Source organism: Malaclemys terrapin, chromosome 24, assembly GCF_027887155.1.
Source record: "Malaclemys terrapin pileata isolate rMalTer1 chromosome 24, rMalTer1.hap1, whole genome shotgun sequence".
In the NCBI taxonomy this organism is placed as follows: domain Eukaryota; kingdom Metazoa; phylum Chordata; order Testudines; family Emydidae; genus Malaclemys; species Malaclemys terrapin.
Genome location: NC_071528.1, coordinates 8,710,362 through 8,853,591, shown reverse-complemented (window position 1 = coordinate 8,853,591; position 143,230 = coordinate 8,710,362). Strand labels below are relative to the sequence as shown.

The following is a 143,230-nucleotide window of genomic DNA, read 5'->3' as shown; positions in this document are numbered from 1 at the left end:
CCAAAGGTCATTGAACGGGCAACTGTCCAGTGAGATCAAAGGATCAGGCCCTGTGTACGTTTTCAATCTCCGAGGACCAGTCTACATTACAAAATGGTTGTAGCCCAAGCTGCCTGTGTGGACAGAACCACCCCACCCCTCCCATCTCTACCCCCATTTTACAAAACTTTTTATAAGGCTGAGGTGAAATCTTGACCCCAGGCAAAATGTTTCTTGACTTCAGTGGGGCCTGAATTTCACCCTAGGGATTTGCCTGGGTGCATGGGGGGAGGGGTAGAGCCCAGTTTGACAGCCTGCAGCTTCTTCCCTCAAATCCCCTCAGCAAATTCCAGCCTAGAGACATCTTACTTTGGCTGCCAGGGAGAGACGTCATCATCTTCCGTGGCCTGGGGACACTCAAAGCCGTGCAGGATTGGGCCCCTGCAAGTCCCAATGGGGGCTATTGAGGTTCATTGCCTCACAGGATCTGGCCCAAGGGGCACTACGGATGCTCAGTACCTTGTGAACAACCCTAGGAAAAGTCAGCTCCACTGAAACCCGCTCCATCAGTCAATGGCCCGGCAACCGAATGTTGAGATGGACTCATGACACTGCGGCTCACCAGTCTGCCCAGAGCCCCTTGTCTCTCTTCTCCACGCCCAACTCTTAAATCCAGGGAATAGCCCAGCCCAGGGGTCGGCAACCTTTCAGAAGTGGTGTGCCGAGTCTTCATTTAGTCACTCTAATGTAAGGTTTCGCGTGCCAGTCATACATTTTAACGTTTTTAGAAGGTCTCTTTCTATAAGTCTATACTAGAAAACTAAACTATTCTTGTAGGTGAAGTAAATAAGGTTTTTAAAATGTTTAAGAAGCTTCCTTTAAAATTAAATTCAAATACAGAGCCCCCTGGACCGGTGGCCAGGACCCGGGCAGTGTGAGTGCCACTGAAAATTAGCTCGCGTGCCATAGGTTGCCTACCCCTGGCCCAGCCCTTCCCTTTTGAATTCTATCCCTTTTCCAAAGAACACCTCGTTCTCGGTGCATTTTGTCTCCACAGAAGCTGAATTGTTGACTTAAGGATGCAGAACTGGAGGCATCAACCACCACTCAGAGCGTTAAACCCGAGCTCTGCCCTTCCCATTCAGAGAGAAAGGTGCCGCATCACCTCCAGCCAGGAAGGCCATACAAAGGGCAGAAACAGAAACATGAGCTGTAAAGGGCTCGTAATCTGCTACTGTCTACAAACCAAATATGTCACGGGGCAGGCCTGAAGAGGTAGGGCAAAGCGGTTCAATTACATGTGATTCCCAACTTCATTTCCAGCGTCTTCTTTGTTCCCCCCTTCTCACTCCTCTGTTTGCAGCCATCTGGGGTGGAAGCTGTCCTCAGCTGTCACAGTTCTGAAAGAGACAAGGTGGGTGAGGGAAGATCTTTTATTGACCCACCGTGTCTCTCCAATATCCTGGGACTGACCCGGCTACAACTACCCGGCCTATGCTTCTGAAAGTCTGTGGAGGCTGTGTCATAGGGAGCACCACTCGTCGCTGGACTAGCGCCTCCTTCTGGTACCCTGGGGATTAGCTCGAGCCCAACGCCCCCACCCCAGCCGCGGTTTTCACACCGTCACTTCGTCCACCTGCAGCTCCTCTCACAGCCTCAGGAGCCACATTGTCCTCTTCGTCGCTCAGCCCTCCGGCCGTGCCACTGTCTGAGTTCCCCTTTCCAGGGGAGGTTTAGCTCCTCAGTAGTCCTAGGCAGTCTAACCGCTCACGGTCTCTGTGCCACATGCCCCATGGCTGGTAGATGAACCCGGGCCCATCCTCTTCTCCGGGTTCCAGCCCATGGATAGAGCAGTAAGGCCTAGACTGCTAAGCTGAGGGTCTAGGCCTTACTACTCTATCCCTGGGCTGCTTCCTACTACTGGTTCCCCTTTTTTTCCTAGGCCTACCAGTTCCCAAAGCCTCCTTCCTCTTCCCAGGGAGTAACTGCCATCTGCAGTCTGCAATCTCCACTCCCACTCTCCTGGGAGTGCCTGCCTCAGGGCCGTCTTTAGGCCGATTCCCCCGAATCGGGCCCTGTGCCTAAGAGGGCCTTAAGCGCCTTTTTAATTTTTTTTACTCACCCAGCAGCGGTCCAGGTCTTCGGCGGCACTTCGGCGGCGGGGTGGTCCTTCAGTGCCGCAGAAGACCCGGAGCAAGGGAAGGACCCCCCGCCGCTGAAGTGCCGCCGAAGACCCAGACCGCCGCCGGGTATTCGAGTCGGGCCCCGCAGTTCCTAAAGCCGGCCCTGGTCTGGGGTTAAAACATGCAGGGTGAGTGTGGGGTAGTCACCCCATCACCGGCTGCCATTAAATATATGACTTTCATGGTGTCCACAGTTACTGCTACGGCTTTAAGGTTCAAATCCCATTTGCACAGAAGGCATGGGCGGGGGTTATCGAAGGCCAGAGGAGGCTAAGGCTCCCCCTAACCCAGGCCATGGCCCGGCCCACGCTCTGTCCTAAGGCCCCACCCTTGCTCTCCCTCGAAGCCGGCGGGGACTCAGCTCTAGCCGGCGGCCAGGGGCCGGGAAGCCATGGGGTGGCTCAGGCTGATGCTGGCTGGGGCTCCTACAGCCGCGAGGGGTGGGGTAGTGGACTCGGGACTCTGGCAGGAGGGTGGACGAGGCCTTGGGCAAAAGGGGGTGGAGTCGTGGGACTAGCCTCCCCAAAGGGGTGGTTCACTGGCCACCCATGACGGAAGGAATTCTTACATTTTGCGATCCCCAAAGAGGCTTTGGGGCAAGAGGAGAGGAAGGTGAGGGAGAAGGTGGTTTTTGTCCCACATTTAGGCGTCCTGTATTCTGGGGCCGGTGCAAGTTTAGAGCAGTCTGAAGGCCTCTATAGTTTGCACCCAACTGCCTATGAAATCGAGGGGTTGTTCCAGCAACCAGGAATAGGCAAAGCATAGCAGAGTTATGGGGATGCCCCCTTTTTCCTTAGCCACGCCCCCTATGAACCCCCCTAAACTGAGGGCTGCTGGAGGAGGTGGAATTCTGCCGAGCTGCTACACCAGTTCTACGCCCCCCCGGAGAGTCGCCCAACACTAGGGAAATTCCCAGGCAGCTAGATCCACTTACTTCATGACTCTTTGGCACCAGCAACATATATTATACATGAATGGGCACAAGCAAACAAGAAAAAGGAAAAGTGAAGTCTGCAGGAGAGAGCAGAGTGCGTCTGTCCTCTGTCCTATGGCTCTGTCTCGTTCCTTACCCATTTAAAGGTGCAGTACCCAGAACACAACATTATGACACTCACCCAGTATGTGCACCCCATATGAGCCGGGATTTTCAGAACCTGAGGGGTAGTCAATAGGCAGACCACAGGCCAAATCCGGACCGCCGGACACTTTTGAATGGATCCCAACATTTTTTATTTACTTATTGTTATTTACAATTCTTTTCTCTGGAATCTGGACCCTGACTATACTTTGACCAAGAAATTTGGACCTTGACAAAAAATAATTGATTACCCCTGGACTTCTGCATCCAACTCCCAGTGACGGACTCCCAGAAAGTGCAGTGGTTTCAGTCCCATACACACTTTGGAAAACCCCAGTCATGATGGTTTTAATGAAAGGCTCCTTCTGCCCTGTGATCTTGCACCAGCCCAAGGGCTGAACGTCAGAAAACATAGCCAGGGCCTGTGCTTCATTTCACTGGGGGAGAGACAGAGAACCCACTGCCTTTTCTGGAACGCAGGGTAGATTATCAGCCCCAGGTCTGACACAATTTTTCCAATCACGAAAGGGAGTCTGTGACCTCAGGGGCTCTGGGAAACCAAACCCAAGTATATCGCTCTCCTTCGCTCGATGATATTTTTCACACTCCTACCCTTAAAAGCTGCTCCAGTCTGCAGGATTGGCCTGGGGGCAAGCCTAGGGGATAAAAGGCACCTCTAGACCTGACCCTTGTGCCTGGCACATAGGGATTCAAAGAATTTAAAAGCCCTTCGCAGCAAATTCCTGAACATCCCAGGCCTGATTCCTGCCCCCACCCCCTTCCAGGTGCAGCCTCCATCCAGAAACTGTAATTCAAGTCAAACAGCCCACGCTTCCATTTAAATAGGGTTACCATATTTTGTGCCTCCAAAAGGAGGACACTCCACGGGGCCCTGGCCCCGCCCCCAGCCCCGCCCCCTCCCCTGCCCCAACTCCGCCCCCTCCCCAAAGTCTCCGCCCCCTCCCCTGCTTCCCGCGAACATTTAATTCGCGGGAAGCCTGGGCAGGTAAGGGGGGTGTGGGGGGAGGAGGCCCCCGGCGGCCCAGCGCACCCCCCCCGGCTCCCGGCCCGGCGGCCCAGCGCACCCCCCGGATCCCGGCCCCGGCGGCCCAGCGCACCCCCCCGGCGGCCCGACCCCGCGGCCCAGCGCACCCCCCCCGGCGGCCCGGCTCCCGGCCCGACCCCCCGGCTCCGCGGCCCAGCGCACCCCCCCGGCCCCGCGGCCCAGCGCACCCCCCCCGGCGGCCCGGCCCCGCGGCCCGACCCCCCGGCTCCCGGCCCCGCGGCCCAGCGCACCCCCCCGGCGGCCCGGCTCCCGGCCCCGCGGCCCAGCGCACCCCCCCGGCGGCCCGGTTCCCGGCCCCGCGGCCCAGCGCACACCCCCCCCCCCCGGCCCGGCCCCGCGGCCCAGCGCACCCCCCCCCCCCCCCGGCGGCCCGGCTCCCGGCCCGACCCCCCGGCTCCCGGCCCCGCGGCCCAGCGCACCCCCCCCCGGCGGCCCGGCTCCCGGCCCCGCGGCCCAGCGCACCCCCCGGATCCACGCTTCCATTTAAATAGGGTTACCATATTTTGTGCCTCCAAAAGGAGGACACTCCACAGGGCCCTGGCCCCGCCCCCAGCCCCGCCCCCTCCCCTGCCCCAACTCCGCCCCCTCCCCAAAGTCTCCGCCCCCTCCCCTGCTTCCCGCGAACATTTAATTTGCGGGAAGCCTGGGCAGGTAAGGGGGGTGTGGGGGGAGGAGGCCCCCGGCGGCCCAGCGCACCCCCCCCGGCTCCCGGCCCGGCGGCCCAGCGCACCCCCCGGATCCCGGCCCCGGCGGCCCAGCGCACCCCCCCGGCGGCCCGGCTCCCAGCCCGACCCCCCGGCCCCGCGGCCCAGCGCACCCCCCCGGCGGCCCGGCTCCCGGCCCGACCCCCCCGGCTCCCGGCCCCGCGCACCCTCCCGGCGGCCCGGCTCCCGGCCCGACCCCCCGGCCCCGCGGCCCAGCGCACCCCCCCGGCGGCCCGGCTCCCGGCCCGACCCCCCGGCCCCGCGGCCCAGCGCACCCCCCCGGCGGCCCGGCTCCCGGCCCCGCGGCCCAGCGCACCCCCTCGCCGGCCCGACCCCGCGGCCCCGGCCCGGCTCCCGGCCCGGCACTGTGCCCCTGGACCCCGGCCCGGCACCGCGCGCCCGGCCCCGCAACCCCGGCCCAGCCCTCCCTCCCGATTTTCCCGGACATGCCCGGCTTTTGGGGATTTCCCCCCGGACGGGGATTTGAGCCCCCAAAAGCCGGACATGTCCGGGAAAATCCGGACGTATGGTAACCCTAATTTAAATACATTTCATCCTGATTTAATGCATGAACGGCCTTTTCATGCCAGCCCCTTGCAGCCAGGCAGGTGCACAAAGAAACAATTCACCCCAATCACAGCAACTGAAAAGCATGGCTCACCCCAGTGACTAAGATACACGAGACAAACTCACCTGGGCTGGGGGAGGGCGAGCTTTGTAGCAGGACAGGGCCCATAGCTGGTCTTCCCCAAGCAGAGCCGGTATCACTCCGTGTTCCTGCCCAGCTCACCTCTCGAGTGCTGGGAGTCACGAGGGGGTGAAGGAGTCGGAAGGCGAAAGCTTGAAGGCCTTGGTGACACATCCAGGCCTGAAACCCCGGTTGAGGTTTTCAAAGGGGGTTTGGCAGCACATTGGAATCAATGGGAGCAGTGCGGCTAAATCTGCTCTTTAGCTTTGAAACGCGTGGTGATTAATAATCTCCTTATCAGCCTAGGCAACCCCTCCATGGCAAAGGAGAAATGGAAGGTGCAGAATGGTGGCTCTGCCGTGCTCTGCAGGGCATGTGGGCCGACTATGGAGCTGATGGCCATACCGGGCAGAGCTCTGAGGATTGTTCCATCCATTCCCTGCTTGCTTGCTCTGCAAAGTGACCTCAGGAGCTCAAGAAGACCTGGAATTGCTCTGCCCGTCCCATTCACAGGGAAAGGTGCAGCGTCACATCAACCAGGAAGGCAGATCTGGTAGGTTTCAATCTTATATTGTCCCTCTTTGGATGCTGTTTCCAGTGCAATTGCTTCCCTGTTCTTTGCTGTCACATCTCAGTTATCTTCAAACAAATCAGTCTTGGGAACAACTGTTGCAAAGGGATGGGCTGGGGATGTTCAAAGAGGGAGGGACTTTTATTTCTTGGGGACCTTGTTCCGGCTGCAGCTCATTGGCATATAGTAAACAATTGGCCAGGAGATACATGAAATCCACTCCCTGTAACTTTGCCCTCATTATGTTTTGCGTCACTTGCGTTCTCTTATCCTACCTGCCACTTCAACTCATCTCACCAGTACACTTGTCGTCATCTCAGTAATTTGTTAGGACAGAAGCCAGAGGTGAGTTGCTTTCTTCACTGCTGTCTGGACTGCGATTTGGGTGGCAAATTCTCTAATCATAGGCAGCCTGGTCCACGGGCTAGGGGCACTGGCCGAGGCGGCAGGATCCCTGGGTTCTATTTCCACTTCTGCCAGCCGTCTGGTCTATGACCTTGGACAAGCCGTTTCCCGTTCCCTGCTGCGTCTGTCTTGGCGTGAGCTCTTCAGGGACGGGACTATGGCAGTGCCAAGTAGGTAGCACCAGGAATCCTGGACTCGTTGCTGCTGTATTGTTATGCAAATAAATTTCCAAAAAGGGATGGGTGAAAAGTGGAGTAAAAGGCTGAGGAAGAAACGGAGGTGGGCAGTGGTGAAGGAAACCCTGAGGCCTTTGGAAGAGCCTGTGTAGCCCACTGGCGAGTGTGTGTTATAGCAGACAGCTACGGAGCTTGGGCTTTCAGCTCTGGGATTCCTGGTGTATCAGCCAAAGGGATGGTAGTCACATCCAAATTGGTGGGTGTTCCCACCGTATTTTGAACCGAAACTGCAACCTGGAATTATCTGATGCCTCCCTAAATCCCTTCTGCCAGCTGGAGATGGTTATCTCCATTTTCCCGAGGCTCTGGTTCCATTTACACAACTGTAGCACTTGTGAGGGCGACACCCTAAGCTGACGGGAGAAAGCTTAATAACGCCACCTCCACGAAAGGCAAAAGCTATGTCTAAGTTCTGAGAGATGCAAGTTCTACCGAAGTAACCTGTAGTGTAGATAAGGTCTAAATGGTTGGAAAGGACTAGCAACCCAGTTTGCTCTGGGTAATTCCTAGCCACAAGTGCAGCATCATACCTAATGAGGTTATTTCAGCAGGGGCAGGTTTAAGGGGGTGGGGGGTGGGCCCACCAAAGAACGTGTCTGCCTTTGGGTGTGAGTCTGCAAGTGATTCTGCTTCATGTTGCCTCATTGGGGGCTTCAGATCTGTGAGCACTTTCTAACAAGCTGTGCCAGTTCGTGGCATTGTTCCGTTCCGCTCGTCCCCGCCATGTTTAGTTATCGTTAATCACTAATCCCTCCGTCATTGGTGTCTCCTGCATTCCCAGGCCAGCAATGCCGCTCAGCGAGCAGACGAAAAGCCCAGCCTGCAGGCACCTCCTCCTCTTTATTCTCTCCCAATTCATACTCGCCCTCTGTTTGTTTGCTTACCTCCGGCCCTCCAGGGACCCAGGCCCAGAGCCCCGGGCTGGCAATCCCTCAGCACTCACAGCCCAGCCTGGAAACAACCCCACAGCTCCACAGGCTGGTTTGGAGCTGACCATCCTGCTGTGGACCTGGCCCTTTGGGCACCCTGCTGCTCTGCAAAAATGCTCCGAGCTCTTCGGCATCCGGGACTGTCACATCACGGCCAACCGGAGCTGGTACCACCATGCCAATGCTGTGATTGTGCATCACAGGGATGTGTGCTCCAGCCCAAAGAAACTGCCCCAAGGCCCACGGCCCCCTTCCCAGCGCTGGATCTGGTTCAACCTGGAGTCCCCCAGCCACAGCCCTAACCTGGGCTTTATGGATAACCTCTTCAACCTGACCATGTCATACCGGAGGGACCCTGATATCTTCACCCCCTACGGGTGGCTGGAGGTCCTCAGCCAGCCCCAGAACTTCAGCATCCCAGCCAAGTCCAAGCTGGTGGCCTGGGTGGTGAGTAACTGGAACCCAGCCTCCCGCCGGGTGCAGTATTATGAGGAGCTGAAGAAATACCTCCACGTGGATATATACGGCAGCCATCACATGCCTCTGCCCCGGGACAAGCACTTCTCCACCCTGTCCCAGTACAAGTTCTACCTGGCCTTTGAGAACTCGCTTCATGAGGATTACATCACCGAGAAACTCTGGAGCAATGCCCTGGGCTCAGGGGCCGTGCCCGTTGTCTGCGGCCCCTCCCGAGAAAACTATGAGCGCTTTCTGCCCCCCGATGCCTTTATTCACATCAATGACTTTCCCAATGCTCAAGAACTGGCCCAGTACCTCCAGGAGCTGGACAAGGACCCAGCGCGCTACCAGCGCTACTTCCAGTGGCGAACATGGCTAAAACCGTCCGAGCGAAGTTCCTGGACCATCCACTTCTGCAAAGCCTGCCGGGCCTTGCAAATGACAGAGACCTACCAGACCAGGACCGGTTTGGCCAAGTGGTTCCGCTAGGAGTTACACACTCAGCTTGCTAGGTTTAGTACAGATCATTTCCGGCTGGTTCGGTTGCAATGAGCCAGGATTGCTACTTTGGTTTGTACAGAGATATGCCTGCATTTGTTACAAGCTGGGGAGACTTTGCACCAGGAACTGGCTGTTCCGCGCACCCCCAGCCCTCTGCCCGTCCTCGGCTGACTAGCTTCCGAAATCTGAAATTGTGAAATGCAGAATAAGCCAGAGACGACAGAACAAAAAGCAGCTTCTGGGAGGGAAGGGAGGGCACCAGTTTGGGGGAGCTCTGATTATGGCCAGTCTAGGACAGGGGTTTTCAAACTTTTTTTTCTGGCGACCCAGTTGAAGAAAATTGTTGATGCCCGCGACCCAACGGAGCAGGGGATGAGGGGTTTGGGGCATGGGAGGGGCTCAGGGCTGGGGCAGAGGGTTGGAGTGCGGGGGTGAGGGCTATGGGGTGGGGCTGGGAATGAGGGTTCAGGGTGTGGGAGGGGGCTCTGGACTGGGGCAGGGGTTTGGGGTGCGGGGGTGAGGGCTATGGGGTGGGGCTGGAAATGAGGGTTCAGGGTGTGGGAGGGGGCTCTGGGCTGGGATGAGGGGTTTAGGGTGCAGGAGGGGGTCAGGGCTCTGGGCTGGGGGTGCAGGCTCTGGGGTGGGGCTGGGGATGAAGGATCTGGGGTGCAGGAAGGGGCTCTGGCTTTGGGAGGGCTCAGGGCTGGGGCAGGGGATTGGAGTGCGGGGGAGGTGAGGGCTATGGGGTGGGGCTGGGAATGAGGGTTCAGGGTGTGGGAGGGGGCTCTGGACTGGGGCAGGGGTTTGGGGTGCGGGGGTGAGGGCTATGGGGTGGGGCTGGGAATGAGGGTTCAGGGTGTGGGAGGGGGCTCTGGGCTGGGATGAGGGGTTTAGGGTGCAGGAGGGGTTCAGGGCTCTGGGCTGGGGGTGCAGGCTCTGGGGTGGGGCTGGGGATGAGGGGTTTGGGGTGTGGGAGGGGCTCAGGGCTGGGGCAGGGGATTGGAGTGCGGGGGGGTGAGGGCTATGGGGTGGGGCTGGGAATGAGGGTTCAGGGTGTGGGAGGGGCTCAGGGCTGGGGCAGGGGATTGGAGTGCGGGGGGGTGAGGGCTATGGGGTGGGGCTGGGAATGAGGGTTCAGGGTGTGGGAGGGGGCTCTGGACTGGGGCAGGGGTTTGGGGTGCGGGGGTGAGGGCTATGGGGTGGGGCTGGGAATGAGGGTTCAGGGTGTGGGAGGGGGCTCTGGGCTGGGATGAGGGGTTTGGGGTGCAGGAAGGGGCTCTGGCTTTGGGAGGGCTCAGGGCTGGGGCAGGGGATTGGGGTGTGGGGTTACCTCAGGCGGCTCCCAGTCCGCGGCTCAGCGGGGGTGCAGAGGCAGGCTTGAAGCAGCAGATCCGGCTCCTAGACTCTCGCCCACAGGCACCGCCCTCCCCAGCTCCCGTTGGCCGGTTCTCCTGGATGGGGAGATAATGGGGGAGTGACTAGAAGGATGAGGGGCACATGGGGCATTGTGGCTTCCACATGCCAAGCTGAGCAATTTTTAGGTCTGGTTGAACTATTAAGGGGCAGGCGGATGATAGATAGATACATAGATCAAGGCCAGTTCTGGGGTCCTGTTATGGTGGGGCATGGGATAAGTGGGGATGTTGGGTCCCCTGGATATTGCAATAAAAAAAACAAAACAATCAGAAGTCCAGAGGCTAGTTAGATTCTTGGGAATGCTTGGATTTTAACAGTTTAATAAAGAAAAGATCAGGCAAATGTATCAATATTTTGCTGTGATCTGTAATTTAACTGAGGAACGAAGACTCTCTAATCTGCGGCTGTTCCACTGCCTAACACTGGATAACTTTACAGGTTTTGGCCTCCTGACAATCATTTGGGCCCCCTTGAAGTTCGTTGGGTGGTGGTGGTGGTGGGGAAGTCCTCTTTGCCCACCTGGTTGGGCAGAACCTGGGATGATTAGCTTGATAGCTTGGTAGAGCGATAGAGATAGATTGATAATTTTGGCTCATCTACGACCTCACTTGGCATTCATCTTTTGGAGCAGGTGACCCTAAGGTTAGGGGATGGGAGCCCAGATGGGACACAACAGCCTCCAGAGCCATGCAGGGGTAATGTCCAAATTACCCAAAGCCCCTTTCATGCCAAAGTTTGCAACTCTAACACCAACACACGTTATTAAGTGATGACAAGCTGCATTCAGCACAGAGGGAGCACCTCGCCCGGCCGTGAAATTCAGCCACCTCTAGGGTGTAAATTGCTAGCATTTGAACTATACAGAGCAGAGTTTTTAAAAGGTTCAGGCCAGACTGCCTCTCATTGCCGTGCTAGTGGATTTCAGGCTGGCTGAATGTAACACACACCGATCGGAAGGTGTCCAGCCTGCAAGCACCCAGCCGGGGGTTGGACCTTTGCCCTATTGAATCAAGTTCAAAGTCACAGTCCTGCTCTTCAAAGCACCCCATGGGCTGGTATGCACATGCACCTGTTGTTCTGTGTTTAGAGCTCAGAAGCAAGGTCAAAAAATGAGCTTTGTGTGTGGACTGGAAAGTAGGGAGGGTTGTGATGGTCCCTTGTTCCCAGGGAAGTTCATTCCACAGGCTCAGGGTGGGTCTACATTAGATCGCCCCAGCGACATCGCTCAGGGCTGTGAACAATCCCCACCCTTGAGCAATGTTGTTAAACCGCCCCTAAGACCCTGTGTAGACGGCACTAGGTGGTAGCTGAATTCTTCTGTTGGCCTAGCTGCTGTCTCTTGGGGAGGTGGGTTAACGACAGCCATGGGCAAACCCCCTCCCGTCGCTGCAGTAAGTAAGTGCTGTTGTAGCGGTTTCAGTGTAGACGTAGCCTCGGCCCACCCGACACACACACGATCAAACCAAGCCACTCCAATGCTTCTCCTAGCGAGCGGAGGAGAGAGAACACACACAGGGCGGGTGTGTGGTCACATGGCTTAACACCGTGGTTCTCAACCAGGGGTCTGAGGGCCATGAGCACGTTTCGGGGGGGCCGCCAAATAGGACCAGCGTTAGACGCGCAGTGGCCCAGGGTAGAAAGCTGAAGTCCCACTGCATGGAGCTGAAGCCATAGGTGCCGACTCCGTGGGTGCTCCGGGCCTGGAGCACCCACGGGGAAAAATTGGTGGGTGCTCAGCACCCACCGGCAGCTCCCTGCCCCCCGGCCCAACTCACCTCCACCTCCTCCTCTGAGCGCGCTGCATGCCCACTTTCCCCCCCAGCTCCCAGCGCTTGTGCAGCAAAACAGCTGTTTCCCGTGGCTGGGAGGGAGAAGAGAGAAGGGGGAACAAGGTGCACTCGGGGAAGAGGCGGGGCCGGGGCGGGGGTTTGAGGAAGGGGTCCAAAAGGGGCAGGGAGGGGGTGGACTTGGGGCGGGGACTTTGGGGAAGGGGTTGGAATGGGGGCGGGGGGCGCCGGGGAAAGTTGGCGCTTATGGCTGAAGCCCCACCACCCGGGCTGAAGCCAAAGTCTGAGCAACTTAGCTTCCCAGAAGCCCCTGTGGCGTGAGCAACTGCCCTGCCCCTAACGCTGGCCCTGGCTTTTATATGCAGAAAACCAGCTGTTGTGGCACAGGTGTGCCGTAGAGTTGGGGGGAGGCTGGGGGGGCTCAGATAGAAAAACATTGAGCACCCCTGACTTAATGCAGGACTGGAAGGAGCTCAGATACTATATAGGATACAATAGGAGCAAATTGCACCTGCAGAAACGCAGCAACTTTGAAAACATCTGACTCGACCTTTTCTAAGCACTGGTGCTCCCGGGAAATTCCTGCCAGCCACATGGAGGCTTTGGAGACCGCAGGAGTTTAAACGGTGGCTGAGTTGAAAAGTGTTTAAAACCTTCCAGTCAGGAGCGTCTGAGCACCTCCCAACTGGGCTGTCCCCGCTTCCTCTCTCCAGCAGGCAGCTAGCTGATGGGAAGCCCCCGGAGAGAGAGAAAGGGGAGTTTTGAGACGCACGCCCCCCGCAGCTTGGCCGGGGAAGCCTGAGCAGAGGGAAAGGAATGCCGAGATGTGAAGCGGCTTTGTGATTTGCTCAGGCTGCGGGAGCCAGAGGAGGAAATGCGAAAATCAGGATTGATGCCCCTTTCTGCGCGGCCCCTGCCAATGACCGCCAGAGAGACGCTCGCTGTCTCTGGTGTTCTCCTCATGGGACTTCGCAGACCCTACTGTGAGGGGAGGGAGTTTCAAACCCTGCGCGCGGTAGATCCTGTAACCTCCCTCCCATCCCCAGGCACATGTGGGCTGTATTTTCACAAACAGCGTCTGAAGCCAGCTCCTGCAGTTCCCCCACCTCCAACTCTGGGCGCCAGCAAAAGGCCTCTGGGTGTGTAAATCGGCGTCTCGGAAGTCTCCCTTTGCACACATGCACACACGCACTCTGGCAAACTTGGGGGCCTGGCTGGACAGTGCAGCTTGCTGTGAAGTGTGTGGTGTGGCACTCTCCAGCCCCCGGAGGGGGTAAAGGCAGACTACTGCTGCCAGGGGATGGAGTTACTCTGTCGGCGTGGGTGGCAGAGACGAGTGCTGTGGAGGAGTAGGGCCTGGAGTCCAGCCCTTTGGTGCGGGTTGTCATGGGAGCATATTGGCCATAAACGAAGGTTTAAATGCAGCAATTCAGACAACAGACACTCCACACATGTCATACTTTCCCAGCAAGAATCCTGGGATGCTGTCTCCGCGGGATCCTCCAAGCTTCCCCAAACCCTCTAGCCAGGCTCGAGAAAGCCAGACCGGATGTTGGAAGTTTGCTCAGTTTAATCCCATGGGCTGTTGGATGTAGAGTCTCTGAGAATCCATCCTGCCCCCGTGTGGGTTACATCGGACCCGTCTCTGATGGGATTCTCAATCTCACCGCCTAGGCTGCGCTCTGGTGACAGGGGGAGGCAAAGCTGGGACTACAGCAGAGGGGTACAAAGGCAACCGTTTCTGCAGGAGGTCGGCGCACAGGGCAAAACCAGAGCAGCGCAAACCACCTCTAATCCCAGAGACCGGCTCGCTGGTCTCCTCACGGCCACCTTCTTGGGTGTTCCCTACACCTCGTCCCCTCGTAGCTGCCACCAAGGAGCTCCACCGGTATTTGTATTCCAGTAGGACCTGGAGGGGCAGATCAAGATCAGAGGAGCTGCTTCCTAAACACATAGCAACAAACAGCCCCTGCCTCGAAAGGCTGGCAGTCTAAGTAGACTATGGGAAGGAGGAGGAGACGCCCGCTACTAACAGGTGGCTCTTGTCACAAATGCAGCTTCTCCAAGGAGGGGAGTCTCATTATCGGGAAACTGAGGCATGGAGAAGGGAAGCAGCAGGTGGGGGGAAGAGCCAGGAAAGGAACCTTTGTTTCATAGAGTCACAGCAATGTAGGGCAGGAAGGGACCTGAGGGGTCACGCAGTCCATTTTCCCCACTGCTGCGCTGCGGCAGCGGTAAGAATACCTAGGCCTGAGTTCTGCTCCCGGCCTCTGTCCTCTGGACAGTTCCTAGCAGAGTGGCTGCAATCCCACTTAGGACCTGAGGCCTCACTTTCAGTGGCAGTTCTTTGGCTCACCGGCAGTGTCTCGTCTAGCGTCATAACCCCACTGCAGATTTCACATCCAAGGCAGGACACGGGCATAAAGTTAAATACATGCAAGAGACTTGCGATGCCATCAGTCTCGCGGGGCTGTTTAGATTCCCAGACAGCGGGATAGAAATGGTGAGTGTCCCCTGTGCAAGGTCAATCTGTAACAAAACCTCAGGCTTCCTGAACAAATTCGTTACTATTGAAAACGGCTGTTTTCGGCCAGCTGTATGTGCTAGCTAGGAAGACCCTACTCACCGCTGAGCTTCATGGTCGATTTTGGAGTGGAACATATAAAGCTACAGCCTGGGGTCTCCTCTCGACTGATGCAATGGGAACAGCCAGCCCAGCGGAGCCCTGGGGGCTGGACAGGAGCCCACAACATGCTGTGATTGGGGATGTCTACACTGCATTGTAAACCTGGGGCGAGGGGACCCAGGCTCATGGACTTGGTGTTCCCAAGCCCGCGCCTGAGCCTCCGCACTGCATTTTTAAACCCAGGCTTACAATTGCTGGACCTTTGTCTCGCAGACTTGCCAATGAGGCCATAGAATCTCAGGGTTGGAAGAGACCTCAGGAGGTCATCTAGTCCAACCCCCTGCTCAAAGCAGGACCAACCCCAACTAAATCATCCCAGCCAGGGCTTTGTCAAGCCAGGTCTTAAAAACCTCTAAGGAAGGAGATTCCATCACCTCCCCTGGGAACCCATTCCAGTGCTTCCCCAACCTCCTAGCGAAATAGTGTTTCCTAATATCCAACCTAGACCTCCCCCACTGCAACTTGAGACCATTGCTCCTTGTTCTGTCATCTGGTACCACTGAGAACAGTCTAGATCCAACCTCTTTGGAACCCCCCTTCAGGTAGTTGAAGGCTGCCATCAAATCCCCCCTCACTCTTCTCTTCTGCAAACTAAATAACCACAGTTCCCTCAGCCTCTCCTCGTAAGTCATGTGCTCCAACCCCCTGATCATTTTCGTTGCCCTCCACTGGACTCTCTCCAATTTGTCCACATCCTTTCTGTAGTGGGGGGCCCAAAACTGGACACAATACTCCAGATGTGGCCTCACCAGTGCCGAATAGAGGGGAATAATCACTTCCCTTGATCTGCTGGTAATGGTCCTACTAATGCAGCCCAATATGCCGTTAGCCTTCTTGGCAACAAGGGGACATTGCTGACTAATATCCGGCTTCTAATCCACTGTAATCTCCAGGTCCTTTTCTGCAGAACTGCCGCTTAGCCAGTCGGTTCCCCGCCATACGGCACTACACTGACTGTCTGACTCAGGTCTGGGCCTTGAGCTGTGTCCACACTGCAAAATGACAGGGCTGGGACTCAAGTTACAGCGGGACTCAGGCTCTGATCCCTCAACCCCCCAGCAGGATCCTACGACCTGAGCCCTGCGGGCTTGCTGACCTGAGTCAGACTGATTTGTATGTGGACGGAAGATGGGCTTGGGCTCAAACATGAGACAGAACCCAGGTTTAGTGGGCAGTGGAGATATACCCTTGGCTTAGGGCACATCTAGACAGCAAAAAAACCCTGCGTGGCAACAATTTCTACAGAGTTGGGCTCCCCAAAAGGCGTGTGAAGCCACCTGCTAGAAGGTGATGCCTTCAGCTAAGCAAGAAAACATCCAAGTGAACGGGGCATCCGTTGCTAGGGCTTGGCCAGATCCTCAGGGACTTGATTTCAGTGGCTGATCCAGCCCACTGAGTTATTTACACCGGCGGTGAGTGTTACAGGAGCTGTCTAGTCTGCAAAATGGTGCTGACGTGAGAAAAAAAACTTGAACTCATTCCCCGTGTCGAGTCCTGTTGCAAACACCATGGCCCGATTCCCTGTTGCCTGCAGCTCATGGAGTCATTTAACACCTCTGCAAAGTGAGTGTGCGATGTTGCCATTCTGGTCTGGTGGCATTTCACACCCACTTGGGTCCAATGTAAACTGTGGCCCAAGGTGCAGAGCGATGGAGAATCCGGCCAATGATGGCTCATTTCGCTCTCGGACTCGGGTTATTTTTAAATGGTGAGACAGGCTCTATATGCAGAAGTGGAGCTGTGATTCTCCTGGCTGTAAACTCCAGCGCTGCTTCTGCGTAGGCACCAGCCAGCAGGTTTTTAACAGCTTCACTTACATCCAGTCAATTCAGGCACTGATACACTGAGCCGAGATGCAGTCAGCAAGCCATTCCAGTGGGTATCTGGCCAAGAGTCTAGCGTGTATCTGACCATGGAGGCTGAAGCAGCCAGACCAGACACAAAGCCAAACCCCCATGTCAATCAACAGCAAAATGTAGATGCAGAAGACAATCTATTTTCCCAAGTGAAATTCACTTTGTTCTCTCATAAATCCAGCACTGTGCTATGATCATTTCAACAGCGACTGGATAAATAGGCTTGGCAGAATTCCATTGTCATTTTTTAGAATTTCAGCGGATAACATCAATGTTTATTTTTAAGCCTTTTAAACACACTTTTTATCTGGTTAAATGTTCACACTTGTGCAGAACCATGGGGCGTTGTCAGCCTTTTGCAAACTTTTTATCAAGTTACATTTTCACAGGAACAATGAAAGCTTTATAACGGTTTAAAAACAGTCAACCTCATTTATCAAAATTTTAGTCAGAAATCAAACGCTAATCAATTCTCAAGCAGCATTTTTCTTACTTTGCCTAGCTGTACATTGCTATTATTATCGATGGAAATATTTTTTTCCCTCGGTTTGTGTGTGTACAGGGAAATCAATGTGTATTGACATTTACCGGTAAAAATCTAATCCTTCCAAGCCTACGTATAAAAAAAAAAACAAAAACCAACCCTGAAACAATTAAAAAAAAAATTGCCAAGGAATTAATGGTATAACTCAAAACTGCCTGTAAGTGTTTGCTTTCAACACTTTCAGCGCACAACTGGCCTCTCCAAATTCATTCTCGAAAGCAGTCCTAGTTCCAAGGCACTTACGATTTGCTCGGTGCATTAAGCTGATCTGGTAACAATATTATTGATACTGGAGTAGTGGCTGGTAGGCCGTGTGGAGGACACAGTGCAAAAGACAAGTGCTTGAGAATAGGGGCCATGTGTTTGTCCATGTTTGTACAGCACCGAGCACTGCATAGCACCAAATTAGGGTGTCTGAATGCACCGTGCGGCCCTGGCCTCTAAAATATTCAGGCCCCAAAGACTTGCTTAACAGAAGTTAATGGTCCAATTGGACTACTTCCAGGAGGCAAGTTTAGCTCTATTTTCCCATAGGAATGGGACCCTCGTCTGGGTTGGGGCCTCTGGATGCTACTGCAATATAAATGATTATGATTATTATTGTATTACTAATGCAAGAGACTGGAGCTGACAGGCAGGGGAGGGAGCACAGGTAACAGTGAGCAGTGTGATAAGCAGCATAGAATGGGATTGGAAGGGACCTCAGGAGGTCATCTAGTCCAACCCCCTGCTCAAAGCAGGACCAATCCCCAACTAAATCATCCCAGCCAGGGCTTTGTCAAGCCAGGTCTTAAAAACCTCTAAGGAAGGAGATTCCATCACCTCCCTAGGTAACCTATTCCAGGGCTTCCCCACCCTCCTAGTGAAATAGTGTTTCCTAATATCCAACCTAGACCTCCCCCACTGCAACTTGAGACCACTGTTCCTTGTTCCGTCATCTGCCACCACTGAGAACAGCCGAGCTCCACAGTCAGAGGGCGTCAGCTGCTTAGCCAGGGTCGAGTTTTATGGAGCCGTCACAACAGAGGGAGTTTTAAGGAGGGATAGTTGGTGTTATTATTTATTATTGGAGTCCTGCTAAGTGCGAGGTTATTCCCTTTCCGTGAACGTTGGGACACAGGAGGAGATTTTCACCAGGATCGGAGGGGAGGAGGGGGGGTTGATTGGAGCAGCTAGAAACATCTCCAGCTATTTTGGGACGTTTTCAGGAATCCGCACAGTCAATCGTTTGGCCCTTCGGATTGGGCTTTCCATCGGCTGCGAAGGTTTTAGGAGCACAGGCAAAAGAAATACCCTAGGTTACGATTTATGAATATTGACATAGCTGATCCCACAGCAATGCAGCTCCCAGCGCTGATGCCTAAAATGGCAATGCCGCCTTCAAGGGATCAACTAAACCCTTTTATTTTAATGACCCCAGAAGCAACAGAGTCTGAGAATAAAGCAGGGGGTAATGAATGCCCCATGCACAAACAAACCCGGGCCATGGGCTTTCGAACGGCAAAACAAGCTTTTATTAACCGGAAGCTCCCAGTTTATTGACTCAAAGTAAAGAGAAGTGAGCTTGCAGTACTGAGCCACGGAGTTTAAGTTCATTATTGGAAGGGGAAATTGACACAGCAGCCCCAAAACGATGTAATGAAGAAATTCAATCGAGTGAAACATCTGGATTCCTGAACTTCAGGGGCCTGGCGGCCAGGGAGCGGAGAATTACTCTGTAACTGACAGGCCCGTTTATTAAACAAGAGCGCAGGATCGGGGGAGCATTGATAGGAAGCAGCGCGCTTGCTTCCCCTTTCTAAGTGCCCAGTTTCTCCAGGGGCTTAGCTCCCTGCCTCCTTTCAAACAGGCCTTGTTTTACAAAACAGTGGTCCAGGGAAGCAAAAAGAAAAAAGACACCCAAGGGCAATCACAGGGTGTTTGCAAACAGTGCCATGAGCATGAGAGAAAATTCTGTTCCCAAATTTGGTTCCTTCTGTAGATCTCCCGGATGGCGCACGAGGTTTTTAATCAAGGGTTGTTTTGGTGGGTGTTGAAAAAAACGACACCTTCGAACATATGGAACTGGGCCAAACAGCATCATCCAAATTGCAACATGCAGGGAGGTGCCGTTTCGCAGCTTCTGGGGCAGGGACGGTCTTTTTGAGATGTGCTGTTAGATAGATTGGCTGGTGAGGCTGTGTCCGGTGGGACTCACCCCACGTGTGAGGGGATTGGTGGTATCTGAGGCTAGGGAGTATGGGCTAGTGGGTGCAGCATGGGGCTGGCAGTCAGACATTCCAGAGCGTATGTTACTGACTCAATAACCTGTCCTCAAGCAACCAGAATAGATGGTTCATCTGTATCAATCGCCCCAGCGTCCTCATTGTCTCTGCATGGCCCTGGAGCACATGGGGGGCACTCACATGCGCCGGAAGGAGGGTACTGGCCTTCCCATATAAAGGGAAACACAGCATGGACATTGTGGGGGAAGGAGGACAATCCTCGCACTAGCCTCCGTCGACGAGCCACGCTGCAGGACCCCTCAGATACTGCACTGATGGGAGCCAGATAACAGAGAGAGAAAGTAACGCAGGCCACCTGTTTTCCCAGCAAACTGACTGGAGAGATCATGAGGGCTCCTTCCAGCAGTCAGGAAATTGAATAAATTAACCCTGCAAAGGGCATTTATAGCTCGCTGCGTGGGAATTCTGGAAGAGGGAAACTGAGGCAGGGCGCTGCTCGCAGGTCTGCCACGAGGGAGCATGCTGGAGGCAGCTGCCCTAGGGCAGACCAGGCTTTCTGCTGCGGGCCTGATTCTCGGTCGCCCGGCATGCGGTGCCGTCATTTGCACCAGCACAAAGCGCTCCCGTTTGGATCTGGAGGAAGAGCAATTAGCGAAGTTCTTTGTCTTCTTTAACGTTCCACAATAGTTTGTCTAGCGCCACTGGGCCTTCCTAGCTGGCCAGAACATAAAACCTTCTGTTGGAGATCAGCACTCTACACTAATTAATGTCTCTCTCCTGTCTGGTGACTTTACACTGTCACAGAGGCTTATAATATATCCATTGAAATCTTACCTTACGCTATGGGATACAGATGTTGTAAGCGAGATTAATGCAGGCAGCAACTTCCAAGCGTTCAATAAGGTCTACACGCGAAGTGCATTTTTATAATCTTAATACCTAGTTCAACAATACGAACACACAGGTGAGCCAGACTGATTCCAGATACGCATTTGTCAGTGTCCCACCAAGGCATGGGGACCTTGGCACGAGCTGGCACTTACTTTGCCAGAATCGCAGCGACAACTGTAGGGGCTTTGGGGCAGGAAGCAACTTTATGTTCTGTGTTCGGCCAGCGCTTAGCGCAATGGAGGCCCGGTCCGTAAAGGGGGGCTCCTAGTGCTACTGCAGTATAAATAATGAATTATCATCATCAGTGGCATATGGGAAGCTCCCCGGGGTAAGTGAAGGTGCCTAAGCCAAGCCACCATAAGGACCAAGGCCTCATTGTGCTCCGTCAAACACAGAACCCAGAGATGGTCCCAATTTCGGCAGAATTTAAGATTCTTTTTTATAAACAAATTAAGTTTCTAGCCCTCCTCGAGAGGATGAAAACCCTCCACACGTGATCCCTGTGCAAACCACTACGGTGCGGTTGGCCGGAGTTTGCAGTCAGCCAGCTCGCCTGGTTAGATTGCTGCTCGCAGCTTTGCCAAACAGTGCAAGAGACCAGTCAGTGTCACTGCTGCTATCCAGCACCACTAAGTTTCACTCTTCCACTGCTTGGGAAGTCTCTGAGCCGCTTGGTTACTATTGTCCCTGGGCCTATCTGATAACCCTACCCACATCTCTTGGGTCAGATTTTGGCTGTAGGTGTAGTCCTCTTGCTAGAGGCTGGTTGCCTTCAGAACGCCCCATCCTGGCCTCAAGGTGGGCCTGCAAGCAGCCCCCTGCCTCAGTTTCCCTCTTGCAGAAGCCCCAGTAACAACACGCAGCCAGTTTTGGCAGTATAAATAGCCCTTTGTGGGGTTAACTTATTACAGAAGTTCCACCACCACAAATGAGATTTCCCCAACACAGTCCAGACAGTACAGTCCATCTTCAACTCCCCCCTACCCCGAGTACAGCTCTGACATTCTCACCCCGCTCACCTTTCAGGTATGGATCTGGAGTCTCTCGCTGCGCCTCACCCCAGCCCCTCTCCCTGGGATGCTTCTCTGCCCTGCTCATGCTCAGGTGAGACACCAGCGGGGTCACTCCTCTATCATTCCCCAGCCTTCAGCTCTCTCGGGCCCTCTGGCTTCAGTGCTCAGAGAGCCAGCAGGCATCTCCCTCCGCAGCTGCCAGCCTTCAGCTCTCTCTGGCCTGGGGCAGTTGGTAGGTGACCCCACCCCTGACTGCCTGCCGCTTTCACCAGCCGGATCTGGCTCCACTACTCGCTAGGGAACTCTGACTGCTCCCACCTCCAAGGGCGTCCCCTCCTTGAAGCGCTTAGACCATCTCTCCTGGTCTCTACTTCTCTAGACACCCCCAGATCTTCACTCTGGACTCTCCACTTGCCTTTGGGCTGTCTCCCATTTATAACTCCCGGGTGCAGCCCCACCTGCTCATTACACCAAACTAGGGTGCACCTGGACTGGAGCAGGATTGCTGGGGCTTTACGGGGCCCGCTACCCTGTTACATAGCTCCTCAGCCATCGTTCAACTCCTGTCACTTGGGATGTGCCAGATACGCCGCAGACAGCCCAGATACTGGAACGCCGGACACCTGGGTTCTATGGCCAGTGATCTCGGGCGAGGCGTTTCTGTCTGTCGCTGTTTCCTCCCCCCACACCCTTTGTCTGTCTTGCCTATTGAGATTGTAAGCTCTGTGGTGCAGGGACTCTCTCACCTGTATCTGTTCAAGGGGCCCTGATCTAGGATGGGATAGCTCAGGGGTTTGAGCATTGGCCTGCTAAACCTAGGGTTGTGAGTTCAATCCTTGAGGGGGCCATTTAGGGATCTAGGGCAAAGGTCTGTTGGGGATTGGTCCTGCTTTGAGCAGGGGGTTGGATTAGATGAGCTCCTGAGGTCCCTTCCAATTCTAGGATGAAGTCCCACGGTGCTATAAACTTTTAAACACGGTGCTATCATCATAAACATAAACCTGGCGTGTTGAGCGCCACTGATGTGATGCTGGGAACAAACCAAACCCAGAGGTGTCCAAGACCCACTGCAGTTTGATTAATCCCAGGAATCCAACGCCAACTATGTGAAACAGACCACAGCAGCTTTTCAATGACTGAGACACCAACCCTTCAATAGCATCGGCGTTTCTGGCCGAGCAGCGTCTGAGGCAATAAACGGCTTTTGCAATTGGTTAAATGCCAGGATGAGGTTGACCCCCAGGGCTGGAACAGAATCTAAATGGTGCAAGAGAGGAGGAAAATCCAGCAAAATATCACACTCAAAAGAAAAATGAGGTGTCCCTGACCTCATGGAGACAGCAACGCGGTGCTCGTTTGTGCTTTCGAACCTTCTCCTGACACCTCTTTGGGGTGGGGCCCGTTTGATTTCATTTGCCTCAATGTTTAAGGCCAGAAGGACCACCAGGATGGTCCGGTCTCGGTGCTACAAACCCCGAGTGTTTAAAAACCATGAGGCCAGGAAAAATCGTGAGATTGGCTTGAAAAATCACAACATTTTTCAAAATAAACTCTGGGGGACTTTTTATTTATCGCCCAGTGCCAGCGCTTATGGAGTTCAAGTTTTCAAGCTTTTCTCTGCAACCATGAGGGTTAAAAACTTACTTTGTATTTAAATGACAGCTGAGATTCTCAACGAATCACATGCTTCCAGGAGCTGGGGCTTTAGGAAAGCACCAACTGTCAAGAAACTCGCGATAAAATTGCAAGCGCTGGCAAGACTGCCGTCCAACCTCCTGCATAATGCAGGCCAGACAATTTCATCCAGGGTTTCCTACATTAAGCCCGACAACTTGTGGTTGAGCTGAAGCACAGAAAGAGACACCCAATCTGAATGTAAAGCCTTAATGTGACGGTGAACGTGCCACCTCCCTTTGTGGATCTACCATAGCCAATGGCTAATTACCCTCACTTTGCACATCATTTGATTTTTTTCTGCCTTCAACTTCCAACCATTGGCTCTTTGCCTGTTAGCTTATAGCGCCTTCTAGTGTCTGATATCTTTCAGTGGACTTGTTTTGATGTATCAGCTGGGAGCGTTGCACAGGATCAACACTGCACGAAGAGGCTGATTTTCAGAGGTGAGCTCAGCAGGCGTTTTGAAAGCGCAGCACCTGCTGGAAAACGAGGCCCAAGGAAAAGTTAACGTCATTGCCAAATAAACCTGTCAGCAAGAAAAATGTCCCTGAAAGGAAAAAGCTAGTGAAGAAAGGGAGGCCCCAGTGATCGGAACTCTCATCACATGACTAAAAGGCTGGGTGGGGCCTGCCCCCGAGGGACTCCAGCTGACGTCTTTGGGCGGGGCTCTGTAGCTGAGATCCTTGCAACCAGACGGCTCTGCTGGCCAGCCCGTGTCTCTGAGCTACAGAGCAAGAACAGCTTTGGCTGTTTGCACTTACCTTGGATGAGTGGAGGGGGATGTGCAGCCACTCACGTGCCTTGGCCATACAGTAGTAATTATGAGTGAATGGCTCCCTGCTTTCCCATTGCACAGACAGTGCTCCCAAGTAGGGTGGCTGACACGTCTCCATCTAATCAGCTTTTTGATGGAAAATTGGGGTTTTTTGCAACTTAATGACATTTTTCACAGAAAGTGGCCGCTTTCCACACAAAATTTTGATTTTTCATCAAAAACCTGAATGCCCCAAAACAGAAATATTTGAATTTGCAAATGATGCTGCAATGCCTCATGGGAGATGTAGTCTGGTTGCCTCATATCCTCATTCTCCTCGATGGGCCGGGTTTCCCACCTGAACTACACCTCCCATGATGCACTGCCTCCCAGCTTTAAGATAGGAGACAGCGATGCATCATGGGAAATGTAGTTCAACCAGTGAACCCAGCCTATAGAAAAGAATGGGAGCATGGGGCACCCGAACTACAACTCCCATGAGGCACCACAGCAGCACTTCCAAAGCAAAATATTGTGGTAATCCAATTTTCACTGCAAAAAAATCTAAATTTTGTGCAAAAACACCCCCTTCCTTCATTTTTCCCTCACCAATTCAACTCCCCTGGCAGAGCTCAGTGCAGGCCGAGGATGCTGTGGTCATAGCTGCTGACAGTGCCTTATGTAGTGGTGAGGAAGGCCAACCCCCAGCTCTGCTTCCTTTGGCTCCTAATTGGTAGGAGATGAGGAAGGGGTGGTGCATTTGTGTGGGAGTATCCAGATCTCAGCTCCATCCCCTTCCTTACCTTGAAAAGGGGCAGAGCTGGCGGCCAGCCTCTCGCCCCTCAGACAGCCATGTTGGCAGTTGGCTCCATGAGCCCTGACAGCACAGAGATGGCCATGGTGTGGAGGCCTCCGCCCTCTGGGGTAGCCCCCGCGGTCCATCAAGGGGGCTGCAGTCTGGGAACTACCGCCTGAGCCTCTCACATCAACTGTCATTTCTTTAAACTGTTGCGCACGTCAGATTTTCCAGGCAGCCTTTTCCAATTTGATCATTAAAAATCTAATCCCCCCTCCTGGTTTTTGACACAGGCTGGCAGTGAGAGCGCGGACTTTTTCTGCTTCAGGCATGCACACACACACACGCACACACAAAGAGATTTATGAGTCTTCGAAGATGGTGCCTAAAATATTTACAGAGTGTAGCTTCCAATGTGAGTGATGGAATCCCCCACAAGCCAGCCGCTGCTGTCAGGAATCTGGGTGGCAAGTGGGGAAATGTAAACAGACCTTTTTCCATTCCCCCAAACGCTATAAATCTTCTGAGCCTACAGCTTTTCCTATTTTTCATCTAAAATCCATTCCCCCACCTCCCGGCCAAAGAGGACAGATTCGCTGCAAGCTGTGGGGAGGATCCGGCTCTTTCGTTTAGATTGGGCGTTCGGCAAACAGGCCCCAAGATGCTTATCTACCCTCGCCCACAAGGCGCTGGCTATTTTTAGAGCAGCAGTAAATTAAATCACCTTTGCGGGAAAGCGTTAGGACTTGTCTAGGTTAGAAATTTTTTTGCTAGCATAGCTATACCAGCAACCCCACCTAGTGTAGATGCTGTTTATACCAGCATTAAAGTACTTCTGCCAGCCTACTTTAAACCAGTTCCCCAAGAGACATAGGTAGGGTGACCAGACAGCAAGTGTGAAAAATCGGGACAGGGGGTGGGGGGGTAATAGGAGCCTATATAAGAAAAAAAGACCCCAAAATCTGATCTGTCCCTATAAAATCAGGACATCTGGTCACCCTAGACAGAGGTTAAGGTTACACTTCAAATGCTACAGTGGCACAGCTTCCGCACCGTTGTGCATCCACCTCCCCAAGAGGCGGGAACGAGGCTGATGGAAAAATTCTTCCGTCAACCTAGAGCGAGCTACACAGAGACTTCAGTCAGCTTATCTACGGCGCTCGGGGGGAAGGGGGCTCACAGCCCCGAGCAAGAGTTGGGTCAATCTAATTTCCTGGTGTAGACCAGCCCTCATGCCGTAATAGCAGATTCACAGTCAGGGGCGGCAGGTATCGTAGGCAAGGGGAGGCTGCGCCTCTCCAAACGGCCTCCCGGGGCCCCGCCCCCAGGCCGGGGTGCCGTGCTGCCTGTCCGGCGCCGGCCACCCGAGCACCTGGCCTAGGGGCCACCTGGAGCCCTGGGGCTGTGGGCGGGGCTGTGGGCGCTGAAGCTGGGGGGTGCTACGGGCTCCTGCAGGGGAAGGGGAGATACAAGGGGAGGAAGAGGGGGATGAATGGGAGGGGCGGGGCCTCGGGCACCAGGGGAGGGGCCAAGGGTTAGCCTCCCCCATCAGCCGGGTCGCTGGCTGCCCATGCACACAGTATATGCCAGTATAATTGCATCTGCATAGGCCTTATACCAGCATAGCTCTGGCAGGGCCTGGCTACACTACAAAAGTAAGTCGACCTAACTTACGTCAGCCGCTTGTGCACATCTACCCTTTGCTCCTTGGGTCGGCGGTGCACATCCTCACCAGGGGCACAGCAGCAGTTGAACTCTGGGGCATTGTGGGACGGCTTCTGAAAGCCAGCAACCGTCGCTGTCAGCAGCGCAGTGTCTACACGGTCAGTGCATCGAGCTAACTACATCCACTCTACGCCTCTGGTGGAGGCGGAGTTATTAAGTCAGGGTAGCGGGTGAGTTATGTCGGCGGGAGCGAAATTTTAGTGTAGACCCTTCCCTGGTTAGATCGACGCATGCTGCCTTGCGTCGACCTAATGCTGTAGTGTAAACCCGGGCTCAGTAAAACAATCACACCCCAAAGCCAGCGCAGATACGCTGGTTTAAGTTTTAAGAGTAGACCAGGCCTAAGATGGGATTGTTGAGTATTGCAGGGTAATAGACAAAAAGTAATATTTTCAAATGCACCTAAATGAGTTAGGAATGGGCTATACACAAATATTGTACTGGTAAAAATAATTAATATAGTTAGGGGGGTGATTTTTACTGATATACTGGGACAACCTCTAGTAGGCCTGGTCTACACTAGGGGTGAGGGGGGGATCGATCTAAGATACGCAATTTCAACTACAAGAATAGTGTAGCTGAAGTCGACGTATCTTAGATCGACTTAGAATAACTTACTTCACATCCTCGCGGCACGGGATCGACGGTCGCCGCTCCCCTGTCGACTTTGTTTCTGCCTCTCACCGAGCTGGAGTTCAGCAGTCGACGGGAGAGTGATCGGGGATCGATTTATCGTTTCTACACTACACACGATAAATCGATCCCTGATAGATCGATCGCTACCCACCAATCCGGTGGGTAGTGTAGACATACCCGTAGACACAGTTATAGCGGTATAAAGGTGCCTTATACCAATGTAGCGTATTCCTCTTCCCATAACATAAGTTATACTGGGCTAACCTCTCTTATACGGGTATAAGTGCATCCACACTAGGGGGTGTTGTACCATATTAACAATACTGGTGTAGTTAAAATGATACAACTTTTGTGTGCAGACGAGGCCTTAGGAGCCTAAGTTCCATTGACTTTTAATAGGGCTTAGGCCCGGTCTCCACTACAAAGTTCTGCCAACATGGCTATCTCCCCCCCCCCCCCCCCCCCGTTAGGCGACAAAGCTCTTCCAGCAAAACCCCAACTAGGCCGAAAGAAGAGGACTTCTGCTGGCTTAGTTAATGTCATTCGTGGAGGAGGTGTTACTATGTCGGCAGAAGAACTCCTTGTGTTGCCATATGCAGTGTCTACACTAGGATGCTAAGTTGGCACAGGCTCTGTAATGTAGACATAACCCCAGACTTTTAGCAGAGGCTCATGCTTTAGATCCAGCCATCTCAGGTTCAATCCCCAGAGACGACCCACCAGGGGTTTCGTTACAGGGCGTGGAAAACCAAAGTATTTGCCCTCCACAAGCCTGTTTTGGAGAAGTCCATGCTCTGGGTGAAGTCTCCTGCAGCAGACAAGGGCTTGCTGGTTGCTGACAAAAGAGGTGCAGAGTCAAAGCATTAGTTCTGAACGCTCGGCTTTCGCTCTGCTTTGCAGGGAGGTTTCCATGCACTAGGGGGAAATTCACCCCAAAGCAAGGCCAAGGTACCATTTCAAGCCCATTGAAACCTTCTCAGTAGGGATGAAGTGGTGCACAGGAATTGTGGTGGCCCTAAACACTGGTAAATTACACCCAGCAGTGCAGAGACATGAATAACTCTGGAGGCCGGCTCTTAACATAGTGCGGGTTACAAGGGGGACATGGACTTGTCAGGCGGGGGTTGAAACAGGGCCTTGTCAGGGCCCAAACACTTAACAGTGAACTGGGAGGGGAAAACAGGGTGAGTAAACAGCCTCGAAGAGGAGAGAGGGCATATCCAGCCTCAGCTCCACTGCACCTTGTGCAGTTGTTTCTACCAATGCAAAATACTACTGATATGGGAGCATTTTACGGCCATTCTTGCACTTGCTTTGCGGAGGTGTAAATGACTGCATGGGGTATAGGGCGGCAGAGACTCAGAACTGGGCTTGCTCCTTGATCTAAACAATAGAGTAACAGAGCACATCATGCTCTCGGCAGCCACCTTGAGGCTTTAGAGCTGGTTTCCCTCAGTTCTGCTCCCGCAGGACTAAGTCTTATGGAGCCAAAGGTTTCCTGTTTTGTTTCCAGCGGGTAGTTTCGTTGATCTTCGTGCCAAACACAGCCGGTAGGGCATGATCTTTGGCCACTGACTTGTTTGGCTTAGAAAAGAGTCCATCAGCAAAAGAAAACTCCAGTGTAGCAGAAACGCTAGTGTAGCAACTCCATCCGAACAGAAGGAAGGTTTTTTTCCCCTCGCTCATAAGCATCTTGAACGTCACCAACAAGAACAACACACACGCAAACGGGGGTTTGGCGACATTTGGCTTGAAAATACGCCTCTCCCCCTGAAGCTGCCGGGAGGTCAGTTCTCAAACTCTTGCTAATTTCAGTTTAACAGCTTGTGTGATGAATCACATTCAATCCAGAGATTTTTTTCCCCCAATGCTGAGCCCTCACGCATCCCGTTGCCTTCAGAGATAGCTGTAGCTGCTCAGAACCTTGGCAAACCACAACACTTCTAGTTAGGTACTGAAGTGTGGATTCAGGAGCCTAGTTAGCACTCTCTGAAATATGGAGCGCTTGGCCCTGGAATTCAGCTGACAAGTAGAGCTCGGTGAAATATTCTGGACGACTAGATTAGTCACCAAAAATGCAGTTTGGGGGTTGGCTGGAATTATTTGCGAATTTGAGTCGAATTTGCGTAATAGTTTCAGCCAAAAAAAAAAATAGGGGTGCGGGAAAGAGCTTCAAAAGGGGATTTAAGTGCCATTCACCAAAGCACCAGAAGTGGTGTTCCCTTTAAACCACTAGCCCAGTGGTTCGGGCACGCTCCTGAGATGTCAGAGACCCAGACTTAAGTCCCCATTCTGGAGCAGGACTGCAGGTCTACCCCCTCACAGCAGGGTGGCCCAAGCACTGGGCATTTGCTATTCGGGGAGCTCACTCGATCTCGCTTGTTGAAGCTGTCTGACTTTGGGCCAGAAAGAGAGGGTAAGAATCACTTACCAGCCGGAGGAGGGGGGTGGGTGGCAACTCTCTCGACATGGGAATGTCTGGTTCATCCCCGCTCCAGGAACTAATTAATTATTTTACTCACGAGGGTATTCTGTGCCAAAAAAAATAAAAATTCTGCACCAAAAAAATAAAAATTCTGCGCACAATATTTTAAAATTCTGCAAATTTTATCAAATAAATGTGGAGGCTTCAGCTTGGCAGTGGGGCGCACAGGCCACTGGCTGCACAGAGGTGGGAGATGACTGTGCAGCTCCACCCCGGAACAACAGACTCAGTGGTGAGGCTGCACCCAACCCTGACACAGCAGAAGGACTGGGCCTGCCCCAGAAACAGCCCAGGGCCCTGCCCCTCCATGCCAGGTGCACCAGGTGTGGGCAGGCAGGCTCAGCAAGGCAGGATCCAAGAGTGTGGGCTTAGTGTGGGGGGTCCAGGTGTGGGTTGAGAGGGTTCTGTGTGGGGCAATCTGGATGCGGGTGGCTCAGTGGGGGATCTTGATGCACAGGGGGGGTTCTGGCTCCAATGGTAATGGGACTCTGGAAGGGGGTCCAGGTGAAGGTGGTTGGGGCTCAGCATGGGGGGGTCAGGGTGTGCGGGGGGATAGAGCTCGGCAGGGGTGTGTGGGTGTGGGGAGCTGAATGTGGGGATCCAGATGCTGGGGAAATGGGGCTCAGTAGGGTGGGGATCCAGGTGCAGCTGGTTGGGGCTTGGTAGGGTGGGGATCTGGGTGCGGGTGGTTCATTGGGGTGGTCCAGGTGCAGGGCGGATGAGCCTCAGCGTGAGGGTCTGGGTGCGAGGGAGTCTGGATGCACAGGGGTTGGGCAGATGGGGGAGGAGCTCCCTGTACAGAGATCCCTCCCCCTGCAGCTGAAAAGCATTGAGTGCAGGAATGCAGGAAAAGAGAGTGTGTGTGAGATAGGGTGACCAGATAGCAAGTGTGAAAACTCAGGACGGGGGTGGGGGGTAATAGGAGCCCATATAAAAATAAGCCCCAAATATCGGGACTGTCCCTATAATATAGGGACATCAGGTCACCCTAGTGTGAGACGTTGTGCAGTCTATATGGATTTATAAAAACATAATAAGAAGTGAATATAATGTAACTGGAATATGCTTCATGCAAAAGGTCTCTTGTAAGGTATCATTACAAAGCTTATAATCGACGGAGTGTGATCATCCCATTTGTATAAATGTACCACTCTTGTATCTAAAACTAGAAATATGAAATATAACTCTGAGGGCCTATTGTAATTATGTAAAGTGTGGGCCATTAATGATGGTTTGGAATCTTGATGACTCCCATTAACAAGGACCATTGTCTGCATATGCCTGTGTTTACCTGTTAGTCTTCCTGTATGTGTGTGTGCTGGCAAGTGGGCAATGAAGTCTTGCAGTGACATGTGATCATGTCACCTGAACTGGAATCCATCTTTAACCTGGTGCTTTTCCAGTGGGAAGGGAGGAGTGGAAATCCAGAGGGACAAAGGGTTCCTGCCTGATGCAAAAGATATATAAAGGGGTGGAAGAGAACAGAGGGGGGGAGGAGGAGCCATCATGAAGAATCCCCTAGCTATCACCTGAGCTGGAACAAGAGCTGTATCAGGGGAAAGAATTGTGCCCAGGCCTGGAAGGTGTCCAGTCTGAGAAAAACGTACTGAAGCATCTCTGAGGGTGAGATTATCTGTATTCGGTTTGATTAGACATAGATTTGCGCATTTTATTTTATTTTACTTGGTGACTTACTTTGTTATGTCTGTTACTACTTGGAACCACTTAAATCCTACTGTCTGTATTTAATAAAATAACTTTTTATTTAGTAATTACTCAGAGTATGTATTAATACCTGGGGGAGCAAACAACTATCTCTCTATCAGTGTTATAGAGGGCGAACAATTTATGAGTTTGCCCTGCATAAGCTTTATGCAGGGTAAAATGGATTTATTTGGGTTTAGACCCCATTGGGAGTTGGGCATCTGAGTGCTAAAGACAAGCACACTTCTGTGAGCTGTTTTCAGGTAAACTTGCAGCTTTGGGACAAGTGATTCAGACCCTGGGTCTGTGTTGGGGCAGACGGAAGTGTGTGGCTCAGCAAGACAGGGTGCTGGAGTCCTGAGCTGGCAGGGAAAACAGAAGCAGGGGTAGTCTTTGCACATCAGGTGGCAGCTCCCAAGGGGGTTTCTGTGATCCAACCCGTCACAGTGTGCAGAGCTTCCTACAGCTGGGGGAGAAATCTGGGGGTGAGTCTGATATGGCCCCGAATGCCGTGCAGGGGAAGAGGAAGTCCCGTCCTCCCCAGCCCAGCCCGGACTAGAAGCTGAGCCTGGCGCAGGGTAGGAGCCACCAGCCGGGTCTTCCCCAGTCCCGCCCCCTGCCCCACAGTGATTTACATTTCTGCTGGCTGCCTTGGGCACTTGAAACATACTGCTGGGGAGGGTCATGTGACTGATCTTGTAAATTCCCTTTGCTCCTCTGTCAGAAAGACATTTTTCTGTGGGGAAGCAAAGAAATCTGTGGGGGACATAAATTCTGTGCATACACATTGGCGCAGAATTCCCCTAGGAGTATTATTTATACTAAGTTGAACAGCTTCAACAGTAGCCGTGTTAGTCTGAATCTGTAAAAAGCAACAGAGGGTCCTGTGGCACCTTTAAGACTAACAGAAGTATTGGGAGCATAAGCTTTCGTGGGTAAGAACCTCACTTCTTCAGATGCAAGACTTGTATCTGAAGAAGTGAGGTTCTTACCCACGAAAGCTTATGCTCCCAATACTTCTGTTAGTCTTAAAGGTGCCACAGGACCCTCTGTTGCTTTTTACAGCTTCAACAAGAAAGTTTGCCAGCAACTTGGCTTGGACTAGCCTACTGGTGAGTGTCGCCTTCTCAGAGAAGAGAAATCCTCGTGCCAAGTCCCTGCTCAAAGGAGGTTTTCAAGTCCCAGTCCCCATGGTAGTGCTCTAGCTATTGGGCAGACGTGGGCCGCCCCCTCTTTCTCCTTGGTTTTGTGATCCATCCCTTCATTTCCTTTGCTTTTATTTCAAAGAAGGCTAAAATGCCTGAAAATTAAATGAACCATTTCATTTCAGGTTGAATAAAATGTTCCATTTGACCCTAAAACAAAACTATTCTGACTTTTTCAATTTGCTAAAAATTGTGAAAATTGTTGGTTTCAATGCGACCGGAATCAACATTTTTTCTAATATTTCAAAACCGCCAGCAAACTGAAAAATCAGATCCGCTGCCAACAACGCCAAAACTCCGGTGCTGCCAAATAGTGAAGCGGATTCTTTCAACACTTGCGGAAAAGTATTCTGAATAATACTGTAATACGTGGGAATTTTCATCTATAGATCTCCAAGAGCTTTACAGCGAAGGGTCAGTATTATTATCCTCATTTTACAGATGGGGAAAAGGCAGGGCTAAGAGCTTAAATGACTGGCCGTGCTGTGTAACCTTAGGCAAGTTAGTGGCAGAGTCAGAAATGGACCCCTGGAGTTCTAGCTCGTAGATTTTGTAGCTGTGCCGCTGTCGAGCCATAATGTAGACCAGTGGTCCCCAACCTTTTTCGTCTGGCGGGCGCCAGATGACGAGCCACGGAGGACCGTGGCGGCGGACAAGCATCCGCCGAAATGCCGCCGACAAGCAGCGTCATCCAGAGGTGTCACCGCCGAAATACTGCCACATTTTGGCGGCATTTCGGCGGCGACGCCTCTGGATGACGCTGCTTGTCGGCGGCAAGCAGCATCATCCAGGGGTGTTGCTGCCAAAATTCAGCGGCATTTCGGCAGATGCTTGTCCGCCATGGCACCCGTGGACACCGCGTTGGGGACCCCTGATGTAGACAATTCCTACATCGATGGAAGGGCTATTTGCTGTCGATGTAGTTAATTGATCTCTCTGAAAGGCGGTAGCTAGGTCAGTGGAAGAATTCGTCCATCAACGTACCTGCATCTACAGACTTAGGTTGAACTATACATGGCACTCAGGGCAAAAAATTTTCACAGCCCTGTGCAAGGAAGCTAAGTCGATCTAATTTTTAAGTGCAGACCAGGACTTAGTTTTGTGTGCTAGCCACTGGAAGATGCAGCCAGAGAGATAACAAAGGGAACGGCTTGCTGCACTGAGACTGAACAAATAAAAGCAGGGGACTGGACTCAATGACCTCTCGAGGTCCCTTCCAGGCCTAGAGTCTATGAATCTTAGACACTATTACAAATTAGGACCAGGTTCTCTTCCGCTCTGAAACCTTTGCCCAATGGGCCATGTGAGGTCCATGTGAATAAAGCCTACAGGGAGGGCTACCATAAGGGCAGTTTTGTTTGGCTTTATACCCAGCTCTAGAAGTTGCAAAGTTAATTGCAAAAATAAATAAAAAATGAATGCAGCATCTCATTGCCATTAATTAGACAGAGACAGAAGTGAAAGAAAATAACTGGACAGAAATCAATACAATCCTCACTTTATTTTCACCTTAAGTATGTAACAGCATCACACCTGGCTTTAGGTTATTTAAAAAAAATATTTCATACTGCATTTTACTCAATGTTCAGAATAAATGGTAACATGTAATAAATGTAAACTGCACTGGCACCGTTTTTGCTCAATAAATAAAAAAAAAAAGAAAGAAAGAATGCTTTATGTAGACTGCACACTACAGTATCTAAATAAATAACATAAGTTACTTTGAATAAATAGAGATCATCTCAAATACAGATGCATTGCATCAACTTCTTGCAGTTGGTCATTCAAGCCAACAATGCGGGAATGGAAGTGGCTGAACAGATGAAATTGACCAGCGCTGAAGAATGGACCATGGTTACTAGGAAGAACCCAGTAAAATAACTCGATCCTGTGTAATTTACAAAGAGAAATGAAATATTGTTTCCCATTCCCATTGTGTTTCTTTCAGTTAATTTGAAGCTACTCTCCTCTTTGAAATTGGGACTATGCCATAACTGTATTCCTTGCTCAACCAATATTGAAAGTATTCAGTAACCCTGTTTATTAAGAAAACAGATTTTTTTTCCCTCCCTAAAAATAATTTGTCTTCATAAATTAGGCAAACCGATTTAACAAAAAGTTTCTGGAACTATTTAAGTAAGGAATGGCCCATTTGCCAACGGTTTCACTCAAATGAAAACAATGAAATTGGGCTGCTTCTCACCCATACACCAATACAAATCAGAAGTGACTCCAGTTCAGCCAGTGGAGTTGCAACTGGGCTAACCACCTCTGGACTTCCCAATCCTTCTTGCACTGGCCAATGCTATGGATATCTAGTAAACACACAGTGAATTGTGCTTGTAGCTCATTATCAGACGGAAGAGGGTAAAATCATCTACCAACTCTCACGGCTTGATCACAACTGCCAGAATTTTTTTTTTTTTTTAAATGCGTCGTGTCTGGAAAGCTCGTCATTTTTCAAACGCTATGAAATAGCTTTGCCCTTTATTGGTGGGTAGTAGTTAAAGCTAATGGCCGATCTGCAGCATACAGATATGCAAGTTGCGGGGGAAAAAAACCATAACAGATGTTATTGTTATTAACAATAAATAATTCATGGGATGGTGAAGAAAGAGCCAGGTGGCAGATTTGGATGTCAACTTTCACGTAGAGAATTTTCCCTTTCTGCATTTTAGACATTCTTTGGGAGGCCTAAAATCTCTTACTGCAGCCGAGAAGGAGATGCAGAAGCATTTGTCAAATAATAGAGAGAGAGCCTATTAAAAACAGATTTCAGTGAATAAGCAATGGAGAGGCACCCAGAATTGACTGATTGAGCAACATTATTACGTAACACAAACAGAGGGACTTACAGTTCCTCTGTGTAATGGCCCCAAATACAGCGCTGGATAGGACACACACATTAAAATCCTTTGGCAAGAGGGAGGGAGCTTGGCACTCAGAACGCCAAACGTTAACACTCACATTCAAACAAGAAATCAAACCAAACCAATTCAGCCGGCCACATTTGCGGTACGGCACCGCAGAGATCAGGCATTCGAGTGCCCTCTGCTGTGCTACTGAAACATTTCCTTAGTTCTTCACTAACAATGGGGCTGTGATTTTTGGAAAGGGGTTTTCCTAACCGACGCCCTGCCAGCAAACGCCAGGCAGAATTGCCTTGGGCAAGAGCAAGCCTCATCCGTCGGGCTGGAAAACCGAGGCGAAGAGGGCAGCTGTAGCTCCGAGTTAATGGATGGCCTCAACACTCCATATAATGAAACTTCCCTTTCCCTTGGCAACCCCTCCTATCACAAGGATTCAGTGCTGGCCATCCAGACAGATCTCAAAGCACTTCACGAACCCATTGTACAAACAGTGGCCAAATTCTGCCCTTGGACACATACAAGTGACATGCAGGTAGCTGAGGATGGGACATCCACCCCCCAAAATGCAGCCTCTTCTGGGATGAAACACACCCGCTGTTTAGCGACACCACAGACAGGAAATGGCTACCGCTCCTATCCTGAAGAAACTGAGATCGGCTCAGGAGACGTCACGCCACAGTCCCTCCTTCTGTGGCACCTTTGCAACAACAGCGCCGAGATCCAACCAACGGGAGCCATCTCGCTCCCTGTCTCGCTCCTGTTTCCACGCCTCTCACTACAACTGCAAGTCTCCCACATGTCTATTCATCACGTCCTCTTCTAGAGTGATGTGATAGCTGCCACCTTGGCTGGCACTCTGGGGCCTGAAGTGGGGAACCTACAGAGGCTAAAAGCAGAAGCTGCTACAGCTGGAGCTAAAATTCCCTAGCTAGGGTTGTAACAGACACATCCTCTGTGGATCAGGCCCAGAGCGGGATCTGTAGTTCTCACTGACCGGTGAGTTAGTCACACCTCTACATTAGCGTCAGCGTGGGTCCCAGGAAGGACAGGGAGAAGATCTGGATCGCTATATAGGAAACAGTCGTCCTCCACGAATAAACTCAAAGGGCCTCACACGGGTTATAACGTTGGCTCACTGGACCCCATTTTGTTTTACACGAGGGGTGCCAGGCCTCCTCCGGGACTGTCTTGGAGGCTCCTGGAACGAAAGAGGACGCTTTAATGAAAGATGATGCCATGCGACGAAACCTTCAGGAATACGTCCAACCAAACCCGGCAATCCTGTTTTACACCAGCATAAGTGATTTCAGAATCCAGCGCGAAAGGCCAAGATTCTTAGCAATCCTCAATGCCCAGCTGGAGACACCTCAAGGGGGCCTGATTTCCAGGGGGCGGGTGGGAGGGTAGCTCAGCTCTTGTTGAAAATCAGGCCCGTTTAAGGTAACTCAGGTCAGGCCCCCGAAATTACTAGACACTGCTGAAAATCTTGGCCTTTGGGCCTGATTTGGACATCACTTAAACCAGGTGTGACTCCCCTGACATCAGTGTAAACCAATCTCTTCCCTCCAATTCCCACTGATTTCAATGGGAGCCTGGTGTGATTGTGAATAATTTCCACAGCATCAGACCGTAAGAGTTTGTCTTCCCTGCAAAGATAAGTTGAGTGTTGCCCCGAACTCGAGTCCCTGCCACACACAGTCGGCCTTCACTGGCGTATGGCGCTGCATTTTGCTGCCATTGGCTGGCCTGTCCGGGGTTATGGGTTACATCTCGAGAGAGCACAACCCATCAGTTGCTAACACAACCACCCCGTAGTGTGGACGCAGGCTACCGACACTCCCAAACCTCCGCTCTTCCAGAGCCTTCCCCTAATTCCCCACGTGTGGCCAGACAGGAAGTTCTCCCAGAATTCACTAGGAAATCAGTGTCAGAGCAGCTTTGCTTACTGCAGGCTCAAGGCATTACGGGATAAATATCCCCAGAAGTCTTCGAGCCACGCACGTGTGAGTGCAGCACCAGTGAGGACACGGCTGCTTGAGTGTTACCTTGTGGTGTGGCCGCTCTCACTCAAGCTTGGCTCGCACGAGAGGAGCCACCTGGTGAGTAGATAATTCAAGTGGAGCTGGTTGGGAATTTTTTTGAAAAAACTTGGGTTTTTTTGGTCAGAAGATGCTGGTTCATTGAAATTGAAATTTTTCCCAGGAAAGGGTTAGTTTCAGGAAGGTTTCTCACAAGAGAATAAGAGAGACACCTACTCCCCCTATCCCCCAGAGTAGCCAACTGCCCGGTGATCAGGGCACAGTCCTGGGGTGGTTGGGGGAGACCCATTTCTAGGAGTGGGTTATTGGCAATTCTGGGTGTTTCTCTCTCTCGTTTTCCACGACAAATTCCAAAAGGTTTCGATTTCATCACACTGCGGAACAGGGAACATTTCGAAATCTCAAAACATTTAGGCAGGATGGGAAAACCATTTCCCGCCGGAGAGAACTCTGCAGTGAAGACCTATCCAAGTATATCAACCCACAGAACCCCTGTTCCCTGTCTGCTGCATTCTGGCCCCAGCCATAGATCATCTTTTCTTTTTAAACTGGAGACTATGCAAACAGAACCAGGTTCACTTTGAGAGTGGAGTGGGATGGGAACCAAGCGCTCAAGAGGTCATTTACTCTTCTTCAGTTTTTTTAGAAGTCAGAACATCCCGTGATCCCAGCTCCCAAGTTGAATGCTATTACATCTGCTAGCCAGGCCCATGGCCTGAGGCGCTATGAGGGGATTTTTTCAATCAGAACTGTTGCTGTGACACAAGCCATGCTTGGAAACAATCATTTAAATAGCAATTGTGTAGGCAGTGCTGGTCAGACTGTTTGCTGGGAATAAATCCATTGAATATTTGTCAGCTTTAGCGCCTCCCTCCCCCCCCCCCCGCCCCAATGAATCGATCCAGATTTCTGCACCTGCCTTCATTACTTACGAGCATTTACCTTTCACAGTACTTAGCTCTGTAATTGATCGAGCACTCACTGAATCCATGGGAAAACTCCTGTTGTTCACTAGCATATGCAGGGTGGTGCATGAAGAAGAGACATTCCCCAACCAAAACCCTTGTTCCTACCAATAGCCAGGACTAGCAGATGTAACAGCAAGGGGATGAGAGCAAAGGAGCTATTTGGGTTCTGAACGCCTGCACCCAAACACTATGGCCACCTCTCATATTGCATCAATTCTTCCATTCCCTGACATTTTTCATAATGGCTTATTTTTCTGCATGCCTAAAGGAAATGAAAACCATGAAGAAATTAGCATTGATCTTCCCTAGGGCTCTGCCACGGACCACACGGATTATCAAAGTGTTACGCTCCAGTGATCCACTCCATCTGTTTTCTTGTCTCCAAAAGTGACTTTCAATTTACGTACACGTGGAATCTCTTGACTGTTGCTAGCATATCAGGTTTCCCTCGGATGTAAATATCACCCTACACTGATTCTGGCAAAGTGCTAATCTTCATCACACTTGTCAACAGTGAATAGTCATAAAAATCACACGTGTCTTTGATTTATCTATCACCTGGGTGACATTTTGATCTGATTTATACCTCGGGCAATTCTCCATGAAGCCAGTAAACTGGAGTCTCCAGTCACTAATGCCAAGTTCACACTGATGCAACTCCTCTGACTTCAACATAGTTACTCTTGTGAATGGAGAATCTTAGCTCCTTGGAGTTGCATACGGGCTTGCGGGGGGGGGGGGGAGGAGCTGGCATAGTCATCACAGAATTTGGCACATCAAATAAAATGAAAAGCAAAGGCCTGAGACACAGGTGGAATGGATTAAAGGGACCAGTTCGCCTCTCATGTACCACAGTGCAAATCGGCGGCAATCCCACTAAACAACAGACTTGCGGTGGAGTAAAAAAGCGGTGTAAGTGATTGTAGAATCAAGCCCAAAGAGGGGAATTCCACCACACAGCCTCAGGCTGAATTCTCATGCACAGCCTGCATTAGGAGGTGGAAGTTCTTGTGTTATATTCACTGTATTTTGTAGAAAATATACACATTGGCTGTTAAGTATCAGAGGGGCAGCCGTGTTAGTTTGGATCTGTAAAAAGCAACAGAGAGTCCCTGTGGCACCTTTAAGACTAACCGATGTATTGGAGCATAAGCTTTCGTGGGTGAAAGTGGGCATTCACCCATGAAAGCTTATGTTCCAATATATCGGTTAGTCTTAAAGGTGCCACAGGACTCTCTGTTACATTGGCTGTTGTCACTTGTGAACTAGCAGGTGCTTGGGTTAGCCACACCTGCTGCTGAAGAGACTTTCAGTACACCATGTTCGCATCTCCATTAGGGCATTAGACATGGTTTGTAAAGCTGGGTACAAGTGAAGCAAAGCATTGCGGTAAACAGCTGCCTTTTGCAAACTGACCGGCGGTTTTACATGTGTGTACAAATCCAACAGATGGACTTTATTCCCCTCTCCTCCTGCCAGTTCCTACATCTGGGCTCCCCTTTCAAAGGTGAGGGTAAAGATTAGGATTCCAGAGCCCAGCAGCCGGCTTTTCTATGGAAGCAGGGTGCAAGTGAGTCAAAGCCTGCTGAATGACGATGTTTATATTGCTTTGATACATCTTGGCTCCGTTCAGCTAAGAGCAGCTGTTAGATCCAATGCAAAAGAGCCTGACCTTTGGCAGGGGTCAGTAATCTATGTTCTTCACTCTCCATGTTACATTTTTCATGTCTTGCAGGAGATACACACAAGAAGTATTTGGGTTCCCATTCACATTACAGGCTGGGATTTTCAAAGGCAGGCTCCCAACTCCCCCTTGACATTTGTTTGGAGTTGGGTGCCTAACTCCCCTTGTCTCATTTGCAAATCCCAGCCGTAGATGCTAATTATCTAGGCGAACAGGAAGGACGAAACACATTTTCCCTGGCTGCTGTGAAAAAGAAACAAGAGGGACAGATTCCGATCTCCGCTACTTTAATGTGGCGTGTCTTCCGATTTATAGCGGTTGTATCTGGGATCAAAGCCTGACCCGCAGTTGGGCAAAAGACAGGGAAGTCAATAACAATCAAAGAATTCCAGGCCTGTTGGCTTTTCATTGTCTTGGTGAATGCCCAGTACATGACACCAACGTTCTCCTTCTGTTTATCTTTTTGCATTAGCTGGGAAAGGAGCCAAGAGGAGAAAACCAGCTACTCCACGCGACAAATATAGCCTGTTCAGAGACTGCAAAAGTCTGTAGTCTCATTTATTTCCCCACATAGTAAACAACACTGACCTGGCTGTAAACGCTAACCATAGACAGAAAGGGCCTGGTTCTTCTCTCACCCATGATACAAGCTACTCTACCCTATTGAAGCCAATGGGAATCACTTGTGTACGTGCCGTGGGAAGAACGGGGCCTGGGCTCTTTGGAGACAAGGAACTAACTAAGCAGCAGACCCGCACACACAGCTCACCACACTCTCGTACATGCGGCCAACCAGGTGGGAAGTCCTAAATCCAAGTCCTTCTAGGGTTCAGGCTCAGGTGATTGTGCCGAGTGTTTCCTGTTGCATTCAAAGGCCGCTGTAAGTTGGGTTCTTAAGATGCCTATGGATTTCAGCCCCATCTTATCTGCTGAGGTGCAAGCTCTAGGGTGGCCAGGTGCCTGGTTTTCGATCGGTCGAAAAGGGGACCTGAGAGTGTTCGGTCAGATCTATTGATTGGACACTCAAAGTCCAGTTACTGGGAGCAGGGGAGGCGGGGACGCGTTGCGTCATCACCCACTCCAGCTCCTCCTCACCGGGACCACCTCCTACCTGTGTTGGTCAGCTGTACCTCCTAGCCCTGGCTCTGCAGGCAAGTCCCTCCTGACACGGGTGGAGGGGTTGGAGGGGAAAAGCAGCAAGCAACAGGGGGGAGGGGGAAGAGGTGGGGCGGGGGTGGGGCCTCGGGGGAACAGGAGGGGCAGGGGAGCTGCCGGCACTTCTGCTGGAGTGTCTGCTTTTTAAATATTACGAAGTTGGCAACCCTACACGCAGCTCCCGATGGACTTGTTGATTTCGACTGCTTCTGGATTGGGATCCGGCCTTTCTGATCTGCCATTGAACTTCTATTACAGCTCCAGCTAGGATGTTATTGCTCATAGGTATCCTAAATGTATCGCTCTGGTCTTCCACTGTATCACAACCCAATGCATCCCTTGCCCTCAGACTAAAACGCCATCCTATGGAAACACCCATCTCTCATACTCCAGAGTGTTTCTAAACCATTTTACAAGGTGCACTGAGGACAACCTGGTCATGTGAGCCGACCCCAGCAACGGTGGAGGAAATGGAGAGTTGATCCAGTTACTGTAGGTTGGCATGAGCCTTAAGACAAAAAGCTGATGAGAAGGAAGATGGGAAAGAGATGGTTCCAATGAGTGGGCAAACAAGAGGTGATTAGAATGGATCTAAAGACCTACACCAGCTCTTGGGAGATGGGAGGCTTTCTGCTGATCTCAGCAGGAATTGGATCAGGCCCTAAGGGGGGTGGAAACACCAAACGTTTGTCCATTAAAAAGCCGCATTTGAGGTAAAGTTGTGTAAGAATGCCAGGGAATTCCTTTTCCTTTTAAAGGACGGACCAGGCTGGAGCAGCCCCCCTCCCCCCCAATTTTTTGCACAGCCAAGTGGAAGTCTGGGCTCAACAGCCACCCCGGTCTTTGGGAAAGCGGAGCCCGAGACTGGTATTTTCAAAGGCGTTTGATGCCCAAATCCCGATCAAAATGAACGGGAAGCCCCAAGGCAGCGTCAACACTCTCAGCCTTACTCGCTAATCATCCCCACTGCACAAAACTCAATGGCATTTGGGTGCCTAACTCCCTTGGGCGTGGCCTACAGACAGATTTTGTACTGGTATAACTATTTGGGTTAGGAGTGTGATTTTTGACCAGTATAGTTATACCAGTACAGCTCCTAGTGTGGACACAGTTATACTAGTATAAAAGTTGCTTTATAGTTTATTCTCCTTCCCTATACTAATATAAGCACCTTTATACCAGTATAAGCGTGTCCACACTAGGGAAGTTGGACCGTTTTAATTACACTGGTATAGTCAAAGCGACATGCCCTTGAAGTGTAGACAAGGCCTTAGGCTCCTTTGCAAACCCAAGTCTTAGGCCAGGTCTACGCTACACGCTTACTTCAGTATAACTTCATCACTCAGGGATGTGAAAAATCCACAGTCCTGAGCAACGTAGTTATACTGACAACCGCCCGTGTAGACAGACATCGCTACCGCCTCTCGCGGAGGTGGAATTATTAAGCTGACGGGAGAGCTCTCTGCTGTCAGCTTAGAGAGTCTTCACCGGAAGTTTGTAGTGTAGACCTTCCCTCGGTGTCTGATGAAGTCTGTAGACCCTGCAGGAGTATAGGCGCCAGTAACTCTATTACAGCTGTGTCCCTGCAAAGCTAGTCCAAGGAGAGGCATGATGGTTCATTTCAGCAGGATAGAAGCCTACCTGATGGAAAGCAAAGGAGGTGCTCAAAGCAGTAGAAACATGGGAAATTCCTTCTCAACGATCACATTTCCCAACTACCTGAATGTAAATATGACTGATGCGTAACATTGAGATTTTCAAGGCTGCCTAGGAGATCCGAACACCCAGTTCCCATTAAAATTAAGGCAGCTTTGAAATTCTCATCACCCCCACACCCCACGCCAATCCTCTTCCTCGCTCTCTCTCTGGTTAAAACCACCAACTGGACAGGTGTGTTAAGATCACTCTCCTGGCCCAGATCAATGGAATGGCTGGGGGTGGGAGGAAGGAAGCATCCAATAATTGTTCATTGACCTCACTAGAACATTGGCGTAACAGCTGTGAAGGAATGATCGTATTCTGTATGTCTGCGATTGCCACCAATATTTATATCTATATCTCTCTATATATTCCTGTATATTTACAGAGCATGGATATACTGCATGTCTACAATAAAATAAGGGTAAGATATGATCTTAGGATATAAAGAATATTTCTTGACCGTTCAGTCATTTGTCCGCACCCAACAAGGTTCCATCCATGTGAACTCCATGTCCTGGTGCAATTCTCTTTAGGCCGCAATCTGTCTCGGAGGGGAGCCTCTGAGAAGAGGCCTCAGTTTTCGTAGGACTAGGAATGTGGATGCCAATCAGACTCCTCCATTCCGATTGGATCGCAGTTCCAGAGCTGGCCGTCCAACTGCATCCAAAGACAAGGACGAGTGGCACCGTTTGGATTTGAAATACGTGGCCAGCAACGCTTTCCTGCTCAATCCCTTCGTGTGAGCAATACAATAAAAGCGCATGTGGATGCCAGGCTGGCGTGATGGATGCCGGCATCCCTGAGGAAATCAGCAGGTGTTTCCTCCTTCCTCTCCATTCCCCAGCTCCTCCTCCTTAGAGCATCCGAACGCTCCAGGGCACCGGGCCGGTGCGGGGAGCGTGGAGGCACCTGTCGAAGTGTCGAAAGGCTCCTCGATTTCTCTCAAAGCACAACCCGGCAACAAGAGTTTCCCTGTTGCCCCTTGAGTCCAACCACAGAACTGAGGTAGACTTGGAAACAGTTGCCTTCTTGACTCTCTGAGCCTGGGTCCCCTCTTAGTTCCTTTCACTCTCGGAGCGCAGCAATATCCCTTTAGGCCCTCGGGCTCTTGGCTTTTGAGGTGCTGCCTTACCGACATCAACCTTCCCAGGTTCCCTTTCCCCGCTTCACACGCAGCCACATTCCTTGGCCGACAGCTCGTTGACGGTGTAGTAGCGGTTGTAAGTGTCCAGGAAGGAGACGTCGTCGTCGTACGCGAGAGGCCTGCAGCAAGGCCGGGCTCTGACCTTCTCCTTTTTGATCTTCTTCTTGAGCCTCATGTTCTTCAGGGAGAGGTCGTAGTTCCTGACGGCCGTCTCGCACGTGCCGCTGCAGTAGCGGAACAGCACGGTCTCGTCTGACTCATAGCCCAGGCCCAGCTCGCTGACGCTCACCTCCAGCTCCTTCAGGGCGCAGGGTTTGTGACGGGCCCGGGCTCGCTTCATGCGGTTCCCAGGCTTGGGGAAGAGCGGCAGCTCGTGCGCCCCGGAGTTCATGGACTGGCTGTACCTCTCGACCAGCGTGGAGATCAGCTGTCGGATTTCCCCCTCCGTGTAGCTTTCAAACAAGGTACTGTCTGCAACAGAACAGGGACAGGGGTTAGCGAGCCAGGCAGCGGGGAACAGCAAGCACCAACCCCGGGAGCTAGCCACCCAGATCTCAATGGAATCTGGCCACCCGACTCCTTTGAAAATCCCAGCCCCGAATATTTCTACAGACTGCAGGTAAACTTTCCAAAAATGCTTAAGTGACTTAGAAACCTAAGTCCCATTTACTTACAATGGGATTTAAGCTCCTAAATCACATAGGTTCCCCCCTCCTTCACGTCCCCGGGCTGCACGCACAAGCAGGAAAGAGCCTGTAAAAGGGACAGGAGAGAGTGATGGGCGTTAGGAAATCAAAGCTCCAATCATTTGCGAAGCCCCTCTGCAATGTTGACTACGTTCTACACAAATTTAAGCTTCCATTCAAGACACCAAATTACCCGCCTAGCATTTCCCCTTGTGAAGCAATTGGCCTGTGCAACAAAACAGGCATGCTCCTGCCTGGTTAAGCCGCTTTACGGAAAACGGGCCCCAGCCAAACTCCAGCACCATCAAAGGCTGACATTCACCCCTCTCCCCCACCCTGCTTGCTCCTTAGAGGTCAGATGGATCCGCTTTATTTAGCAGAGCAGAGGCCTTATCTACACTAGGGCTGAAAAAAATCACCAGTTCAAGTACTGTGGTTTAAGCACTAGTGCAAGTGGGGTTTGGGCCCTGCCTATCGTACAGTTTAACCCAGGGAAGCCAGAACCCTGCCCTTCCCGGCGATTGTTTTGATGATCCAGTCTGGTCACCTGCACAACGCAGGGCAGAGACCCTCCCACAGCGAGCCCTGTACCGAGCCCACCCGCCTGCCGTTGAACCGGGGCATCTCCTTCAGAATGAGGCGCCCGCTTGAGAGGTCCAGTGCAGTCTGAGCCTGAGGGTGTTCTTAACCAGTTTGCACCACCACGTTGCGTGTAGCCCCGGTGGACGGGAGCGGGGAGTCTGCCCCTTTCGTGGGGCTGCAGGTGGACAGAGCTAACCCGTTTCATGCAGGAAAAGCCACCGCAAGGCAACAACTTTCAGATGCCACCAGCCTGATGCTGGCTAGTGCCCCAGTCCACTTTGTTCTTACTGGAGTCCTTCCTAAGGGCTGAATGAATTCCTCCCAGCAGAATCCACCGGCACCTTGGCCTCTCTAACACACGGTGAGCAATTAACCCGACGCTCGGGATTTATGGGGCCGCCGGCTTTTGTGGAGGCTGAGCTTTCGGATGTGTACAACATCCCCGAATGCTTGCAAGCAATCGCATGCCCAGAGCGGCTTACGACGCGTACAGGCCCCGGGGGTGGGAGCGGGTTTGAGGGATGCACATTCCAGTGACTGGTCTCAGCCAGCCAATAGCAGAAGCCGTTTGGCAAAGGGCCCGGCGCGAGTCATCCCATTGGCCCGTTGTGGGTGAAAGGGATGAAAAGTCAGCGGAGCTGGGCAGGAGCGGGTTCACTGGGGCCAAGATCCATAGGTGGGGAAATGCTTTGCCTGGCACCGTGCCCTATCAGCCCCCCCGAGAATACAAGGCTGCATGAATTAAGGGCCCATTCCCCGCCACGAGGGTTGGTTGCAGGGACAGGACCGGCCCGGGGTCCTACAGCTCTGGGAGTCACATTGCTAGGCAGCCAGATGCCAGCGCAGCAGCGAATGCCCCATATGCCGATTCGCCGCAGCCAGAGCTCATTGATCCAGTGGCTTGGGTGGGGCAGAACCCCGTTTCCATGGTCACCGGGGCCCCTCTATGTAAAATGGGTGAGATCGTTAAAAAAATAAATAAAATACAGGGATGAGTCAGGATTCAAGCGTCTTATTGAAACAGGATGAAAAATCTTTCAGCCTCAGAGCGAGAGGCTTTAACGACAGCTTTCCAGTTCAGCCCAAGGAGCCAAGCCGGCTCCAGATGGCACAGATGCTCTTAGCTTGGAGGATGTGGCCAGGGCCCAAGAGACAGGAATGCTTTCGGGGAGGCTGCCTTAGGCCTCGTCTACACTTGAAAGGATTGGCTGGTTGACCTATTCCAGTAACGCACTCTCCTCCCCCTGCCCCGCCCCCTCAGCAAACTCCCAGTGCAGCATTTCCAAAGCGATCTCACTTTGTGTTGTGTTTCCATGGCTTTCCTTGAGCTAAGCACCATGTGGTTGGGTAGGTGTTTGGGTAGGAGGCCTCCAGATGCTTTGGCCAATGCAACTTCCCTTTGAGTTAATATTGTCCAGCATGGGGCTTGCCTTTATAGGACATGTGAATAGGGGCGGTGAAGCCCTCCCAAAAGTCGGGGGGGGGGCAGGGGCCCCTGTCCCCTCTGTGGACCCATCCCTGCCCCTCCTTTTCCCCCCCTCGAGGCCCCACCCCCAGCCAAGTCAGAGCGGGGCTGGGGAACCTGGGTGGGCCCCTCCACCTGCCCGAGGTGGGGGGTGGGGCCGCAAGCAGCCCCCAGCCCGTGTCCCCACCCCCTGGGTCCCCATCCAGGGCAGGTGGAGGGTCTGTGACTCCCCACAGCTGCCCAGGCTCCCCGGCCAGGCTCCAAATTTACTTTTTTTTTTTTGGACTAGTAGGTGTCCTGCAAGCTAGAAACTGTTTGAGATTTCACCTTAGTCCAGTCTGTCCCAACACTTGAGCATGGATGAGCCCGACGCAAGGGAAGGATCCCCAGACAAGTATGCAAATTCATTTCCCATTACTGTGATGGCGCCCCTCAACTGAGCAGGACACAGCTATCAACTTTCCATTAGTTTACTCGCACTAGGAGACGTAGTGGTACCATGAAGAGGGGTAGAGCTGTTATCGGCTGTTCATGCCCCTCCAGAGTTAGGGTGTGTGTGGAGTGGTTTGTTTATGTACACGGGCATGCCCCTTGAATCCTGCTGAGAGAGCGTGATGAAACTTTCATGGAAGTCCTCCGCAATCCTCTCCCAAAGGTCTTCAGGCATGGCAGCCGTATTTCTTCCTCTGCAGTAGGACACATTCCCACGCCAGTCAGCAATTACCAGCAGGGGGCCTGCCAAAGCGAACGGGCTGGCAGCCTATGGGCCCAGATGGCTTTGGGACGCCAGCAACAGCTGTGGGAGGGGAGGGGACTTCTGAATCTTAACTTCCGCTTTCCATCATGACTCTACTGTCCAATGCACCTCTGTGCGTTTCATCTGTAGCTGATGCCGTTGCGGCCTTGAGAGGTTCCCCCTCCACGCCCGCGGAGTGCCCGAGTCAGAGAAGGAGAAAGAAGAGGACTCGGGTTGAACTGTTCAGCGAGATTCTGCAAGCCAATGTTGCATCAGACCATGAACAGGGGGCCTGGCGGATGAATATAGCAGAGTGGATGCAGAAGGAAAGAACGGACAGGAGAAATGCCCAGGAGGTCCAGCCGGAAAAGGAGAGGGAGATGCACTAGGACATAATGGGTCTTCTCCAGCAGCAAACGCAGAGGCTGCAGCCCCTTGTGGACCTACAGGTTCAATAATCCCAGGCTCGCTTTGGAGACCTCCATGGTCACTGCTCCCGACACCCTGCGACATTCCATGTGGCATCAGGGGTCACATCCCTACCGTACCCCTCTACACAAGGGGACATTAAGGAAAATCACAGCTTCACCTACGCTGACCTGGGAGAGCCACAGTTGAAGTATGTGTAGCTAAAACGGACATGAACGCTCCTTCCCTTTCTTTAAGCTGTGTTCCAAAAAAAGAAAGTCCCTGCTTGTAGCTTTGTGAACAGTCCTGTCTCCTTAGAGATGCAGGCATCACGCACCTTCCCTGACCAGTCAACACTGATGCTGGTGAAGCATTCCTGGTGATCCACTAGTGCTTGCATAACCATAGAAAAATAGCCCTTTCTGATGCTGTCATCTGTGGCAAGGTGGTCTGGTGCCAAAATAGGGATTTGCGTCCCGTCTATTGATCCATTCGATAACCTCATTGCTGGAAATCCATCCCTTATGTCCTGCCCATTGCTGAAAGTCACAGTCCGGCGTAACGGGAGATGTCCCTGCACATCTGCATGACAACCACCCCCGCCATGGATTTTCCAACTCCAAAATGATTTCCCACAGACCGGTAGCAATCTGCCGTGGCAAGTCCCCACAGCGCGAGGGCCACTCACGTCTCCACTGTCAGTGCCGCTCTCACGTTGGTGTCCCTAGACTGGAGGGCTGGGGCGAGCTCGGAGCACAGATCCAGGAATGTGGCTCTGAGCATCCGAAAGTTCTGCAGCCGCTGCTCATCATCCCACGCCTACATTCCGATGCGATCCCACCAGCCACCGTTTGTAGCTACTCTGTGAATGCCGTCAAAAACCTTCACTTGGTTCTCGCAGTGTTCCACAGCAATCCGCCCTCCAGGAATCATCGTGGTCCCCACGACTCATCTCGTAGCTCTCAAATACTGGAGGATCACCAGGCCTGTGCTTGTCCTGGGGGTTTTCGCCTTTCCTGAGGTTTTTCACCTTCCTCTGCAGCATGGGGCACGGGTCACTCGCAGGTTTAAACTAGTGTCAATGGTGGAGTCTCTAGAACTTGAGGTCTTTAAATCATGATTTGGGGACTTCAGTAACTCGGCCAGAGGTTAGGGGTTTGTCGTCTGACCGCCAATATGCAGGAGGTCAGACGAGATAATCATGATGGTCCCTTCTCGCCTCAAAGTCTATGCGTCTAGCTCTCATGACAATAGTCCAGAGCAGCGCAGGCTTCATGCTTCTGTCAGAGATGGTGGACAGCGACAAGTCCCACGCCGGTTTGTGGGATTTTCTGAATAGGCGTGAAAATTATGGGATGGAGATAGCATTCTGGGATGGAGACAGTTGCACGAGGGGACCTTGACGCTGCGGTCCCAGTCACCCCTGCGCGACCTGTTTCTGCCCCACCAGTGCACTGGATGGTGGTGAGTTGCACCCTGGGATACCTGCGCGGCGCATTGAAACAAGCACTCCTGGTGATCACACGCAGCGCTGACACAAAGACTCACATGTGCCCACGCACAAGTGATATACTAACTTGAGTTGGCAAAAGTTTGTAATGTAGACATGCCCTGAGGTAACTTCGTAACCGAGACAGTTACAGGCTTAATTGGAGGCAATTAACTTGTTATGGTGGAGACTGTTGACACTCGGGGGCAGGGGTTGGGCTACTGAATTCATTAGCTCAATACAGGAAGAGAGAGAATTGGCAGGAAGTCAGGGGGGAGCTCGGAGAATGAGCTGGAGAAACTGCAGAATTGGAATTAATTTGCAAACTGGACCCCATTAAATTAGGCTCGAATAAATATTGGGAGTGGATGGGTCATTACACAAAGTAAAACTATTTCCCCATGCTAATTTTCCCCCTACTGTTACTCACACCTTCTTGTCAACTGTTGGAAATGGGCCATCCTGATTATCACTACAAAAGTTTTTTTTCTCCTGCTGATAATAGCTCACCTTAATTGATTAGCCTCGTTAGAGTTGGTATGGCAACCCCCATTTTTTCATATATATATCTTCCTACTGTATTTTCCACTGCATGCATCCGATGAAGTGGGTTCTAGCCCAAATAAATGTGTTAGTCTCTAAGGTGCCACAAGGACTCCTTGTTCTTTTTGCTAACACGGCTACCGCTCTGAAACTGGGTGGAAGGTCCCTCCTCCTGACACATGCCTGTACTATGTTCTGCAATGCTGGGAATCTAGAGATTACAGATACACGTGGAGAAAAGAAACAGACTGTGTGTATATCGTGAATAAGAGACGGCACAAACGAGCCAGGCCCGCGGCACACCGGGTAGCGTGTCCGCGTTCACCCTGGCTGAGACATAGCCTGGATGGAAAGGGATGTTCTCCTGAATGAAGAACTTCCACTGCTGAGCCACAAGGAAAAGGCTCCTTTAAAGGAACGTTGTCCCCACACCCTCATCCTGCCTTCCAGCTCCTTGGTTTGAAAAGATCGGGTCAATATCTCTTCCAAGCTCACTCCAATCCCGCTCCAGAGTTCTGCTGGAACTCCTCCTGCTCTCCACGCCCCTCACTTTGTCTTGTTTATTTTCCTATCAGACTTTCACCACTTGCAGCAGCTCAGGCCACCCCTCGTTGCATGACACTTAAAGTGCAGGCTTAAAAAAAAAAAAAAATCAAACATTTGGTGAATAAATAAAACTGACTCCCGTTGCGTTCATGATTTCCAGATGCCGTGCACACAGCCACGTCGGAGACGCTGGGAGGAATCACAGCTTCCTCCAGCGAAGGGGGAACGGGCAAGAGTGTGCTGCAGTGAACAGGTCAGGCACAGCATGCTCCCACTCATGCAGGCGTCACAAGCAATCAAAGCACGGGGAAGGGAGCAAAGAGACGTGGCACCGATCAACGGGGACCACAGCGCTTGGGTCTTGGGCAGCTGTACTGTAGCTGAAAAGGGCCTGATGCTGATCTAATCAGCCAGGAACGACTCTGCTGGAATCAAAGGAGATGATTCCAATCTCACTGCAGTGTCACACGGGCGTAACTCAACAGAAGTCAATGGAGCGAGCCCTGATTTGTACAGCTGTAACGGGGGAGGAAAATCTGGCCCATAGGAGTCAAACTGATGTGAGTTCAGATCAGACCAAAAGCTCTAACACCGTTAAAGCCAGCTGTCGCTCTGGATCAAACTATACACTAGGGTTACGATATTTGAACATTCAAAAAAGAGGACACTCCACGGGGGAGGGGAGTACTTGTTTGTGCCCACCCCCGCCCCTGGCCCCGCCCCAACTCCACCCCTTCCCCGCCCCCCTCCCAACCCCTTCCGCAAAGTCCCCGCCCCAACTCCGCCCCCTCCCTGCCCCATTGGCCCCCTTCCCCAAATCCCCGCCCCGGCCCCGCCTCCTCCCCTGAGCGCGCCGCGTTCCCCCTCCTCCCCCTCCCTCCCAGCCACGCGAAACAGCTGTCTCACGGCGCAAGTGCTGGGAGCTAGGGGAAGAAAGTGGGCACTCTCTCGAGTGATCAGCATTCACTTTCTTTCTCGAATGATCAACATTCACTCTCTTTCTCTCTGGGGAAAAATAAAAATGGCAAACTCCCGGATGTTTTTAGATATTTAAAAATTCCTCCGGGACAGCGATTTAAGAACCAAAAAGCCGGACGTGTCCGGGAAAATACGGACGTATGGTAACCCTACTATACACTGTAACAAGCCTAGGCTATTCTGTCTTCAGTGCAAACTCTCTGGGCCTGACTCTCATCTTACTTCAATAAGATCACAACCTAATCCTCAGAGCAGACGGCATCTAACCCTTCCAGACACAGTCCTCAATTCAGAGCTGGGGTGTAAAAAGCAGGAAGAAGGCACAAAGGGCTGCAAAAAGGTGTATCTGTGACCCAAAGATTATCGCCCGCGCAAACTTCATGACCCTGCTGCAAAGCACGGACACGCCAGAACTCTGCAAAGAAACAGCTGAAAAGTCTCTTTAATGTTACCAACATGACCTGACTTTCCCTTTGCCTCATGCTTGGAAAGGGCTGAATCATTTTCAATGAAACTAACCAAACTAATTCAGCCGGCGGCTGAGAGCAAGAATGGAATATTTCAGCCACAACGGTTAAAGTCTGGCAAAGTTATAACCAAGGGAAAACAGGGGCCGTCTGATAACGGGATGCACGAGGCCACCCTTGACTCTCAGCATTGCCACTAACTTTCTCTTTTTACTTTTGTCTCCTCTAGCACCTTTCAGCCAGCTCTCCACCATTCGTGGACCCACACAGACCCCCTGCGAGAGACACATGCAGAGAACACACCAAGGCTGCCCCTCACATCTGGGCCAAACTTGCTGTAGACTCCTGCACCTCCCTGTCCTCCTTCAAGGTTGGATATTAGGAAACACTATTTCACTAGGAGGGTGGTGAAGCACTGGAATGGGTTCCCTAGGGAGGTGGTGGAATCTCCATCCTTAGAAGTTTTTAAGGTCAGGCTTGACAAAGCCCTGGTTGGGATGATTTAGTTGGGGATTGGTCCTGCTTTGAGCAGGGGGTTGGACTAGATGACCTCCTGAGGTCTCTTCCAACCCTGATATTCTATGATTCTAAATCCCTCCTTAAATCTCTCCTCAACTGAGATGCCTACAAAAAACTTTACAATGTTCAGGCTGCTGATGTGCTGAGACACTGCCCATCGTGACCAACCCTGTCTCATGGTTTCCTTGTGCTACCCCGTCTGTCTGTATCCCTCTGTTGCCTCTTGTCTTAGACTGTGAACTCTCTGGGGCACAGAGGGTCTTTTTGTTCTGTGTCTGGGCACCGCCTGGCACAACGGGGTTGTGGGGCCTGATTAGGGCTCCTCTAGGTGCTACAGTAATACAATAAATAATATTTTCATCGGCAGAGTCAGGAGCAGACCCGGCCATCCCCTGCTCTCGCCACCAGACCATACTCCCTCTCAATGACGCAAAGGCGTAATTAGCCCACTTAGAATTCATTGAGGACCTAGCAACCTCAGCCTGAACAAAAAGTGGTAAACACCAGAGGTCAGGACCAGAATTTCATTGCTTCTCCAAAGGGCAGCAGCCACCTCACAAAAACCATGCCGGGGCACTGGCTCAGCGCCTCCTGCCAGTGCTCCTGGAAAGACCACCTGTCAAAGTACCCACCAACTCCGACTGTGCTTTAGGGAGCACAGCACAGCTGGCTACAGCTGCAGGCCCACAGCCCTGGCTCTAAAGACAGCGGGCTGGGTTTGATCTTGTTTTTAGTCACATGCTGTCCGTCGTATGCAGAATACGGAAAACCACATGCTGTCACACCGTGGATAAGGAGGCCTTGGGTAAAGCAGAAGAGGAACAAAACCCCTTGTCTGGAGGGGTCAGTCTTGGATGAGCTGAGAACACAATGATCCCTGCAGCTGAATTGACTTTAGAACCTAGTGGTGGCCCAGCTCAGACACTCAGGGTCTGTCTACACTGCAATGGAAGCCCTGGGTTAGTAGAACTTGAGTTAACAGGCCCTGGATTTGTTAACCTAGGACTTGAGCGTCTACACTCATTTGTAACCCCACGTTAGGAATTGTTGAACCCTGGCTCCCAAGTTGGGGTTCCAGCATCTACATTGCATTATGCAGGCATGAGTCCAACCAGCCGTATCCCAGACTGCCTAGCGCCCTCCCAAAATGTGCCCGCTCGAGCCAGTTGTTCGTGATGCAGTGTGGGAAAACTTGACTGCCCAGAGGACAAAGAAAGTCAGCTTGTGGGACTCTAGGATACAGCAAAACCTCAGAGTTACAAACACCAGAGTTAAGAACTGACCAGTCAACCACACACCTCATTTGGAACCAGAAGTACACAATCAGACAGCAGCAGAGACCAAAAATAAAAAAAAAGCAAATACAGTACAGGGCTGTGCTAAAGGGAAACGACTAAAAAGGATAAAGGGGAAGCAGCATTTTTCTCCTGCGTAGTAAAGTTTTAAAGCTGAATTAAGTCAAGGTTCAGTTGAAAACTTTTGAAAGAACCATCGTAACGTTTTGTTCCGAGTGACGAACCGCCTCCATTCCCGGGGCGTTCGTAACTCTGAGGTTCCACTCTATTTTTGGAGGACTCGGAGCACGAGTCCAGTGGGGCTGCGTCTACACTGCAGAACAATAAGGCTTGAACCCTGGATCTCAGCTTGGCTCAGGCTCAGACCCTTCAGGATACATCTACACTGCATTAAAACCCCATTGCCTAGCTGTAGCTCACCATTATCCCACCCGTTCCATGTCTACCAGGGCCCAGGGAAGAAACGCTCTCCCCCAGCAGTGCCAGCGGAGGAGATGGCTCTGAGCAGATGGAGTCAAGGCAAAGCATGCTATTGCTTACATTGAGAGATCAGCGGGTCACGGTGCTCCAGCGATCGCGGGGATCTCCGCTGACCTACAGGCAAGGCAGAAGAGGAGGCTGACCTTGACGGCGAGGAAGGGAAGGGGCTGTATTTCCGGCTTCCGTTGAGCATGTCTCTACAAACTAAAATGGACAACATGGAACTGAGGAGCATCGAGGCAATGGCTGCAAACTTCCATACCTTCATCTTAGAGCAAGTCAGAACATTGAAACTCTGCAAAACAGGCAAAACAAATATCCTTATTACAAAGCCTCTCCCCCGGCCCCCAACACCTCCCCGCGGACAGGTCCCCTGTAATAAAGGTCGTGCCGAGGGCTTCTGAGCAACCTTCCCTGGGGATCTCAGAGCAATCACACTCATTCCTTCGGTCAGACTCACCCCCCTCCCTCAGGTCAGTATCCTCCTCATCCCTATTTTATAATGGGAAACTGAGGCATGGAGAGGGGACGTGACTCGCCCAGAGCCCAGCAGCGAGTCAGAACCCAGGCGTCCCGATTCGCAGCCCCAAGCTCTCAACAACGGACCTCATTCGTGCCATCACTTTCCCATCACGGGAGCAGGCCGCTCTGCTTGTGGGACAGAGGACGTTTACAGAGAATCAGTCATGAGGAGCAGATTGTACCAGGCGCTAGCGAGGGCGGACGGGGGAAAGGAGGGCACAGGAACGCACGTATGTGCCCTGGGATGGGGTTAGGGGCCAGGACACAGGCGCTGCTCAGCCGCCCAGTGCGAGAAGGCCGTGCAGAGGTGGTACAACGCACACGCTTTCTGTGTGCCAGGCGCCCCCTCCTCACCCCAGCCAGCAGAGCCACCCGGATGCAGACGGCATCTCAGCTGCACCTTTCAAAAGGCAGGAGATCTCCCACAAAGGAATTCTGGATGAGGCGAGAAGGATTCTATCTGGGATTGCAGGTGATGGATCATTTCCCATGCCGGGCAATGCACAGTCTAGCCTGATGGGTTTAAATCCCTTTAAAAAAAAAAATAGAACCAGGGGCCAGCATGTTTCGCCTCCAGATAAATATCCATAATTCAGTCCCAAAAAACCCCAGTCCAGCCAGAACAGCAAGGATGTGAGTGCTGAGTAGGGTTGCTAAATCTGATCACTACCTCCGGAACAAGATGGGTTTAGAAGCTACTGCCAACAGCCACCCACGGAAGCAATTCGCACTTCGCTTCTTTTCCAAAGATCTTTTGCCTGATCCTTCCTTTGCTCTGAGCCTCGGGGAGTCGCTTACTCCAGTGCAAAGCAAACGCCATTCTGAGCCAGTAGCACTTCACGCCCGCTTTGCCCTGGTCTAATGAGGAGAGAAAGTCTTCCGAGCTCGGCCCCTTTACAGCAGTGACTAGAGCTGGGCGGGAAATGATTTTCCCCTAGAGGGAGAGTTTTGGAGATATCAAAAAAATTCCCCAGCCTGAATCGGGAAGAAGGGTCAAAATCTCAAAAATTTGGGAGACCTGAAAATCCAAAAAAAAAAACCAGCCCAAAAAAACATTGGTTTAGGTGAATTAAAACATTTTAATTCCATAATTTTGAAACATTCCGTTTTGATAGTTTTGAAACATGTTGTTTTCAATCTTTTTTCCTTTTTTAAACCTCGGAATGTCCTCAAATTTCAAGATGAAGAACGGTTTCAACTCAAACAACCTGAATTTTCCATGTCCAAAATGTGGACGTGGGACGTTTTGACAATTTCAAAACACTTCTTCCCAATAATTTCTCAGGTCAGGAGATTCGGCAAAATCAGCCCCGTTTCGCCAACGGTTTCGGTCTCAACGAATTGACATTTTCCAGCCAAACACAGCTTGCTGAAAAATTCCTGACCAGCCCTGTTAGAGACATAACCCTGGTCTACTCGACAGAGGATTACTCTGATATAACTACATCGCTCAGGGGTGAGAATAATCCACTCTCCTCACTGACGTAGGTACACCGACCCAAGCGTCAGTATGGACAGCACTAGGTTGGCAGGAGAACTTCTCCCACGAGCGTAGCAACTGCCTCTTGCAGAAGCGGATTAACTTCGCCAATGGGAGAGCTCTCTCCCGTCGGCGTAGAGCGTCTTCACTGAAGACGGCGCATCTGCATGGGTGCAGAGTTAAGTGCAGACCTGCCCTTACACAACTTTCACTGCTCTTTATTGTTTGCCCAGCAAAAACAGCTCAGCTAAGGGAGAGTGAACTAGAATCTGTTCTTCCTTGGGCACTGTCAATGGAATTGTTTACAAAGTTCCAAGCAGTTACACCTGTGCAAACTCCCTGAGGACATCTGGGTTCTGCAGTCTCTTCAAGGGCCTACGTTTCAAAGCAGGGGAAGCCCATGGATAAGAGAAGGGCTAATCTGACACACCAACCACCCCTTTGTTAGTGGTGTTGATGCATGAGAAGGAAAGAACCTCAGGGTGTGTCTAGATTGCAATTAAAAACCTGGGGCCGGCTGTTAAATTGTGATGTAACCATTCAGGCTCGGGCTGCAACCCGCATTACACCAGTGCCGAGTGGGTGGAAGCTGCGCTCATTCTGATTAGAACCAGGAGACATTTTGGAAGAAACTTTATGTGGTGAAAAATGCAGCGGCAGCGACATCGAAACCTTTCATGAATCGGTTAAAACAACAAACAAAAACTAATTCCAAAGACATTGAAACGTTTCAACGTTCTCCAAATGAAGTGCTTTGATTTTCTGGTGTGACATGACTTTGTCGCAAAGTGTCCTTTCATCATACTGTATATATTTTTTTCAAATGCAAAAGCGTTTCGAAACGGGCAAAATAAAAACGTTCTGATTTTGTCAAAATGAAACATTGTGTTCGACCCGAGACGGTTTTTTGTGTTAGACTTGCTGAAAAATTGCAAACGTTTTCATTTTTTGGCCTGACCCCAAATGAATTCCCCTCCTCCACCATTTTTTGGAACATCCAATTAACTGCAAAATCTATTATTTGCCCCGCTCTAATTTTGATCTGGGAGCCTCTTACCCTCTCTTTGCACTGGGGTAATTGAGTAACAGAGGAAAAGTCACAGGAGTCTTGGAGAGACAACACCCAGCCCTACGATGTCGTTTTTTACGGTCCTTTTCACAGCCGTTCCACAATTGAATGCATTAATTTAGAAGGGAAAATGAGATGTTTCCAGATGTGCCACATTCCGGTTGTCAAATGCCCTGCACCCTGTTCTCCAGCTAGTTCGTTACCAATGATTCTTAAGAACCCATCTTGCGTTCGTTACCGATGATTCTTAATAACCAAGTCATAATTATGGGCCAAGTCCTCACATGGGTCCCCGTTACACCTGACAGCGAAAGGGGGCTTCATAGGGAGTATAAATGTAACAGAGCCAAAGCGAGGCCTTTTTATATGGCTACAGGCCTTTGCATCAATGAGAATCAGATTCACTGACTTTAGGAGTGTTGCCTACACAAAGTCTAAACAAACCACAGGAAGTTGGCCCAATAATACAATAAATTACATCTTGGGCACCCCGTGCCAACCCACAAGGTCTCTGAGCACCTAGCATGCAGTAATAGGTCTCATTAAAAAGCCCACGGAGCCAATAAACAAATGAGAGAGCAGAACCAAACGCCGCTCCCCTGAGCTGGCCTCCTGCCCTCCGCCCACGCCCCGCCACACACACAGCCGCCGCCCAGAGCCAATCCTCCCCCACAGCAATGGCAGGCTAGCGCCGAACCAGACAGCTCTTCGGCCTGGCTCCGGAAGGAGGTGGGTTCTGGGGTCCGGGTATATGCCAAGAGGGAGACAGTAACTAGCGGGGGTCATGGGCCCATGACCTGCCTCCCGGGCAGTCAGCAGCTGTAACCCGTCTGATCAGAGCTGCCATTCTGGGGCACAGAACAGGACTAGGAAGGGGCGTACTACCCCTTTAAAGGTCAGCCTGGAGCTCACAGCAAGAACTAATCCCGTCTCCACCCTCGGACTGACCTGTTTCTACAGGGACAGGGAGCCGAGCTGGAGAGGGAGGACGAGAAGCCATCCAGGTTGCCACCAGCGGTGCTCTCTCCCCCGCCAGGTTGTTCTAGCTGCAAGCGCCTGGCTGACCTCCAGGGGGCAGCACACTCATTCCCGAGCGCGGGCCAGGCATGTAACGGTCTGAAAAGCGACTGCACGGAGAGGTTTGGCTGAAACGCCAAGTGAAGTCTTAGGGCACGTCTACACTATGAAATGAAGTCGACGCTAACCTCCTTCTGTTGAGGCTGTGCATGGTCACCAGGGGCGCTTCCACTGACTTCAGAGGGGCAGTGCGGGGAGCTGAGAGCCTGCGGGGAGCTCCCTGCCAGGAACCTGACTGCTCTCCCGGCGCTCCTGGTAGCTGTGCTCACAGCTGGAGTCCCCTACCCACCCTGGGGTGACAGCCCCAGCTGAGAGCCGAGCGTGGGGTTCACGGCAGGGATCCTACCCATTTCATGGCTCCAGCAGGGCCACGTGACCTCGTCACAGCTGCGCAGAAAACACCTGCAGCTCAGCGGGGCAGTTGGGAGAGGACTAACCGGGATGGCAGGAAAACGGTATTCGTGCTGGAGTTGTGAACCAATCCCTCTGCGGAGGTGCTGTCCAGCCACGGCACTGAGGTGTGGATATGATGGGACTGGCGCAATGTCAGCCAGTAGAGACCGTCTGATCTTGTGCTAGTGCCAATTATCTGGGCCCAGGGCATATTCTGGAGGCTGCCAAGTCCATCCCAGATCCCCAGGAGTGAGGACCCATCTCCCTCTAGGATTACCACAGCCGCTGCCTTCTCCCTGCCCTCCACAATGTCCTGTCCTGCATGCTTAGCCTAGAGAAGAGACGCATGAGGGGCGACCTGATGACACGTGTCATGGATGGTCTAGGTGATACTTAGTCCTGCCTCCGTGCAGGGCACTGGACTAGATGACCTCTCGAGGTCCCTTCCAGCCCCGTGGTTCTGTGAGGCTACATTTCCCTCCATTTCTGACTGGCATCTCTACAATGAGCTAGTTAATCTGCGGATCAGCTGCAGCGGCCAGAATCCCCGTCCTCTTCACTGTCGCTCTATTCCCATCACCTCCCTCCCGCTTTCCAGTGCCTTCACCGCTTCTGCCTCCCCCAAGCCCTGCCCAGGCCCTGCACCTCGGTCACTCAGGGCCGCCCAGAAGGGGGGGGCAAGTGGGGCAATTTGCCCCAGGCCCCGGGCCCCGCAGGGGCCCCCACGAGAGTTTTCAGCGGGTCTTCGGCAGCAGGTCCTTCAGTGCTGCCAAACACACCTGGAGTGAAGACCCGGAGCTTCTTCCGCTCCGGGTCTTCGGCGGCAGGTCCTTCACTCGCTCCAGGACCCGCCGCCAAAGTGCCCCAAAGACCCAGAGCGGAAGGACCCCCGCCGCTGAAGACCCCAGGCCCCCTGAATCCTCTGGGTGGCCCCGTGGTCACCCACCACTCTCCTGCTCCGACTCCGCGCTCTGCCAGTTCCACCCCGGTCCCCTCCACGCCCCTTCAGCAGTCCCCCAACGAGTCAGTGGCAGAAGCAGGAACAGAGTCTCATATCCTGTCTGATCTGTTGATGGCTATATACTGCCTCTCACCCTGGGATCTGGGCACATACCGCAGTATCCTCTGTTCTGAACACTGGCCCTCCAGAAGTACTCTAAGGGGGTGTCTATACTGCAATGTAAAGCCCGTGGCTGGCCCACGCCAGCGGACTCACAGGTTAAGGGATAAGGGGCTCGGGGGCTGTTTTACTGAGGGGTAGATGTTCGGGCTCAGGCTGGAGCCCAAGCCCAAATATCTACACCACAATTAGGGCACCTCTTCACTATCCGCCAGATTGGCGGGTAGCGATCGATCTATCGGGGATCGATTTATCACGTCTAGTGTAGACACGATAAAATCGATCCCCGATGGCTCTGCCGTCGAGTCCGGAAATCCACCGCGGCAAGAGGCGGAAGCGGAGTCAACGGGGGAGCGGCAGCGGCCGACTCGCCGCCGTCCTCACAGCCAGCTAAGTCGACCTAAAATACGCCACTTCAGCTACGCTATTCACATAGCTGAAGTTGCGTATCTTAGGTTGACACCCCCCCGCCTCCCACCAGAGTGTAGACCTAGCCCACAGACCCACCAAGCCCGAATCAGCTGGCCTGGGCCAGCCACAGATGTCTAACTGCAGTGTAGACACACCCAAAGAGTGTGAAGGGGTAAGTTCTGTGCTACTCCCTACCCCTGGAAAGGTCTTTCCTGCTCAGTACGCCATGCCACTTCCCACTCCTCCTCCTTCTGAAAACCCCAACTAGCCCCACCATCCCTCAGACAGGGACCCTGCCGGGCACTCCCCTTACCCATCTTTCCAAAGATCATGTCAAACAAAACAAAGCAAACAACTAGGAACGAATAAACTGCTCACTGTTTCAGCCCAAGGCATCTCACAACCACTCTCTATGCATGTCTCCGGCCTCCCTGCTTCTTGTCTTCCCCAGCATCGTGGGGAGCGGGGTAGATTGTAAGCTCTCGGGTAACAGGATCACACCTTTCTTTCCTCGGTGACGGGCTTAGCACACCTGCGGTGCTGTTCCCAAGTGCTGATCAGTAGCAAACCCGGTCATTTCCGCTCGGCATTAGCCCGTCCGACAAAGCACTTGACTTTATGCGGACTCCTGAGTCACAGAATCATAGAATCATAGAATCTCAGGGTTGGAAGGGACCTCAGGAGGTATCTAGTCCCACCCCCTGCTCAAAGCAGGACCAATCCCCAACTAAATCATCCCAGCCAGGGCTTTGTCAAGCCGGCTGCTTCTGTGCGTTGGTTGGAGCAGGGCAAAATTTGCACAAGCGCCTCAGTGATTGAGGACTCTCCGCCCCATTTTCAAAAGCGACACACATTTAGGCACCTCAGACCCATGGCCATTCAACGCGACGTAGACTCCTCAGTGAGGCAAGGCAACGTTTTCCAAAGTGACTTGGAGCCGTAGGAGCGAAGGCTTTGTCTAGAATCGCTGCAGCTACACCGCCGTCGCTCTCCAGTGTAGACGTTCACTGCCGTGACAGGAGAGGTTCGCCCGTTGCTGTCGTTCATTCACCTCCCTTGGGAGGCGGTAACTCGGTCGACAGAAGAATTCTTCCATCAACCTCGCGCTGTCTACGCCGGGGGTTAGGTCGACATAACTGTCGCCCAGGGGGGTGGGTTTTTCAGTGTAGGGACGCAGGGACTTAGGCTCCTTTGAAAATGCTCCCTGTGCCCAAATGGCTCTTTCTAAGCAAGCCGCTGCTCCGCTTCTCCCCAGGGGATCGTTTCACAGCATCTGGCCCTGTGATGACTTCTTGTGGGTCTTCAGCGTGTCTCCCCAAACCATGGGATTTCACGTTAATTACAGCGGCTATCTGCACCTCCTCCCATCAACCACCAGGCCCTGGGGCACCTGGCAAATTGTTAATTTCTCTCCCACTTGCCTTATTCTCTCCGTCTCCAGCCGGACCCAATAAAACCAAGGAACGTGATTATCTTTGCTCTGGAGGCTGGAGTCGGTGGATTATAAATGTTATCTGAACTGAAGTGCCCGTCCTCCCTTTTCGATTGGATTCAGAACACGAAGTGCCCCATGCGCCCTCTGCTGGTTTTGCAGGAGAATCAGCCTTGCAAAGTGATAAATGGAGGCCTGCTCTTTTTGTGTGCAGCGAATAGAAATTTGGCTGGAAAACGCCTTTTTGGGAGGCTCCAAAACGACTTATGAATTTGGGTCAGATTCAACAGACAGTTTATACAGCTGCAAGGCTGGTTCGATTTGGTTGCTTATTTCACGCCCGCTCTACAATCTGCTTGCATGGATGCAAATGAGCGCCCAATATATAGGGCAACTGAGAATTAGACCTTAAACCGGGGCAGCAGAACCGGGGGTGGAGGGCCTAACACCACCACGATAGAAATATCGGAGAGACCGATCTAGATTTCTGACTCCCCCCAACCCAGCTCTGTCCTGAACATGTGCTGGGGGTGGGGGTGAGGAGAGACAAGAGCTGGACCTGGGGGAAGGTTGAAGCAGCCACTGCAGTGCACAATATCAGGCCAGCCACTGGGGAGCAGGTAGGACTCCCCTGACCAGCCTGGTCTTGCTTTCCAGCTGCCACAGCAGGTCCTAGTGCAGACCCCCAGCCCAGGAGAGGGGCAGGTGGGCATCAGCACGCAGGGCACCAGCCCCTGAGGAACTACCGGGAAACCCCTTCCCAGCCTGGAGCTGGCTCCCCCTCCTCCAGTCTCTAGCCCCCCTTGCTCCTCCCTCCTCCCCCCTGACCCACGGCCTTACGTTCTGTTGATCTTGTACCATTAGGGGGATGGAACAGCTTCCGTATGAGGAGAGATTAGAAAGACTGGAACTGTTCAGCTTAGAAATGAGAGGGAGGGGGATATGATGGTGGTCTATAAAATCACGAGGGGAAACTGAATAAGGATGCGTTATTTACTCCTTCACATATCAAGAACCAGGGATCACCCAATGAAATTAATAGGCAGCAGGTTTAAAACAAACAGAAGGAAGTATCGCTTCACACAACGCACAGTCAACCTGTGGAACTCCTTGCCAGGGGAAGCTGATGAAGGCCAAAAGTATGACTGGGCTCAAAAAAGAACTAGATTAGTTCCTGGAGGATAGGTCCATCAGTGGCTCTTCGCCAAAATAGTTATGGCTGCAACCCCTGCTCTGGGCGTCTCTAGACCTCTGACTGCCAGAAGCTGGGAGTGGATGATGGGATGGAGCACTCAATAATTGCCTTGTTCTGTCCATTCCTTCTGAAGCACCTGACACTGGCCACTTGCAAAGGCAGAACACTGGGCTAGCTGGCCCAGCGGTCTGACTTGACCTGGCCTTTCTTATGTACCACGCAATTCCCTGTAAAGGCAGGCTTTCAGAAAGCTGAATTGGCCTGTGATTTCCTCCCTGTTCCTTTCAGCTCTTTGCAAACTCCAAACCCGTCTCCATTTTAAACAAATTCTCCAATCTAGAGCCACAGAAACAAAAAAGGAACATTTGCCAAGTGGGGAAAAAGTGAGTTTTAACTGGGGAAAGAAATGTTTATTGTAAAACGGAACTCGACAGAGCCTCCTTTCATGTTACCACAATAAATACTAAAAATGGAGCTAGGAAGCTGCTATATTGCCAATAACACTTTATTTTATAGGATGTAAATAATTACATATTAACTAACACAGTAATTATATGCCCCGCAGGTTACAGGATAATTGTCTAACCCAGCCAGAGTCTAAATATTTTAAGTGGACTGTAAACAAAGCCAAGCTCGAAAAAAGAATAGTTTAGCCATATAAGGAGGTGAGATTGTTAAAGGCAGCCATGGTACCAAAAGGTTAGCTGTGTATGGACCTGATCCTGCCGGCACCAAGGGTGAAATTCGCACAGGGATAGCACAAGGATTCTACAGATCACAGAGGGCTCACTTAAGTGATTTCGAGAGCGTAGTAAGGAAGTGGTGTATAAGGCTTGTGTTGGTTCTCTGCACAAAGTTTGTAATACTTTGTGTAGTCCCCAGCTGAGATCCAAGCCCCACCGTGCTACACACTGTACATACACACCGTAAGAGACAGTTGCTGTCCCAAAGAGCCGACAGTCTAGCGAGACAAGGCAGAGCACAGGGTGGGAGAAAGGAAGGTTTATTCTCCCCAGTTAACAGAGAGGCAAATTTCACCCAGCACGACCATCACATCCGCACTGGCGAGTGGCTGCGCCGGATTTCGAGGGAGGGAGCAGAATCGCGCCTTGCGACCAGCGGTCAAAAGAGCTGGCACGAGGAAGGATGAATTGCCCGAGGGCTCAGAAAGGGTCACAGGAAGGATTCAGCTAATAGCTCGGAAAAACAAAAGACGGAGCAAATTGCTCTAAATTCTTGGCCAATTCACTGCCTCCCTCCCCCACAAAGGAGAAAGGGGTGAAATTCAGCACATGCCATGGGCCATGCTCAAGGCTGCTTTTCATGCCTTTCTGTAAGAAGCATTACAGTAGAAACGAGAGACCCCAACCAAGATCAGAACCCATGACACTAGGCCCTGTACATCCACCTCGTAAGAGACAGAGCCCACAATTTCAATGGACAAAGGATGGGAAGGGGAAACAACTTGCCCAATGCCAATTAGGTCAGGGGTCGACCTGGGCCCTTTACCCAGGTCTCCTGATTCACAATCCAGGGCCCCTAACCACAACCCCCTGCTGCCTCACGTGCTCCACTTTCATCTGAGGCTCTCAAAGCACTTTGACAACTAATAAAGCATCACCACACTCCCTGTGAGGCAGAGAGGCATTATTAACCCCAGTCTACAGATGGGGTAAACTGAGGCCTAGAGGGACGCCTTTCTCCGAGATCACAAGGGAGTACATGGCTCATTCCGGAGCAGAATCCAGTTCTCCTGCCTTTTAGGCTTGTGCCCTCACTACAGGAACATCTTTCCTCTCCCATTGGTAGAAACCCCACACTGGCCTGGGGCATGGAGTTTCAGAGATGAGGGACCTCAAGTTCAACAGTGCCCTCTAGTGGCTGCAGTGCAGACTCACAGTCATCTGGACCTCAAGCGGCAGACAGCCTGGACTTGTAGGTTACAGGTCTGGGTCCCCATGGTTGTGTGGGACTGGCACTGCTGCCAACGACTAAAAGCTCAGTTCTTAGCACTGAAAAGCGCCTAGTGCATTTGAACCGCAGCGGTGGGATGTCAGTGACAAGGTGGTTGCTCAGCTATCTAGTTACCAGTCCCTGTGGATGCGACCGAGCAACGGTAACAACCCCACGTGTGGCAGGGGAAATATTAACTGACTAGGTAAATCGGGCACAAAAGTGGGGAACCAAGTCTAGAACCCCTGGTCCTTCGAATCAAAACACAGGCCTCTCTGCCCTTGAGGTAATGGAGAGCTCCTTCAGCTCACTTTTGCTGTAGGGCTAAGCTGCAGCCACTAGAGGGCAGCGTGGCAACCACTCATTCACACAAAGCTAGTACATCACACCATCGCCTCTTGGCGTCTAGAGCCAGAGTAAATAACCTAAACCTTGGCAGTAGAGAAATGAAACATAGCTTCAGCACAGCGTTCAGGGGAATCTTAGAATCTCAGGGTGGGAAGGGACCTCAGGAGGTATCTAGTCCAACCCCCTGCTCAAAGCAGGACCAATCCCAACTAAATCATCCCAGCCAGGGCTTTGTCAAGCCTGACCTTAAAAACCTCTAAGGAAGGAGATTCCACCACCTCCCTAGGGAACCCATTCCAGTGCTTCACCACCCTCCTAGTGAAATAGTGTTTCCTAATATCCAACCTAGACCTCCCCCACTGCAACTTGAGACCATTACTGGGATGCTGGACTTCCTCCAACACCAAGGTGATGACTATGTCTGAGAGAATCAACACAGAGTGGTGGTAGGGGGTACCGGTTAGAGCCGGGCCTCTGTGTCAAGAGACGCATGTTCTACTCCCAGCTGTTTTACTGCATGGCCTTGGGAAAGGCCCCTCAGGAGACAGGTTCAATTCCCTGCTCTACCCCAGACTAGATGTGGGGCAAGTTGCTTTGGGCTGAGAGCTGTGTCTCATTTCTCCTGCTGTACAGTGGGGATGACAGCACTGCCCTACCACACAGAACATAAGAACAGCCATACTAGGTCAGACCAATGGTCTATCTAGCCCCGTATCCTGTCTTCTGACAGTGGCCAGTGCCAGATGCTTCAGAGGGAATGAACAGAACAGAGAAATTATCCAGTGATCCATCTGCTGTTTCTAGGCCCAGCTGCTGGCTGTCAGAGCTTATGGGACACCCAGAGCATGAGACTGAATCCCTGACCATCTTGGCTAATAGCTACTGACTGACCTGCCCTCCACAAACTTATCTAGCTCTTTTTTGAACCCAGTTATAGTTTTGGCCTTCACAACATCCCCTGGCAAGGAGTTCCACAGGCTGACTGTGTGTTGTGTGAAGTACTTCCTTTTGTTTGTTTTAAACCTATTAATTTCATTGGGTGACCCCTGGTTCTTGTGTTATATGAAGGGGTAAATAACACTGCCTTATTCGCTTTCTTCGCCCCATTCATGATTTTATAGACATATATCATATCCCACATTAGTTGTCTCTTTTCTAAGATGAACAATCTCAGTCTTTTAAATCTCTCCTCATATGGAAGCTGTTCCATACCCCTAATCATTTTTGTTGCCCTTCTCTGCAACTTTTCCAATTCTAATATATCTTTTTTGAGATGGGGGCAAGTGCAAATACATGCAAAGGTGTGGATGTACCATGGATTTATAAGCGGCATTATGATATTTTCTGTCTTATTATCTATCCCTTGCCAAATGGCCCCTAACATTCTGTTAAATTTTTTGACTGCCGCTGCACATTGAGCGGATGTTTGCAGAGAACTGTCCACAGTGACTCCCAGGTCTCTTTCTAATTTAGACCCCATCATTTTGCATGTATAGTTGGGATTATTTTTCCCACTGTGCATGACTTTGCATTAGGGCTGTCGATTAATCATAGTTAACTCACGTGATTAACTCAAAAAAAATTAATCGTGATTAATCACAGTTTTAATCACACTGTTAAACAATAGGATACCAATGGAAATTTATTAAATATTTTGGATGTTTTTCTACATTTTCATATATATTGTATTCTGTGTTGTAATTGAAATCAGTGTATATTATTTTTGATTATAAATATTTGCACTGTAAAAATGATAAACAAAAGAAATAGTATTTTTCAATTTACCTCATGCAAGTACTGTAGTGCAATCTCTTTGTCGTGAAGGTGCAACTTACAAATGTAGATTTTTTTTTTGTTACATAACTGCACTCAAAAACAAAACAATGTAAAACTTCAGAGCCTACAAGTCCACTCAGTCCTATTTCTTGTTCAGCCAATCGCTAAGACAAACAAGTTTCCTTACATTTACAGGAGATAATGCTGCCTTCTTCTTATTTACAATGATACCAGAAAGTGAGAACAAGCATTTGCATGGCACTTTTGTAGCCGGCATTGCAAGGTATTTATGTGCCAGATATGCTAAACATTCATATGCCCCTTCATGCTTCGGCCACCATTCCATAGGACATGCTTCCATGCTGATGACGCTCGTTAAAAAAATACTACAATAATTAAATTTGTGACTGAACTCCTTGGGGGAGAACTGTATGTCCCCTGCTCTGTTTTACCTGCATTCTGCCATATATTTCGTGTTATAGCAGTCTCGCATGATGACCCAGCACATGTTCATTTTAAGAACACTTTCATTGCAGATTTGACAAAACACAAAGAAGGTACCAATGTGAGATTTCTAAAGATAGCTACAACACTCGACCCAAGGTTTAAGAATCAGAAATGACTTCCAAAATCTGAGAGGGACGAGGTGTGGAACATGCTTTCAGAAGTCTTAAAAGAGCAACACTCCAATGCGGAAACTACAGAACCCAAACCACCGAAAGAGAAAATCAACCTTCTGCTGGTGGCATCTGACTTAGATAATGAAAATGAACATGTGTCGGTCCGCACTGCTTTGGATTGTCATTGAACAGAACCCATCATCAGCATGGACGCATGTCCTCTGGAATGGTGGTTGAAGCATGAAGGGACATATGAATGCATCTGGCATGTAAATATCTTGCGACACCGGCTACAACAGTGCCATGTGAACGCCTGTTTTCACTTTCAGGGGACATTGTAAATAAGAAGCAGGCAGCATTATCTCCTGCAAATGTAACCAAACTTGTTTCTCTGAGCGATTGGCTGAACAAGAAGTAGGCCTGAGTGGACTTGCAGACTCTAAAATTTTACAGTGTTTATTTTTGAATGCAGGTTTTTATGTACGTCATTCTACATTTGTAAGTTCAACTTTCATGATAAAGAGATTGCACGACAGTACTTGTATTAGGTGAATTGAAAAATACCGGTTCTTTTGTTTTTTACAGTGCAAATACTTGTAATCAAAAATAAATATAAAGGGAGCACTGTACATGTTGTATTCTGTGTTGTAATTGAAATCAATATATTTGAAAATGTAGAAAACATCCAAAAATATTAAAATAAATAGTATTCTATTATTGTTTGACAGTGCAATTAATCACCATTCATTTTTTAATTGCACGATTAATTGCGATTAATTTTTTAAATCGCTTGACAGCCCTACTTTGCATTTATCACCATTGAATTTCGTCCGCCATTTTGTCGTAAGCCAGTTCAGTGAGTTCCCTTTGTAACTTTTCACAGTCAACTTTGGACTTAACTATCTTGAGTAAATTTGCATCATCTGCAAATTTCGCCACCTCACTGTTCACCCTTTTTATGAATATGTTGAACAGCAAAGGTCTCAGTACAGAGCTCTGGGGGACTCCACTATTTACCTCCCACCTGTGTTGCAGGTCTGGGCTGGGGGAGGGCTGCCTGGGCCATGCCACTCCGGCTGCCCCTGGGGCCGGCCTGGGCTGCGCTGCCCTGGCTGGGTCCGGGCCACTCCGGGGTCGGTCCGGGCTGCGCCTGGGGCTGCACGTGGGCCTGATCCAGCCGTGACTGGGCCTCACCCGGCCAGAGCTGGGTCCATGTTGCTCCGGCTGCGCCACCCTGACCCACCGGGCGAGTTCCCTAAGCGCCTGCACAGCACTCAATAGGCTGCTGCGCGGCCATGCAGTTTACAGGGAACTTAGCCTCTCTCCATTGTGAAAACTGACCATTTATTCCTTCCCTTTGTTACCTATCTTTTAACCAGTTACTGATCCAAGAGAGGACCTTCCCTCTCATCCCATGATTACCTACTTTGTTTAAGAGCCTTTGGTGAGAAACATAGGCGTCGACTCCGTGGGTGCTCCGGGACTGGAGCACCCATGGAAAAAAATAGTGGGTGCTCAGCACCCACCAGCCACAGCTGATCTGGAACGCTGCCAAACAGCTGTTTGGCAGCTGGGGAACGGCTTGGGGGAGGGCGGAGAGCGGTGGGCGGAGGACTTGGGGAAGGGACAGAGTGGGAGCAGGAAGAGGTGGAGTGAGGCCCGGCTTTGGGGGACAGGGTGGAGCACCCCCCACAGGAAAAGGAAAAGTCGGCACCTATGGTGAGAGACCTTGTCAAAAGCGTTCTGAAAAGTTCATACACTATATCTACTGGATCCCCCTTGTCCACATGTTTGACACCCTCAAAGAATTCTAGTAGATTGGTGAGGCACGGTTTCTCTTTACAGAAGCCACGTTGAGTCTTCCCCAACATATTGCGTTCATCTATGCATCTGATCATTCTGTTTCAACCAACTGCCTGGTACTGAAGTTAGGCTTACCAGCCTGTAATTGCCAGGGCCCCCTCTGGAGCCTTTTAAAAAAAGTCTGTATTACATTGGCCATCCTCCAGTCATCTAGTTCAGAGGCTGATTTAAGTGATAGGTTACATACCACAGTTAATAGTTCTGGAATGTCATATTTCAGTTCCTTCAGAATTCTTGGGTACATACCATGTGATCCTGGTAACATATTACTCTTTAATTTATGTATTTGTTCCAAAACCTCTCTACTGACACATCAGTCTGGGACAGTTCCTCAGATTGGTCACTGAAAAAGGCACGGCTCAGGTATGGGCATCTCCCCACATCCTCTGCAGTCAAGACTAAAGCCAAGAATTAATTTAGCTTCTCTGCAACTGCCTTGTCTTCCTTGAGTGCTCCTTTAGCACCTCAATCATTCACTAGCCCCACTGACTGCTGGGCAGGCTTCCTGTTTCTAATGTACTTAAGAAAAATATTTGCTGTTAGTTTTTGTGGCTTCAACCAGCTACTTTCAAATTCTTTCTTGGCCTGCCTTATTATACTTGTACATTTGACTCGCCAGAGTTTATGCTCCGTTCTCTTTTCCTCGCTGGGATTTGACTTCCAGATTTTAAAGGATGCCTTTTTGACAAACACTTCTACCATGGATGCAGCTTATACTGACAAAAACCTGCACTCTTGCTGGGATAGCTTGTTCCAACCTCCCTTCACCACACCCCCTCCTGAGTAAAATACGTTATACTGGCAAAAGTAGAGTTTTGCTGTCTAATTGCATCTATAAAGTCCATAATAATAGACTTTAGCTCACAGGGATATTTTAAAGTTTTATTAGGGTTTGAAGGCTTGGCTCTCCTCTCTGTCTGAATCAGGAGCGACTTCCCTGAAGGTCATGGCATTACACAAGGGTTACATTGGTGTAAGTCAAGTATCAGGGGGTAGCCGTGTTAGTCTGTATCTACAAAAACAACAAAGAGTCTGGTGGCACCTTAAAGACTAACAGATTTATTTGGGCATAAGCTTTCGTGAGTAAAAACCTCATCCGAAGAAGTGAGGTTTTTACTCACGAAAGCTTATGCCCAAATAAATCTGTTAGTCTTTAAGGTGCCACCAGACTCTTTGTTGTTATTGGTGTAAGTGTGCAGTGAATCAGGCCTGGAGCCTTTCAGATCTTTTGATGAAAGGTGCTCTAGGAGCACAAAGCCACGGGGGATCGGTATGTCGGTTTCAGACTCGACATAGAGACGGAATGAGCTAAACGCCGGACGTACATTTCTAGCATCAGCTAGTCTATGGCCCGCCAGAGAGTCCTCCCTAAAGGTCCCGCACCCACCGCACGCTTTAAATCAAACTGCACTGTACAATTGCGAACATTGTTGGAGATCGCATCATACTAATCAAGGCGTCTGGCTTATACTTTATAAACGGACAGACACGGATCTGGGTCTTCCATCACTGCAGGGTAACACAGGGAGCAGCTATCAGGACAGAGCACTGCGAGCTAAAGGTTTAGAACGAGATGCCAAGAAGATTATTGCATTCGGACGGAGGCGGCTCTCTCAGACGCGCGCCCATGGAAGGTGAGGAGAATTTGCTTCTTGAGGAACTGAGCGAAAATCAGAGGTGGGCCTGTGAATTGTGGTCTATTGTGAGCAGATTTTAAGATGGAGAGTTGGCGGATTTGGAATTTGGTAAGTGCAGCATAAATCAACAGCCCCGTGCTTGGGATAAGCGAGACAGGATCTATAAAGGGTAGGTCTACACTTACCACCGGGTCCGGCGGTAAGCAATCGATCTTCTGGCATCGATCCCGGAAGTGCTCGCCGTCGACGCCGGTACTCCAGCTCGGCGAGAGGAGTACGCGGCATCGACGGGGGAGCCTGCCTGCTGCATCTGGACCCGCGGTAAGTTCGAACTAAGGTACTTTGAATTCAGCTACGGTATTAACGTAGCTGAATTTGCGTACCTTAGTTCGAAGTGGGGGGTTAGTGTGGACCAGGCCAAAGACTACAAACGATTAGGGCCTAAGGTTGCCAACTTTGTAATATTTTAAAGCCAGACACCCTGCCCCTGAGGCCCCACCTGTCTCTTCCTCCAAGACCCCGCCCCTTCTCCCAAAGCCCCACCTCTGCCCCCTTCCCTGCCCGCCTCTTCCCCAAGGCTCCAACCCCCATTGGCTCCTCTTTCCTCCTCCCGTCATTGCTGGCAGCTTGTCCCCTCTCTCTCCCTGCTCTGCCTGGGATCTCGCCTGTGGAGCCGGGGCTGGGAGCGGCAGCCGCCCGGCGCAGGTAGGAGGTGGCCCTGGCTGAGTAGGTGATGACTTGGCGCCTCCCCACCTCCCCTGCCTGCAGTTACTGGACTTTGGTCTCCAGTCAGTGGATGTGATCGGACACTGTCAGGTCCCCTTTTCGGGTTCGACTGGGCTTTCCGGACACCTGGCCACCCTACCTTGGCCTCGGATTCACGTTTCCTCTGAAAGCAGCTGCCGAGCACGGTATTGATGCAGATGAAGAGCGCCACCTGCTGGATCCCCAGAACTGCTTCCTGTGTCGCCGTCCTGTTCCGTGGAGGTCTCTCGTGCTGCTTCTAGGCCTTGTCCGGCCGCTTTTAGCTGGGAAGAGCTGGCCCGGTTACAGCACAAGGGGGCATGGCTGCGGGCCACGTGAATGTTTGCAAAGAGACGATCTCAAAATACTTTTTCCAGAACAGGAACTAATAAACTGTCAGCAACTCAGAGGCCCAGAAATAGACAAAGGGAAGCAAGTGTCTCTTTCAGGCGAGGATAAGCTGCTTGTTTCAAGGCTTGCGGTGGGATTCGCACCAGGAATCGGAATGCTGGCAGGAGGGGACGAGCCCCCGGGGGTCGCCATCAAAGGGACAGAGTGCTTCAGCGAGAACAGAAGGAAGAGAGATGAAAGAGTCAACTATTTGCAGAGGCTGCGCTGCAGAAAGGCAGCTAATTTCCCCCTCTGTAACAAGCCAGGGCTCCGGGGAATGAAAAGCCTTTGTAGAGGTAACTTGAGCACCCTCGCTTCAGGAAATCAGCCAGCAGCCCCACACAGCGGGAATGTACTCGGGTAGCTTTACAGACACTAGCGGCCGGCGTTCCAGCCTAACCTTTCTATTCAGGTTAGTAAGAGGAGGAGTACGGCAGTAGCGCCTAGTAGTGCCAGTCATGTGCTCGGTGCTGTACAAACCCAGAACAAACAGGCAGCCCCTGCCCCATAGATCTTACAGTGTAAGGGTCTTGTCACCGTGGGATCCGAGCACGTGACACAGCTAGCAATGCAGGACCCCATGCAACTGCATCATACACGCTTCTCTCCAACACGCTCCAAGAACATTATGACGGACTCAGAGAAGGGCGTCCCAGCGCCTCACGCTTCGACTCTACGTGGATGAAGCAGGCAAATGGCTCTCTCCCCCACCTGATGTCCGTGCACAACCAGAGCAGCCGTGACACAGCTTCATCTTCATTCCTCCAGAGCACAGGTAAACTGAGACCTCCCTCTGGGCTGGAGTTTGCTGGGGCTTATGCCAAGGTAATCTGGGGCAACTGCACTGAAGTCAAAAAGGGCTGGCTCTGGGTTTGCATAGGAGTCTCTGAGATGAGAATCTGTGTGTGTGTGTGTCTCTCTCTCTGGTGGTTCGTCATTAAGTTCCAAGGACACAGCGCTTTGGCCTGCAGCCTCACCATCTCTGCATAGAGCAAAGCACGTCTGGTTCTTAAGAAGACCCTTCAGTCTTGTCTAGATGGGGACACCCAGTAAAAATTAATTCAGATTAATTTTCAAAGTGGATTAATTAAACCTCAAACCCCTGTCTGGACACTCTCATTTGGCATTAAAGTGGCTTTAGGAACATTAATCCAAATTAACTGAAGGGGTGAATTCAAAACAGTTACTAGTAATTAGTAACTAATCTGCTTTGAATTCACACCTTCTGTTTATTTGGATTCACTCTCTGAAGTGTCCCCGTGTAGACAAGTCCTTCGTTCAGTCTGATTTCACACAAAGCAAGGCCACCAAGAACTTATGAAACAAATCTGGAATGAGGGAAAAGGCACCACTGTCTGCACTGTAATTTCTGGTTCATCCTGGCCAAGAGAAACCAAAAAGTACTCAGGAGATTTCCAGGTCAATTTCGAGATGAGTGAGCTTCTGAAAGTCCTTGAGTAAACAACTGATCTTCAGCGTAGCCATGTTCCAGGTGGTTTGTCCAACCGTAGTCAGAATGTCCAGTCACTTTAATCCAGATCCCATTAATGGAACATTCTCGTATGTTTTACCTTTTGCATCAAGGAGTTGAGATCTCTGTAATTACATTAATACAGTTCTGACATCACAAATCATAGAATCATGGAAGATTAGGATTGGAAGAGACCTCAGGAGGTCATCTAGTCCAACCCCCTGTTCAAAGTAGGACCAGCACCAACTAAATCATCCCAGCCAGGGCTTTGTGAAGCCGGGCCTTAAAAACCTCTAAGGATGGAGATTCCACCACCTCCCTAGGGAACCCATTCCAGTGCTTCACCACCCTCCTAGTGAAATAGCGTTCCTAATATCCAACCTAGACCTCCCCCACTGCAACTTGAGACCATTGCTCCTTGTTCCGTCATCTGCCACCACTGAGAACAGCCAAGCTCCATCCTCTTTGGAACCCCCCTTCAGGTAGTTGAAAGCAGCTATCAAATCCCCCCTCATTCTTCTCTTCTGCAGACTAAACAAGCCCAGTTCCTTCAGCCTCTCCTCATCAGGCATCAAGTCTCCTTTCCATCTCAGGACCTGCCTTCCTTCCAATCTGCATTGCAGGCAGAGACGGCCACTGTGGGGAAAACCCCAGTATACCTCAGAAAGGTCTGGAGGCAGAAGGGCATCAGGCACACAGGCTGGGATTTCAAAGGTGCCTAAGGGAGTTAGGTGCTGAACTTTCACTGAATTCCAATGGATTGGGGTACCTAAGTAAAGATGGGTGAATGACTGATTTTTCAGTTTGGCCAGCAAACTGAATATTCAGTTTGGGTCCAGAAATGTTTGGTGCGTGTCAACAAACTGGAAGAGCGCATGTCAAGCCAGCAAACATCTTGGATATGTCTGCACTGCACTAAAACACCTGCGGTGCCGAGTCTCAGAGCACGCAGGGCTAAAAATGCAGCACTCGGGCATGCAGGGCCAAAAATTGCAGTGGAGACATTTGGGCTTGGGCTGGAGCCCAGGTTCTGAGACCCACTCCCCTCCCAAGGTTTCAGAGCCCAGGCTCCAGGCTGAGCCCAAATGTCTCCACTGCAAGTTTTAGTCGTGCAGCCCAAGCAACCTGACCCAGGCCAGCCGCAGGTCTTCTATTGTAGTGCAGACATACCCCATGTGACCATCAGCCAAGTAGGTAGGACACTTGCCTGAAATGCCGGACAGCCAGACTTGAATCTCCACTCAGGAGCAAGGGCTAGAACGTGAGATCATCCCCCTGCCATGGGAGGCTGTTTGGGGGAGGATGAGCTCTCACTCTCCTGTCAAAGCTGTCCCACTGTGAATACAGCCCTGGGGCCAGCCAGAGCCACTCTGTAACCTGGTGATTAAAGCATTCACCTGGGAAGTAGGCACTGTGGTCAACTCCTGCCTCTGAATCAGACAGAGAGAAGATTGGAATCCACAGCGCCTACCTCCGAGGTGAGCGCCTCCATCACCAGGCTACAGGGTCCTTCTTTCGTTCATTGGCCCAATGACGAGGTAAGGAGTTATGAAAAGTTGACCAGCAGGAGCACTGGAGAGCAGAATCGCCTATGGCCTGGTGGTGAGGGCCCTCAGCTGCTAAGAAGGAGACCTCAGTTCAACTCCTTGTTCCTCTGATGGCCCTGGCTATCTCCTTAGGGAAGGAGAAGAAGTCAAGCTGTGGAACTAACCATACTTTCTAGAGACAGATGTGGGAAGTAGGGTGACCAGATGTCCTGATTTTGTAGGGACAGTCCTGATTTTTGGGGTCTTTTTCTTATATAGGTTTCTACTACCCCCCACCCCCGTCCTGGTTTTTCACATTTGCTGTCTGGTCTCCCTACTGGGAAGCAAGGGCAGGTGGTCTGTTCCGCTCATCCAAAAATCAATCCAGACCCTGCTTGTGGGGGCAAAGGAGGGGGAAAGTCTGGCGTGGAAGCAGCTCGGTGGGGATGACAGGGACTCCTAATTAAAACCCCCCAGCATGAAACAAGCAGCAGGGCCACAGAGGCTCTTTGCCTCCAAACTGCTCGGCTATAAAAAGGTTTCCTAGCTGGGAAAGGAATCCTGGAAAGGTTCAGCATGAGGCAGGGTGTTAATAGAGAACCGGGCACCGGGCTGCAACGTAAGGCAAGAGAGATGTGATGCTGGAGTGCAGACAGTATAAACAGCCCAGGTGGCGCTGGGGAACGCGGGAGGCAGCGACACTAACCAGAACACTGCCGGCCGTTTGAAGTTCCCTAAAGAAGTGGTGCCAAGGCAGCTGTTGTAAACCTCCGATCGCTCCTGCATGGGTTTCCAGAACCCTTCACGCTCCGGTCTGACCTCGAGCCTGAAAGCAGAGGAGAGCTTGAGCGCTCTGACTTGCAACCTCCGCTTCTACCGCGCTGTCAGAACTTTGGCCCCATCCCTGACCTCGCCCTCCGCGCGAGCGGCACACGGCAAACGCAAAATAACTCCTGTGTGCGCACATACATTTTTTTTTTTTTTAGATGCACGGCTAGACAGAAGCAAAACATGCGGGAGACGCCGCAAGAAAAATAAAAGCCACACTAGCCAATCTCAGAGCCTGGGTCAACTGACTTGCGCTTGCAGGTCTCACGCTAAAGGGCTAAAAAGAGCAGTATAGACATTCAGGTTTGGGTTGGAGCCTGGATTCTGAAATGCAGAGAAGGGGGAAGACCTCAGAGCCCGGGCTCCAGCCTGAACCTAAAAGCCCACAGTGCGGTATTTTTAGCCCCATAGCGCGAGTCCTGTGAGCACGAGTCAGCTGACCCAGTGAGTCAGTGAGACTCACTGCCCCAGGTGTTCTTATTTTTTTTTGCAGTGTGTACGTTTGGCAAGCGGGAAGGTAAAGGCCCCTGTTTTATTTCACATCCATAAAATGTTAGGAGAAATATTGCAGGCAAACAGCAGCGCCGCGGGGAAGGATCTGGTTTTTTGCTTTGTTCCTCAAGCTCTTCTGGGTTCAATCTGTCTATAAAGGAGAGGCTGTCAAGATGTTTAGGGGTGACCCAGAATATAGGGTTTAAACAGTTTTGCAAAGCCTAATATCAAAGGAATTGTTTTCGTTATTTTATGTCTTAATGTTTGAGGGGTGGAGACATCCCCATGAGGTCCCCGGGAATGCCAGGCTAATGCAGCCTGCCGCCAACTCTCATCCAATAGACCCGTGTTTCTCAACCTTTTTGATACCAGGAACAGGCTTGCTGCCTTCCTAAACTGTGTCAGTGAGATCTCAGGGACCGGTGCTGGTCCACGGACCGGTCGTTGAGCAACCCTGCTCTGGAGCGTTTCAGAAAGCAGATACTTCTCACGGATCCTGCTTCTCTGCCAAACCCCCTTTTTCTGTGGGCCACAGGAACTGGCAGACTGGAGCAGAGCCGAGGTCCATCTAGCCCAGTAGCATGTCTCTGAAAGTGGCCAGTGCCAGATTCTCCAGAAGAAGATGTAAGACACCTTGCAGGGTTGGTGGATTAAACCATCCCCAGGGAAGTCTCGTCCTGACCCTTGATTGTTAGAGGTTGGCTTACACCCTGAAGCATGAGGTGTTATCTCCCTTCCAACACTGTGGGTTTTTAAAGCAATGACTGTGATAACTGGATATTCTGGAAGATCTCTGCATATTCCTAGGTCTCCATCGACCAAACTTTCAGGACCACTGTGCCGGGGTGAAAGTAAATGCAGATCTTACCGGTATGAGGCCACTCTGCCCCCCCCGAAGGGGCGGGGCCTCGGCCAGAAGGGGCGGGGCTAGGGGGTCAGTGTCCCCCAGCCAGTCCATCTGCGCTCCCTGGCCCGTGCTGCCTGGGGCTCCAGCAGCAATTTAAAGGACCCGGGGCTCTGGCTGCAGCAGCCAGAGCCCCAGGACCTTTTAAATCGCAGCCCGGGGACAGCTACTTCGGCGGCCGGGGGGGGGGGCAAAGGGGCAGCACTTTAATGTCACTGTCCCTTTTGTGCCCCCTGTCGGTGGCCCTGCTGGTAGGGACCTGGCAGAGCCGCAAATCGGGGGCGCAAAAGGGGCAGTGGCTACCTTTTACTGGTACGCCGTACCGGCCCGTACCCCCTTACTTTCACCCCTGCCACTGTGAGAGTGTAACATTGACAGACCCCGGTCGGGGGACAGGATCGAACCTGGGACCTCTGGGCATGAGCCTCTACTGCATGAACTAAAAGCCATGTGCCTCTTAGCTAATGCTGGAGCAGACTCATTAATCGCTTTCTAAGTGGTCTCGGTGCCACTCGATGGGCCAGAGCACCGCCCCCAGGAGGTGTGTGGGTTACAAGAGCACCTCTGAAATTCATTCTCCAAGCTGCACAACGTCCAAGAGCAATGGGAGAACATAGGCATCGACACTGGGGATGCTCGGGGGCTGGCGCACCCATGAAAAGACATAGTGGTTTTCAGCACCCACCCACCACCTGCTGATCAGCTGTTTTGTGGTGGGTGGGACTTGGGAGGCGCTTGGGGGAGGAGGCTGAGCAAGGGCGGACAGAGGTGGGGCAAGTGTGGGGCCTTGGGGGAAGGGGCGGAACGGGGGCAGGGCCTCAGGACAAAGTGCAGGTGGGGCATCCACCTGGAAAAATGAAAGTCATCGCCTGGGTGGGAGAAAGTCAATTAGATTCTGAAATCTCCTTAATAATAATAAATGGAGATATCCCATCTCCTAGAACTGGAAGGGACCTTGAAAGGTCATTGAGTCCAGCCCCCTGCTTTCACTAGCAGGACCAAGTACTGATTTTGCCCCAGATCCCTAAGTGGCCCCCTCAAGGATTGAACTCACAACCCTGGATTTAGGAGGCCAATGCCCAAACCACTGAGCTATCCCTCCCCCCTCCTTGTTTTAAAAACTGGCAGCAGCATCACAGGACAGGGGAGAGTTTCTTTTTATATTGTCAATGTCCCGTGAAGCCAGGATATATTCAGGGCACGGTAGTAACAACTTAGCTCCCCATTCTGCAAGCCTTCCTCGCAGCCAGGTCAAGAAGACTGTTTGCATAAAGGCTGCAGAATCCGGGCCCTTGGTCTTCCTCCCACCTGGGGCAGCGGGAGGTTGCAGCATTGCAGTGGTGTTTTCATGCCACCCTGACAGATTGATAACAAACAGCTGAAAGGAACGTTGCCGAAGGGTGGGCTTGAAAGGGTGTCCGATCAACTTGCGCCCACGGTGAGGCAGCATGGTCTAGTACTGGCCTGGGAGACAGGACAGTTGGGTTCTATTCCTAGCTGTGCCGCTGTCCTGCAGCATGGCCTGGTGGGAGTTGCTTCTTCTTTGCATCTGTTTCCCCTCCCACCCTTTGTCTACAGAGACTGTGAGTTCGCTGTCTCTCGCCCAGGGGCGGCTCTATGCTTTTGGCCGCCCCAAGCACGGCAGTCAGGCGGCCTTCGGCGGCACGCCTGCGGGCGGTCCGCTGGTCACGCGGATTCGGCGGCGTTTCTGCAGGCGATCTGCCGGTCCTGCGCCTTCAGCGTACCCGCCGCTGAATTGCCGCCGAAGCCGCGGGACCGGCGGACCTCCCGCAGAAACGCCGCCACTTGCTGCGTTGGTGCCTGGAGCCGCCCCTGCTCTCGCCATGTGTTCGTACCGTGCTTACCACCATGCGCAGTCCCATCCCGGCCGGGGCGTCTCGGTTATCTTGTAATACCGATAACAACCGCCACCCAGGCCTGGTTCCAGACGCAGCGCTGAGAGTGCCAACGTAGGCCTGCCCCGGAGATGTTAAGCGCCACCGTGTCCTTATCAGTAGCTTCCCGAGTCCGCTCCCAAGAGGTCAGTACTAGTTCAGAAGTAAAAGATCTACTGCAGTGCAGTCGTGGCCCCTAATCTCCACTGTGCAAATCAATCATCTATCAATACCGGGTTCTGTAAAAAAAAGCTTTCTCCTTATGAAGCCGGACTCGTTGGCCTCGAGCGCTTGCCCATGACCTTTTAAAAACCAGCTCCCTGCTACAAGTGCGCAAGACGACTAAATTCCATAAAGAACCTGTTCCTTTCTTTGGGATTTTCTTGCACTGGGCAAACCACAAAGCATGTGCCAGCCAACGGGGGATCTGAAATTCGCAGAAAAACAAATTACAGCCCATGACTCCCCCGGCCTTTGTCTGAACTGTGCTCTCGGGCTCTTTGTTGCCATTTACAACCGTTTTCGATAACAATAAAGAATAAGAACGGCAGGGCCTCGGTGACTTAACGAACAAAGCACATGTCTGGTTGGGAGGCGCCGTTGCCAAGAGAATCCAGAAAGATCACAAAAATGACGGGGGCCAACAAAGCTGACTCCAAACAGCCCGAACTCACCCCTGCCCCAGGTCAATCTCACACTCGGAACTGACAGACCTCTGCGTAGCTGCTTCCTCTCCTCGTTGACTCCTGCAAGTCAATGGCCTGTGGATTGAGTCTCAGCCACCTCCCCGTCAATCTGAGCCCCAATCCCAGCCAGGCATTGTGTTAACTGACAGCCAATAAAAATGGAAGGCATCGGCCCAGAACTTCCAAAGAACTGAGCTCCCGTTTAAAGCACCAAAATTAAGTGCCCGGCACCTGCCATTAACAATGGAGAATCCCCCAACCAGGGTTGTCAGTTTTGGTGGGACGTGTTCTTGGAGGTTTCCTCACGTGACCTATGAAAGATTCATCTTTAATTCCTGGAGAATTCAGGGCAATTCTGGAGGGCTGGCAACCCTCCCCATCACCCTCGTGGTTCATGGGAGCTACTAGTTGTTGAGCACTTTCCGAAATCTGGACCACTGCACTGGGCTGGCCAAGACCCTCAGCCTTAATATCTCCCCATATGTGTTGAATACGAGGAGTGGCAGAACTGAGCTGTCTGGTGTCCTACAGAGAGGGCCCCACCATTTAGTTGCCTGGAATCTATAGTTGAGCTGTGAGGTTGAGAGAGGAGGTCATGACTGCAGGCTCCTTGGCCTTTCTGTTGAGACAGCCAGCTAGTGGGGGTGATGCTCTGAGATGCACTAGCTCCTACTCAGAGATCCACCAATTTATTTTGCGTGGGCCTTCAGGAGCCAACAGTTCTGGCCAACAGAGCTTCAGTATGGAGAGTGAGGAGCCCCACAGCCAAACTGATCCAGCCATCATATCTGGCTCACGACCCATTTCTGCTCGCTGAATTCACCAGGGGACTGCGTGGGTTAGTCTCTCTCCCGCACTGCCTCCTCCTCTTTCCTTGCTCCAGAACCAACCCCCTGTGTGCTGGCTGCCACCAGCGACGTCTCACTCAAGCGGATACAGAGCTAGCATCAAAAGGAAAAAAAAAAAAACCACCCCAGGGACAAAGATCAGAAAGCCCTCAGCGTTAGCCTGCTAAAATGCACTGACATGCTGAACCAGGCTTCTCGGCAACTGGATAGTTCACATCTTAAATAGTGACAAAAGCTAATGTGAAGTCTCGATCCTCCTGGCACTGCCACAGCTGCGGGTGAGGAAATGTCAAGCGACCAGCCAGCCCTTCACCCTGTCCTTTAGACACGCACTTGAACTTGGCCACTAGCTGCTTTAGATGAAAGATGCTGTGTGTTGTACCAGACGATCTGTTCTGGGGTTGCTTTGAAAGGCTGTATCTCGTATCCTGCCGGAACCTAACAGGCTGCAAGGGATATTCGTCTAGGGATTCCTTAATAACTACAGTTAGCACGTATATGCCTAGATCTCAAAGCAATTGATTCATTATTATTAATTATTTGCATTACCATAGCCTCTATGAGCCCTATTCACGGACCAGGACCTCTCTGTGCAAGGTGCTGTACAAACAGAACAAAAGACATTCCCTCCTCCAAAAAGCTTCCAAGCCAAGTGTAAGATAAGACATGTGTATATAAACAGACAGAGGAGTAACAGGAAACAATGAGCTAGCACATGTACATGCGATGGGACGTGGTCGTGGTCTCAGCACAGCCGCATGCTACCCAACGTCAAGACTTTTGGCCACATCGCAGCAAAGCAAAATGGCTTTGTGGGAGCTCCTCCCAAGCATGAGGGGCGCTTGTTTGCAGATTTGACAACTGGGTTATAGAGGCTGGCACTATGGGTTGATCATACAGATGGGGGGAACCAACACACAGAGTGGGGAACGTGACTTTGCCCAGGAGTTCTGTTCAGAGACACCTTGGGGATTCAAACACAACTCTCCTACTGCTAAACCACCTTAGCCACTGTACCATGCCGCCCTGCCAGGGAGCAGAGCAAGCCTGTAGAAGTACATAAATCAGATATGGGACTTCAGACGCCAACCCCCATCCCGATCCAGGTTCCTGAATTACGCACAGGCTTAGCAGAATTCAATTTTTTAAAATCATTTTGACAGATAATATCAACGTTTATTTTGAGGCACTTTTTTCTGTTTAAATGCTCACCGTCGCGCAAAGTGATGAGGTTTGGGCATTCGTTTTATTGCTATCAATGTACGTTTTTACAGTTGCGGGAAATCATTTTTTTTAACGGCGGTAAGACTTTAGCTTCAAAAAGTTAAAGCTTTATAACTGCTCAGACATAACTGGTCAACATCACACGTCACAGTAAACAACGTAAATATCCTTAAACCCTAATCCGTTCTCGAGCAGCATTTCTCTTACTTTCCCTACCTGTACATTTCGATTCATAGCAATGGGAAATGTTTTTCCGTCAGTTTATGAGGGTCTGGTGAATCGAATCTTTCCCAAGCTAATTACACGAGAGTTTTCAAAGCAGAGTCAGACGGCCAAAAGAGGAAGCGAGCTCAGATCTAACAGAACAGAGTGACTTTGGCTTATCTGTTATAGGGCCAGAATAGTCACGTATACTTTATATATGTTTCAAAAAATAGCATGAGGAATGCAGAATGTTTGGAACGTGCCTAGGAGATGAATTGTCTTAGAGTGCGCAGAGTAGCTGTAAAAAAGTGTGAAAAATATTGTTCTAAAGATGCTATGAGCCTGCTTTTCCATTGCCCTTGGCTTCAGGCCGTCATTTATACCAGGGCAAGAGCTGTAACTTTACTACACAGGCAAAGACTTCTTTGCTTCTGTAGAGAAGCCATGTGGTCTATTGGCTAGCAGCACTGCCCAGAACCCGAACACACCCTGGGTTTTAGTCTCAACTCTGCTGTGTAACCATGAGTATGTCTCTGTTTCCACCACCAGTCTTGTCTAGATTGCAGCAGAGGTTTGCGTAGGGCCAAGCCCAATGGACTTTTGGGCACTACTGTAATATAACAAATAATACTAGTTAATCTACAGCTCTGACACAGCCATGGGGGAGCAAGCTAGCGTCCACTCTGGCTCAGGTGCCAGCAGTAAGTTCATGAGCCACATACTAACTGCAAAATCAGAGTGAATGGTGAGGGTATTGTGGTAGCATGTACCCGCCCCAGTCGTAGGCCAGCACGGTGCTAGGTGCTGCAGCAACACAGAACAAAAGCCAGTCTCTGCCCCAGAGAGCTTACAATTGAAGTATAAGACACAAGACAACAGGCTACAGATGGCTACAGATAGCAGAGCATAAGGACACACTGCTGGTCAGTGGTCTGAGCACACCAGCTGCCTCGCCATTGTCAAGTGCCATATACAATCCAGAAAGTACCCAGATTGACTCTCAGATCCCAGGGGGGATTTTCCGCACCGCCCTTTAGAGAAAAATCATCTTTCTGCTTGTAAACGGAGTAGCTTTGGCCAAGGAAATATTGGACAGAATGATGCAAGTGTGACGGACGTGGGACTGCTGTGTAATACTGTCGGATTACTGTGTGTGATTGGGTCACTGGAGCAATTACTGTATGAACACGCTGGTTCGGTTTAACGGCAGAGCTTTCGGGAAACAAGCCACGTTACAAACCTCATTTTGCCAAGGCTGAGAATGAACACATCGAAAGGACAAACAGCTAAAAACTCTCCGGTCTGAGGTGGGACCAGATGTTCCGTAGTTGTTTGTAGGGAACAGACTGACACAGGCAGCCGCGGGTGACTCTGAAGTCACACCTTCCTCAGCTTTCCAGGGGGACGGTGACCCCAAGGTAAGAGACTTGCATAGGGACTGTTAATTGTTTTAAACTTCCTTTTATCGTATGCTTTGCTTTGTTGCTGCTGTTAAGATTAAACAATACTTTAGTAAGAGAAAGTGGCCTGGTCACCTGCATTAAAAACTAGTCACAAGTTCCTGAAGGGAAGACCCACAGGTACCCAAACGCAGCCAGATCTGTTAGGGATAAACATGGCTGATACCAGGTCCTGGAATACAGCACCCTGAGTCTAAATGGAAGGATCACTTCGTTCCATCCAAGGGAGTAAAGGCACAAAGCCTCAGACTTGATGGGGCGCACGCAGGGAGAACAGAGAGAGGGTCAGAGGTGCAGCTAGTCTGGTAACCATGACAGCCAGGAATGGGGACAAATCGGAAGGGCCAACATGGGGAATATTTTCTAACCAGTTATTTCAGCTACACGTTCACTTCCACGAATACGGACCCTGGCAATGTGATTTCTCCAAGTTGCTTTTTTAAATTAGATCTAGAGCTCAACTAATAATTGATTTTTCAGGCTGGTGGCTGAACCAGAAGGAAAAAAAAAAATCAGTTTCAAACCAAAACTGGAGTTTTTTCAGTTTTTCTTGCTGAAACAGGAAACTGGAAAAAAAAAATGTTCGGGTCAACAAAACGTTTAGAATGATAATTCAAAACGACATTTTCAAAACAAACCATTTTGATGTTTCCAAAGTGTTTGTTTACAGGGGGCTTGTTTGTTTGTTTTCAGAGGACACATTCACCAAATTCCACCTGAATAAATGACAAGTTCAGTGCCCCCAAATGGATTTTCCAGCAAATCTCCCCTTTGCTGAAGATATTTTGCCCAGCTCTAATAAGGACTAGAGCAGAGTGAATAATGTTATTTCTGGTTCAGGGGCCAAGCCAAAATATTCAAAAGAAAATCCAGTTTGATTTGCACTCAAACAAATTTTTTCAAATTTATTTTTGTCCTATCAAAAAAATTTCAGTTTGACATGACCAACAGGTTTGCGTTTTCATTCAGATGTTTCAGGTGTTTTTCACCCCTTTGTGTGTGTGTGTGTGTGTGTGTGTGTGTGTGTGTGTGTGTGTGTGTGTGTGTGTTTTAAACTGACCAAATTTAAAATCAAAACACTATTTCAAACCAAAGAGTCAAAAAGAAACATTTCTAAAGGGTAGAAATCTTTTAAAAAGACACCCAGCCCTGTTTTAAAGACCTCAGATGACATAAAATCCACCATATTCCTTGGTAAATTTTTCCAATGGTTAATTACCGTCACTGTTCAAAAAATTATGCCTTATTTCTAGTCTGGATTTGTCTACCTTCAGCTTCCAAACACTGGATCTCGTTATGCCTTTTCCTGCTCTACTAAAAAGACAGCTACTAATAGAATTCTCTTCCCTACGAAGGCACTAATAGACCATGATCAAAACACCACTTTACCTTCTCTTGGATCAACTAAACAAATTGAGCATCTCTCTCACTTTCAGGTAGGCTTTCCAGATTTCAGATCATCCCTCTATTTCTTTTCCAAACCATTTTCCATTTTCTCAACAGAGGTTTATTGACAGTCTTATGATATTCAGTGTTTTTCTTAAGGCCCCAGCTCCTGGAGTCTGATTATGTGAGTTTCTCAACTTCTAATTAAAGGGGAAAAAAGTAAGTTTCTAGGCCTCAACAATGGGGAAAAACGGCACGGGCACATGAATCCTAAAGGCTTACAAAACCAAAGGCAAATAGAAACCCAACATGTATTATATTTTTAATATCTGCTGATTTTTAAGCCAAGCTCATAATTTTGGGGCTTGGCATGATTTTTGAACGCCATTCATAAGGACAAAAAGTTATCACTCTCATGGTGCCAACAGCCTCTCTCAAGATCAAGGCCTTGCTGGAACATCAAAGAGAATTTCCACCTGCCACCCTATTTATTTTAGTGCCTTAAATGGGAGCCGAGCGGCTTTGAAATCCTGGCCCTCAGTGACTCACTCGAGAGGCATTAAACAGTTTCCACTCAGGATCAACATACTAGTAAAATAACTGCAGCATTTGCTGTGAGGGGGCTCCTCAGAGCCCCTCCAGCAAAACCCAACTCCTGTACGGCCTAGCCATTGAAGATGAGCAGCGTGAGGTAGTAATGACCCGGTCCAAAAAGCCGCCTGATTTAACAGCTCGCAAAGACAATACCAAGAGAGCAGAGAAAGTCTGTCAGCCCATAATCCAAACGCAGCGAAGCGCCAACGCTGGGGTGGATGGGAGCTGCATGCTGTTCAAAGAAATACATTACTAGGAACGAGGAAAAAAAACGTTCCTTCGGGAGAACTGGGGGAGGAGGGAAAGGAAGAAGGGGGGGGGGAAAGGCGTGCGAAAGGAACTAAACTCTCAAGTTACTGACCCACTTCTGGGAAATTAATTGCATATAAAACCCCCCGAATCGAAAGGAGAAGCAAGCAAATCCCAGGATGAGGTAAAAACTGCACAAAGTGAAACACGACCCACACAGTGAGCGAGCGCCTGCTGCAGCAGAAAGCTAAACTCAGATGTTCAAAAATCAGGAGTCGTTCTCCCCCTCCCCGCCCCCCCCCCTCAAAAAAGCATGAGGGTTTTTTTTAATAATGTTATAGTAGGTGTTTGGTCTGGCTTTTGATTTTTCCCTACTCTGTGTGTGTGTGTGTGTGTGTGTGTGTGTGTGTGTGTGTGCGCACCCACCCCCCATCTCCCCACCCCGCCTCTTCTCCCAGGGCCCCACCCTGCCCTGTCTCTCCCTCAAGACTCCCCCCACTCGCTCCTCTGCCCATCACTTGCTGCTCTCCTCCCTCAACTCCAGCGTGAGTTGCAAACCCCAGCTCCAGCAGGCCACCTGGGAGTGCAGGTCAGAAGAGCGCTGCGGCCGCACGGGAGCCACCAGGCAGCCCCGCTGGCGAGCTAGGACACGGCCTTTCCTGCCTGGCAACCTCCCACCACCCTGAGCTGCCTGCCCAACAGCGCCCTTCTCCGCCCGCTTGAGTCCTCCCTGCCCAAGAGCATGGCCAGGGGAAGCGCTGGCTGATGGGGCAACTCATGTTCCTTCCATCCCAGGGAACGTTCCATGCCCGCTGGGAGCCCTTTACCCCACTCGCCGTGCCCTCACCCCTGCCCTCTGTTCTCTGCCACAGCCCTGCAAACTGTACTCCTCAAAGGGGCCTCCCGAGCTGGTGTATGCGTGTTGCCACAGAAGCCGCCGCTTCAGGGCTGGGTGACAGGCTGCCACTTCCCCCGCACCCACCCGTGGTAACCGGACTTTTGGTGTCCGGTCAGCACATCTGACTGGACACTGACAGGTCCCCTTTTCAAACGTACTTTCCGGTTGAAAACCCTATTTATTGAGGATGGCAATTTCGGCCCTTCCACAGCTGGAGCTCTCACCCCCCACATCTGCCCACCCCCCAGTCCAACAATTAATTCTCCCCCCCGCAACCCTGATATCAAGCCTGTCCCACCAGCCCAGATCTGCCCGGGGCAAAGCTGTATTCCCCACCTGCCAAACCAGCCCAGGTTATTCCCCCAAAGCTTCCCCAGATGCACACAGAGAAACCTTCTATGATACACAATACATGGGGACATGCCTCCCACTCCCACACCCCAACCCCAGACATCTCCTCCAACCCAGAGGCACACAGCAAGATTTCCCCCACACACACCTGATCTCCCAGCCCAGGAGGTAGCAGCAGCCAAGCAGGGGTGGTGAGACCTAGTCATGCTGGTGCAGCCATCGCTCCTCTGCCTGGAACCCCCTGCAGCAGCTTCTCCCCACGTCCTCCTGCCTGGAGGCTCCTCCCAAGATGGACATCAGGGAACGGCCACCATCTCCATACATGACCCTCCCCAGTCCTAGCAAAGAGAGCTTGCCAACACAACAGCAGCGCTGTTTGCAGGCTGGGAGGAGGTGGCCAGAGGGAACCAAGGCTACCTCAGTGGCACCAACTCTTTTTTATCGCGAAATGCACCATAATTGGTATTTTTTCTTGAAGCTCCAGCTGCTGGAGTCCCAGGATTACACATCAATCTCAGCTCCCATTGAAAAACAAAAAGTAAGTTTCTAGCCCTTGGGGGACTAGCTTGAAAATGAGACCAGAGTGTGACCCCCTAAAGGTTTATGAATCAGATACAAGAAGAACCCCAAATGTACTATTCTTCAAACTGCATGATTTTGAAGGCCATCTCAGGATCATGGAGGGGCCCAACCCACGACTTTTGATGGCCCGGGGCTGGCCATGCTGCTACATGTTCTTGGAAAGACTATTTTAGACACACGCACATGGCGACTTGTTATTGTTTTTTTCTCGTTCTTCTCGGGCCATCTCCAGCCGAACCTAAGCAAAACCAGAGCTTCAGCGCACCACAGATGGTTCGGCTTTCCCACCCATCCTAAGTGAAAACCATCCAATGCGAAAGAAAACACAAAAGCCTTTTCCTCTCAACCTCCACTTTTCCCTGGTGCCCCTCCTCAGAGGCCAGCCTCCCCAAGACTGATGCCTTTTCCCTCCATCCCCCACCCCTTCTCTGGGGAAGCCTTTTGGATGACAATAAAAGCCTTTCTGCTTTCAGTGGATATTCCGCCTCCTTGTATCTAATGAAGGCACGAAACCACAGCAGCTAAACGCATCCCAGATTTGCAGAATCACAGACAAGAAGGAGACCGCAACTATGCGAGGGGATTTCTTGCATTCCAGGCAGGATGGAAACCTCATCGGCAGGACATGCTAATCAACTGCGCCGTTCCTATCCTGACATGAAATTTACATTCATTGTGAATTACAGTTGGTATTGTTTTACATCTCGGAACAGCTGTGCAAATGCAACAAGGTCCCTGCAACACAAGAGAAGGTGGGTCCGGAAGCACCCGGTCAATATCTCCATGGTTTGCAGCATCCACCCAGTACCAGTCTTCCCCAGCAAAGGTTCGCCTGGATGTTGAAATGGATGTGCCGCGACTCCGTTCGTGCCCTGCCGGCGTTAGCATCTCACGAGTGAGTTTATGAGCAGGAGCATTGGCAGAAGCGGGGAATTTTAAACCAGTTTGGCAAAAAAGTAAGTCTCAAATTTGTCATCGCAAGCATTGCCTGGGAAACCTGGCTCAAAGGCCACCTTGCCCCTGGGGGGGGTCATTTGCACCGCTACAAAGAGCGTGCAAAGGGGGGTGAAATGCTACCGTTCTGATTTGGTATTGGAGCGGGGTAGCTGTTTACTGAGCACCCCCTTGTGACCAGGGGTCACCTTGCAGGCACCCTGCCCCCTTTTGGCCCTCTCTTGCGGGCCCTCTAAGAACTGCACACAGGCTTTCACATGGATAACAACCCCCCCCACACACACCCGTGCCCTCCCTTGCCTGGGGCTGGCTTAATAACACAACAGTTCTTAATCCGCAGGGCCCCAAAAGGAAGTTCATGGCAAAACAACAGCCCTGGTGCCTTCCCTCGCCTTCTGGCCCACTCTGTTCTCACTGCCTGTCTCCCAGCTCTTCCTGGCTGGAGCTCAGTCTCCCGACACTGGCCACTAGGCCCAAACTCCATCCAGGTTTCCTCTCCCCCCCTGGGTTTCTCTGTCACACCGCGGGAGTCCTCACACTCTCTGCAGTGTCTCTACCGTATTCTGAACTTTCCCTCCCTTCATCGCAGCCTCCTGATACTCTTTACGGGGCAATCACCCATCTCGCGCTGAGGTGTGACTCGTTCTGCAATGTAATCAGAATTGCCTAGCCCCAGCCCTCAAGGGTCAAGCCACCTTGTTACACGTATCATCTTCATTTATTATTTGTATTGCACCTAGAAGCCCCACTGTGCTAGGCGCTGTACAAACACGGAACAGAAAGACAGTCCCTGCCCCAAAGAGCTTCCAATCTAAGACAAGAGACAACAGGTGGATACAGACGGAGTGGGGAGCCCAAGCAGACGACATTGAGCAGCAATGGTCTCACAGATGCCATGTAAAGAGACAATCTCACCGCTACTCCGACTCCATATTCCAGTGTCCATACATCCGAGGATCACATTAGGCCTTTTTGCCACAGCATCACCGTGAGAGTTCGTAAGACGTATATTAAGACAGATGTGCATTTGATTGTACATACACAGTATTGGACTGTATTAAAAATTCATGCTGGGCTGTGCCCAGTTTCCCAAGCAATCTATATCGCCCTACCCACGTGACTTATCCTGTTCACAATTCACCACTCATCTCATCAGCAAATTTTATCATAGAATATCAGGGTTGGAAGAGACCTCAGGAGATCATCTAATCCAACCCCCTACTCAAAGCAGGACCAATCCCCAGACAGATTTTTGCCCCAGATCCCTCAATGACCCCCTCAAGGACTGAATTCACAACCTTGGGTTTAGTAGCCAATGCTCAAACCACTGAGCTATCCCTCCCCAGCAATTTGATCTTCCAGTTCCTCCACAGTACAGCCCTCCTCCCCACCAGGGCCGGCTCCAGGCACCAGGTAACCAAGCACATGCTTGGGGCAGCACCTGGTAAGGGGCGGCCAATCTTGGGGTGGCAGGGGGCAGCGCGGCGTGGCATTCCGCGGGGGGGGGCGCTCTGGCGGCGCGGCGCTCGGCGGGGGGGCGGCGCGGGGCGCAGCGCTCAGAGGGGGGGTTCCGGCGGTGCTTGGCGGGGGGGGGGCTCGGCGGGGCGGTGCTTTTTTTTGCTGCTTGGGGCAGCAAAAAAGTTAGAGCTGATCCTGCTCCCCACTGGGGTTAAATTCACCCCTGGGCAGAGGGGACCAGCAGAAGACCTAGGCGCCGCTTCTTGCAACTTGGAACTTGAGTGGTACACGAGCCCTTCTGCTTTGGCGTGAATGTAAACCCTGTGGGAATAAGGAGCAACAGGCAGGATGCTGAGGTTCACATGGGGGAAGGCGGCACAAATCGGATCCGTTTCGGAACCAGGATCATATTACATTCACCATTGCGTGCCGGATACTGGGGAGGACCCAGCTGGTTGGAACACTTCTCCATTTCCCCCAAAGGGGGGATCTATGGGGGGGAGGGGGCTAAGCTCCTATTTTACATCCTTGGACCGTGTGCGGTTCCCCTGGCAAAGCAGACAAGCTCCTGACCACGAAGAAGGGGTTGTTCCACAGAGGCCCAACCTAGCTATCTGGGAGGCAGCCGGGTCGCCTTTGCATTCCTTCCCAGGAGGTTCAGTTCTGGTTCTTATTTCGCTAATCAGGCAAAATATGCAACTGACAGAGTTACGGAGGGAATCTCTTCGCAGACTGTTGTCTAGGTCCTCGCCCCCGATGCTGCTAGATTTCCTCCATGAAGCCCAGTTCGGGAAGTGATATCCACCCTTCTTTACAAAGCGTAAGAAACGAATGGCACTGGGAGGGCAGAGCCATAAAAGGGGAACGGCCCCATGTTGAACATTCCGTCGTGTCTCTAAGGACCCACGTGGCCGGCACGTTTTATTTGGCCATTTCCTCGCATGGCTGCCTTGCGCCGTCATCAGTCTGCCGTGCCCTGGTGGCCAAAGAGAAACGTTCCCGTGCATGGTCTGTGTCCTTGCACACAAGAGGAGAAGATGCACGTAGACTCGGATGCTGACAGTATGACCCAATAGGTAGGAGGACTAGGGTGGGAATCAGAAGATGTAGGTTCTAATCCCCGCTGATCTGCGATGTGACCTTGTGCAAGTCCCTTCCCCGCTCGGAACCGGTTTCCCCTTTCACTTGTGGTCTGTCTGGTCTTTGGGGCAGGGCCTGTATAGCTGTACAGTGCCTAGCACAATGGGCTGATCTTGGCTGGTGACCCATAGGCACTACTGTCATACAAATAACAAACAGACATGATGCTGTCTTCTTTCCAGAGGACTCCATATTTTGTCCAGCCCTGCTGGTGGCACCCTTACTACCTTTGGCTGTCCAGCCCCTGGTCCATAGATTGGCAAGGTCAGCACTGGAGGTAACGAGGGTGATCAGCGAGGAAAGGGTTAGAAATGCTGGCATTTGTCTTGCAAATGTCAAGCCTGGAAGCAAAAAAAACCAAGCTCCCCGCCTTTGAAGTTAAACTCTCTCATGTCAACTGTGGGCTTGGCCAACCATGACTGGTGAAGACTCCATCACAGCCACGGGACACGACTCATTTTGCTTTACCACCCCACTGGTCCACACTTGCTCTACAGCATCTTTCCTAACCACACACCACCTGGTTGCTGTGGCAATGACCGTAATGTCCCACCCCAGGCCCGCCCCATGTTGGAATAAGTAATAGAATGGCCAAGGCAATATAGATCCGGCTGTCATTCACACGTCACCAGCAGTAAAGAATGAGGGAGGAGAGAAGAGAAATCCCTGGGCATGGCCCAACAACAAGAAGGTTGCTAGAGAGAATGGTCTCCCCTCAGGCATCTGCACTCTTTAAACACAGATCAGATCCGGTGCCAGTAGATGTTACACAATGACTGATTGCTTTGGCATGCTGTTGTTTACAAAGGAACTTAGCAAATTAGCCATGCAAGATTTTATTCGGTTGCAAGATAATAAGCCACAAAAGCCTGTTGAGTGCCCTTGGGTGCTGGAATGTTATCACCAGATTGGAGGGTTCAAGGGTTCTGCATCCCGCAGGGTTGAGGAACCCTGGGCAGGCACAGCCAAAGCGGGAGGAGACACCAGCCTGGCTCCCATGCTGGTTCCTAGGGGTCTAGATCAATGGGGCCAGAGGCTTGGGTGGCTGGAACAATCAACTGAGCGAGTAGCATGGAACCACCTTGTTATCCAAACGATTCTGGGAGGCTCGGAGAAACCCACTAGCCCAGTGTGTTCCAAGAGGAGGAACCAGCAAGCACAACCCCCTTCCTGATGTCTGGCTGCCCTGTTGACAGGCAGAGAAAGACCATGCACATCTGAGTGCTTGTAGGTTGGAGGTTGAACTAGGAGCCTATAGGTGAGGTGAGCCAAGTGTTAAAGTCACTGGGCTGTAGTTAAGGTGACCCAAATTATCATTTACATGGCAGTAGTGCCAAGAGGTCACAACTAAGATCACAGCCCCGTCGTACTGGGAGCTGTACGTCCACAGTCTAAATGGACAAGTCAGACTCAGGGTGGGAAGTGACTTAATAATAATTAATGGAGATATCCCATCTCCTAGAGCTGGAAGGGACCTTAAAAGGTCATCAAGTCCAGCCCCCTGCCTTCACTAGCAGGACCAAGTACTGATTTTGCCCCAGATCCCCAAGTGGCCCCCCCTCAAGGATTGAACTTACAACCCTAGGTTTAGCAGGCCAATGCTCAAACCACTGAGCTAGCCCTCCCCCCGTCACCCAGCAGATCAGTGGCCAAGCCAGGAATGGGACCCGTGTCTTCTGAATTCCAGCCTAGCGCCCTAGCCACACTGCTGTTCAACGCTAAATGTTTCCATTCCCGAGAGCCACGTTCAGATGGAAAATTTAAGCTCAAAAGGCTTAGCCATTTTTTGAGGACGACAAAAACCAATCAACCATTTCTGGCATTAAAAGAAACAATGGTTGTGACTTGTTAGAACAGTTCCCGTACCTAAAGAGGCTGGGGATAGAAACCTGATATTTGGCAGAGACCCGGTGCCTAGGTCACAGGCCTGCTTTCCTGCAGGCTGGTGGAAACAGGCTTTCACTAAGCTGAGTGAGAGCGGGTTAGCATGATTTCGACAGAGTGCAGATGTCTGTGACATGCTAAAGATGATACCGATGCACCAGGGTTGCCCTGGTGCTGTGTGTGGAAGGGTATATTGGTGGAGTGTACCTTTCCACGCTAATGTGGATCTGCACGGGGCGCCTCCGAAAGCGAAGTGGGAAACCCCGGTTAAGATGCATGCTCTGCGCAGGCACACATGGAAGGAGAAATGAGTTCGCTAGAGAGGCAGCATGGTCTAGTGGGCAGGGTGCTCGTCTGGGATTCATGACAGCTGGATTCTAGTCCCAGCTCTGCAACTGACCTGTTAGGGGATGTCTCCATTACACGCTAAGCTTGTGACTTGATGTTTCCAGGCCTGGGCATCTGTGTTACTTTGTAAACCTGGGTTGACCCTTGCTGGGGCTGGGTCTCACATCCACGCGATGCGGACCTTCTGACGGGGGGTTGCAGTTTTACCTGTGTCCACACTGCAAAATGACAGGGCCTGGCCCTGAGAGGCAGCGGGACCTGGGGTCTGAAGGCACGACTACACTGCAGAACAAAAACGTCTACAGCAGTGAACCTTCGAGCCCAGGTCAACTGACTTGGGCTCATGCGATGGGGCTTAAAAAAAGCCACCGAGATATTCCTGCTCTGGCTTTGAAGCCTGATGGGGGTGGGGACTCAAAACCCAGGTTGCAGCCTGAGTGAGATCATCTACATGGCTATTTCAGTGTTATGATCCTGGGTCAACTGACTTTTTGTCTGAAAAACTCGCTGCCGCTGGGTTTTTTCCTTGCGGTGTAGACCTACCCTAACCATCCATCCCAGCAAGGCCCTAGGACCTGAGTCAGACTGATTTGTGTGTGGACGGAAGGAAGGCTTGGGCTCAAATCAGAGTCACAGGTCTGTCTACACTAGGGCAATCAGCTGTGTTTGAAAACACGTTAGAGACCATGATTTTAGATACAGCATTTTAACAAGTGTTCGCCAGTCATGGTTGGAGAGTAGAGTCAACCATGATCAGCCGACATGCTAGTAAAGGTGTCAGACTTGTCTACATTAGGTGCAAAGCCGTGTGCAAAATCGTGTTAGCCAACATTTTCAAGCATAGCCAACTTTTCTCATCTAGATGCAACCTTTGTATTTGTACAGCCCTGAGCACAATGGGGCTCCAGTGTCAGACCCTAGATGCCACATCCCATCCACAGTGCTGGTCACTTTGTTGCCCTCCCGTCCCTCCAGGCCAAGGGCTGTTAGAGGAGTACATTTCATACTTTTTTCCATTGTCGCAACGTTTCTACCTATTACAACATGTTCCTGACTCCGGCCTAGCAGAAACAAGCCATCCAGCTTGATTTTAGCAGCGTCCCCTGGGGCAGGTGGACCATTTTTTCCATGGAAAGTGTCATTTTTCATGGAACAAAAAAAAATGGCAAAAATCACAGGCCATTAAATTTCCCAAACCTATTTTAATGGCCCCATCAACCAGGAGATTTACAAGTGCTAGAAATGCCTCTGTGCGGAACCCAAAGGAAGAATTTCCGTTCACTCCTTCACTTGTTGGAGCTCTGCTTTGAAATACTCCAAGCAATAAAAGGATAACTCCAGTGTATAACGTGACCATTGGGAGCAGTGGGTACTAGAGTGGGGGAACAGGAGCTTAGAATCCTCCATCTGACTGGCTTGTGTCCAGCCCTACTCTGGCATTCTCACTACCTTTAGTTGTCTAGCTCCTGGTCCAGAGATGATAAGAACACAACATAAGAACATAAGAACGGCCATACTGGGTCAGACCAAAGGTCCATCCAGCCCAGTAGCCGGTCTACAGACAGTGGCCAATGCCAGGTGCCCCAGAGGGAATGAACCTAACAGGTAATGATCAAGTGATCTCTCTCCTGCCATCCATCTCCACCCTCTGACAAACAGCGGCTAGGGACACCGTTCCTTACCCATCCTGGCTAATAGCCATTAATGGACTTAACCTCCATGAATTTATCCAGTTCTCTTTTAAACGCTGTTATAGTCCTAGCCTTCACAACCTCCTCAGGCAAGGAGTTCCACAAGTTGACATCCACAAGTCCACAAGGGGAATCACTTTAAAGCCACTCCACACCCTAGTCTTTGCAACCAGGCAGGGAGTAGCTCAGAGAACAGGACAGGGGAGAGCAGAGAAAGCTTTCTTGACCCTCTAAACCACACCCAATATACCCCTCTCCTGGCCACCCTGCTATTGTCCGCACTAGAGCTGCCAGACCCCAGGATTCGGTAATCGACTTAATTTCAGATCTGATCCTGAAACAACTTTGAGGCTGTGTGGCCTATTGGATCTAGACTGAGACTCTAGAGACCTGAGTTCTAGTCCTACTTCTGGCCTGCTGGGTCACTGTAGGCAAACTACTTGGCCGCTCATTTCCCCCTCTGTAAAATGGGACACATTTCTCCTTTGAAAAGTGCTTTGAGATCTACTGATGAAAAGAGGTGTTATTATTTGAAATCCACCAGGAGACTATGCCCTGTCCCCCATGGCTATTTATTTCCCTTAATAACCTTGTTATAAATGGTTGCAATTCCAAGCGCATTAAGTACACTGGGCCGCCTTTGACTAGCTCTTTGAGTCTCCTCCAACAGCGCAGAGAGCATGAGCGTCCCTTTACAAAAGCCAGGGTGGTCTGGCCCCAACTTGCACATCCTCACTCTGTCCTAGGGCTTCCTGCCCATTCCGCTCGCGCCAAGATTAAACTCATCACATCTAATTGTGCCTGGCATTTTTCTTGACTCCTTCTTTGAAACGAGGCCCCCGACAAGCAACTTCCCTGATCTTCAGGAAGGGTTACTAAATATTACAGGGCAACCAAAATCACGCTTGGCATTTCCAAGGCCAATGCAAAGAGCGTCCGATCTAAGTTTAGGCAGGACACAACAAGTGAGAGCGACAATACCGCAGTTTGGGAGCGACAGAGGGGTGAGAGATAAAGCAGCTCTCTTTAGGGAACTGAACATGGACCTTTCAGTACTACAGCAAAGGGCTCTACCACTTGAGCTGAAGAAGCAACTCAAACAGCTAGGAGCAGTAGTAGATCATTACCCTTTTATATGGACTAGCCACTAAAGGAGAATGTGTCAAGATTACTGAGTTATGGTATGCGTGCATCTTGATGGGACCATTTAAGCCATTGGGTCCCATCACTTTATTCCACTGATGGTAAATTAACTCTCTTCTTGTAGATAACAGGGTTTTCTGGTTTCAAGCACACTCTGTGGGCTGTGGGCCAATTCTCATCTCCTCCATCCTGGTTCCACACTGTCAGAACTCCACTGACTTGTGGGAAGTGACTCCTGAACATTTCCACCCCTGGGACTTCACACTTAGTTTCTTGCAGCCGAATAACATCTGGCCTTGATGATTTACGCTCCAGTTCCACAAGTTCATCGGCAGCCCCCACCACAGAGAATTCCCTCTCTGGCATGGTTACGCGCCGAGATTTCCCATCAACCGAGCTGTAGGGATTGCAAAAACCCTCCCCAGCTTCCAAGAGAAAAACGGATGCAATAAAAAAATAAAAATTCTTGCACCTCTGACTGCCCCATCTCAACTCCTGCTTCCTTCCCCAGTCCTGAAGATGAGTTCTGTGAAGCTCAAAAGTCTTCCACCAACAGAAGTTGGTCCAATAAAAGATTTCACCTCACCCTCCTGGTCTCTCCCATATCAACCTGACAGTCTGGGGACTCACCAGTCAATCGCCTACCTTAATATCTCCAGCTGTCTGCCCTGTCTATTGGGGCTTCTTCATCCGCTAATTCAAGGGGAGAGTAAACCATTAACATTCCAGAGTGTTTTGCCCCCATGGGGTAAGTGATGGCCCAGGGTGTCAGGCAGGGGAGAATTGGGCCCAGACGACACTTGAATTTTTAACGAGTGAAACAAACAAATAAATCCTCCCCCCTTCTGCCACCCCAGAGCAGTTCCCTCCATCAGAAAGAAGCAGTTTTCCCTTTGCGGGTCACTTTTAAAGCCTGGGTCCTACAGCACGGGTTGCCCAGCAAAAGTGCCTTGGGCCAGACACAAGGCCAGTCGTCCTAGTTCACTGCTGTGGGGGGGATCTCGGGCTTTTCCCCACATAATAAAAGTGCCAGGACCCCTCCTCCCATACATTCATCCCTCCTCCCCAATCCAGCCCTGGACCAAAAGAGGGTGATCGCAACCTCCTGCCAGCTGTTCCCAATCCCCCACTGAGAAGCTCGGCACTAGAGATTTATTCCTAATTTTTCCAAAATAGATGCCTAAAATTGGGCTCCTAAACTCGCATTTAGACACCTAAATATGTGGCTGATTTACCAACACAAGAGCTCCCATTAAGGCCTTTATTTAGGGGCTACGGTAGGGATGTAAGGGTCTGACTTTGAATGTTTATTTTTTTAAATCTGGGCCTTAACTCTCGTCAAAGCTGCAGAACCCAGACTAACACTGCTGCTACCAGCCTCCTACCGCCTGACCTGGGGCATTGTTCAATCCCAGAGTTAAGCGCTATTTATGGCTGGGGCAGGTATTAACAAGTATGTGTTACAAAACAAAGCAAGTACTTATGACACTCCTCGAAGCCGGGCCAACGATGGAGTTTGGAATGCTGGCAGAGAGGAAGTCTGAGGGTACATCTACACTACAGGGGGGAGTCGATTTAAGATACGCAAATTCAGCTACGTGAATAGCGTAGCTGAATTCGATGTATCGCAGCCGACTTACCCCGCTGTGAGGACGGCGGCAAAATCGACTTCTGCGGCTTTCTGTCGGCGGCGCTTACTACCACCTCCGCTGGTGGAGTAAGAGCGCCGATTCGGGGATCGATTGTCGCGTCCCAACGGGACGCGATAAATCGATCCCCGAGAGGTCGATTTCTACCCGCCGATTCAGGCGGGTAGTGTAGACCTAGCCTTAGAGTTGCAATGGGAACCACTTTCTCCCAGTATATCCAGGAATCTAAGGCCGTGTCTATACCAGGCACCCTTCAGCGGCACAGCTACTGTGCGTTGTAGCAGAGACCAAGAGGTTTTTTCCATCGGTGCAGATAATCCACTTCTCAGAGCGGCGGGTTGACAGAAGACTTCTTCCATTAACTGGCCATATCTACACTGTCAGGTCAGCATAGCTAGTGAGCTCAAGGGTGTGTATTTTTCACACCCCGAGTGCCGTAGCAACAATCAACCTAACTTTTAAATGTAGACCAGACCTAAGATAGGAACCATGCAGATAGGACGATATAGGTGGAAGGTTAAAGGCAGTACATTGGCCATCCTTCATGCTGGGGGGATTACAGCTTGCACGCTACAAGGAAAGCAATTTGTAGTTCTGCCCTTTCCCTCCTAATCCTTTCTGCACAGGAGTTGCTGGTTCACGAAAGTTTCTGCCAAGGATTGAATTGTTCGGCTCTGCTCAGGGCAGAGGGACCCGTTAGAGATTTGCAAATCCAATTTTTGCTAAACCCTTCCAGTGGATTCTGGCCTGAGCGCAGCCCGATTTCATGTTAGCATTTACCGTCCTTGCTCCTAAAGCATCTTGAACCACTTAGAGCAACGCGAGAGCAAACAAACGCGAAATTCCTCACAATAGGACAATGCCTTGAAGAGAGACAATGCCAACATGAAAGGTAGGCTGGGAGGCGAGAAATAAGTAACGAGGGTGGAGGGTCAGAAAAGTTTGGGGAAGAGGAGGTGGCAGTTATCCGAGGAAAGGATCGTGACCCCCCCTGTGCACTGCCTACTGTGGCCAGTCTGTGATGCATTCTGGACTCTCTGCCCGGAACCACTCTGGATGAGGCTTTGCAAAAATCCCTTCTCTGAGCAATCACTCCCTCTCTCGTGTGACCCAGGAGCTGCTGGCCAGCTGTCCATTGGATGTGCAGTTGACTGTAAAGAGACCTTCGGGCTGAAGTCTCTGCTGCTTGTTCTCAGCCTACAGGCGTTGTGGGGGGTTTTCAAGTTTGATGATACCTTGGAGATGGACTCTTTCCACTCAGATCTATCCCACAGATCCATGACTACAAACAACGTAACGCAACCCCGCTATATGGGTCAATAGTGGCAAGGATCAAAACCACGACCTTTGGGTCTCAAAAGCAGGCGCTGCTACTGAACCCACGTTTCTTACTACAAAGGCTCTAGCAGACTCGCGTGCTTCTAGACACGGACTACCCACAAGAGGGAGACAAAGACTCACGCACGCTAGAATGGCTGGCTCAACCACGCGCCTTGCGTTGCCTTTACACCCTACGACACCAACTGTGCAAAGGAGCACGATAGAGGTTTGCAGCCTCTGTGGCGCTCTCGCCCCTAGAGGGCGCTACAGTCACAGGCACTTCAGCCCCAATTGGGCACGGTTTCCAGTAGAACGTAACATCATGGGTGAGTCGCTGCCATTTGGCGACAAGCCCCCCGAAGCAGTCAAAGGGCTCTGCTGATATGACAGCCAGGCCTGTGTGCTGGGGTTCAAGGGGCAGAGTTCTGATCCCGCTCCCGGCGAGTGTGTCTGATCTGCCACACCTGGCTTTGTTCCACACAGGAACAGCACAGCTGGTGTGAATCAGTATTCCGGAGAGTCGGCTTCTTCGAGCGAGGAGTCGTCAGGGTATGTGACCTCCTGATCAGCGCTAGGTGAACTGAACCACTGCAGGTTTCAACGTGTTCCCAGCGGTCTCCCTCCAACGTGTTCCTTACACATCACCAAGCCGTTCCTGAGCGCCGTTAGCCTCGCTCCAGCAATTTCCAGATTACAAAACTAAAGTGCTCGTCCGCTCTGAAAAGTGACCGTATCGCAATGGACTCATGGGGCTGGCGTAGGTGCCAAGTATTATTATGACCCATATTAATTATGATTACAATTCCCATGACATTTATTATCTCTCAGGGACTCCGGATCAAACATGTGCACTTTCCAGGTAAAGGGATGAGGTTTTTGTTCTAACTGTCAGCACTGCCAATTCAGCCTGGGATCCGATTTCCTTCTGGTATATCATTCGTCACCTGCAATCAAGAGTCTGAGGTCCATTTTTTGCCCTTAATGACACCTGTGCAGTCGCCAGTGAGTACAGGTGTAATTGATCAACTGGAATTTAGGCTCTAAGGGCCACATTTTCCAAGGTCCTTAGGGACCCTAAAGGGCCAAGAGGGGCCTACTTGGAATTTCCAAAGTACCCCTGGAGGTTAGACACCTAGGTGCTTTTGAAAATCCCACTGGGCACCAATCTTTGGCAGGTGCCGAAATATCGTTAAAAGTCTGGCCCGACATTAAAGCATTTCAGCATGTACTGAGGCCATGGGACTTAAACACATGCCGAATCAAGGCATCAGTAAGCAATGGGGAAGATGCGGCATGAGAAGACATCGGCTCCATCTCGTTCTCTCTTAGCTATGGCAGCAATAGCAGGAGTGGAGAGCAATGGAGAGGTCTTTGTGGTCCGTGCAGCGAGCAGATCGGACCTGGATGCACACAGGAGAGAGAGCTGGTAAATAGGAAGGGGCTATGGTTATACAGGCCCTTTTCAGAGCAGAACTTTATTTAAAAGTGCTGGCTCCAACCGAGAAATGTGCCTTCACATCTGCTCCAAAACATGTTCCTTATGTGCGGCTGGCCTCCGCCTTAATTACATCCCCACTGCTCATATCAGAGCATTGTAACCTGTAAATATTCTCCTAGGCCCCAATCCAGCAGTGCTGAAGTCTGTCCCTGATTAGCAAACCACTCAAACGCATGCTTAACTTGAAGCACGTGCTTAGTTAAGTGCGTTGCTGAACAGGCTAAATGGGGGTCCCAACATTTATCTTAGGGTTTTACACCGGTTCCCCGGATTCCTACCAGGCTCTGTGCCTTACGGATTCGTTTTCACTGGGTGTACGGGCCACATTTTTCCCAGTTGAGTCGGAGTTGGTTGTTTTCTGCCCATGTTGCTAATCTCTCTCTCTCTTTCTCCATCCCGCTCCTCCCAAATTACTATCATCTGCAAGCCTCATCAGCATGCTGTTTACTCCCTCTTCCACAGCGTTCATAAGCTGCCTCCCCAGTGCCTTTAATACAGAGCTATTAACGGTTTGGCAACACACGGACGTGCGATGTGCCAGAGAGAGTAATTTACATAGGTGCAGGCAGAACTCGGCTTGTAGACAGACAGGGCCGGCTCCAGGGTTTTGGTCGCCCCAAGCAGCCAAAAAAAAAAAAAAAAAAAAAGCCGCGATCGCAATCGCGATCTGCGGCGGCAATTCGGCGGAAGGTCCTTCCCTCTGAGCGGGAGTGAGGAACCGTCCACCGAATTGCCGCCGAATTGCCGGACCTGCCGCCCCTTTCCGGAGTGGCCGCCCCAAGCACCTGCTTGCCAGGCTGGTGCCTGGAGCCGGCCCTGTATACAGAGTCTCGTGCCCTGGTCCATCTCTCGTTGTTGCAAGATTACACCACCCCCATAAACCCGATGCGTTAATACACACATCAGTAGCGGGCGGCTCTTTGCAGGCCCGTGTGAAAAGAGTTGGTAGGGTTTCATTGACAACCTAGCGAAAGCCATGATCACGTCTGCATCAGACCCGGGAAGGACCGTGCAGGCCGAAGCCTTGTCAGACGGTTGGAGATCTCTCACGGGCCTGGCGTTACTAGAGCACCTAGAATTCCCAGCTAAGATTACCGGCCAGTAGCACTAGGTGCGGTACATCCACCCAGCAAGAGGCCGTCCCTGCTCACTAGACAGCTGATGAAAGCAGAGACACAGACCTTCCTCAAGGTCACGCAGCAGGCTAGGGTAGAGCTGGGAACAGAACCCGCGCTTCCTGCAATGCAGGGCTCTATCCACTGACCTGTGCTACTTCTCAAGCTAAGGGTGCCGTTTACACTGATGCTACCTGTGCTGCACCTGTTATCCAGCTAGGGAGAGACCTTCCCACGCCCCAGGTAGTCTTCAACCTCGCACCTTTCACCGGAGCTAAAAGTCACAGCAGGGAATCAAGAGTACCTCCATGGCAATACTAGGACGCCCGCCAGTTAAAACGACCCAGGATTTATCTTCAGCCGCACAAGTATCAGAGGATTAAAGCTAGGGTGACCAGACAGCAAGTATGAAAAATCAGGACTGGGGTGAGGGTGTAACCCCCCATATAACGGGGCTGTCCCTATAAAATCAGGACATCTGGTCACCCAAGTGGAAGCTGCAAGGGAAAGGGGAAAGACGCCTGGGGCTTTACAGAAGCTTTGCCTAGCACGCCAGGAGCACAGTCAGCCGCGGCAGGTGTTGGCGCTTATAGAGAAAGATCTCCCGGGCGAGGGAAATAATTGGTACGTCTCAGAAATGCGCTGCTCTGCCTGGCCTCGCAGAAGCCTGCTGACCACGGAGAGGGACAACCAAAAGACGCCACCACCATCGCTGCAGCAAGCCCACCTAGTTCTGTTTTTATCTTGCGATTTCAGGTCCCAGTTCAGCAAGGTACTTAGCCACCTGCCCACCTTCCAGCACCTGAGGAGTTCAATGTTGCACGCCCCTCCCTCACGCCCCCACCCCATGTATCCTAAAATCACAAGTCAGGCCCCCACCATCAGGAAAGTGTCTTCAAATAGCTGCTTTTTTAAAAAAGCAATAACATTTGGGTTTTCTAACTGCCTGCTGGTTACAGAGCCCCCGGGGCACGCTCGGGCCACGTTTTCAAGCTTTTCCCTGCAACCGCAAGGGCGAGAAACGGACTCCTGTTTGGAAATGAAAGCGGAGTGTCCCACCTAATCACATGACTCCAGGCACTGAGGCTTTGAGAAGAGCACCAGACGTCAAAAAAGCTGGCACCCCATTGGCTGACTCGGGTGCTTTAACGTTAGGCAGATGCTATAAATACTTGCAGTAAATTTGGTCGAATTTATGACTCGTATTACAGTAGCGCCCAGAGGCAATGAGCTCTAACGGAAGCCCCATTATGCTAGATGTTACACAGACATCCAGGGAGAGGCAGTTCCTTTGCCCTGTTTGAGTTTACATGTACGAACTATATAAATAAGCCTGAAGCAAAAGTTTTTCCCGGAGAGTTAAAATCCACAGGGGAGAATGAACAGACCACATTTAGAGTCATTATTCTTGTCAGCTCTTTGGGGCAGGAACTGTATTTTTCTTCTGGGTTTGTACAGCGCCTAGCACTGTGGGGTCCTTTCTGGTCTATGACTGGAGCTCCCAGGTGCTACCGTAAATACAAACAAACACTACTACACAAGGCTTATGTAGCATTTTTCCGTAACTGATCTCAAAGCCCTTTACAAAGGGCGGGTAATATTTTCCCATGTTACAGAGGGGAAACTGAGGCCCGGAGAAATGAGATTTGCCCATGGGAGTCTGTGGCAGAGGCAGGAATAGAATTCAGGTGTCCTGACTCCCAGTCTAGCCACTGGGCAGTGTGAGCAAAAGGCCAAAACAGGGAGCGGAGGGCATGGGGGACACAAAGCTGCCACAGAGGCAAAGGCCAGGAGACCTTAGCCAGGGGCATCTGGCAGGAGCAGAGACTTGGGAACAGAGGGGAATCTATATACCAACTGTCTGACCGCTGGATCTATGCAAGCAAACCGGCAACATCTGGACACCCGCCCATCCCAGCTGTTACAAATGCTCCTGTTGACGTGCCGCATGAGACGGACTGAACTCGCCTCTGATCCACCAAGCCGCCCTTTGCACAGAAACAGCAGGGCCCTGCACTAAGGGAACCTTTGCTGTCAGGGCCCCGTTCATCAACGTGCCTCGTTTTAAGCACTTCGGTGGGGGCTACTCACGGGTTTGAAGTAGGGCTGCTACCTCTGAGATGCAGAAAAACTGGCCATTGGCCACCTCCCCACCACCAGAAAGGGTCCTAGCGCCGACTGCAGCTAACTGTTCCCCATACCTGGGGCCGCAGCCCTCCCTGCTTGCCAGGTCACCTAGACACACAGGAGCCCCTACCCCCACCCCATCCAAGAGCCTCAGCTTTCAAGGGAGCCTCCTAGGAACGTCTGACTCCCCCACCCAGCTCCTTACCCCTCCTTGCTGGCAAGGCTTGGGACCGGTATGTGGGATGGACCCCAGCACCAATAAAAGCTACAGTAGTTTCAGCAGATCGTGGACCCGGCCCGCAGAGTGGGACCCAGATGCCAACCAACTCCTAGCCGTGCAACGTGTGCGGTAGTTCCCAGGTCGCTCCACGGCCGCATGCGCACACAGCTTGCAGGGAAATGGTCCCAAGTGTAAAACAACCCCCGCATATTACATTTTTGTACCAGCAACTGGCAAGGCAGGACAAGAACCGGCCAGGCTGGTTGCAAACCGGCCAGGTGGCAACCCTTGGTTGAAGGTAGGCCCATGCTTGCTAATACGGCCCTCCGTGCACTGTGTTGAAATGACTTGCATCACGTGTGAGTCTTATCATATAAGCCCATCAGCATCGCTCAGGCACATGTTAGAAGAGTGTTATAACACCTGCATATGGGTGTGTCACAGTCTGCCACTCAACAGGGGCATGCTATGAGAATTCAGCTCCACCTTTAAGGTCTCCAACATGCCACCCACATTATGGGATTGAGCATCTCGTGGCAGAAGACCAAGATCCAGAACGGTGGAGCTGGGCTACCAGAACCCCCGGGGCAGGTGGGGTTGAGTGCCGTGGAGAGCATGGACCAGTTTGTCTACCTAGGCTGCAAGTGGATTTCAAATGGTCACAGCAAACCGACGTTCTTCAACTAATAGATCTCGCCACCTCCTGCAGGACGTCCACGTTTCACATATGGACGCAAGAACGTCTTTGCACCGGGATCTCCCAAACCTGTGCGCGACCTGTATTGCTATACGGGTCAGAAACCTGGCCCCCTCTTACAGGCATTCCGCATGCGGCTAGAGGCATTCCGTATGCGCGGTCAGCGCCAATTCCTGAGCATAAAGTGGGGACTTTGTGCAAAATCTCAGCGCCTTGCAAAAACCCGCTCTTCTTGTAGTCACTCGTTATATTCGAAAGCAGAGCTGCCTGGCGCCTGGCTGGACAAAAACACCCCAATGCACCGCGCTCTCAAGCTCTCCATCAACGTGCGAAGGGGTGCCCGTTGTGACCCTTCCTCGCACTGCTCAGGGGCCACCCCAGAGATCTGTGGATTGGCCCAGATCTGGGAACTTCACTACATAACGCCTGGTGCGACACCCTCACTCGTGGTCACTCTGGTGCGACGGTCCTTAGCGGACGGTGTGCGTTCCATGGCTGAGCGGAGAATTGCTGCTCCCTTGATCCCATTTTAGGTCAACCAAGCCAAAGCTTTGGCTTTGCAGTTCCATACTGCACCCCCTAATGCGGATCCCGAAGACTGCTGACACCTGCCCTACACTTCTGCCCCAGGGAAGTTCTCCCATGGCCCCCCAAGAGCCCCTTTCCAGGGCCTGTTTGCAACCAGAGCGACGCACCGGGGCAGGGACAGTCCCCGTCTAGCCAACCTGATACCGAACATGTGTCATTACAGAACCAGAAGGATGGTTCAGACATTCAGCACTCAGAGAAATCCAACTTGATCCTCCCAAGAGCAGCGGGCTCCTTCTCGACAACGGGGCAGGCATATGAGACATATGCCTGCCAGAATCGACATCAGCAAGCGCCTCCGTTCTGACACAGGCTACATTCTCCAGCAGATGATTCTTTTTAAGCCCCTCCCTCCAGCTGTTACTCACTTAGGCCCCGCCCACAAAGTGACCTAGCTTATAAAGGCAGCAGCAGACAGACAGCACCAGCAAACAAGGCCTCTCTCACCCAGCGAGGAACAGGCACAAACGGATGTGGTTTGCCAAATGCTCGCTTCTCCAATCGTGCGACAGGGATAATGTCCCTGGCACGAGGGTGTCATCCTCACTAGGGCATGAGCTGTTTATGGCCTCTTGCGTTCCTTTGCCACATGCCATATCCTCTCTCTTGGCACCATCCCTTCCAGCCAGCCCTGCAAAGCTGCTAAGTCTAAAAAATGTGCTCTTAATAAGCAAGTGCCACTTAGCTAAGGCAGCAGCTGCCCTACTGAACTGGAGTCTAGCACTTACTTGGGGCTGACATTCAGGGAAGCTACTGAAGATATCCTGCCTGTCGCATGCTGTGCAGGTGGGGCTGTATGCACTGAGTTCCTTCTGGGAATGTTCCGCTTTATACCCTGGAAGGGGCTCCCATCATGGCCTGCTCTAAGGGGATTGTAATATTTGCTTAGAGACATCGAAGGCTTTCTTGGAACACTGCAAGTATCAACTCCAGCACACACAGGCAGGACTTCACTTCCTCCTAGCCTCCTCCATGTTCCCCTAGCTTCCTCTGCACCCCCTACCCTGGTCAGTTACAACAACATAGAATCATAGAATCTCAGGGTTGGAAGGGACCTCAGGAGGTCATCTAGTCCTACCCCCTGCTCAAAAGCAGGACCAATCCCCAACTAAATCATCCCAGTGAGGGCTTTGCCAAGCCTGACCATACAACATACAACACTAAGGTAAAAATATAGCACCGTCTACCGGTGGCGCCATCCTCCATGGCTCAGCGGTCAACACTGATCTTTACAGTATGTCTACATGGCCCATTTACCCCAGGCTCTCACCCAAGTGTTTGTGTCAACCTCCCTTCCCCAGGGAGAGATGCATTAAACTCAAGCTTACTGACCTGGCTATGGGGTGGGTTAGAAGCCATGCTCTGCTTTAACTTAGACTGAAATCCCCCCACCTTGCAGTGAGGGCAAAGGCTAAATCGTTCGAGTGCTGATGGTCCTCCAATGCCCTTCCCATAATACCCCCTGATAAATTCTCCTCCCCCCCCGCCCCATCTGATTCAGAAAGAATCCTAGAGCGTCTCAGCCCAAAGAACCAGGGCTCTGTCCTCAGACGCACATGGGCAAGTGCAGAAAGTGAGGGCACAGTAGCGGGGGTATAGCTTTGCCGTGGGGATATTCACACCCAGGGGCTAAGCCAACGGCCCAGGCTAACAAGGCCAGACTCTCCATGGCCCTGCCCCTTGTGCAGCCATTCGCACTATTGCAAAACAAGTGCAAAGTGGGTGTAAGTGCTCCCGCCCCAACTGGGCAGCGCTCTGCACTCACTTTGCATTGATATAAATGACCACTCGAGATGCAGGGTAATGGAGAATTGGGCCCCATGAGCTCAGGGCTGGGTTTGTGCACTGGTTTTGCATTCGTGAGTATGAATGGGACACAGTAGGTGTTGGGTACAGGCTGAGTCTTTCCAGTTGCCTCATCTCTGGTACAGCAGGGTAGTGTATTTTTTTAAACAGGAACTCAATGTCAATCAATGGACCTCACCCTGTAGGGCAGGTGGAAACCAGAGTTTTCACAGGAACTCAGTGTCAATTAACAGACCTCACCCTGCAGGGCAGGTGGAAACCAAAGGACAGCTGAGACGCGCTGGCAGTGCAGCCCGGCAGCACCCTCAGAGAGGGGTGCCCATGTTCCAGAGAGAGCCCTGCACCATTGCCATGTCCTGTCAATCAAAGAGCCCCTTTGCCTTTCCCCACCATTGCACAAGGAACCCTGGGAGAGGGCAGTGCCCCTCCTACGGCCTCGCAACGTGTCGCTGGATAGGAACGTTGATGCTTTTCTAAAGGTTATTTAAGATCCAGTGAGGCCCAAATATTCCTCTCTGAGCAGCACAGGCGCGGTCTGCAGCATGGCGTAGAGCAAAGGTGGGCAAACTACGGCCTGCGGGACACATCTGGCCCACAGGACCGTCCTGCCCGGCCCCCGAACTCCTGGCCCGGGAGGCTACCCCTGGCCCCTCCCCCGCAGCCTCAGCTCGCTCCGGCGCAATGCTCTGGGCGGCGGGGCTGTGAGCTCCTGGGGCAGCACAGCTGCAGAGCCCGGCCTGACCCGGTGCTCTGTGCTGCACGGTGGCGGTGGCACCCGGCTCCCCGCCAGCCACCGGTGCTCCAGGCAGCGCGGTAAGGGGGGCAGGGAGCAGGGGGGGTTGGATAGAGGGCAGGGGAGTTCGGGGTAGTGGTCAGGGGACGAGGGTGTGGATAGGGGTTGGGGGGAACAGGGGGTTGAATGGGGGCAGGGGTCCTGGGGGGGCAGTCAGGAAGGAAGGGGGGGTTGGATGGGGCGGCAGGGGGCAGTCGGGGCAGGGGTTCCGGGGGCAGTCAGGGGACAGGGAGAAGGGGTGGTTGGATGGGGCAGGGGTTCTGGGGGGGCCATCAGGAATGAGAGGAGGGGTTGGATGGAGCGGCGGGGATCCAGGGGTGGTCAGGGGACAGGGAGCGGGGGGGGGGTGGATGGGGCAGGGGTCCCGGGGGGGCCATCAGGGAACGGGGAGGTTGGATGGGGCAGGAGTCCCGGGGGGGGCAGATAGGAGGTGGGGGCCAGGCCACAACCCCCTCCCCTAACCGGCCCTCCATACAATTTACGAAACCCGATGCGGCCCTCAGGCCAAAAAGTTTGCCCGCCCCGGCATAGAGGGTGTATTCGGCCGTGACGTCAGGAGAAGTTGCAAAAGCAGCATGCACAACGGAGAGACAATACTCAGCAGCCAACGCAAGGAGAGAGCCCAGCTCTAAGACAAGCCAACGCTGGGTCCTCTGTCATCACCCCCGTCTCTATGTATCGGGGGGCTGTGGGAATCTACCTCTTTTTCCTTCCCCCCGCCACCCTCTGTCTATTGAGGGCCCATCTCTTACTGTGAGTTTGCATGGCACCTAGGTGCTCTGATCTCAGCTGGGTCCTCCGAACCCTCCTGTAATAGAAATAACGATGGCAGAAATCATGGCAAATCCTCCCTCGCACCCTCCGGGACTGCGAAGACGCAGCTGGAAGCAATGATTCTGCGGCATATGAAGGGAACTTAGCTCTGTGGACGTTCCCCGACCAAGGGTTGGGGCCTAAGAATTCTCTGTCTCGGCCTTAACTAGAGCAGAGGTCCTGCTCCACTGTAACGGGCAACTTCCATTGCAAAGAGGAAACCGTAGGGCTAGAAAAGGGCTTCGGCTCTGTCCACATTGCAGCCGGGTGGTGTGATTCCCAGAGCGGGCGGATGTCCCCATGCTAGCACCGCTCGAGCCAGCATGCTAAAAATAGCAGTGGGATCGCAGCGTGAGGCTAGCTAGCCCAGGCTAACTTGGTATGTCGACACATGCTGCCATCACGCCTCCCAGCTGCCGGGTAGACATACTTTCTGTGGCCCGATATGGAGAAATCCTCCCACTTGCATTTCCCCAGTACCCAGCCCCTCTAGGATCTAGCTTCAGGTTGACAGGGGAGTTCAAGTTACAGGCAACACAAAGCAGAGGGTATTAAAAGACGCACCCAAAACTCTGGGAGAAAACAAATGAGCAGGGTCTATTCTCCAGTCCTCATTAGAGCTTGTTGCCACTGGAGCTGCAGCCCAAGTAAAACAGCTCCCGTATTGTATAGGGGAGGTTTAGAGGTCAACGACAGCCGGCAATAAATATCCTTTCCAACAAGCCCGAGGAGGCCACAGCCAAGAATAACATTCGTAAAGGCAAAGAAGCCACCAAACGCTGTGCAGAAGCTCAGTTCCTGCACGGAGATTCAAGCCCTCACTCCCTTTCCAGACAGCGGGAGCAGGGAAGTCACAGCCAGGCGCGGTGGCCCAGTGGAAACAGATCTGGGCGAGAAGGGGTTGGTACTCTCTCGTCCACTGAGCTGTTTAATTGAATTTGTTATATTTCCTGGGCTAGATTCTCAGTTGTAAATCTGTACAGCTCCACTGTATTCACGCTCGGTGACGGTAGCGTATGGAAAACTGGGCTAACATGACAAGCTTTCTCTTTAAGAGTTAGGACTTTTCTGGGCCTTCCGGCAGGCTAAGGGGCTCTGTAGGGAAGTGTGTGATCTGGGTCTTCTGCAGTCAGCCGGCAAAGAACCTGGCTAGAGCAAGGTGGGGTGAGTTGTGCCTTTTTGCCTTAAAGAGCAGCCTGCTTTGTCTCTGTCTGGTTTTGTTTCTTGGGGGTTAGGGTTCTGAATTCTAAGAAATAAAATAGTGTCGCATCGCCACCTTCCGGATTGTTTTCATCTAACTTCGCTATGCAGATGCCGTGAAAATAACAATGATGTACACCAGCTGAGAACTGGGGGCCCGTTCCTTTCCAGATCAGTGGTGGGAGAACTTGGCTTGATCCATTTTCAAGCCAACCACCAGACCAAATGAAATTGACACCTGAGCAGAGGGCCATCGCAAGGCCCCGGTAAATCTTGAAAATTATTACTATGTAAATTGCTGTAGTCTCTAGGAGCCATGCAGCAGGGCTCCACTGTGCCAGCTGCTGTACAAACACAGAATGAAAGGACCCTAGGAAGCCTAGAATTTAAGTAGTGCCTGGTTCTTGGCCCGGCCCCCTCTGCACAGGAATGAATTTCACCCGCACTTTGAGTGCAATTGTTCGATTCATGCAGCAGAGAGAGGCAGGCTGGGGTGGGAGGTGCAGAGAAAGTGAAAGGGGGGCGGCAAATAGACTGAAAAATAGAGAATAGGGTGGAGCAAAGTGAAAAACAAAGATGGGGGGAGGACAAGGAGTCAGAGAGTGAAAATGTCTAAGGAAAAATAAATACCTTCTTGTGCCAACCTCGACTTTGTGGGATTCTTCTACCCCTTCCCCAGTCCTGCCAACCCCCAAGCGTCCAAAACTCATAAGCTAGACACCAACTCCCACCAAAAAAAAAGCCATGAGATTTTAAAGAATAATAATTGCTACTTTCTTTTTATTCACCTTCTGGCTTTTGAGCCTTAGAGGGGCATGTTTCCACGTTTTTCCCTGCATCACAAGGGCTAGAATCTTCCTTTTTTACAAAATTAAATCAGAGATCCGTGCAATCACAGGACTCCAGGAGCTGGGGCTTGAATGAAACCACTAAATATCATGAGACTCACAAAACAACCGTGCATGAATAAGCAACACTGCTTCCTGTTAGCTAGACAAAGTCTTTTAAAAAAAACATCAGAGCCATCTTTAAGCCACTATTAAAAACCCTGTTCACGATTCCATACCCTGCAGTGAAACGTCAGTCATCAGTGAATACAAGCATATAGAAAAGGACAGACGCTGCCCAGAATTGCTTATAATCTAGGGATAGATTTTCAAAATCACTCAGGGCGTATTTTTCAGGTGCTCAGTACCCTAAGGTGAGGCGAGGGTTTCAGCTCCCAACATGCCAGGATTTACCTATTAGCCCAACGGCACCTTCTCCAGTGTAACAGAGGAATGTGGTGGACAAGGAACTCTATGGCTTGATCCCAGCCACAATGTTACGTTCAGGGCTAGGAAATCAGAGCCTTTCACTAGCCATCAATCCACTTTAAAATATATTTGGGCTCCCACCGTTTTCTCAGGCAAGCATCACGAATAATTATCTCCACCGTGAGCTGCACATGTGGCCGGCCGTCTTTGCTAATTCTCCTCCCAGAAATCATTCCAAGCCTGGCAGCTCTTTGGGCCTGGGACCGTCTTTGTGCTCTGTGATTGTACAGCACCTAGCGCGCTGGGAGTCCAGGTCCAGGACAGGGTTCTTGGGTACTGCCACAAATAAAAAATGATAATAATTAGGTGCAAATTCAGGGATACTGTGGCCACAAGAAATTTTTTTTTTTTAATTTCAACAGATATCGAAGTTTATTGTTCAGCGTTTTTATATCTATTTAAATTAATGGACGTAGCCCGAGATTCAAAAAGTTAATGCTTTATAAGCCGGTAAAACACAAACTGTCAACATCCCGTGTCAAACTATACAAAGTAAATATCCTTAAATCAACAAATCATGCCTGCTTTTCCTAAACTAGTCATTCATCGGTCCATTTGTAACGAGCCGAATTCAAAACTCGAAATCTCTGGAATGTGCCCGTCTGCCGGCCATGTCGGTACCAGGATATTAGCGAGATGACTTGGGTGCATCGACGTCTGTTGGTGTGGGAGACAAGCTTTCGAGATACACAGAGCTCTTCTTCGGAGCGGGAGTTTGACTGTAATTAGTTCTCCAACAGCGTTTTTCCTCCTTTGCCTGCCTGTAAATTTCAATGATTGCCAATGGAGGGCGGATGAAATTGATGTTGACCGACATTCCCTGATACAAATCTAATCCTTACAAGCCTAAACACGGGACTCCTTCATGTCAGGACTAATCCTGCTCCCCTCTTCCCTGTCTCCTGCCTGGCACTAGCATTTCAAGAGCCTCCAGCGCCGCCTTGCAGAGAAGCAAGGAGGTCCCGCGTCTCAAAAACAGAGCCTGATTAATGACAGCAGCACTCCGAGGATTAAGTTTATTTAGATGAACAGGCTGAGCCCAGCATTGCTGCAAAGGGAGGAGAAGCCGTTGGCCAGATCTCCCCTGGCACCCTCCCCTGCGTGTGCAGCTTTGAAGCGGATTGGAGGGCTCAGAGCTGAGGGCTGCGTGCTGCCTGGCCACATGGGAGCAGGCCGCAAGGGGACGCTTCCCAGCAGCAGGATTCGGCACATGTGCTTTGGGTTAGACAAGTAATGAAAAGCCTGCAGCCACTGGAGGGGAACAAAAAAACAACCACCACACAACGGTTGTGGATTGCGCATCCGTAGCCCCAAATCCCTGTGTCAGAGGCTTTGTCAACAGCGGAGTCCTACGATTTACCCCTTTCGTTCTCCTTGCCCCGGCCTCACCCCGCAGCATATGCCGGGTGAGACAGAAAGACTAAATATCCCTGTGGTGGGGCTTAAATGGGTTTTGCCCAAATTAATTATTGATATCGCCGTAGCATCTGGAAGACCCCCCTGAGATGGGGGGCTCGGTTGCACTAGGCCCTGTAAAGACCCGTAGGAGAGCCCCCAAAAGCATGCAAAATCCAAACAGGACCAGTCTCCGTACGGCGTCTAGCACAATGGGGCCCTGATCTCAGTTGGGGCCCCTAAGCACGGGTCGGAATCCAGAGAACAGCAATAGGGCTTGCAGATTTAAGGTCCTATCTCGTGCGATTTTAGGGTGACCACACAGCAAGTGTGAAAAATCAGGACAGGGGGTGGGGGGTAATAGGAGCCTATATAAGAAAAAGACCCAAAAATCAGGACTGTCCCTATAAAATCGGTGTTAAATGGGTGCCCATCTGTGCTGGAATCCTTACGAGGAGGGGAGGATGTGGATATCTGTGTCCTGGATGTATGTTTCAACTGAGCGTTTTGCTCAAAGCGAAGGGGGGAAACGGGAACTGTATTTCCAATCTGACCTCGGGGTAGCGGTTCCCGGAGGCAGGCCAGAAGCACGACAATGGGATGTATTCGTGAGAGGGACTGAGACGCAGGGGCCCTTCTCTTTTGTGGGGTAGACAGAGAAACCCAATCCATAGGGGGCTTAAAACTGGAGTCAGCTTTCCAAGCAAGGATCTCTGCGCCTGGGTATAATATTCCTCCCATTCTCTGTCTGACACAGGCACTGCGCACTGGGCAGTCAGCGCTCCAGACTCTCTCTAGTATAGTGGTCCCCAACGCGGTGCCCACGGGTGCCGTGGCGCCCGCCGGGGCATCTATCTGCGCCCGAGTACTGGCCCGCGGACAAGCATCCGCCGAAATGCGGCAACGTCAAGAGGCGTCGCCACCGAAAAGCAGCGTCATCAAGAGGCGTCACCGCCGAAAGGCCACTGATTTTCGGCGGCGATTTTTCTTGACGTTGCCGCTTCTCGGCGGCATTTCGGCGGGTGCTTGTCCGCCGGCCACGGTCCTCGGTGGCTCGTCGTCCAGCCAGATGAAAAAGGTTGGGGACCACTCCTCTAGTACGTACCCAGGCTCCCTGCTGGGCTTGTATTTGGGCAGCTAGCTGGTGTGCGGCCCGTTGCTGTCACGGCTTCACCGCTGTTGGCACCCACGCTAGCTAGATCAAAGCTATCTGGGGAATGCAACATAGACAAACCCATTAAGGCCCAGCACTGAATGGAACAAGTACAGTTTTCAATCCAGAAGTAGAGACACAGATGCCAAGACCAGAAGGTCTCCTTCTCCTCCCTTGGTGGTCACACCTCAACTGCTAGCAGAGGACCTCACCCTCCCTGGTTGAACTAACCTCATTATCTCCAGACTGATTCTCACCTGCATATTTATACCTGCCTCTGGAAATTTCCATTACATGCGTCTGACGAAGTGGGTATTCACCCACGAAAGCTTATGCTTCAATACATCTGTTAGTCCTAAAGGTGCCACAGGACTCTCTGATGCTTTTTACAGATCCAGACTAACACGGCTACCCCTCTGATACTTAAGACCAGAAGGAACCACCATGATGCTCAAGACCTCCTGCCTAACACCCCCCTATAATTCCCAGAGCAGATCTTTTAGAAAACAACGTCCAATCTTGATCTAAAAACTGCCAGCGATGGAGACTCCACCACAACCCTCGGTAAATTGCGCTAATAGTTAACGACCCGCCCTGTTAAAAATGTGCGCCTTATTCCCAGTCTGAATTTGTCTAGCTTCAACTTCCAGCTGCTGGTTCGCCTTCCATCTTTCGCGGCTAGATTGTACGATGAGGAAAGAAAGACGCATTTTTAATGAGGCTTTCACAACAGCAGCTGTTTGAAAATCGCTCAGGGGGCTGGAAGGTTAGAGGCAGCCGTGGCAGGAGTGGATCAGTGGGCAAAAGGCATCTGAGGAGGTCAAAAGAGCGTGAAGAATGCTCTTTAGCACAGGAGGCTGGAGCTGGTGACATCAGAACTAAGTTAATTTAGCCCACTGACAGCGTCTGTGTTATAAGTGCTGGCAGGGGTCGGGATTCTAGTGATTTGGGGTGCCTGGTCCGAGACATTCGAAGAGAACAGATTTTCAGAGGGGCTTGGAGCTCACTTTCTGAAAATCAGGCCCCTTTAAGAGGTCTCAGGTTGGGTACCCCGAAATCACTAGACCAGGGGTGGCCAACCCGTGGCTCCGGAGCCACATGCGGCTCTTCAGAAGTTAATATGCAGCTCCTTGTCTAGGCACCGACTCTGGGGCTGGAGCGACAGGCGCCAACTTTCCAATGTGCCGGGGGGTGCTCACTGCTCAACCCCTGGCTCTGCCCCCACTCCACCCCTTCCCGCTCCCTCCCCTGAGCCTGCCGTGCCCTCGCTCCTCCCCCCCAGAGCCTCCTGCATGCCACGAAACAGCTGATCGGGAGGTGCAGGGAGGGAGGGGGAGGCGCTGATCAGTGGGGCTGCCGGTGGGCGGGAGGCGCTGGGGGCAGGGGGAGCTGATGGGGGGCTGCTAACGTGTTACTGCGGCTCTTTGGCAATGTACATTGATAAATTCTGGCTCCTTCTCAGGATCAGGTTGGCCCCCCCCCGGGCTAGACACTCCCAGCAACCTTGGCCAAAGCCTATAGGTAAAAGGAAGCAGGTTGGTCACGTGCTTAGGGCCCCGGGCAGAAAGTCATGACTGGGGGCCTGTTCTCAGCTCTCCACGGACTTGCTAGACAACAAGCTGCTTCACTTCTCTGTGCCTCAGTTTCCACACCTGCAACATGGTGTGGAACGTTTCCCGCCCCTGCAGGGGACGTGGTGGGACACATCAACACACACAATCCTGGGGTGATGAGCATCACAGAAAAGCCTATGAACATCCATAACCCACTCCCCACTTCTATAACCCGTTCAGAGAATTAGGCAGGAAGTGCTGAGACCACAGTGCACTAAGACAGCAGGTCTGACCACACCTATGCTGCAAGGCACAACGCTATCCTTGCCAACTCCCTCCTGCCCTGCTCCCAACTCGGATCTGGGCTGTGAGTTACTGGCATTCCCCAGCTCACGCCTCTCTGGAATCCCTCTGTTTTTCCTCTCCACATTGCGGACACGGCTGAAGATAAATATCAAGCGTAGCCCGATTGATTCACTTTGTAGAGCGTTCAGCTGGCTAGCTAGAGAAGGGGATGCAGCTGAAACTGTTGGCTAGGCTTTATTTTGTGTATAATTGCAGCATCTCGGAGCCTGTCATGGACCAGAACCCCGCTGTGCTTGGTGCTGTACAAACCCAGAAGAAAAAGACTCTTCCCACCCCCAAAGACCTTACAAGGCTTTGGAACTGTCGATTGCCTGACCGAGGCCACCTACGATTCATTACCCATGTGGCACTCAAATCACACAGGGGTAGTGAGGTCTCCATTGAGGTGCAATAAAAAGACATTGCTCTCCTTAGCTCACTCTGGGAAAACCGCTCGAAAGTAATCTGTCCGACCCTTTATGGTCAAAATGCACGGAGGGGTCTGGGGACAGATTTTCAGGTGGCGTAAGAAGTCAGTGGAGCGATGCTGATTTACACCGGCTGAGCATAGGGCCCTCAGACTTCAAACCCCTCTGCCTTGGATCCACTGTCCCCTTAAACCTTTCTCCTGAAATGCCAAACCCTGCAGGTCATCAGCGTTGGCGCTCGCCCTGAGAGTCAGCCCCAGTGCCTAATGCCTATGGCATTTCCTAACCGTAAACGTTAAGTAACCAAAACGCCTGCCACTTGCAATCACCATCTGTGGCGCATACTACCTGTGGGAACGGGCACTAGCACGGAGCGCACTGAATTAGGAAGCAGCTGCTTGATATCAGTTCTTTGTGCTTGTCGTTCCATCTCCTGGAACCTACTCCTTGCTTAACAGGGAGGTATTGCTGTATTAGGACGGTCAGTTTCGGCAGGGCCACTTGAAAGAAATATAAAATCAGAGAGTCAAAAAACCTCATGTTGTGTTCAATCAACCAACCAGCCAATCCGCCTGCCTGCAATGGAGATGAACCGGCAGGGCTGAGTCTGTCCCGAGGGAAGGGAGGCAGAAGAGACAGATCACAGTTTGTGTGAATTTCACATTCCCACCCACCCCCAACACCCTTTCTGACGAGATTACCATCCTGGAGACTAACTTTAGGGATTAAAGCTCACCGCATAGTGTGCCTGGTTCTGCACTGCCCTGAGCCTCATGCAGTCATATACAATTGTGCCAAGTGTGAAATGCCATCAGAGCAGAAGGGGAGCGAGTTAGGCTCCCTGGTGGAAACGGCGGCATAAGGCACAGGGCCGCTATAGAATCAGGCCCTGGCTCTTCCACATCAGGGGGCAACAAACACCGTCCTTGGTCGGTAGCGTTGGCAGGATCAAGCCCTTCCTTAGATTCTCTGGGCCAGCCTGAATGAGACTCGCTCATTTCATTCTCCGGGGATCATTCTATAGAGGGGGTCGGGAAAGTCAAACCCACCAGGTGCCCTCAGGCACCCACACTCACCAGGCTGGAACATTAATCGCCAGTTACTGACCAAGGGGATCATATTCTGAGTTCTCTGCTCTGTCCTTCCCCAGCCCTTATTCAAGGCAAGATTTCCACGGAAGCAAACAGGAGTTTGCATGAATTGAGAACGGAACAAGGGCCTCAGGCTCTGCCATTTTTTTGCCACTAGAAGAGCAGCAGTAGTCAAACTGGCTTCTGCTACAGCTTCCCAGCTGCTGGTTACGGAGTGCCCCAGCGAATAGTTGGTGAATCAGGTCTTGCTTGTGTGGTAGGTCCCACTGGCTCCATTTTATAGACAGGGAACCAGAGACTCAGCAAAGATCAAGGCCTGGTTTTCAGAGATGTTTTGCAACTCCCATTTTCCATTAAAGTAGGTGGCAAAAAGTAGGAGCAGGAGTCTCCTAAAACCACAAGTGCTGGAGGAAGGAATCACTGGATGAGGTTCTCTGGCCTGTGTCGTGCAGGAGGTCCGACTAGATGATCATACTGGTCCCTTCAGGCCTTAAAATCTTTCCATCTGTGAACATTTAGATGCCTGAATAAGGGAAACTGCAGGTGCTCTGGGCCTCTGAAAAAGCAGGCCCTGAACAACTCGCCCCAGATCACCCAGGCAGGCAGTGATGGAGCAGGGAAAAGAACTCCGACCTGCCGACTTTCTCACTTCACTCTACTTCAGCTTACATCAGGAATCATAACATTCAAAAACCAGTAGGAGAACACTTAACCTGTCTGGTCACTCAGGGCACGTCTTCACTACCCGCCGAATCGGCAGGTAGCAATCGATCTATTGGGGATCGACTTATCGCGTCTAGTGAAGACGCGATGAAATCGATCCCCGATGGCTCTTCCGTCGACTCCGGAAATCCACCGCAGCGAGAGGCGGAAGCGGAGTCGACGGCGGCGCGGCAGCGGTCGACTCGCCGCCGTCCTCACAGCCAGGTAAGTCGACCTAAAATACACCACTTCAGCCACGCTATTCACATAGCTGAAGTTGCGTATCTTAGGTCGACCCCCCCCCCCGTAGTGTAGACCTAGCCTTAGTAACAGACCTGAGGGTGGCAATTTTGCAACAGAAAAGCTTCAAAAACAGACTCCAACGAGAAACTGCTGAGCTGGAATTGATATGCAAACTAGATACAATCAATTTAGGCTTGAATAGAGACTGGGAATGGCTGAGCCATTACAAACATTGAATCTATCTCCCCTTGTAAGTACTCTCACCCTTCTTATCAAACTGTCTGTACTGGGCTATCTTGATCATCACTTCAAAAGTTTTTTCTCTTACTTAACTGGCTTCTCAGAGTTGGTAAGACAACTCCCACCTTTTCATGCTCTCTGTATGTGTATATATATCTCCTCACTATATGTTACATTCTGTGCATCCGAAGAAGTGGGCTGTAGCCCATGAAAGCTTATGCTCAAATAAATGTGTTAGTCTCTAAGGTGCTACAAGTACTCCTGTTCTTTTTTCGGCTTCCTTGCTAGTCATCTGATTTCCTTGTTGTGATAAACTATCTACTCAGCCCATTATCTAATTGAGGGTTGGATCCAGAAGCAAAAATATGATTTAAACCCACCTTGGCTACCAACTACCATATATAGGTAAGAACATAAGAATGGCCATAGTGGGTCAGACCTATGGTCCATCTGGCCCAGTGTCCTGTCTTCCAACAGTGGCCAATGCCAGGTGCATCAGATGGAATGAACAGTAGAGGCAACTGAGTGATCCATCCCCTGTCATAGAATCATAGACTATCAGGGTTGGAAGGGACCTCAGGAGGTCATCTAGTCCAACCCCCTGCTCAAAGCAGGACCAATTCCCAACTAAATCATCCCAGCCACGGCTTTGTCAAGCTGGGCCTTAAAACCTCTAAGGAAGGAGATTCCACCACCTCCCTAGGTAACGCATTCCAGTGCTTCACCACCCTCCTAGTGAAATAGTGTTTCCTAATATCCAACCTAGACCACCCCCACTGCAACTTGAGACCATTGCTCCTTGTTCTGTCATCTGCCACCACTGAGAACAGCCGAGCTCCATCCTCTTTGGAACCCCCATCAGGTAGTTGAAGGCTGCTATCAAATCCCCCCTCACTCTTCTCTTCTGGAGACTAAACAATCCCAGTTCCCTCAGTCATCCAATCCCAGCTTCTGGCAAACAGAGATTAGGGACTCTCAGAGTATGGGGTTGCATCCATGCCCATCCTGGCTAATCGCCATTGATGGACCTATTCTCCATGAATTTATCTAGTTCTTTTTTGAACCCTGTTATACTTTTGGCCTTCGCAACATCTCCTGGCAACAAGTTCCACAGGTTGACTGTGCATCGTTTGAAGAAGTACTTGCTTTTGGTTGTTTTAAGCCTGCTGCTTATTAATTAGTAAGGAATCACTGCAACCATACTCCTTTAAAAACTTCCATGGTTCACATTTTTAAACCTCCACCCAGCCCCAGTGATACTGGGAATTTCCCTTCCCTTCGTGCAGAGGTAAAACTGACCTGACGGCCCCTGCTAAGCTCTCTGGATACAATGAGGAGAATTCAGAGGGGGCTTAGAACTGGCTAATAAAACTTGCGAGAAGGTGACAGGTTCGCGAAGGCAGGCGAAGTGCAGATGCAGATTCTTCCGTTTCTTAAAATAATATTTAGACAGGACACATTTTCCCCCCTAACACGAACAAACCCCGCCATGACCAGCTCTGGCGGTGTTTGTGTTTCTATGCAATGGAATTGCTTCATACTTGGAGACAAACTCCCCTCTCTAGACGGAAAGGACTTCTTGACACCAACCCAGCCGCATGCACGGGGGTTTTCCTCCAGCAGGACGGGAAGCGGGAGACGTGCGTGTACTGGGGACACGTGGGAAGGGAAGCTGTGCTAGGCATGGGTCTGGTTCCCACCGTAAAACCTTCTTGTGATAAACCCACTTAATGAAATTACACAATCTCGATTTAGGGACGTGCTGCACCCCCTTGGCACTAACGAGACAAGGTGCCAGGTGAGGGAGAATCGACTCCATCGACTTCAGGGGGTGTCAGAGCCAGCCACGGATCGGGAGACTTGAAACATTGGCCTGACTCTTTGCTCACATCTCGCTAGGGACCACATCCAAAGTCCATGAAGGTACAGGAGAACCTCAGAGTTAGGAACACCAGAGTTACGAACTGGCCAGTCAACCTCATTGGGAACCAGAAGCACCCAACCAGGCAGCAGCTGCGACAAAAAAATAAAGCAAACACAGTGGTTTTTGCATTGACCTGCTAAACCCACAGTTGTGAGTTCAATCCTTAAGGGGACCATTTAGGGAACTGGGGTAAAAATCTGTCTGGGGATTAGTCCTGCTTTGAGCAGCGGGTTGGACTAGATGAGGTTCCTTCCAACCCTGATGTTCTGTGGTAAATGTAAGCTACTCTAAAGGGAAAGCAGCATTTTTCCTTCTGCCCAGTAAAGTTTCAAAGCTGTATTAAGCCAATATTCAGGTGTAAACTTTTGAAAGAACGATGGTAACGTTTGGTTCAGAGTTAGGCACAAGCTCAGGTCCCAAGTTGTCCATAACTCTGAGGTTCTTCTGTAACGGGACTCCTGGAGCAAGGTACAACTGAGTCAAGGGGGCAGACTCCGGCCCGTCGCCCCAGTCAGGCCCTCTTACAGGAACAAGTTGTGATTGTTTTGCTCCTGCTCTACTAGGACCTAGCGAAGATTTGAGCAGGGACAACACCACACACCCATTTGTATTTTAAAAAATAAATACCCCCCCCCCAAAGGTATAAAAACATGAAAAGCAGCCAACAGTTTCCCCACCCCTGCCGCAGGGTCACTCCCTGCCCTTACAGGGGCTAGTGATCCCAGGACAAATCCACCCGCTTCCCCTTTCAATGAATCAAAAGCATCAACCATGGGATAACCATCTGGAAATCTGATGTTAAAAAGAGGCATCAGGGAAGCCACCTAAGCCAAGCGACCAGAGGGGAATGGTTGATTTCATGCATATGTAAAAGAAGCAGCAACTTCTGATTTACTAGCCTGCTCTCCAGAACACCCCGAACCGGAACTGGGCTAAGATCCCGTTGGCTTCTTGATGAGCTTTCAGAAGGGGGGAGAAGCAGTTTTGCCAGAGGGACTTGATCGATCAAACCTTGACTGTCCAGGTGCTGACCCACCCAGTGCTTGCCCGGGGAGGGGCTCAGAGCCGGGGGGGGACCCCTCCACTCCGCCCCCCGCTGCCCCTGCAGACTGGAAGAAGCCGCCCAGGGAAGCAGGCTATCCCTACCTTTAAGCCCGGCCAATCCAGACTCCTCAGTTGCGTCTCCTGTTGAGTCCCCAGGGAGAGAAATCTCTCCGCTCCCGAGCCATGAAGAACAGGGTCAAGTCCCCCGGGTCCACGCCCTCCATCGAGGGAGCCAGGCAGCGCAAGGACCAGTCACCACCCGGCCGATATTAACTCCTCACGCCAGGCTGGAGCAGCGGGCAGACTCCGGCTGGCCTCCTGCTCGGGTCCAGCGCATCCTCACCGGGAAGTCCCATCGCGGCCCCGTCCGGGCTCCAAGTATCCAGCAGGCGTCAGGAGCATCTCGCAGCCGCCCGCCTCCCCGGACTCCCCCGGACTAGGGTCGGGCTGGCTGGGAGAGGAGCCCCCGGAACCCTGCACCCCAAACACCGCGCACGTGGCTGGGAGCCGGTTGCTTCTCCCTCCCCGCCCAGCCGGCCCGGCGGAGTCCCGGAGGGTGGCAGGCGGCTCTCCGGTGCCCTGACCTGCCCTGTGGATCCAACCCACCCCTCTCCAGCCCCGCGGCCGCTTGGCAGAAGGGCTCCCTGCGAGAGGAGCGCGCAGGCAGCAGCTCTGACCCCGCGTCCCCTGGGCTGCGGGGGGTGATGCCCCAGGGATCGGTTTAGCTCTGCCCGGATTTCTCGGCGCGTCCCTGCCTAGGAGCGGGGCAGCTGCCCTATCCCTCCGCCTGGCTAATTCCCCTCCGGAGCCCAGCAGCGGCGAGCGATCCCCGAGCGCCTCCTCCTCGGGCTCCCGCTTCCAGATCAAATTCCTCCCGCGGGCAGATCCTCCTGGCCCGGCTCAGTCCCTGGCGGTCCCCGCAGCCTCTGCCCCGCACCCCGCGCCTGCCCTTCGGCGCCCTGAGCAGGACCCTCCAAGTCCGGTGGCTGCGCTGGGCACGGAGCAGGGGCAGCGCGCTGGGGAAAGGTACAGCTACTCTCCGGGCTCGGCAGAAGATGCGAAGGGAGGAGACGGGCTGGGGCGGAGCCCGGCGCGAAGGAGGCAGCCGGGTGGCGGGTTTGGGGCGGGCTCCTCCCAGGCTCGGATTACCCGAGCTGCCAAATAGGTTACTGGAGCCCTGGCTGCGGGGCGGGCGGGCTCCGAGAGCCGGGCAGGGACAGAGACGGTCAAGGCGAGGAGCTAACCGCGGGCGAGCTGGGGAACGGCCCCCGCTGGAGAGTCCCGGGAATGATCTGCGAGCCGGGGGGGGCGGGCATTCATCGCTCTCAACCCGGCCGCCCCTGCGCTGGCTCCAGCCTTCCCCCGCTGCAGCGCCCACAGGCTGGCGCACCAGCTGCGCCGTGCGCCCAGAGCGCTGCGCCCTGAAAAGCGCCCAGAGCCCCGGAACGTGTCCGGGGGCAGCTCCCAGCACGGGTCTGGGCAGCTCCGACGCAAGGCTGGGACGCCTGGCAGAGGGGAAGCGCTTCGGGGGGACGCTTTGCTGAGCTCGTCCTGCCGCCACCAGCCCCGAAAATACGCGCTGGGGTTCACCTGAACGCAGCTCTGAGTCGGAGCACGGCTGGCACCTTAATCCCCACAGCAAGGTGGATTAGCCGCACCACGCCCCTCGCCTGCCCCCGGGCCAGGCTGGGGCGTCTCACTTCTGCCATCTGTTCCCAGGCTGGGTATTTGTCTGACGGCTCATGACTCAAGGCTGGGAAGGGAGCGAGGGTCCCCGCCCCAGGGCAATGCAAAGGTGTGACCGGCCTTATGCAAACTAGGGGAGTTGAGATCACCCCAGGCCTTCTCGGAGAAAACGATTCTGCGGCGGCAGCCCTGTTTCATCCCCTTTTCCTCACGCACTCATCGACGTAAAAAAAAAATGCACCCCGGTCCCTGCAGCGACCTCTGATTTCCATGCAAACTTGGAGACAGTTTTTTGGAATAAAGGGGTTCTCCAACTGGGGGTTGGGACCCCTCAGAGGGTCACAAGGGGGTTACAGGGGGGTTGACAGCCCTGAGGCAGCCCCCATTAAATTGCCCCCCCCGTTTTTAATTTATGGGGGGGGAGGAGGAGTCACACGCGGAGGCTTGCTGTGTGCCAGCGGTCACCAATACAAAACGTTTGAAAACCCACAACCATGAGGAGGGGCAGCAGCTGGGAGGCTGCTTGCTGTAGTTGGCCTGAAATGTCCCATATTTGGGGTCCCCGTCTAACAAACCCTTCAGGTGATGAACTCATAAATAGTCCCGTCTGACCTGATTCTCCAGGGCCTTGTTTTTCTGGGCAGGCACTTGTGCCAGCAGGTGCAGAACACGAACATGGTGACTGGGTAGCATTTGATGCCCATTTTGCGCTGGAGTTGATGACTGCAAGGGTCGGGGCAGTGGAGAATCAGGCTGGAACATCGGGTGCAGTTCTGGCCAAAACCAGAAGCTAGGAGTGGACAACAGGGGATGGATCACTTGGCGATTACCTGTTCTGCTCATCCCCTCTAGAGCAACTGACACTGGCCACTGTCAGAGGACAGGACACTGGGCTAGATGGACCATGGGGCTGACCCAGTCTGGCTGTTCTTGTACAACATTGCGGAATGAAAGGGGGTTCAGAGGAGAGCAGCGAGGATGACCAAGGGCCTGGAAAACCTCCTATGGAGGGAGATTGAAAAGCTTGGGATGGTTACATTAGAAAGGAGACGAATAAGAGAGGACATGATGAAAATGTATAAAATAATGGCTGGGATAGACAGGGCCGATGAGAGGGTGGGGAAGCTGGTACAAATTACCGTGGCCCAGAGGTCCGGAAGGGGGCCCGGGGCCCGGCTTCGTCGGCCCTGTTTAGCCAGTCCGCCCTTGCTGGGGGGCCCCGAAAATTTTTTTCACTGGGGCCTGAACCCGCTCTCAGCAGCCCTGGGGATAGAGAAGGGAGACCAGGAGCTTCTGTTTTCCCTGTCGCATGACCCAAGAACCAAAGGAGAGGAATTCAAGAGTGATGAAAGGACATGCCCTTTCACACAATTTGTGATTAGACTGTGGAACTCACTGCCCCAGGAAGTCATTGAGGCCACAAACGTAATATTTTAAAGGGACTGGACACTTATGGATACTAAGAATATCCAACCTCATGCCTCTGGGTTTAAGCCAATCTCTCTAACTATTAGAAACCAGGCTGAGACTGAATGTGGGGGGCAGATTTATCCCACATCTGCTACCATGGGATTCTTACACCTTCCTCTAATGCTGGCCAATGTCAGAGATGGTATACAAGGCTGGATCAGAACCAAGGTCCACCCAGTCTGGCAATTCATATGTTCCTACTCATTGATTTCAATGAGGCTACCTTACATGGTTAAAGTTACTCATGTGTACAAATGTTTGCAGGTTTGGGGTCTTGATCTATCTGCCCACAGGTTATTTTGTTTTAAAATACAAGTTAGGAGTGGGAGCCGTACACTATTTCTATTTTAAAAATTCTTGCCCCCCTTTTTTAAACAGGTCAACAGCAGAAACTGCTGAAATTTGAAACTCAGCCTAGATGCCATCCGTGTTTAGAGGTATAATTGGAGAGATGGGGGGTAGGTACCTTACCAGGCCTAGGTGATGGGTATGAACTGTGAAGGAAGGAAGCAGTGGAAGGGGGATAAAGGAAAGACAAGGTGGGAAGGATGGTGGCTGCTGATGATTTCTCTCTGGAGCACTGAAGTGTGAGGCTGTGAGAAGCAGGCATTGGCTGATGTCCTACCACTCACTGGGTGCAAAGCAGACAGCCAGGCTCAAAACTGAACTGAGCCAGGGGTCAAAACTCAAAACAAAGCTGAACCTTCGGCCTCTTCAAAGTTCAGAAAACCGTAGATAACATTTGCATACATTGGACTTCACATTGCTTTTCCTGGCAGCCAGCAGCACCTGAAGGGGAAGTGCCAGCCGTGGTACTTTCTCTGAAGGGAGCAGGCAAGCCGGAGGATTGAAATGGATGCTTTATGCAACCAACTCACCTGACTGCAACAGTGCCACTAGCTTCCCCCGGATTTCCTTCCCGACTCCTGCCTGCAGCTCCCCCTAGTGTTCAAGCATGTATTGCATCGGCTCTCTCCCTCTGCTAGCATTTTGACTCAATGGGGCAGCCCTGAGCAAAGGGTGGCACATGAACTCTTCCACCTCAGCAAGCGCCATGACTCATTGAGGCCCCTCTGAGTCACGCCACCACCCTGCTTCCTCTGTGCTCCCAGGGGATAGCAATTACTGCCGGCCTTGCTATCCCCCCAGTGCTGGCTCAGCGACTCTGGCAGGTGAGTAAGGGATGCAGATACGGGCCTACCCATTCCCTGCCCTACACACGCTCTCCGGCATGCCAAGGAAACATTAAGAAGGCCAGTAGCCTGTTACCCGTGCAAGGCTGAGTGAGGGTGGGGTTTTTTATCCTTTGTGCGGACGTGTTGCTCAAGTCACACCCTAGCCCACACAATCATAATACCACGTGGTGGGCTGCTCAGAGGGTACCACTGCCGCAGGTGGAAATATCAGACGCATCCCCACAGAACCTGTTCTTCCAGCCCAGTTTCGCAGACTCATCCAAACCGAACCGAACCCGCGAGCCACTTTAGTACGTGACTCTCGGAGACAGGCTGTTGTGATCTTTCTTGGCATGATGTTTTCGGGGGCAGCTTGGAAGGGAAGGGGAAAAATGCAGAATGGTGATTGGAATGGGGGGGGGGGAACAAAGCACAGCACAAAATTGCCCTTGCGGTCTACTGTTTTCTGGAAATTAAAGCCAAATAGCAATTAGAAACAAAGGCACAAACTTTTAACAGAGAGCAATTCATGATTGGAACAAACTACCAAGGAAAGTGATACTTAAAAAAAAAAAAAAAAAAAAAGAAACTCCACTCTCACAGGTACATATCTGGCCCCCTACCATAGTATCACAATCTTAGACTTGCAACAGACCTACCAGGTAAGGAGATGCTTTTATCCCCATTGTAGAGATGGGAACGAAGACACAAAGGCCCAGATCCTCAAAAGTATGTAGGAGGCGAAGTCCCATTGAAATTAATGGAAGTTAGGAACCTAAACGCTTTTGAGGATCTGGGCCCAAGTCATAAGTGGCTAATGAACATATGCTGGGCGGGGGGGACGACTTTCCCCTTCCCCTGCATGGCTGCTCTTGCGGGGGGGGGGGGAAATCAGACCCACAGCTGGGAACCTCCCCCAGGTGCAGGACGCTCCGCAGCTGCTGCCTTCAGAGCCCAGCCCTGAAGGCAGCATTGAAGTGAGGGTATCAATCCCATGACCCCGCCTACAACGACTTTGCAACCCCCCCACATCTCCCTTTTGGGTCAGGACCCCCAGGGTTACACCACTATTGAATTTCAGATGTAAACAGCTGAAACCATGAAATTGATTATTTTTAAAATCCTATGATGGTGAAATTGACCAAAATGGATCATAGAATCATAGAATCATAGAATATCAGAGTTGGAAGGGACCTCAAGAGGTCATCTAGTCCAACCCCCTGCTCAAAGCAGGACCAATTCCCAGCTAAATTATCCCAGCCAGGGCTTTGTCAAGCCGGGCCTTAAAAACCTCCAAGGAAGGAGACTCCACCACCTCCCTAGGTAACGCATTCCAGTGTTTCACCACCCTCCTAGTGAAATAGTTTTTCCTGATATCCAACCTGGACCTCCCCCACTGCAACTTGAGACCATTGCTCCTTGTTCTGTCATCTGCCACCACTGAGAACAGCCGAGCTCCATCCTCTTTGGAACCCCCCTTCAGGTAGTTGAAGGCTGCTATCAAATCCCCCCTCATTCTTCTCTTCTGGAGACTAAACAATCCCAGTTCTCTCAGCCTCTCCTCATAAGTCATGTGCTCCAGACCCCTAATCATTTTTGTTGCCCTCCGCTGGACTCTTTCCAATTTTTCCACATCCTTCTTGTAGTGTGGGGACCAAAACTGGACACAGTATTCCAGATGAGGCCTCACCAATGTCGAATAAAGGGGAACGATCACGTTCCTCGATCTGCTGGCAATGCCCCTACTTATACAGCCCAAAATGCCGTTAGCCTTCTTGGCAACAAGAGCACACTGTTGACTCATATCCAGCTTCTCGTCCACTGTGACCCCTAGGTCCTTTTCAGCAGAACTGCTACCTAGCCATTCGGTCCCTAGTCTGTAGCAGTGCATGGGATTCTTCCGTCCTAAGTGCAGGACTCTGCACTTGTCCTTGTTGAACCTCATCAGGTTTTTTTCTGCCCAATCCTCTAATTTGTCTAGGTCCCTCTGTATCCGATCCCTACCCTCTAGTGTATCTACCACGCCTCCTAGTTTAGTGTCATCTGCAAACTTGCTGAGAGTGCAGTCCACACCATCCTCCAGATCATTAATAAAGATATTAAACAAAACCGGCCCCAGGACCGACCCTTGGGGCACTCCACTTGAAACCAGCTGCCAACTAGACATGGAGCCATTGATCACTACCCGTTGAGCCCGACGATCTAGCCAGCTTTCTATCCACCTTACAGTCCATTCATCCAGCCCATACTTCTTTAACTTGGTGGCAAGAATACTGTGGGAAACAGTATCAAAAGCTTTGCTAAAGTCAAGAAATAAGACATCCACTGCTTTCCCCTCATCCACAGAGCCAGTTATCTCATCATAGAAGGCAATTAGGTTAGTCAGGCACGACTTCCCCTTCGTGAATCCATGCTGACTGTTCCTGATCACTTTCCTGTCCTCTAAATGTTTCATAATTGATTCCTTGAGGACCTGCTCCATGATTTTTCCAGGGACTGAGGTGAGGCTGACTGGCCTGTAGTTCCCCGGATCCTCCTTCTTCCCTTTTTTAAAGATGGGCACTACATTAGCCTTTTTCCAGTCATCTGGGACCTCCCCCGATCGCCATGAGTTTTCAAAAATAATGGCTAATGGCTCTGCAATCTCACCCGCCAACTCCTTTAGCACCCTCGGATGCAGCGCATCCGGCCCCATGGACTTGTGCACGTCCAGTTTTTCTAAATAGTCCCGAACCACTTCTTTCTCCACAGAGGGTTGGTCACCTTCTCCCCATGCTGTACTGCCCAGTGCAGCAATCTGGGAGCTGACCTTGTGCGTGAAGACAGAGGCAAAAAAATCATTGAGTACATTAGCTTTTTCCACATCCTCGGTCACTAGGTTGCCTCCCTCATTCAGTAAGGGGCCCACACTTTCCTTGATTTTCTTCTTGTTGCTAACATACCTGAAGAAACCCTTCTTGTTACTCTTAACATCTCTTGCTAACTGCAACTCCAAGTGTGATTTGGCCTTCCTGATTTCACTCCTGCACGCCTGAGCAATATTTTTATACTCCTCCCTGGTCATTTGTCCAATCTTCCACTCCTTATAAGCCTCTTTTTTGCGTTTAAGATCAGCAAGGATTTCACTGTTTAGCCAAGCTGGTCGCCTGCCATATTTACTATTCTTTCTACACATCGGGATGGTTTGTTCCTGCAACCTCAATAAGGATTCTTTAAAATACAGCCAGCTCTCCTGGACCCCTTTGCCCTTCATGTTATTCTCCCAGGGGATCCTGCCCATCTGTTCCCTGAGGGAGTCAAAGTCTGCTTTTCTGAAGTCCAGGGTCCGTATTCTGCTGCTCTCCTTTCTTCCTTGTGTCAGGATCCTGAACTCGACCATCTCATGGTCACTGCCTCCCAGGTTCCCATCCACTTTTGCTTCCCCTACTAGTTCTTCCCTGTTTGTGAGCAGCAGGTCAAGAAAAGCTTTGCCCCTAGTTGGTTCCTCCAGCACTTGCACCAGGAAATTGTCCCCTACACTTTCCAAAAATTTCCTGGATTGCCTGTGCACCGCTGTATTGCTCTCCCAGCAGATATCAGGGTGATTAAAGTCTCCCATGAGAACCAGGGCCTGTGATCTAGCAACTTCTGCTAGTTGCCAGAAGAAAGCCTCGTCCACCTCATCCCCCTGGTCTGGTGGTCTATAGCAGACTCCAACCACGACATCACCCTTGTTGCTCACACTTCTCAACTTTATCCAGAGACTCTCAGGTTTTTCTGCAGTATCATACCGGAGCTCTGAGCAGTCATACTCCTCGGATGCTGAATTTAGTAGGGCCCAAGAACTTAGCAGAAATCTGTGGCAGAGCAGGGAACTGAACCCAGCTCTCTCAAGTCCTAAGCTCAGGGAGGGATTGCTCAGTGGTTTGAGCATTGGCTTGCTAAACCTAAGGTTGTGAGTTCAATCCTTGAGGGGGCCATTTAGGGATCTGGGGCAAAATCAGTATTTGGTCCTGCTAGTGAAGGCAGGGGGCTGGACTCAATGACCTTCCAGTCAATCTATTATTTATTTCTGCCTTAACCCAAGTGGTGGATTCTCCATCTCTTGAAGGCTTCCTCCTCAAAACCGGCTGCCTTTCTGGAAGAGGAGTGTTAGTCAAACAAGTGATTGGGCTCAGTGCAGGAGTAACTGGGTAAAGTTTGCTGGCCTGTGCTAAACAGGAGGTCAGACAAGATAATCCAGTGATCCCTTCTGACCTTAAAAACAAACAAAACAAAGCTATGAATCCATGAATCGAGCTAGCCTATTACAGATGAAGTGGTCAGGAATCCGCTCGCACTTTCAATCCCCATGTGCAGCACCATGCGTTCTCAGTTTTATTAACGTCTCTAGCAGCAGGAGCTCCTCACAGTCTCTTTCCACGGCAGAACTTGGGCAAGACCAAGTCAGGGGATGCCAAATACCAGGGTGACAGACATGTACAAAATGCCAGCTGGAGAGATTTTTCCTGTTCTCCAAACCAAGACTGTGGCGATGCTCTAATATGGCAAAGACACACTGCTGGGAGACATTATTTTTAATAATAAATCATCCCGGTCAGCTCTGTGCAGATTGATGTCAAGGAATTTAAATCCGACAAGAAGCAGCAACTTTTAATTTAAGTCAGATCTGGGCCCTTGAAATCTTACAGACCCTGTTGATTTAGAGCAGTTCAAAGGGCGTGGGTTGTTTCAGTTGCATTTGCTAAGTGGTGGCCAGGTTCCAGAGGGGACTTAATTCTTTTGTGGGACTTCCTGTGTCCAGGGACTGGCTTTGCTGTGTCTGCCTGCGCACCCTGCAGCTCAAGCCAGGATCTTAGTGGGTTCTAGATGGCTGTACTACTAGATGAGTCATAAATGAGTGCCCCTCCCTGAGACAATTAGGAGCAGGCAAATCCCCTTAATTGCTCTTTGCTAAAACCCAGCTAGTTCTATTGAGGTTCTTATATGCCCCCATCCCAGCACCAGAGGAGTCCAAGCACCTCATAACACAGCTATGAGGCAGGGAAGTACCATTATCCCCATTGCATAGACAGGGAAACTGAGTCCCAGAGCACTTGCCCAAGGCCCCACAGGGAGTTGGTGGCAGCTGTGGGAGATGAATCCAGATCCCCGAATCTCAGTCCAGTGCACACACATACAGTTTGCGCTGAAACATCCTACTTTTGTAACCCTGTCCTCCCCTATCTGTCTCACCCACCTGTCATCTCTCATCTTAGATTGGGAGCTCTTTGGGAAAATACAGTCATCTACAGTAAGTTTGTACAGCCCCTAGCACAATGGGGCCTGTGGTGGGACACTCTCACCTTTGGAGCACTCCCTTGTGTCCAGGCGTAACATCTGGTATCAGCTTCAGTGCTGGCTGGCTGCCTCTGGCTCCAGATCTTCCATGGCTTAGCTGCTGGGCCGGTCACAAAGTTCAAACCCCTTTCAGGGTATCGCCAACAAGACCAAATGAACCTGAATAATTCTTCTGCCCCTTTTGGCTACTGAACTCCTCCCTCTCTACTCGCAAACCGTACCTCAGGGCTTCCCTGGTGAGAGCCCACCCTGCCCCAGTAGTGAGCTGCTCCCTTTGTCCTCCTGTTAAACCCTCGCTCTGGGCTCCTCTCTGACAGAGAGACCCGTCTCCCCTGAAGTCTCTTCCCCAACTGAGATCCTTCAGTCTTCTTATTACAGAATAGCTCCGCCCTCTCTGGCCAGGAGCCAGTTAGCTACTCACCTCTCCAGGCAGAAAACATGACTAATTGGGTGCATTTGCCAGCCTTGCAGGTGATGGGGGTTAAGTCCCATCACGGGGCCTCAAACGGATTGCAGTAGCAGCTATTGGCCTCAATCTAAACATTTAATATTAAGAGAGTCACATGAGAAGATCCATTTTTCTAATGCTGCCTGGAAACAAGACCTTTGCTGTTGTCAAAGCCTTACCTCTCCCAAAAAGAAGCAGGTAGGATGGACTAGGAGGACTTGACTGAAGAGCTGAACAAGCAACAGGAACAAACATTCAAGTTCAAAGAGATTCTGTGGCCAAAGAGGCGTGGAAAGCATAGCTGATTTTTCTTCATCGCGTGCTTTGAGCAGAAGTGAAATAGTTATTGTCAATGTTGACATATATCACATTAGGTTTCAGAGTTAACAGATCTTTATGTGGCGGCAGCTCATGCCTCTGTTTCAGGTGTCTGTGCATGCAGGGAGACATTGCTGCATCAGTTTTTGAGCTGGCCAACATTTTTCAAACAAGATTCAAATGAAAAACATATATATATTTTTAAAAAATCTCAATTTTTTTTTGATTTTACAAATCTTTTCAGTTGTGCAAAAATGCTCGTCAGAAATGATCGAGATGTTGTTGCTGCTTTCTTTTTCTCCCCAAAAAATTGTGGTTTTTTTTTCAAATTATTTTCACTTTTGGTTTGCCATGGTGTAATTTTTGATTGGGTACAGGGATGTCATGTGATGTTTTCCTGATTTCATGAGTGTTCACAAAAATACTTGATCCCACTCACCTCCACCCGTGTCTGACAGAGGAGTCTCTTTGTAGTTTGGAAAGTTTTGGTGGGGGTTTGGCAACCATGAAAAAAAAAATCTTAAAAAAAACCCAAAAATATATTTGTTTCAAGAACTTTGAAATAGAAACAGTTTTGTATTTTTTTAAAATTTGTCACAAAAATAAAAAGAGAAAAATGTTGACCAGACCTAACTGGTTCAAATGTTGAAGTTTATATTTACATCCATAGAAGTTAGAGGGGCTTAATCTTTCAGGAGCAGGCTATAGGTTGACCAGATAGCAAGTATGAAAAATCGGGACGGGGTGGGGGGTAATAGGACCCCATATAAAAAAAAGCCCCAAATATTGGGACTGTCTCTATAAAATGGGAACATCTGGTCACCCTGGCAGGCTAGAACCTGGCACTACTCAAGTGCTAGAGTAGTGCTCTATCTACAAATCCAGCCTACACGACTAAACGTGCCTGCCTGCTTCTCACCATGCTTTGGGCACTGCTAGATGGTGAACGCAGCTATGTTAGAATACCTCTGATGCATGTCAGAATAAATATCAGCGGCTACTGTCCTGACTGCGTTATTCATGCTCATATTTAATTAAAGAGAAAACTCGGTTTTTAAAATTTGGATGAAGCTATTTCAGAATTTCCAGACTACCCCATCCTGAGCTCAGAGACCCATTGGGCTGGGCACCATAGATACACATAGTAGAAGACATCTCTGCCCTAAAGAACTTACAATGTAAATAGACAAGACAGAGAAGAGGTGGGAAGGGAAACAGAGGCACCAAGAGCAGAAGTGACTAGGCCACGGTCACCCAGCAGGTGAGGTGCAGGGCTGGGAATGGACACCCTGTGTCTTGAAGGCCTGTGGTGAGTTGTCACATTACGCATGAGGAGCTCAGGTATTTGACCACCCAGCCTCTGTTGTCTTCCCAACAGCTTCAATGCTAGTTCTGGCCATCTACTCCGTACGCCGGAGTCCATACAGTCGGAGTGTCCACCAGCTTTATGCATTAGAGCCAGCAAAAGCTGGATGGAGAAGACCTTGTGGAAGGCCTCATACATGCTGGAGGTATGTTATGGCTTCCAACCTTGCAGTATAGAACAGGCTGCAACATTGGCAGAAGACCAGGAAATGGGTGATCTGAAGTGTGCGCTGTACGCTCCACGAGCAGGAAAATTAAGGAATGAACGAACATCTTGGGTCTCAGTGCAGTGACCTCGCCACTAGACCGTGCTTACAGCCTCAAGGCCTGCTTCCACAAACAGCTGCCTTTGTTCTCCCTTTATGCCGCGTCCAACGTTCAGATTTGGAAAAACATTATTCCATACAGGGCTTTATCTCTCGATCTAATTAGGCTGCCTAATTTCATAATTACATGTTCTCATGACGCAACCAATCTTAGTACATAAGGATAGACCACAGCGGGAGACGGGAGCTTACAAGCAGAGCCTGGAAACACCGGACCATCATATCAATAGTACCGATTCCCTGGGGAAATAGAGCCAAAGATGAGAGAATTCTCAATACTGGGCCACTCCTGACTGTTCCTAACTGGGAATACTGCCAGCATTCATAGATTCATACAGTTTAAGGTCAGAAGGGACCATTTAGACCTTCTAAGTCTGACCTTCTGTGTATCACAGGCCATTACATTTCACCCAGTTATCGCTATATTGTGCCCAATAACTTGCGTTTGGCTAAAGCGGATCTTCCAGAAAGTCAGCCACCAAGTAATGGGGAATCTGCCACTTCTCTTGGGAATGTATTCCATCCGTTATTCACCCTCCCTGTTAAAATGTGGGCCTTACTTCTAATTTGAACTTGGTAGCTGGGCTGGATGAATACACACCACAAACAAGGCGACTATGTGTTCGGAGACTAGTGTACTAAACAAAATCCCTTCTTCTGAGCTGATTCGACTACATGGTAGCCATGAGCTATGTAAACCCAGTTCCTGTGACAGGCCTCAATTCAACAAAGCACTCAAGCATGTTCTTAAACGTAAGCATACAAGGAGTCTCTTCCCTTTTCACAAAGTGCTTAAGTGTATGCTCGATTGCTTTGCTCACTGGGGATGGGTTACTTGTGCTTCGCCGAATCAGGACCATATTTAACTGACTTGGTCTGAACCTTTGAATTTGTTCAGGTTAAGGACTGTACATCTCTTTCCCCACCTGTCGGGGTCTGTAGTGAAGTGACGACTCACCGCTATGGCGCCTCCTGCTGGTCCTCCAGGGAATTAGCTTTTCCAGCCTTGGAGCGCCCTCTGCAGGCCGATATCTCGCCTTTCACTGGTCTCTGTGTCCCTCCCGGACCCCGGTGCCCCTCTACACCAGAGTTCTGCCTTCTGTAGTAACCCCACAGTTCTGGGTCTCTCCACCCTGGGGAACCTCCAACCCTCTATCCCCACCTCGCCTCAGTCTCTGGCTACTGCCAGTCACCATCGAGCCCCCGCTCACTGGGCAGACTGCAGTGTACAAGCCATTCATCATTGGCAAGGGGGGGGTTGAACCTGCTGCCTTTGCCTACCCTTGGGCTGCCCCTTTGCAACTCTAGTACCTGCTTGGCCTTTGGCAAGGCCACAGCCTGGGGCTTTTCCAGGTGGGAGCTCCCCAGCTCCCTTGCCTTATTCCCCAGCACTGCTCCACTCAGGAACCTTGCTCAGTTCCCCGGCAGCCAGGCCCTTCTCCCTCTATAGCTAGAGAGACTCTCTAACCTAGCTCCTGCCTAGCCGTCCCTTTATGGGGCCAGCTGTGGCCTGCTTTAAGCCCTGTCAGGGCTGGAGCAGGTAAGGTAACCACCGTGCTAAAGGGTCCCTCAGCTGTAGGTGCCGCTCTACAGAAAAGCTGAAGTTTTCTAGTTTAGGATGAAGGCTCTTTTTCTTTCTCCCAAAGGCTTTGGAATTTGCAGAGCTCTGGTGCTGTCCTGCCAAAGGGCAAGTCTGAATCTGAAAGGGACAAAAGAAACACATGAGCATTTTTGCTTTTTCTGGCCCAGCCACTCCAGCGAGTCCTGATCTTGGGAGAGATCCAGCTCCAAAGAATTTGGATAAGGTTAGGAGAAGCACAGCCGGACAGACTCTTCCCTGCCTTTGGACAGTCCCCCATTGTCACTGGCTGGCGTGTAATGGTTTTACGTGAGGCTGTCTCACCGCCGTGTGATGGGCCAGAGCATCCATCTCCCCACTGCATCATCTCTACTTCCAACGAGATCTGGCTTGAATCTCTGTGTGTGAACAATGTGTGTCTGTGCTCTTCTACATGGAATACAGCATGTACTCAGCGACTTCTGCCACCGAGCTTACTGGAGAGAGGTCTATGCCTTTGGAACCAGCAAACGTCAGTTCTATTCCCACCTGGCACATTCACATGGTTATCTGACAGCCTCAGGTTCTGAGACTGGACAGGTGACCACGAAGCCTTTAACCACGGTCCTGATTCTGCTCTTGCTTAGCCCAGGAAAGACTCCGCTGAAGTCATCCAAGTTACAACGGTTTGAAAGCGGGGTCGGAGAGAGGAAAACCGGCATCAGTGCTTCCCCGCCGCAGCTGCAACATCTGCACGCTTCGCATTCAGTTTCACCTTGTGATCGTGCGTGAGAGTCACAGGAAAGTAGCGTGACAGATATTTCAGCCGCACACAATATATTTGGGGATTGTACTGTGTACATGGTTTATGTTACATGGTTGGCCAGGGATTGTATTTATCTCTGAGGGCGAGGGGGCGGGGGGGCGGTAGAGTTGCACATACTGGTTCAAACTGATTTTTCCAGAAATCAACAGTGAAAGAAAGGGCTTTGGATATAACAAGGCTGGGTTTAAACTGCCTCAGGGCCTTCTTTCTGAGCCAGTGAACAGACAGGACCTTCTGTCCAAGGGTTGCCCAGCCCCTGTGCAGGGCCGGTGCAAGGAAGTTTCGCACCCTAAGGTGAAAACTTCCACCTTGTGCCCCCTCTCCCCGGCAGCTAACCCCACCCACCGCCCCCCCGTGGCAGCTAACTCCACCCCCCGCCCCTCCCACCTGAGGAGCCCTCCCCACCCCCCGCGGCAGCTAACCCTATCCGCCGTGGCAGCTAACCTCCCCACCTGGGGAGCCCCCACTCGCAGCAGCTACCCCCCCCTTGCAAGCCCTTCCTCCATAGCAGCTAACCCCGCCCAGGGAGCCCCCCCCCCCCCGCAGCAGCTAACCCCACCCGAGAAGCCCGCCCCAGCTTTCCTCCGCTGAGCACGCCGGTGCTGCTCTAAGCCTCCCAGGCTTGCGGCACCGATTGGAGGAGACTTAGAGAGGGGGCTGTGTGCTCAGAGTGGAGGTGATCTGGGGCGGGGAGCGGTTCCCCTGTGTGCCCCCCCGTTACTGTGGGCGGCCCTCCCCGCGCCAGCTCACCTCCACTCCACCTCCTCGCCTGAGCGGGCTTTTAGGCGCCCTCAACCACTAGGCGCCCTAGGCAGCCGCCTAGTTTGCCTAAAGGGTTGCACCGGCCCTGTCCCTGTGGAAGAGATGGAAAGACCTTGACCTACCAGGGCCCCATAAGACTGATAGGTGAGCTCTGAGTATGTGTATAGGAACTTTGATGGTTTGTTATACGTTTTCTCCACAATGCTTTTACCTTAAGACTAAAGGTACTTGCTTAGGAAGAGCTGGGTGGTAACAGCTGACAATACACGGGTCAGAGCCCTCAGAGAGAAAGCAACACACAGGTGCTGGCCTTTGGGGCAGATTGGTTTGCTGGGGATATCAAAGCGTATGGCAGGGAGTTGGGCAGCCTCAAAACGCCCAGTCAGAAGGAAATGGGACAAAGATCCTTGCCCAGAGACAGGTGGCAGCTGTAGACTTGAGACCTTACTGGGCACTCCTGGAGTGGACCGTGGAGTGGGAGGGATACACCTGCAGCTGTGACAAGTAGCATCTCCTTGGAGACAGATGCCCGAGAGAAAAGTAGCTGCTATAATAGAGAAGCAAGGGTGTGTTTCCAAATAGGACCGAAGCCCGTAGCTGCTTCATAGGAATAGCTCCATATTCCTGCTCTGAGGCTTCCTAGATGCAGCACACTGGCATCTTGCTGCTAGATGATTTGCACTGGGGGAGCAGCTAGGAGCCCCAATGATGGGCCAGGGCCCCATCGCGCTAGGTGCTGTACAGACACACAGACAGTCCCTGCCCCACAAAGCATCCAAATCTGTCCAGCAGGATTCGCTTCCCCAGAAAGCCATTTGCAACCCTACCTGAACTTGGATTAACCAAAGAAATAAATCCGCCCCACTTTGCTGTTGCTTGTTCAGGGCACCCCCCCTGGTTCTCACGCCAGGCCGGTGGCTCCCATAAAACACTCTTGTCTTGGCACCAACAGCAACATCCGGCTGCTTGAATTATAGCAGTTCCTAAGGCCCAATGAAAGCCATTCTGTTCCCAGAGCAGTAAATTAACGAGCTGCTATGACCGGGCTTACTGGTCATACAGCTGTAAGGTGCTGGTTCCACCAATCACTCCGCACAGTGGAAGCTGTTGATGCTTCCAGGACAAATGGATTCCAAAGGCTGCGTTTCCCTCCTTTGATTTATGCCGTCGGAATTCCCTGGCCTATGCACCTTGTTCTGGCATCCCAGGCTAGAGGAAAATGAGCTGCAGATGTGCCCAGCACACCTGGATTTCAGATTTCCGCACTGATGAACGGGGAGAGGGAAAAGAGCTCTCTAGCGACAGCATGGCCCGGTGGGTAGGACACGGAGATCTGGAGATCTCCAGGCTATTCCCAGCTGGGTAACCTTGGCCAAGGCACTTTGCTCTTCTGGGTCCCCTCCCACCGTTTGCCTGCCTCATCTATTTAAATTGTAAACCCTTCAGGGCAGGAATTGTCTCTGGTGGTAGAGCAGTTTTTAAACTAAGGGCTGGAGGAAAGCCAACAGGTGCAGAGGAACACATGGTTCGGACAGAGACATTCCTTGGGGAGGATCTATTAATGGAGATTCTCTATGTCCTAGTAAGGAGGAGAGGATGGAAGATGATAAAAATACGGGTAGGATCTGATGAGAAACAGTCAAATGAAAAAGAGGCCCATTCAATTACATCATGTAATGGCAGACAGATAAAAAGTGACAATTTTTTAAAGTGCGTATATACAAATGCTAGAAGTCCAAATGATAAGATGGGTGACCTAGAGTGCTTCGTATTAAATGAGGATATTGATATAACAGGCATCACAAAAACTTGGTGGAATGAGGATAATGAAAGGGACAAAGTAATTCTAGGGTACAAAATATATCGGAAGGACAGAACAGGTTGTGCTGGTGGGGGAGTGGCACTATATGTGAAAGCAAGCATGGAATCAAATGACGGAATAATCTTCAGTGAACCAAACGGTCCATTGTCCATTCATAAATCGGGCATATTTGAAACCGAAAAGGTGGGGACTGCGTAAAATAAATGTCCTGTCAAAATACACAACACTAGGGCTGGCCCTGGTTGTATTATACATTGACATCATTCATTCATTAAAAGCCAGCTTTTTAAAAGGTAACTGAAGCTCTCGTTATTTGTAGGACACCTAGAGGCCCCATCATACAGGGTGCTGTGCAGACATATATTGAGACACAGAACCTATCACAAAGAGTTAATCTAACAAGGAAAGGTGGCCAGGGGAGGAAGGTCCAGTTCCACAGAGGTATTTAGGTACCTAACTCCCCTTGAAATCAATGGGAATTAGGCACCTAAATGCCTCTGAGGACCTGGGCCGACATGGTTTGCTTAGGGTCACGCAGCAGGTCATTGCCTGAGCTGGGGCTTAAACTCAAGCCTCATGTGTTCCAGTCCTGTGCTCCATCCACTAGGCTACACTGCCCGGTGGATACTGCTGCAGAATCGCTACCTGAGTGCTATAGACGCCCAGAGCCTACGTGGGGCCTTGACCATAGATAAGTGGCACAAGGACAAGCCTCATATTGCCCCAGTACAGCATCATCTACAAGTATCTTGTAATACAAGCCCTGAGACACATTCACCTTAGAACCTTTTCTGTTACACTCACAGCTGTCTCTCCGAGGGGCTTTAGTACCATGTATGGTATGAAGTGTGATCCATACGAATATATCTCGCCTTGCGTCACCCCCTCATTCCAAGGGGAGAGAAGACAAGGGAAATACCCTTCCCTCCGCCCCCTGCCACACCAGTGCAGACATTGCCGCTAAGCCTCTCCATCTGTCACAGGCAGGGGAAATTCCCAGATGCCAGAGGAGTACCCACCTGAAATTAATTATGGGAAATTTCCAAACAAAATAAATAAAGGATTAAAAAGGATGAGAGGGAGAGGGTGAGAATCTGGAAAGGTCTTCAGGGAACATGGGAAGTATGGCAGTTTCACATGGCATCTTCTGTAGTATCTGAACTGGTTGTACAGTTCAGCTTCTATAGGGCCGGATGGGGAGTCCAATGGGGTGCTTATCCCGTTAAGGTTTGTGCCGGACCATATTTAAGTAACTACTCTCTTAAACTCTCTGTGAATGCTGCCAGGAGTGAGTACCCCTTTAAGAGCAAGGCATGATGGGAACCCCTTCTCCGTATAAAGCAGAAAGCGCCCCCTCTGGTAGAGGTTCAGAATAGAGGACAGGTTTGAAGGAAGCAAACGGCTTGACGGCCCAGTGGGCGGGATGAAGCTGACTTAATGGATGGTTTATTCTCTCTTTTCTCCTGTCTCTCCCATGTTTGTTTCTGTAAGTATTAATATGCTGGGATTGTTTTCTATTACACACACTGAGTCCTTGCATTTCGTCTGGGATTCTGATGGCCCCCTATCATGGGAGAACATCATGAGAGACCCTATAACAACGTAGCACATTACTCTTCCATTGCCACAGTGCGTAGAGCCCCCGTCTCTTTCGGGTCGGGACGGTGTTTATACTGAAGCCAATGGACAAGCCTGAGACAGCAGCTATTAGTAGTGCTGAGCTGAACATCGCTCCACTTGGAAATCTCAAATATGCCGAAGACATTGTCTTGTTGGCTCGGCTTGGCGAATCGCTGTAGCTGTGGCCAGCCTGGTCGGGCAAGAAGCACATTGGGCTGGTTATTAATCCGGATAAAACGAAGTCCTTGGCCATTACCAGCCTCCATCTCCAGATTACAGCCAGCTCAGATAGGCCACTGTGCAGGCAGCAACTGTCAAACCCTTGGGAAGCACCGTGCGCTGTGCCGGAGGATGCTTGAAAGAAGTGGATACGTGTATAGCACCAGCTGCCTGCCATGTTTCGGGCTTTTCAGCAGCCACTGTGGAGGTGGCATGACATCAAGCTTGCTACAAAGCTGCAGCTCTATAGACCCCTTCCCCCGCCGCCCCCCGCCGCTTCTCCCAACTCTATTGCATGGCGGTGGAACGGGGGCACGGAGGAAAACTGGAGAGCCGCAGATTGACTTTGTCGTCTTGGTCCGCTGCTTCAGATTAAGTGGCAGGAGAAGCTCAGCAATGAGGATAGTCACAGCTGAGCCCAGCAACCACCTCCATCAGCACCTCCACCTCCATCAGCACCATCACCTCCACCAGCACCAGCACCTCCACCTCCATCAGCACAACCACCTCCACCATCACAACCACCAGCACAACCACCTCCACCATCACCTCCACCCACATCAGCACCACCACCACCACCAGCACAACCACCTCTACCATCACCTCCATCAGCACAAGCACCTCCACCCGCATCAGCACCTCCACCAGCACCACCACCTTCATCAGCACAACCACTTCCACCTCCATCAGCACAACCACCTCCACCAGCACCTCCACCACCACCACCTCCACCTCCATCAGCACCTCCACCAGCACCACCACCTCCATCAGCACAACCACCTCTACCAGCACCTCCATCAGCACAACCACCTCCAACACCACCTCCACCTCCATCAGCACAACCACCTCCATCACCACCACCACCAGCACTGGTTTGACTTAAGCGGCATTTTTGGTAGGGATGTAGTATTAGGCCGGAAGATCAACAAATTACAAAGCATGTGTACCAAGAAATGCCACCACGCAGCCAGTGATTGAGCAGGCACCAAAAGCTTCAATGGAGCAAGAAGATCACCAGAGATGAGCACAGCCTGAATAGCCAGACCATCTTAAAGGACCTAGATAGAGACCAGTCTAGGTGGTGCTTTATCTGCTCCATCCATCCCTTTGGGATTTGCCTGTAGCACGCCAGCGTCAGTCACCCTGCAGATTGCATCACAGGATGTGCTGGTCGGGTCCCAATCTCCACTGCCCCCAGGCTGGGCAGCGTTGCAGCAGTCAGTCAATCAGCAGGATGCAACGCAGGGCTCTCAAAGAAACGTCACCTCTGCTGGGCTGCAGAATCCCCCGCATGTGAATGATGACCATTCCGCACGCAGCCCCCGGGGGCCGCAGAGAGAAAACAAAGGCCACCAAGGCAAAAATGTCCTGCCAAAACCAGTAGCTGCTAAACAAACATCTTAATGCAAAGCAGCCCTAAATGGAGCGGAGGGAAACGTGCCTGGGAAAACGTAGCTGAAATTACAGTGCTGGAGCAAAAGGACACAGAGCAGGGAGGGCTTTGCAAAGAGGACAGAAGTGGCAGGATCGGGCGCCTCCCATCTTTTTTTAGAATTAGCGTTTTATTTACAACAGGTCGAATACGAAGCCAGCAGACAAACGTCATAGGACGACCACTTGAGAACTCAGCCCAGAGCTGTGAGCAGAACAGTTGTTCGCTAGCTCACTTGGGGATGTATACAGCCACCCATCACCGGAGTAACAGGAGGATAGTTCCCCCCATGATATCCCCCAAGAACTTCAGAAGCTGTCTCCTTGACTTCAGGTTTTAGCATTGAGCATTGGCCTGCTAAACCCAAGGTTATGAGCTCAATCCTTGAGGGGGCCATTCAGGGATCTGGGGCAAAAATCTGTCTGGGGAGTGGTCCTGCTTTAAGCAGGGGATTGGACTAGACCTCCTGAGGTCCCTTCCAACCCTGATCTTCTATGATCTGGGGGCCATCTATGTAAAGGCAAAGTCCCAAGGGGATTTCTTGGGGTCTTCTCCCTCTTCAGGGCCAAAGACACTGCTGGGGGGAGGTTTTTTGGTTTGGGCTTTTAGATTTTATTGATCTCATTTTTGGTTGGTAGGGGTGCCCGGGATGGTGAGCATCATTCTGGTGGTGGAAAGACATTAAAGACAAGAGCAAGGCTCGGCAAAGGTATAAAACTAACGGTGTTCTGTGTGGACCTCAGGCGAGTTACTCCTGATTTACACCGCTTTGCATGAGAAGAGGATGAGGCCCACCGAATAAGTCAGGGGTATATGTTTCAGGCCACCAGAGATGATTGTTGAGTGAGTGTCATCAGCAGGGGCGGGCGGTGCAAAGTGCAGAGACAGAGAACTTTCCCCAAGGAACTTAAAATCCTGATCAGCTGGACAGGCCATGGAAACAACGCATCCTCCAAGGAACGGCTCCCAGATAAGCCGACAACGCACCAATGTTGGCTTTTATATTGCACCTTTCACTGTAAACGTCCTTTAGAAAAGGAAGGTGAATATTATTATCCCTATTTTACAGATGGGGAAGTAAATGTACCGAGAGGGGGAGTGACCAAGGTCCCCTAGTGGGTCAGTGGCAGAACCCGGCCTTCTGACTTCCAGTCCAGTGTTCAACCTACTAGGCCCCGCTGCCTTAAAGCAGTGCAGGCTCTTCCCCCCACGTTCCCTTCTCTTGTGCCCTATGTTTGAAAGCCTTTACAGGAGAAATGTCGAGGAAGGAGGGGGTTGAAAGAGGGGAGTGTAATTGTATAGGGATAGGAGGCGAGGGAGTGAGATGGAAGAAGATATGAAGAGCATGAACCAGATTGTGGCCCTTGTGCCCCGCTCTGGCAGCATCTAGGAGCTAGAAAGGAGGAGATTACCCCCAGTGCAGG

At 51.4% G+C, this 143,230-nt stretch overlaps 2 protein-coding genes across 3 annotated transcripts; one reads left to right on the top strand and one right to left on the bottom strand.

The window, feature by feature from the left end:
• Positions 1-7,698: 7,698 nt before the first annotated feature.
• LOC128828820 (3-galactosyl-N-acetylglucosaminide 4-alpha-L-fucosyltransferase FUT3-like) lies at positions 7,699-8,787 on the top strand. The gene has a single exon (XM_054013784.1). It carries the CDS (start codon positions 7,699-7,701, stop codon positions 8,785-8,787), a length of 1,089 nt encoding a protein of 362 aa, XP_053869759.1.
• A 34,189-nt stretch (positions 8,788-42,976) lies between these two features.
• On the bottom strand, positions 42,977-122,461 carry NRTN (neurturin). 2 transcript variants are annotated; one of them, XM_054013767.1, is made up of 3 exons: positions 121,563-122,461; positions 54,015-54,249; positions 42,977-44,231 (listed from the first exon to the last, which is right to left on the bottom strand). In XM_054013767.1, the coding sequence occupies exons 2-3, from the start codon at positions 54,220-54,222 to the stop codon at positions 43,783-43,785; spliced, it is 657 nt and encodes a 218-aa protein (XP_053869742.1). In that variant the 5' UTR covers positions 54,223-54,249; positions 121,563-122,461; the 3' UTR covers positions 42,977-43,782. The 2 variants fall into 2 exon arrangements, with proteins under 2 accessions (XP_053869742.1, XP_053869743.1); XM_054013768.1 differs by having other exon boundaries at positions 54,015-54,158.
• Between the last annotated feature and the right edge of the window lie 20,769 nt (positions 122,462-143,230).

Coding starts and splice junctions, on each gene's coding strand:
- LOC128828820 (XM_054013784.1), top strand. CDS start 7,699: ATGCCGCTCAGCGAGCAGACGAAAAGCCCAGCCTGCAGGCACCTCCTC.
- NRTN (XM_054013767.1), bottom strand. CDS start 54,222: ATGAAGGTATGGAAGTTTGCAGCCATTGCCTCGATGCTCCTCAGTTCC. Junction 44,232..54,014: donor TGACCCGCTGATCTCTCAAT/GTAAGCAATAGC, acceptor GTTCTGTTGCAG/ACAGTACCTTGTTTGAAAGC.